The following is a 139,950-nucleotide window of genomic DNA, read 5'->3' as shown; positions in this document are numbered from 1 at the left end:
TGAAACTGGGAAGCTCTGATTCGGGAAATTAAGCTTTTATACTGGCAATATGGGTTGATACTTTTTACCAGCCCTCGATTTAATGAACAGACAACAGAAATATTAAGATTACATATAATCATTTGAGGTGTTAAGTAGTGTTAGTAGTTTTAACTCTGTAATTGAGTCATAGTCCCAGACTTGCTACAACTCACAAAAGTGCTGTATAACCTGTGTGTTATGCTATTTAATAGCAATTTCTTAATGTTATTTTTTACCTTACCTAGAAATATTTATGCATTTTATTCTTACTCTGTGTTTTATACCCAGTTCGCAGTCCTTAGTCCATAGTCACCCTCCTCCTCTTCTCTACCGCAAGACCGCACTGAAATCCCTTTGTGAATTCAAGAGAATTGTTATTCTGGAGTGAAAATTTTTATTTCATATTTAAGTAGTATTTCGCATTGAGTCGACTCTTCCTTTAGTGATTACAGTCAAACCTGTTAATGGCCCTGTGTATAGCAGTCACCCTGTATATTACACCGTAAAATTCCGAAAATAAGCCCCTCCATGTATAAGCCCCCCAAATATTAGCCCCCCAAAATCATAACGCAAAAAACGCTCCGTTAATACAAGACCCCCGCGGGGCTTGTACTTGGAATTTGCCCTCGAATACAAAGTAAAACAAAGCAAAAATGGTAAATTTGCTTCCCACTACAAGCTAGCCCAATCAATTTTCAAACGCAAATTTCCCTCCGTACATAAGCCCCTCCAAATGTAAGCCCCTCCAAAAATAAGCCCCTGGAAAATGGGCTTTGAAAAAATAATATAAGCCCTGTGGCTTATTTTCGGAATTTTACGAAATATTTTCTGCAAAGTTGACCTAATTATTATTGTTACCAGTATTATTTGTGTCATTTATAATCAACATGAAAAAATAGTAGTATTATAACAAAATTATTTGATGTATTTTCTCCCAGATATCTAACTGACTTTGAACATGAACTGTGTCTGGGTAAAGGTGGTTTTGGTTTAGTGTTCCAAGCAAAGAACAAGCTGGATGACTGTCAGTATGCCATCAAAAGGATTCATTTACCCAACTGGTAAGATTAAAAGTTGCTTAACTTGTCTCTGCATGCCACTTTTTAAAGAACGCATCTTTCTGTCCAAATGTGAGCCTCTGTATGGGTATTTTCATGATTGTCATTGATGAAGTGACAATCTTAGAGATTAAAGTGAAATTGCAAGGCTGTGCTCTAAGGAAAATTGAAGGGAGCCCAGTGCTCTGAAACTGTAAAATCAAGGGTGCCCAGCATATAATTTGTATGAAAAAAGTAAGATTTCCTAGTCGCCCAAGAGCAAAAGTTAGGCGCCAGGGGTCACCAGGCTCTGCTAGAGCACAGCCATTTCAATCAAGTTTGACAAGGTAAATAAAATATTAGTCTGTAATGACAGCAAAGAAAGTGATCAAAAAGTGAGCTGCACATTCAAAGTTTTTTTGTTTTGCCTATTTTCTTGTTTCTATCATCATTGTGGTTGCAAGGAACTCACAAGTAGCATTACCATGCAAAACAGTGCTTGGTATGTGACGATTTCTCCTGAAAACCCGACAATTTGATGGAAAATGTGCAATGAAATCAACATCTGCAGGTACTTGTGCCCATAAAGAGGCTTAAATGTTTGTGGTTGTCTAATTGATTTGTTTATTATTGTTACTTTTGTTTATAAAGTGATGAAGCATTAGAGAAAGTGAAACGGGAGGTGAAAGCTTTAGCCAAGCTGGAGCATCCTCATATTGTGCGATATTACAATTCATGGTTTGAGGCGCCCCCTATAGGCTGGCAGGAAGAACTTGATATGCAGATGCTTGAACAAGGGTATGTACAGTGTATGGTATATGAAACATTGTTGTTACTACAGTATTACAAATTTAAATTGTCACCTCAAGGAAAAAACTTATTATTAGAATGTTAAAATACAATTATTTCTTTAATAAAAAGTAAAAGTGGAAGCAATGATTCCTTTCATTCTTGCTTTCGGTCCTCCGGATACACTGAAGTTATTGCAGAAACTTGCAATACACAGACAGCTTAATTTAAACTTGAACCAAAATAGTGCCTACATCCCTCACTACGAAGATACTGGTATTAAAACCCATGAAATTACATGACTGTATCTCTGGAAAAAGAACAAATCCAGAGTATCCAAGTTATTTATTTGTTTACTTCTTTCCAAAAGGTCTTTCTGTGGATTACCTTCAGAAGTTCCATCATTTAATTCAGGAATTATAATGAAGGCACCACCTACAGAACAACTCATGGAACAAAATGGTAAGTCAAGCACTTACGACTGTGTGATAAAGTGTGCTTGTTACTCTTTGTTGATTTAAGTTTGCCACAGACAAAACTCTTGATTATGGTCATTACATAAATTCTACAGTCCAGTGCTTTGTGATGCTGTTAGTAGTTAATCGTTGTCTTAGTTTGCAAGTAGACCTGAGGTCAATTTAATAAAACTATTACAAGTGAAATTTACAGTTCACTGCAGTAGCTATTGTTTTTAGACACTAAATCAATTGGCCTTGTAAATCGCACTTTTAATATATTAACTCCTGTGTCTGATCCCCTTGTTCAAAGTTTCAACTTTCTCCTCTTAGGAACAATCTTACTTAGGGAAGCAGGAAATAGAATTGGCCAAAGATTATGACTTCATTATTGTTTTACAGGAAAGGCACATTTTCAGAAAATATAATTGAAAATGAGAAAGCATAACATTATAATATCCACCAATCCTTTTACAATGCAGGTGTACAGGAGGACAAATTTACTAGAAGAAGGAAGAAAACAAATTCTGGCTGCCGATCAAGACATTCTTCATGTAATTCAAATAAGGATGAAGAATACATTCATGACAGTCTAAATGGAGAGATTGCTATCCACCAGTTAGAGAACGAAGCATTCATAGAGGGACATGAAGTCAGTGATTCTTTTAGTATAGAATTTGAATCCTCAAGGAATAACAGACATTCAAATTTGCCTAAAACTGGAATCTGTACTAACTTTAAAGAGGACAGTGCATCTAGCAGCATCGTGTTCAGACGTTCAGATTCAAGCCAAATTCAGGTTGGTGCAGACATATTTAATTCATTATTAATTTTTTTTAGCGAATAGACGTTCACTTTTGCATGAGTTTGTGAATTTACCCAATGCTGTAAAATACTTGAACCTCCATTCCCTATGGAAACACTATATGTGGACAGTAGCCAGGGCTTGAAAAAAGTCCTGCTCAGTACAAAAAAGGTTTTCTTGCTTCCTTGCAAGAAACTTATAAAGCTCACTTGCATGATGGGCGAGGGTCAAGGTTAGCCATCAGCCAACTAAATCATTAACTAAAACAAGCAAGTGGTTGCCTAAATTATGGCCAAGTAAAACATGAGAGATGTTTGCCCAAAGGACGTGCTGGAATTCAAGTTTTTTTTTTTTGGGGGGGGGGGGGGGCAGGCTGAGAAGTGGCTTATGAAAAAGCTGGCAGTATCTTGTTGTTGTAGATCACATGAAGCAAAAGATTCACAGCAAAGTTAAATGATATGTGGGACATACATTTTGAAAATGCTGAGGTTTGACTTCTGGGGTATAGGAAGAGTAACATGGAATAACTAAGGGTCTTTTGCCACGAAAAAAGCCCCAAGTGATCATGACTTCTTATGTTTCTTTGTAAGGCAAAATAAGAATTAGTCCAGTTCTTTGTAACATAATAATGATGGGGGTGGGGGGGAGGTAGGGTTGGAAGTAAATAAGAATTGATAGTATGAATAAATGTCCTGCCAGTCTGGCAAGATTAATACAATAGGGAATGTCTGAAGTAGTTGATTTCTAAGCCAGAGATGCATTATGGAAGTTGTCATAAGAATTTATTGTTCTTTTTTTAGGATTGGAACAGTATTGGATCCTTGTCATTATCAAGCACTTCAGAAGACTCATGTTCCAGGGAAACTTGCTCATCAGAAGAAATGCATTTCACTTCCTCACATCGCTCTCTGCTTTCAAGTAATGTTTTGCTCTTTACAGAATTATTCATTGTTTATCTGACATTTTCATGCAATTTAACATATTTTTTCTTGGGTGCTTCGGATTTATTCTTTAAATCACACTCATGACATGCCGAATATCACATTTTTCTTATATTTTTAATTATTGTTCATGTGTTTCTCCTATGATCATTTCAGGGGATAAACACAAGTGTCAAAATGAAGACTGCAACGCTGATAGACGGTCAGCACCACTATATGTATTTATTCAGATGCAGTTGTGTCAGCGTGAGAGCCTAAAGGACTGGCTGAAAGCCAATCAAGAGCGCAACCATGTCTTCTGCCTTACAGTGTTTGAACAGGTTATTGAGAATTTGTGTTTACATGTAAACAGTAGATACATCACGTGCAGGCAGATTCAATCCATCCTAAAGTCTTTGTCTAGTTTAGCTTTCTTTATGTAAAAGTACACGATTTGAACTCCTTTTGAACTCACTTTTGTTTATTCATTCCTTGATAATGGCATCATGAGGTCCTCAAGACATCAGGACAAATTCATCACTAGTTTTAACTTCTTCATGTCTCTGAAAGTCATTAACTTTCCTTAACAAGGAGTACTATTTAATTATAGGGATCCATGTTCATTTTTTCTCACAGTTGTCAGCCGGGCAGGTATGCCTGGTGGCATACTTGTGCAGTTACAATTTTGGTTGCCCGGACAAAAGTGCAGAATTAATTATATAAAAGAATAGTGAAAAAATTGTGTGCAACTTGAACATTTCTGATTAGCATATTTTTTACTTCCATTATTGGTAGTAAGAAAGACGGTGTGCCTACGTTTTCCCCCGTATGAGGCAGTGGCTCCTGCATCACTTTTTTATTTCCGTCAAGGTAGTGAAACGTCTTCTAAAAGACGTCACATCTTGTTGCGTATAAGGCACCAGCTTCTGCTTCACCTTTTTTTTCTGCTGAAGGTGACAAAACACCTTCTAAAAAATGCCGCATCTTAATAAGTGCTGTCACGTTTTCTGCAAATGGCCTCTCAATGCAGCACTCCACAAAAAACTGAGCCTGCGATCGTTTTGTAGAAAAAACTGCACCGTCATCTCATCGTCGGTATGAGACTGTAGTCGTCTTGGACGACCGGATGACTGGGAGTATGGATCCCTGTAATTATGTGACTTCCTAGACTGAGTGATTATTTATATTTCATATTTGGTTTGTATCATTAACCTAAATTTGTGATGACTTTATGTCTAATACTACTGGCAACTACCACAGTGCTCCAGGGTTTTAGTTTTGTACCCAAGGAAAATAAAATATGGCTCCTAAAACTTCACTGGGCTTACTAAATAATTATTGGAATAAGAAAGGAAGAAAAATAAATTTATTTTGACTGATAATTTTTGTAAAAATGACTCCAGCCTGTATTAGTGCCATGCTAATATTACTTACTGAAGTGAGTCTTACTCATAGTGAACTCTTCAGTATTCATTTCATTAATCCCTGTGTACTTCATTACATTTAGTTTCAGTGTTTCGTATATATTAGCTTTAGCCGCTGGTTGTTAAAGGTTGTTTTGTACTGTCGTACAGATTCTGCATGCTGTTGAGTACTTTCATGGTAGAGGACTTATGCACAGAGATTTAAAGGTATTAAAGTCAATTAAAAATAGAAATTTTATTGTACCCCATGGGTACAAAGAAGTGAATAATTTATTCCATTGCTTTTGTGTTTCATCTTTTGTTTCTAAAAATATTTTAACTTTCAATTGTCACCTTTTTTGTATGGCAGCCATCTAATATCTTCTTTTCTATGGATGGGTCTGTGAAAGTCGGTGACTTTGGTCTGGTGACAGCTCACACATCAGAAAATAACATGGACACCCCTGTGAAAGGTACATCACTGTAACTAAATCATTGGTCTGTTTTTCATTTTCGTTTAGGTAAGAACTTGACCCCAAGAAAGACTTTCATCAAGGCTCCGTTTCACTTTTTTATCTCTTAAAGGCCACGCTAGTAAACTCTTAAACTATTGTGGATTGGCTTCATTGAAGATAGACTTCATTGTGTCAAAGCAACATTTTAATTTTGTTTCATTATCTTGAATTAACCAAAAAGGGAAGAAAGTGCAAACGAAAGAGGCGTGATGCCTTACAAATTCAAAGTTTCACCAGATGAGGGTGCTTTTGGTTTCTGGAACTCCTGTCAAAAACCAATTTTAATTGCTTTAATTTTTGTGATCTACTTCATTGTCCATTTGCTCTCTAGGCTTCGACTTCATACAGACTAGTGATCCTGATAAACTGTGTGTGTTGCGTTGGAGTACATGTAATATGTAGCATGGAAGTAATATAAGCATAGTATATGCCATCCAGACAACTTATCGGTAACAATATAACAACTCTAAATTAAAAATCAGCAAAAAACTCTGTTCAGTACACATGATATTTTTAGAGGGGCTACTTCTCAAGTGGTGAAAGCTCATTTTGTTACTTTCCCTCGAGTTGGTCACAATAACCTTTTTTTTGGCTTCCCAACAACTGCTTTTTATTAAGAGTTTTCATTTATGATGTTAATAGGAATTTCAAAAATGTGTTGTACGATACATCATTATTTTTTCTCCAGTTGTTTGCCTTTCTGCATGATGTATTGATTTTATATTCTTTATTGTTATCCTTCAAAGGATCTTTTATAGATGACATAAACCACACAAGTCAAGTGGGAACCCAACTTTACATGAGTCCTGAACAGGTAATGAATATTAACAAATGAAGTCTATCTTCCTCTATCTTCTACAGTACACATAAACAGTAGAATTATCATTTATTTACAGAACAACAAGACTGTGGGACCCAGTTGAAAGCGACAATACTACAAAATCTGAGACCTTAAGACCTTTTGAGACTATGATTTTATTTATTTTGCAAAGAACAACAGTTGTTTACTAGTAAATTTCCAGCCACCCCATATTCCTTAAAACATGTTAAATACAAGTTTTAAGGGGGATCTAAAACCCAAACATAAAGGAGATTCTGGTTGCAACCTTTCTGACGGTTTGGCATTAAACCATATTGCCTGGATATTTTTAGGAATGACACATTGACATTCTCTGGTTGTATCGGTTTTTATAGGTAGAAAAGCTGTGACAAAAACACTATGTAGATTGTGTTCATCAAACTGACTGAAACTAACATTCTATCTGTAAGGCATAATTCTAACTGATCAGATGCAATACTTTTAATTCTTCAAATCTCAGATGGAGGGAAAAGCATATTCACACAAAGTGGACATATTTTCACTGGGGCTTATCTTTTTTGAACTGTTTTGTCCATTTGGTACACAAATGGAGAGAATTAAGGTAAGAGTATGAATATATTAAGTAATCAAATTTGCTGAAAAATATTTAATATTTTTGTTGATTTGTTACTAATAATGTGGTGGATTGAATGGCAGCAAGCTTAAGAGAGCTATCAAAAACAGTGACAAACAAATAATTTAATGAGGTTTTTGTGATGCCTGAGATAATCAGGGTCTGCTACCCATGACAGCAAGATAGAGTAATCTTACCTTTGTAACCACTGTCTTACATGAAGCAGGCTGATCAAGGTTTTGTTTGTACTGTGTGTTGTCAAAAATATTTTTTTAAATAAGAATTGAAAAAGATGTTTGTCAGGTTCTTGTTGTCATGGTAGCACAATGTCAGGAACACTGTTAGTCTTGAAGACCGCAAACAATAAGAAAACCATTTTTTGTTGGAACGGGCCTGTTTGCTCCAAATTGTTGGATATACAGACTACATGTCTCACGGTACAAGACTCCTCCTTGGTGATTTCACCCTTTATTTTCATTAGTGCACTTGCTCTTTCTTTCTTGCTCCTTGATCCTCTATATTCTGTTACTTGGTAGGTGATGTGTGGTGTCAAACAAAGGAACCTTCCCACTGAATTTGAAGCAAAGATGCCTCTTCAGGTATGTTCTCTCCCACTCTTTGCTCTAGTATGGTTGAATTAGACCTTTTTTTCTGAAAAAAATGTGCAGTTTGGGGTGGAATGAACAGTACAGTTACGTTTTAAAAGTGAAAGTGGCTTAACAGAGATCCTTTCAAGGAATGAAAAAGGGCAACATATGGTCGCCTGGAATTTTCTTAGTACTGTGTTGTTATTGATTTAGTACAATTTGTATTTTCCTTTAGTCACAACTTGTTCAATGGCTTGTATCAGCTACTCCCAAGGCAAGACCAAATGCGACAGAAGTGAGAAATAGTGACATACTACAGCAAATCAGTCGAAGTGTTTCTTAAAATCATTCTGTCAGTAACCATCCTAGTAGTGCACTCCCAGAGTACAGAGAGAAGGTCATAATACACATGCTAAGTGTGTATGCATTTTAGGAGATGGAATAAGTAGTAGTCTTTTGGTAGGTCTCAATTTAGCATTTCATTGATCAATAGTTCAATGATGGACGGCAGCAAACAGTAGAAGGAATTGAAACAGGAAAATATACAAACTGTACTGGATGTACCATGTTGCTAGTTGTCACGCCAATTTTTGGAGTGTTATTTTGGTGTGGCAAAATAGTGAATTATTTACATTTAGTGTATTGTGTTTTGAGGAGCAAAATAGTTTTTGATAAAGGAAGAGATACCTGTCATTAGGCAGAATAGCTCTATTTTATAGAATTTTTTTAAAATGTATCAAACACTTTGCCATGTCTCTTCTGTCATGGTCCAGTCTAGTATTTTTTTAAACTGACATCGAAGTGTCTGGATAACAGGTAAAACACTGTTTGCAGTATATGACATAGTTGTTCAAATGAACTAATGCTTGAAGATGTTGAAAACGAAAGTTGGTAAATCGTTATCACAGTTATCGTCTTTCTAAATCTCCTTCACGTTATGGATACTCTTTGTTCTCTCTTTATGACTTGTAAATAAGTTTGATAAAGAAAAACTGCCGTTCATTCTTGGGACAAAGTTGAATAATTCTAGTAAGGTACCTTCTATTTTGTGGGAAGGTTGTTTTTCAAACTCGTGACATTTTTTTTTTCGAACTCTGCAAGAAGTATCCCATTCGCTTGTTAAGTTCGTTAGTCAGAAATTGATTTATCATGCACTTTTTGTATCATAAAAAAGAAATGTAGATAGGACTGTAATTAAATTTATGAAACTTGTATTATTTATTTTGACAATGGAATAAAAATGTACAAAATCTGGTCTTCTTATCTACTTCTACGTCATGCAAAATATATCAGTTTCCAACTGGTATAGTGGCGTAAAATCTGTTGAAAGCAACTTTCGTCTAAAGTATTATTGAGCCACAAGTAAACTTGCAACCTAATTCATTGTTGCATATTTAACTCTTAAACTGGTTGATTTGTAGTCATCGTACTTAGGCGATAGTAATTTTTTTGACCCATCGTTATGGTCAACTGTCATTTGGAGATAAAGACTCCATTCTCTTTATACAGTTTTCACACTGTTCAACAGTTTGGTTTAACATATCCATCATTTCTGGGTTAAACATGGTAACAACGTCAACGTTCAGCATATGACAGCGAACTGTTGAATAAAACAAAACAAAAACACATGAACGTGAGTACAATACTTACAACCTTAGTCGTTTCAAAGATAGTCCACCCCGATTTCTCTTCCTATACGCGCTAAACAAGGGAAAAGAAGTAACAGTTTGAATCGGCCTTCACAGCGGCTTGTTTGTGATGTTGCAATCAATGAAGCAGTAAGGAGGGGATTGCGGCAGATCGGTCAAGTCTGTAACGTATGTGAGACAGACCCAAGACAGGACATCTGCTATATTTTGTACCTGTGGGAATTCCCAGTTAGAAGTCAACTGCACTTCCTTTTCGATTACTGCTATTACGACAATGCGCGTAATCCTAAACATTTTAGGAGTGTCCCCTATGCTTCCCGTTGTTTCATGATTTGATTTGGGGGGAGAACATCTATGTGCAGGTCATGCTTCAAAGGGTTGGTTGCTGGTCGTGTTCTAAGTCTTTTATCATGGGATTTGCAGAAGAACGATCCATAGTTATTCTGTTGCCTATAGATCATGTGACCAGAGAACGTAGAGTCCCGATAAAGTACATACTCGTCATTTGGCCTTTTCACTAGACATTTGGGGCCTACATTAGTCTGCTACACAGCCGTTTTTAGTGTCGTCACGCAACGCTCCTCGGAGCGTTGCGTGACGACACTAAAAACGGCTGTGTAGCAGACTAGGGCCTACATATATTCGGAAATGAAACAACAGATCACGCAAGACGGGGAGGATTTGTTTTTAGTTTGAAGAGAGTTTTGGTTTTTAACCCTAAGGGTAGTAGTCTGCTCAAAGAACGGCTGTAAAGCAGACTTAAAGGGTCGTGACTTAAGAACATTGTTCCGAAGGTCAAATAACGTTGAACTCCCGTGCAACGAAGAGCCTAATCTCGTCCCCAGGGTCTTCTCGTTTGCCAATATGCCACTGTCACAGTGATATAGGCATCCCCTGTAACCCTAACCCCAACCCAAATCGCTAAGGCGATATGAGAAGGGGATGCCCATATCACCTGGGTTTTGAAAATGCGAGAAGATCCTGGGGACAGAGCCCGAGAGACAACAACAGGGTTCTTTTACAGCGTATATAGCAATTATATACAGCTGATTCAATAAAGGTTGCTTTGGGCATTGGAAATTACGCTCTGGAAAGCTATTTTTTTGGTGGTCAGTCAACAAAATTATTGCAACGTGTTCCGTATATTCAATGCACGATTGACCAATCCTGAAAATACCATAACATACCATAATGCTCTTTGTTTGTCACCCCAAAATTTTGCATAAGCATTGTTTCAGTTTCTCTTCGGACCATTTTAAAGAGAAACCGAAGTCAATGCTTTTGCAAAAGTTTGGGGTGACAAACAAAGAACATTATGGTATGTTTTGGTATTTTCCGGAGTGGTCAATTGCCCATTCCCAATGTCCAAAGCTGTACCGTTAAATTATGCCCTAAAACCGGTGCAGGTAATAGCCACAACCCACTAAGAGTTGGTGTTGAAGTATTAGTACTAACCACTTGCTTTTGTTGCAGTTTCCTTTATCGCTGCCAGGGTCTTCTCAATCTCTTCCATTCTTGTGATCATATTTTCGTAAGTATCAGGGCACCCTAAGAAAAACAAAGCAGAACTTTGGCTTTTTTTTTTCAGTCTTGCAAATGGAATATTGCTCATGTCACCTTCGGATATCGCAAAACGTCAGAGTAAAGAAATTCCAGTAAACTTATATTCCAAGTTGCTCTAAGACTCTCGTAGTCCTAGCCTTTAATGTCGACCTCAAGTAATATATAGGACCATAACCGAAATCCGTCTTAGAATGATGTCTGGCTAAATTTATTGCTCGTAGGAGAACTGTTTGCAGTGAAATATATTTCCTTTACCTTTGTCTTCTTTTAAAAAGGTTAAGACATTACTTACCTTGGCTCTGATCATCTTTTTGACGTCGTTCTCCATTGTTCAAAGAGACGTTCTTGGTTTGAAAAGAGAAAAAAAATATGATAAAAAAAATATGAAGCCCGGCCAGGAAAGTAATGTTTGGCAGGTAACAGTATCCTAGATAAAAGCTTCTATTAAAAAGATAGACCCATTTGTGACGGTACGCGTATAGCCGGTCAAGTCTTCGGAATTTTATTTAAGCTTAAAGACAGGTAAATTTTTTACAGTAGGCAAAGGCTATAGCTATAAGCGCATGGTGAAAATGAATATATCCTTATACTAGGAATTAGGAACAGAATATACGTACTTGCCACTGTGAGATAGTCATCGGCGATGCGCCCGTGTTGTTGAAGGCTTGATTTGCGGCACTGAGGAGCGAGACCATCAAATTAGTTATTTACAGATTAGACCACAAGAGAAGTTAAAGATAATTTTGTGGTATAGTCTTCCGATTTTTTCTCATATCTACTTAATTTTGACACTTTTCTTATCGCAACACGGCATTCAAACGAGTGGAAGATTGCCATAGTATTGTTAAATTTATTCTTTTGTAGATTTTCAAGAAGGAACTTGTAAAACGCTATTCAGTAACGCTTAGTTTGAAACACTGTAATGCGATATGGCTACGGACAAAACTCAATGAACTATTTTTCATCTTAATGATTATTTCAGCTTATCTTTTACACCGCGAGAACAGCTTTCAATGCTGTCTTTCAATAGTTGTAATTAAAGTTCACATGATTTACATAGCGAATTAAGACATTACCATGATCCACCCTCACGATTCATCTGATCGCGAACAAAATCTGTTTCTTTTCGAACTTCTTGACCAGAAAACTGCAAAAAAAAAAAAAAAGAAGAAGAAGAAAAAAAAAAGATTGCGAATTTCATACTGCTTATTGTATACAGTGAAAAGCAGCTGTTTACGAGAAAAAAAAAATAAAGCCTAACTTGAGCTCGTACGGTTTAAAATTATTCGAAAAACAACCTGCTATAGAATGTGAATATTTAATAACAATTCTGGCTAAAAACCTGATCGAGTTATCTCTTTACTTGTCAATTATTTGTGCGTTTTTCCAACGAAACTAAACATTCACTTGTACTCTGAAATTCCTGCGGCTTTTTTTGTAACAGTTTAGATGGGCTGTAATAAGAAAGGAAAAAAAGTTGTATACATGAAGATAAACATTTGTTTGAATGTGAAATAAGGTATTTGAGGCACACAAGGGAACATTTTGTTCAAAATTCGCATTTATACGTTTAGTTCGGCGAGGAGGGAGAGCATAAGTTGACCCTTAATACTTTGACAAGCATTTTCCCTTTTAAGATTTCAGGTAATAAACACCAGTAGATCTTGAAATGAAAAGCTGTGAATCGCTAGTTTAATCCGGCCATTAAATAAACACTATTCCCAAGGATCTGGATAGAAGAGCAACATAATATTGCTGTGCAAAAAAATAATACAAAAGTGCTTACTTGTACTTGTGAACAGACGCCGGTCTCAGGAGGCTGGTAGCTCTCCGTGTTGTCATTCGTATGCATATTTAGCATATATAAAATAAACTATCGCCCCAAAGACGAGTACTACCAAGACAATCGTTGAAGCCAACAACAGCTTTAGACGTGCTGAAATTGGACGAGGGAGCTGATGAACAATAATTTGTGTTTCTATTCTTTTTCTTGAGCACTCGCCTTCTCCTAAGAGCGTTTCGGCCATCGTCGCCAGCAGCTTGCCAGACGCGTTATAAGCGCGGGAAAAATACATGACAAATAAAAACAATCTCGTTCATTGGTCAATTTTTTAGCACTCATTTTGCATTCATGTTCATTCATTGCATTCAGCTAACATACTCTGCATAAGTTGCTTTTCTAAATTCCATTTCTTTTCAATCAATGACTTCATTAGGTACTTAGTTTAAGGTACACCACAATAAAAATTTTGAAAAGTAGAAGATTCCGCGAAAAGGACGGTTGCGCTGGTTGCGTCCGGTTGTGATAGCAACAGTGGAGCAACAGTGTACAGAGAGGAAGAGAGAACCCTGGGAACGAGCTGGTTGTTGAAACGAAGATATAAGGCGATCTCTCATTGGATAGGATCTTATCCAAGATTCTATTGGTTCAATTTATTCCGTGGTCAAGATGGCTTCCCATGGACGTGAACTGAGAAGATTTGTAGAATTTAGCCGAAAAATTATCGGCGTAGGGAAGAACTACAGGTTGGTGATGTATTAAACATATAAAACAAAGTAAGAATCACTATTCATTCTGTCAGGAGCCCATAACCGGAACCGGAGCGTTCAACTGCCATAAATTCGTGCAACGGCGTTTTTACAAGTGAGTTTATTTTTAGATAAGCTTTTCCCGCGAAAAATAACTGTTCCACGAGGTCAATTCCTGCATTTGATCGTCGTTTAGACTGTTAGTAGCTCGCTTGGACCTTTCCACAGTCGGCTATCTCGAAGATGATTTCGATTTAATTCCCTTTCCGTGAATTATGCGTTGTCGTCGATGAAGTAGACGTCCTGGCTAGGTTTTGCAAATCTTCTTCTGAACTGCTAGTTTCCGTGTAAATACTGAAATTGTCGTTTGAAGTACTGTCAAAAGACTCCTCTGAAGATTCCTCACGTGTGTCCGCTCTGTTTTTTTTTAATGTGAAGGAGTTGTCCTAGTTACGTATTAAAAGTTTATCATTGATGACGCAATTGCTAGTGATTGCCTTTTCGAAAGCAATTCGCGGGAAAAGCTTATCTAAAAATAAACCTACTTGTGAAAACGCCGTTGCATAGGCGCAGTATGGAAGTTAGACGCTCTGGGTTTTGGGCTCCTGTTCTGTAAGACTTCCTTTGTAAAATGTTCATGTAGGCCAAACGGATCACCACAGCAACCTCCTCCTGCTCAAGACCCCTTAATCTTTCTCAAACCGTCATCCACGTATCTGAGACCAGGAGGGAAAATCAAGGTAGGTTTTAAAATTTCCTTGGTTAAGGTTTCGTGCATCAACTTACCTAAAAATACTAAATTCCCAGGAAAAAATCCCATGTACCATATTCCTCGAATAAGCGCCTGAGCGATTACTCGAGGGGGGCCTCCCAGTATTAAGTTCTCCTGTTGTAATCAACCGTACCGTAGTCCTGTTATACAGTTTACACACAGATGGATCAGTATAAATGTTGAAGTTGAAGCTTATGCATCAGTCAATTCCAGCTGTGCCCAAGTCGATGAAGAGCTGCGAGCAAAAAGTCAGGAAAAAGGCTTAAAGGCGAGGAAAACGTTGGGAAAAAATCTTAAAGGCAAGGAAAAAGTTGAGAAAGGAAAAATTGAGCACAAAATTTGCATGGCACTTACTGGCCTCTGTAGAAACAGGTTATCTTTGTATCCCTACCATTTAAGAAAGTGATGGGGGAGGGGAAGCCAGGGGGTGCTTATAACAAGGTCTACATCAGTCTACATCTACAACTTTAATCTATAACGGTTTCCCATTACACAGATATGGTGAGTACCTGCTTGATATTTTTGCCTAGAGGGTGGTTGCTTATTCGGGGGAAGGAGTTTATTAGAGCATAGGCCCCTATTCAAGGAAATATGGTATCCAGTGTGACAAGCCATGTGACATTATCACCATTACATGTTAGAGAATCCTAGCCACCATCATTACACTTTTACTTTTCTTGCACTGCAGTGGATATCATCTGAGGTTTGTAAAGCAATATCCTTTGCTTCTTGTGTACAGTGAGGGGGGAATTGATATTCTGTATGTAGCTGGGGTGAGTAATATGACTCTCATTTTCGTAAAACTGGGGCTTAAAAAGGATAGGAGGATAAACTGAGGAACGAAAACATTTATTGGAATCACACTATCCTCATAAATTTCTTGGATTTCCAAATCTTACATTCCCAAATCCATTGTCCTATTGGTAGTTATATATGTGTTAATACCAAGTGCGAGGTCAAAGATGGCTGGATAATGGCCAAGTTAATTTGTTTGGGAGGGAGGTATTATGATGGACTGAGACAAATGCAAGGGCAACAAAATTGTAAAAAAAAAATATAAGGCTAATATCCAGTCATCTCAACCAAACAAGCTTGGTCAATAAAGGATTTATCATATGGCCAAGAGAACTTTTCCTTCAAAATCCTGAATTCCAGCTTTCAAATGAGGCAAATTTTCCCCTGAGAACAGTCTTATATCTACACTGTGCAAAATGTGGGTTGCCTTTTGACTCTTTGTAGATGTAAGCATGCCTCCGAATAGAGTGTGTCCCTAGATCTCCTTTGATCCTTCAGAACCTTAAAATACAAAGTCCATTTTCATGGTCTTTTTTTTTGGACTTTGTTTCATTTACATTTTCATTGCTTTGACAGATTCCTGTAGGCCGTGATCACATCCACCATGAAGTGGAACTTGGTGTTGTTATTGGTAAAACAGGATTGAACATTCCTCAGGCACAGGCTATGGACTATGTTGGGGGATATGCCCTGGCTTTAGACATGACTGATCTTGACTTAATTTTCAAAAGGGTAAGCTTTCTTATTACTTAAGGATGCTTGTAGCTGTGTGCATTTGTTTCTTTCAATGGTTTCTAAGTAAAGGGACAATCTGACAAGAGTATGTTCTTTTTGTATTTTTTGTTCTTCTGAAATTTAAAATTAGCCTATTTATTAGCCAATTATAGGTAGAATTTACACACCTTCATTGTTTGAACTTTGTTGTGCTCCCAAAGCTTGATTGCTTTATCATTATTCACATTTACAACTATTAAGTTATTGTAGGAATAAGTTGTCAGCCTTTATTGGAAATGTACTTGTGGACTTAGAATTTTGAAAAAAAAAAGAAGATTCAATTTTTGATCCTAATAAATCTATACAGCCCTTTTTAACGGTCTCGTTTGATCCTCCTGAGTTCATCCAGGCAATTTCCCAACATTTTCTTATTCCAAACATTTATCATTATTTTACTTATTTATCACCTTAGGAGGTACTGTCTTTTAAGGGCCGAGGCTACTTTTGCAAATCCTCATACACTGAAAATGTTAGTGAGAGTCCTGCTGGTTGTTAAGAAGATTATTTTCTCTAAATATTGATCTACAGGATGCCTCATCTCCTATCACTTATCCATGGGCTCTTGCAAAAGGTTTTGACACTGCGACACCTGTGGGTGACTTCATACCTAAAGATGATATTCCAAACCCTGATAATGTGCGACTATGGCTAAAGGTGGATGGTGAAATGAGACAAGATGGAAATACCCAGGATATGATTTATAAAATTCCTCATCTAATTAGTTTTGTTAGTCAATACATGACCCTAGAGGAAGGAGATTTTATTTTAACAGGGACTCCTGAGGGTGGTGCTGCTGTCCAAAGAGGCCAGGAGATAGTATGTGGTCTTGGGGATAAAACTGAGCTAAAATTTCCTATTTCTCAGTAGATGTGTTACTAAACTAAAATTGAAAGCACCAAGGCCTTCCTGTAGGGCTTGATGTGTACAGTATATTTTTAATCACAAATAACAACCATTCTTCAGGGGCGGATCTAGGGGGAAGGTGCTGGGGGCGCGCACCCCCCCCCCCCCCCCCCGAGATGACCTGCGGTTTTCTAATATAACTGGTATTCTGCAAAAAAAAACTATGTGGTTTATTGGTGTTGAAGTAGAGCAAGAGACGAATGCACCCCCTCCTAAAAAAAATCCTGGATCCCCCCCTGTTCTTAGTGTTTCTTAACCAATTTGCCAATGAATTTTTCACCAAAAGATGCCTTTTTAAGTAGTTAAATTAGTGGCCCACAAAAGGAGATACAAGAGAGAGGGATGCGAAATTTTCAGCCAACTGTATGAACATTGCAAGTTCCCCTTTGTTCAACTCTTTGCCGCTCCATTGTGAGTTCTCTCCAACTCACTTTGCTCACCACTCAAAATGGTGAGCTTGTTTGCAGGCTAGACAAAATAAATGAAAACTATTCAAATCACAAATCATCACTTTTCAAACCCCTTATTGTATGAGAGGTATGCCATTGTATTACCTTGGATTCACGTATGTGTGCCATGTTTTACTATCATCCATGTTACATGAATTTCTCTGGGTTAGGAAACTTTTAATGTATAAAATTATTATCATTTTTTTGCTAGGGGTGCAAAGACTGTTTTATTTAGGAACTAATTCTTGGTTAACAGGGGAAGCAGCTAATAAATAACACGCAAAGCTGGCAGTTTTGTTTGTTGAGTGTACAACTGAGTTGCAAAGCCACAAGGAGAATTATGGTGCACAGCTTTACTGCTCTTACACATGTTTTCACAGCTTTTTTCCGCCTCTTACCAAACAAACCACCAACTAAGCAGGCTACTCACTGATGTTCAGTCATCAAATCAGAATCAAAGCTGAAACTTAAGCTAAAACATACTTTTTATAGGAAATATCTGTTCAGAGTTATAGCATTTGTTTTACAACTTCTAAAATAACTCAATATACTCGAATTAAAACCATCGGTTTTCAAACTAATTTTGAGCCTTATTATTACTTTTTGTTGTTGTTGTTGTTGTTGTTGTTGTTTTGTAACAACCTCAGAGCATCCACATTTTAATTCATGGGGGTAGGCAAATCCGCCAATCCGTTATGATTTATTAACCAAATCCACCCTTCCATTTTCGCCCTGAATCCGAAATCCGGGCAAAAATATTTTAATTACACGCAAAGTCCAAAATCCGGGTCGAAAAAATAGATGAATCCGCAATCCGCTACAATTGCAGGATCCGGAAATCCGTTAAAATCTCGCAATTGAATGCGAAATCCGGGCAAAAATATATTTTTTAGAATTCACCGATCCGGCCGCCTATTCACCCGCTCCTTGGGCAAGATTTCCATGTATTTATATGAAGCCTCGACAGATTCATGTCATGTATGCATAATACAATGCATGGAACAGTGCGGAAATCTTACCCTCACTTGTGATGAGATCAAAAGTTTACATTTGAGCAGGTTTTTAAGGCGTTTTTATGTAAACTCCAGTGTTATTTTTCAGGTATAGACCTCAAGCCAAGAGAAACCTATGGACGTGAATCCTTGAATCAGTAACCGTCAGCTGAACTGTAGTAGCCCAAAGCATCATCTTTTCCCAATAAAACAGCGCAACCGGAATGCCCCCGTAAATACAAATTCCTGATTTTTACTTCAATGTATCGTCAAGTTTTAAACCCTGCCAACGCTATAAATTCGTTTGCGAAGTCCTTGTTTCCATTTTTTGATTTAGATTGTGCACAAAAACACAAGTCCCAATTGTTCTCGTAAAAGGCCTAAAAATTTGGTACTTAGAAGAAGGAAAGGTGTTACCTATAAAATTAGTTGACACGGCTATATTTTTTAACGTTAATTAACCCTTATTATTGCTAATATCCGCTTCGAAAAAAAAAACAATCAAACAAATTTATATGCGGTATTGACCAAGCTTGGTGGGTAGGGTATTGGCTAAGTTTTTTGCGTTTTTCTAAGGGAACGGAACGAAGTAAAGGTTCATCAAAACGCAAAAAATAACAGTGGTTTATTATACGGCCAAAATGAAATTTTCCTTGCAGGAACAAAACAGGAAATCCCAAGTGGGCAAGACAGGCCCATCTTCCCCGCTTGCAGAACACGACCAAGTGATTTAATTAACATTCTTATGGAAAAAAGATCACATTTTTCAACTGCGGTTAATTTGATTTTCAACATTGCTCACGGGAATTGAAGTTTTCTTTCAAATTGTTCACTTTTTCTTCATTGATATTTGCTGTAAATCACATTGTTCAAAATCGTTGCTCAGAAAGGCAAAATGTTTTTCTGTGTTGAGCAGGTTCGCCAAGAGTTCCAACCCATTACCCTTTTATATACCGTACCATTTTTTGGCTAAAAAGGTACTCCTTTCGTAAACCTTCTATTAAAAAATGGTACCGCTCTATCTTACTTGCTAACAATAAGTCTACTCAGTTTAAGGTGGGTATGTTCGAAATATTTTGATTAAAGGCCCTAGATGGCTGATTTTCCTTCCAGCTAACCCTTTCACGTACCTCAACTCGTTAAGGTATCACTTTGGGCGGAGCCACTCCATATACGCCGTCATGGGAAGTACCCTCCACCACAGGCATCCAAAACTCACTAAGCGAGCGCTTGTTAAAAATTAATAGTTCTGGCAATGCTGCTTAACCAAAGCGATTCATAGGGTTCATATGGGAACAGTGAAAATTCGAAAAAACTCGCCTTATCTTAGCTTTATTTCGTATCAGGAACGGGAAGTTTGGGAAGTGAGGTAGGAACGCGTGACGAGCCTCTACTAAGAACGTCTGCGTTGGACCAACAGGCTAATAGTTGCCAAGTACTGCCGGGACATTCGTTTTCCCGTCCACTTTTAATTTAGGCGGTCCCCTTTCACCGGCCACATAGACAAGGATAGTACTAATCTCGTACCCAGATCTCCCACGGCCAAGAGATTAGGATAGTACAAGACTTTCCATTGGGTAACGCTGTGTAAAATATAAGGCTCTTTTTGATTGGTCCACAATGTCCACCGAATCCAAAATGGCGGCCACACGCGATCTTCGAAGATTTACGGAGTTTGGGCGGAACATAATAGGAGTTGGTAGAAATTTCAGGTTTGGAAGTGAACTTTTGGACGTAGTATTCCAGTTAGTTTTAAGTTTAAACTGTTGTTATTCACGGCGTTCTTTCCAGGGAGCACGCAGCAGAGTTAGGAAACCCAGTACCAAAAACTCCCTTGATCTTTTTGAAACCACCATCGAGCTATCTGCAGCAAGGAGGCAAAATCAAGGTAAATCTTATTTCAACAATATCATTCATCGTAAAGATCAAGATGTGTGTCGTATAATTCTTAGCGTCACCTTCATACCCAGCAGCCGTGGCTCGACAGCCCCTTTCCGGAGCCGCGCGGGACCCAAACTTGTAGCGATACCCCACGAAATGTAAAAATACCCAAAAGTTTTAAAAGAACAAAAATAGTAAAGTAAAGAGCAGGTGTAGAAAGCGAAAGTATGTCTACTTAAACCTGCTATTTGAAATATAATCAAATCCCCATCTCAATCACCCCTTCCCCTAAGAAAAGGGGATGGTCGCAGTGGCGGATCCAGACCTACAGATAAGGGCGGGGGCCGGACATTTAGACCCTGAGATAAGGGGGAGTCCGGTCTAAAAATAGGGGGGCAGGCCCCTCCCCTGGACCTGACACTGGGTCGTTTATGGCTCAGTCAATTCTCAACATGCCCATCCCCCCAGGCATTTGACATTTTGTTCTGGAAAAGCTGCAAATGCCCCACGGTGGGGCTTAAAAGTAGGATGCAAATTCCACGCCCCGGGACAACACCAAAATTGAATTTTCCAGTAAATAAGCTGCAAATACCATATTTATGGGAAATTTCTAAAACTCTGATCAAAACGCATGAAGCGCCCTACGCAAGTTGCTCATAGCCACTGGATATATTTATTGCAAAAAAGATTACATCCATCTGATTAATATCAATAACAGAACTATAAACTAGAATTTTACATAATACCTTTCTTTTTTTCAAAGACGTTTAACAAAGTGAAGGATGAGCTTAACATGAGTATTTTCTCATCAAGATGGAACTGTTTCGTCAGTGTATTAATATTATTGTCGCATTGATCACTCAATACAGGAAATTTATATCTCGCAAAGCTTTTCTAGGCCTTTCTGCCTCAACCATAATTTTATGCACAAAAAAATGTCTTTTCCTTTAAACTCTTCAAACAATATATTGATCATTTTTCCTTCATGTGAAAACTGATCACGATGGCAGGAAGCAATTTCTTAGATAGATGCAAAAATATTGTTGGATAGGGAACTGATGGAGCGAAAACCATGCAGATCTCTTTAAAGCAAAACTATTAAAAAAATTCTTTATAGAAATATCTAAAGCTATCTAAATAGGCACATTTTTAAGTGAAATATCAAAGAAGGAATGAGGTTAACTCCTGGAAGAATTGACAAATGCCCCACCCTTGGGCAGAGGTTTTCTGACAAATTCCCCACTGCCAGGACTGGCAAGATGACAAATGTCCAACAAATGCCTAAGGGGGGGGGATGAGCATGCTTTGAATTGACTCAGCCATTATTACCTGTGAGGAGGGGAGGGGAGCTGCCATTTTGAGAAAGCTTAGGAGATTTTCAAACTGACCCCCTGACTTTTAAGAAATGATTCCCCGTGTATTTTAACTTATGAAGATGTATAAGTCCAGCGCTTATAAGCGTCAGCTTACACTACTTTATTTTCAGGTTCCTCCAGGGTGTAAGAAGCTACATCATGAAGTAGAACTTGGTGTTGTGATTGGTAAAACAGCCACATCTGTTTCTGAAACAAATGCAATGGATCATGTCGGCGGATATGCACTTGCTCTTGACATGACTGCCAGAGATATTCAAGATGCTGCCAAGAAACTTGGCTGGCCATGGACATTTGCTAAAGGATTTGATACTGCATTACCCATCAGTGATTTCATCCCAAAGGCAGAGATAGCGAACCCTGATAATGTTCACTTGTGGCTGAAAGTTGATGGTGAATTAAGACAGGATGGCAATACACAGGATTTCATCTTCAAGATCCCTCAGCTGATAAGTTACATCAGTCAGAGCATCACACTAGAAGAAGGAGACCTTATTTTGACGGGAACCCCAGAAGGTGTTTCACCAGTCGAGCCTGGTCAAACAATAGTGTGTGGTCTAGCTGATAAACTTGAAATGACATTTCCTGTGATATAATTTATTATTCATAATCATTTTATTATAATTATGAAGAAAATGACCAACTGCAGACTATGAGTTTGAGTGCATCAATCTTTATTACATTTTGGCTTCAAGTACAGTTGAACCCCACTTTATGGACACCCACTTAAAACTTAATTTAACAATATTATTAAGAAAAAATGGAATGCGGAAATATATGACTATATTTCTCTATAATCATCTTCAGATTGTAAGATATCATGCAGTGAATTCTTGATCTTTTTCAGAAAGCTAAAATGCCTGTGTGATTTTAAGAAGCAAAGAATTGAAATCTGAAATGAAACTGACTCTGTGAGTTCAGTATTTTTTCTGTGAGTCCTAGATAACTAATATTTTTAATAGGTTGATGTCTCTGCTCCTTTATGATGCATGTTAAACGCGGAGTAACTAAATTATAGTGCAAATAATGACAAGTTGGCGTTAATGGGGGAGCACTGCCTTGGGCTAGGTTGGCCTGTGTGACTTGCGGCGATGGCGTGACCAAAGAACCTCACTTATCTCCCCAGAACTACGAGCTGAACACAATACAGCATGTGCTGGAAAACGTGGCCAGCAAGCTTGGTGTAAGTCGCTGCAAAGACTTAACTGCACCACCAAGGAGTGTCCCTAGTTTATTTGATGGCATAGCAGAAAACAAAGCCCAAACCTTGACTCCAAAGGGAGGGAGGGAGGGAAAATTTTACAAGAATAATATACTGAGTGCTAACCTTGCAGGACAACAGAACCCAATCAAGTGAACTCTGAACAGTTGTTCTAGGCTAGACAAATGTCTACTGGCATGGCCAATAGAAAAGGCTGTACTACAAGACAGGTCAACATTGCACATGCAAACGTTTAGCCATGAATAGTGCTTTGAAAAATTTGGCCAGTGCTGTGGATAATTTGTACTAGCCTGCTGGAGACAACAAGGCCATAAATTTCTATGCTAGAGTACAATGTATCTTAGGGCTTGCTGACCTTGCAACTTGACTACACAATCACCTTATTGAAAAAGGAACTGCCTGCATGGAAGAGTTACTGATAACTACCATCACATTCATTATATTCATTGTTTGGGAAACTCCATACTAATACTATAGCATGCGAGCACAAATATCTCTCCTCTCCCCTTGCCACTGGACACCGTTTTGCGGGAGAGACATCATCAGCAATTTGGCCCAAACAATTCCATACTAATGAGGTGAGTCAATGCTTACATAATTAATCTGTTAGTCATAGGATTTTTGATGAAAATTTGTTCAAGTATATGTTCCTCCTGGTCAATATTATTGTAAAGTTTTGAGTTATTCTGTGAAAGCAGCCCAAAAGTCAAATGCTTCCTGTAAAGAAGACATCCCAGAAATAATGACTTATAGGAATATGGCATTTACATTTGATCATATTTGTGGCCTTTTGTGTTTTGTCTGTTATTCTTAAACAAAAGATAAAAGAATAAAATTACTACATCAACAGATCAGCACTGACATTAACGCCACAATCCGAACAAATCTACATCATCATTATGGAATTATTGGGGCTGAATTGCAAATGTCTCTCTTGTGAAGAGAGGAGAAAGAGACAGCTGTATTTAGACACAATTTAAAATTATGCTGATTTTTGGTACTGATTGCTTAATCTTTAGTGTAGTGGTTAGATAAAATATTAATGTAGTGAACCGGGTTCAAGGCTCCGTTGCTCTCTTTTTCTTTGGTGTTCCTTTTTTTTTCTTTTATTAACGACTTAAAAATGTAATTTAAAGTTCCCCAATGTGTAGGATTCATGACTTGTCCCACTCACAATGAATGCCTTTGATGTAGCTTCACCCCCGAAATGATCACCCAAGACAATTTCCAAAACTTTTAATCTTTGTTGTAGGTGAAGGAAAGTGTTTGTATGTTTGAGGTCACAAGGTTATATTAGAGGCTACTTTTCAGTTAAGTTGTAGTCAAATTAATAAAATACTAAGTATTAGCATAGGGAACTATTGTTACTATCACTCATTCAGTAAGTTTACTCAGCTTCTTCAGCTCTTTGATTCAGCTGTAGATGTTCATCACGAAGTATATGTACTAGCACATCTGCAATTTGATTTTCTTCTCCTGAAATTGGCACTAATTCATATTTCCCTCGACATTCTTCAGAACTATCCAAGATTTCTCTCAGTTTACGGATAAACAGAACCACCTATCAGCACAAAGCATTTGTTTAGAAATATGATAGAGTTTATAAGTAACACAATAATATTTGAAGCTGTATTAAAATTAATGCAGAACAAATGTTTTTCTCTTCTGCTTGATGGACCCTCCTCGCCCTTAATAGAGATAGTTATCAAAACTTATACAAGGCCAAGAAAGGCTGTTGTATATTCGGCCATAAAAATATTGTTGCTGCCATTGTACTTAAACCAGGTTCAGACACAGCATACTTCACGCAAGCCAAATCAAATTTGAATTTAGGTCAGTTGCATTGATTCAGATGCCATTATTTTTCCAGCTGAACTTAATTCAGAAGGGGAGGGAATACATTGTCATTTACAATTATAAATACTATAAAACTTTATGCATTTGGCTCGTCTCGTATGATGTTTGGCATCTGAATCAAAACTAGTCCATGGCCCTTTTTTCCGGGTGAGCCAATCCAAATTCAATTAGCCATTTGTACCTCTCTGTGAAAAAGGCAGGACATCTTTCACAGAAACTTTGTGGGTGGTGATAAAATAAAAAAAAACCTATTGGATGAGGTTTTTGTGATATCCAGAATAATCTAGGTCAAAGCTGATGGCAATAATATATTAATTATTAAAATTGAGGCCTTGATCTGATTCCAATTATAATTACAAAAACTGAATTTAATAATAAGCCATTAAATTTAATCTCAGTTCAAGAAACCGTCACTTTCAAAGTGAGGCGAAATGCAAAACCTTTGTTCTAAAATGAGTTTTATTTGCTTATAAAAATAAAAAAAATAATTTTCGTATCAATGGCTTTACGCTAAGCCTCACTTTGGAACATAGACTTGAAGCAACTCAGAAATGGCGTATTGTCATTGTCATACTTGTACCTTGTTTTCAAGAAAATAATGACAGATACACCATTGCATGCATCACAGCTTGACCCCTAAAATAAGCACGGCCGCACCAGCACCTTTATTTCCACATATCCTGAAAATTGCACGCATGGCTAGTATGCACTGACCTCACCAACACTTTGATCTCTTGGGCTTTTTAGCTAGCTCGCCCCAACAAAACATAAGTGGTAGAGTGATCAAACCAAAAATTTGTTGGCCCGGGCGTACAGTTCTATGGGCTGGCTATGCCCCTGAGTAGGCTCTTGGTTAGTGAAAAGACAGATAGTGGTACAATGTAGTATGTACTTGAGTCTCGATTGACAATTTTGTAGGAGATGTTTACCAAGCTAAAATCAATCTCCTTAAATTTGATAAAAATAGAGGACAAGTAAGGCCACTTTGAGGCCTTTCATCGCAGAGTTTAAAGGACTTCTGTCCAAATGACAGGACTTACCGTAAAATTCCAAAAATAAGCCCCGGGACTTATATTTTTCAAAGGCCCCTTTTGAGGGGCTTATTTTTGGAGGGGCTTATATTCGGAGGGGCGTATCTACGGAGGGAAACTTGCGTTTCAAAATTGATTGGGCTAGCCTTATAGTTGGAAGTAAATTTACTGTTTTTGCTTCGTTTTACTTTGCATTTGAGGGAAATTTTTCAAGTACAAGCCCCTGGGGAGCTTATATTTGGAGGGGCAATTTAACGGAGGGTCTTTTTGTGTTACCGGTTTGGGGGGCTTATTTTTGGAATTTTACGGTATTGCATAATTATACCCAAAGAATGAATGCTTTGCCCCGCAACATTTTTTTTAAATACAGCCAGGGAAAAGAGGCCTCATGCTAATAGGGGAATTTTTTTAACATGTTGACATTAGATTTAGAATTACCTGCTCATCTCGCTCTTGGCAACTCACTACACCCTCCCTTGGATCAGACATGGCATACAAGGACCTCAGGGGAACAGCATACTCTACAGCCACATGAGGCGGTTCCGGATTAATCGTTCCATCTGGGCGTAGTATCTCTATTCGGTGCACGCTGGTTTTGTACTTAAGTTTCGATACTCCACCTCGACTGCTCACAGTTAAGGTGAGATTATCAACAAATTTCATTCTATGGTCTGCCTTCTCAATGCTATCGTATATGTAGCATGTTTTGGGTATCAAAATAAACAGCTTGTGGATCGGAATCAGGTACTTGTAATCCGTCTGTCCGATCCTCTCAGCAAGAATTGGAAGAACCATCTTCAAGTAGCCAAAATAGTAGCCCCAAGCTAGACCATCAGCCACATTTTTGTTATTATTTTCGTTGATCTCTGATAATTCCACGCTAGAAATTTCTCGTAAGCCAATAAGAAACAATAAAAGTGGTGAAAGAAAGCAGTTGAGCGAGAAAAGGATCGCGTATTCTGAACGGCAACATGTGTTACAATGCTCGTACAAGAAATAAAACACAAAAAGAAGGGAAGCAATACAAACTACCAGAACAGTTCGGCCATGTCTGAAAGTGAAAGTGGAAGTAAAAACCTTTTTCCAACTTCCTTTATATCGAGTCTCCTTGTGGCGAATTTCTTCACTCACCAAACACAGTCTTCGCACAAGCTCGCCGAGGACGAAACTCAGAATGAGAAGGGCAAAACCAAAGAGCAGAAAATGGAATTCGACTCTGCCTTCTTTGTCTTCCGAAGAATAAGCGATTTTAAAGTAAACGCAGTGAACGGCACCAGACAAAACGATCAGAAATGACGCAGTTATGACGGAAGTCCTTCCGCGAAGCTTCGAAATTGGTCCAAATCCATTATTTTGCTGCTGGGGATCCATCCTGTAGGAAACTGAAAATTCGTTGTTTTTAACTTTGAAAATTGAGGTGCTGCTGAAATCGGGCTTGAAAATAAAGGGCATTCCCCATTTTCAGTTCATGACTTGTGATTGGCCGCGCGCAACACGATGGATTGGCAACAGTTACCGAATATGCTCGAATTTACAGCGCCTGGTGCCAAAATTTGAAAACCAGAAGAAGTCGATAAGAATAAAACTAATTATAATAACCAGGATAACAAACAAATCAAAGCAATAAGAAATACTAGAATGATTTGTCTGATTTTGTTTCCCATAATTACTCATTTTTTTCCTTCGTGGGTGGCTTAGACCACCAACGAAGACCCGTGAATTTCAAATAAAAAATATGGGGCTTTTGTTGTTGCTGTTTTGTTTTTTTTTTCTTCTCTTCGCCATAACGATTCCAAATTGCTTTTGTGCCTTCAACTTTGAACGCATGGGTGTAGCTACCTTTCACACCTTATACGCCTGAAAACACGTGCTGAAAAGATGTCAAAAATAGACAAGCGAAGCAAGGAAAAGAAGGTAAATAAGAGATAGAGAAGCTGAAAACCTGTGAAAACGCTGAAACATTTCTGCCAAAGATTAAGAGAGATAATTAGCTCAGCATCCTGACAGAAAACAAACCGAAACAAACAAAAAAGTGAAGTCTCCTGCCTGGAAACGATATCACTGGGAGATGGTGCCTGAGAGTTGGCTTGGAAAACTGTGCGGCCCTCTAGAGAAAAAGGGTGAATCCAGGTTTTTTTTCAGGGGAGAGAGGACCAACTTGGGCACTCGGTTGAAGTCAATAACTTGCATCCTTTCACGCCGTTACACTGGTTTCCTCTTTGTTAATGGTACGCGCAGTACACGTGGTAAAATAACTTTTCTCAGATCCTAAATCAAATCTTATACTTGACCTGTAACATGAAACGCAAGTTTTATTTTTAAGGTACAAGCTGAAAGCGACGCTTAAGAGGTTATTTCAATTTCCTGGTAGTTAGCTAAAAAACGTTAAGACTGAGATCTTTGGTTTTGAGGGTAAAATTAAATGTAGGGGCCTAGAACCGCAAAATATTTCGCCAATTGGTTGTCTTTACACTAGGCTGTTAAGTAAGACTTAAGAGCTGCTAAGTTTTACTTAACCAAAAATTCATGTGTGAAGGCCTAAGTAAAATCTCAAATAACTTTACTTTGCATCTCATTAAATTCGGAAAGTTGAAACGATTCAAGAAAGTTTCAAGCGACTTGAAAACCATCCTTAAAACTGACTTGGCTAGCTTGCGGTTTCTTGAGCTTTGAGAAAGGCCAAACATGTCAATCAATGTTAATCATGTTGCGTGAGAAACTAGCCTTAAATTAACCTAGAGTAAACAAGAATCGGTTGTGTGTGAAGCTTTATTTTACTTGAAGTAATTAAAATTGACTTGTCTTGAAATATTTCTTAGCTTGTTTAGGCTCTATTATCTTCAAATGTCCCTTTCTTCTTAAAAGTGAAATGCCTTCTCAAAGGTTACATAAAGTTACCATATGTTGACTGTATTGGCCCAAAGATTCTGAGGATTGATAGAACCTGTAAAAGTGTCGAAGCCAAGCACAACATGGCTTCTTACTTTATTATACTCCTTTATTTGTAAAACTGGGGACATAATTAACCTCCCTCCCCCTCCCACCCCACAAAAAAGGGACTCTTTAGGGGAATTCTAAGCCTGAAGCTACCTATCAGTAAACTGTTAACCAAACAAAATACTTTGCATTTGTACATTTCCATGCTTGCTATCTATAAACACAGCTGGAAAGGATCAAAATCCTTCTGGGACACTGTTCTTGTTACCACTCAGGAAGATTTCACTCAGCTTTCATCCCTGATCCACATCATGATTGAAGCATTGGTACCAACACATCTGCAATTTCATCCTCGACTTCCCCGGAGATGAGCACTAATTCATACCTCCCTTTACATTCCTTACAACCTTCTAAGATTTCCTTCAGTTTGCGATAAAACAGAACTACCTATTGAAACAAAAGGGTTAAAAGCATTTTGAAGGAAATTAATAATAATACTGTGGGGGTGCTAAACAGGAGTATTTGTCTGGTTTTTGGGGTAACCAAAATTTTAATTATTGAATTTTTTTTTAATTAATCAAAATTTTAATTATTAAAGTTTTGGTTTCCCCAAAAACCAGACAAATACTCCTGTTTAGCACTCTCACAGTACACCCCAATAATATTGCTCCCCCTCCAAACTTTGCGTAAGCATTGTTTAACATTTTTCTTAGGAGTTATCGTAAATCCTCTATAAGCCCTGGGAGGGGGGGGGGTTAATAGAAGCGGGGGGCTTATTTAATTTAGTACAGACGATGGTATCAGTTCTCCATAAAGAACTAGAATCCAAAGTGGAAAAGCTCGGTATCAGAAGTTAGAGGTCGTGCACCTGAGGATCAACAACAAATCTGAACTTCCAGTGGGTGAATACTTTTAGTAAACGATCTAGGATCAGTCCACATAAAGGTTTACAGTCATGATTGATTACTGATACAGCCTATCATTTATTAGTGAAGAATAATTAAAGGAGGGGAGGGGGGCTTATTAACGTTCTTCCCCTGAAAAGGGGAAATGGCCTTTAAGTCGTCGTTTAGTTTTTCCAATGTACTGTTTAAAGTAGTGGTTGCATATTATTGTACCATGTACTAAGTAAATGACGTTTTTACAGTTACAGTTGATGTGATATGGGCAATAAGTCTGGTTTCACTTGTAGATTGGAATGTGCATGAAGTTTGTCCGCCAGAAATGTATTTGACTCGTATTTGTAATACTGAGAAAGTATGTGAAAAGCTAGAGAAGCATACCTCATTGAGAGAGGCAAAACTCTTAATTGAACCCTTAGGTATTTTAATACCTACATTTCATCTTTCGTTGTAATACATTCCTTATTTCTTCCATTTGTATTTATTTATACTATTTTTACATTTCAAATTTCTTTCATATCACAACTTCAACAGTTTTTGTTTCCATATACTTTCAAAGTTCACTTTCTCCTTATTTAAAATTTTTATGTGTTATTACAGTATCATATGTAAAATCAGTTTTGCTTCTTTCCATTTATATCCATTCCTTCTTATAGAAGATCATGTTTTCAGAAGGAATAACCTAGAGATTTTTGGAGGGAGTCAATACAAGGAGAGAGGTTTTTCTGAAGGTGATTATTATCCAAAATGTTACTTTCTGAAGGGGGTTACCCAAGGAAAAATTTTGTGAAGGGGTCTGGCCAAAAACACCTCATCAATGGGAGCAGGGGTTTGATATTAAATGGAATGGCCCATTGGGGGCAGTGGAGAGTGCTACATTTTGCTACAAAAGGAAAGGCTATACGAAATAATATTTGATTAACTTAAAATGTTTGTATGTTTTGGATTAATTAAGTTACCTGTTCATCTCGCTCTTGGCGACTCAGTCCACACTCTGGGTGCTTAGACATATCGTAGAGGGACATCAATGGGGTGGCATACTCCAGAACCAAGTAATGGGGATCTTCACCAAGGCGTGGCATCTCTATCTGGTGCACGGTGTGCTGGTAGCGTCGCCTTGATATCCCACCTCGGTGTCTCTCATACGGCTCGAGATTTCCATCACTCTTAATTCTTTTGTCTGCGTTATTAATTTCATTGCAGGTGAAGCAGTTTTTTGGAATCAATATGAAAAGCTTTTTCTTTGTAATCTTGTACATGTAAGCTGTTGATCTTCCGATCTGCTTTTCAAGATGCGGTAGCACCAGCTTCAAATAGCCAAAATAGTAGCTCCAAGCAAGACCATCGGCCACATTTTTGTTTTCTCTCTCGTTGATCTGCGATACTTCCACGCTAGAAGGCTCTCGCAACCCGACAAGAAACAAAAGTTGAGGGGCCAAGAAGCAGTTCAACGAGAAAAGTACCCAGTGTTCTGATCGACAGAAGGTCTTGCAATCTTCGTACAAGGCGTAGTACAAGACAAAAGATGACACCGTCAGAAACGACACAACACCAACGACCAAAATAGAATGGCCGTATCGAAAAGTGAAAGTAGAATTGAGAAGTTTCTTCCAACTTCCTTGGTATCGAGTGTGCCTGTGTCGTCTTTCTTCGTTAACCAGACACACTCTTCGTACTAACTCGCTAAGGACTAAACTTAGGGTTAGAAGAGCGGCTCCAAAGAACATAAAAAGGATTACATCTTTGCTTTCCTTGGTTGAAGAAAAGGCGATTGTGTTCCCGATGTGGACAGCACCACTGACAGCGACCACAAGCAAAGCAGCGAAAACGGCACCGCTTCCACGAGGTTTCGAAAGTCGTCCAAATCCATTATTTGGCTGTTGGGGATCCATTCTGTGGGAAAACTGAAAATACTTGATTGAAAACCTGAATTTTGACGAGTTGTCGAATGGTACTTGCGCGATCACTTGCGCGGTCTATGACTGAGGGGAATCCCCTTTGTCTTGTGATTGGTTTAACCATCGGCGTAAAACGGGTGGGGAGGATGGATGCCACCCCCTCCCCCCAATAAGGTTTTTCTGACGTTTTTCCTTAAGAATAAAACATCAGTACGTGACGATTTCAGCAGCTGTTCATTCATCCCTCGAGGACATTTTGAGACAAGTTTAGTGATGGTCAGTTGCTATGGTTGCGAGCTATGACGTCATAAGTAGCAGGTGGTGGTGAAAATGCATGAATTTTCAACTTCTTTCAACAATAAAAGGAAATCTTGGGGCTAAAATCATGCAAAGTGCCTATCTATGTGTTATTTTTCATGTAAAGCACAAAAAATTACCATTTCTCGTGGTTTTAACCTGATTTCTAATTCTTGGTAAAATCCAAGATGGCCACACCATTAATTGGTGACGTCACAGACCTCCAACAGGGCCACTATCCCTACCGGTGTCACAGTGATATGTGTATCCCCGTGATATGTGTATCCCCATACACTTATCCCTAGTGATATGTGTATCCCGGGTGGAGATACAATAAACACTGATGCTCATCCACGACACAATAAGGAAATATCTTCTCTTGCTAAAGGAAATGTCGTCGATATCATCTAACATAACTAGTAACACAACTAAGGTTAAGACAAGAATCAAACAACATGCAAAGGTGGAATATTGTAGCGCTCGCAGAAGGGATACACATATCACTGACCCGGCGCAGAGATATGTGTATCCCCTGTTTTTTCTTCTCTCGCTAAAGAAAGTATCGTCCATATAATCTATCAGAACAACTGGTAATACCTGTAATACAACTAGGTTTACGGGAATCAAACAACTTAAAAGATGGATTATTATGGTGCTTGAACGGGGGGATACAAATATCACTAGACCAGCGCAGAGATTTGTGTATCCCCTCTCTATTTTTTGACTTTTCGAGTTATCCCTTGCTGAATGAAATTTTGACAGTCATACTTATTTAACGCGACTAGTGACATATGAATTATAATCACATTGGATAAGGAGAGGAGCGAGAACGAATGTTTACATCAACATTGCGACCCACGAAGAAGTAAACTCGCCAGAGAAAGCTTTGCGATTATTTTGTCTCGAATCGTTTCTCTTTTGTCGATTGTGTTGCTCCTAATCTTGAATCATTTGTAGTCCCTTTGATGATGATTCGCAAAATTCACAAAAACAACAGAAGTAAACCCGACACTTGTTTGGAGGGGTGGGGGGGTAGGGGATACACATTTCACTGGCAGCCATATTGGAGGGATACACATATCACTAGGGATATGTGTACGGGGATACACATATCACGGGGATACACATATCACTGTGACACCGGTATCATTAATATTGATCCAGGGGCGGCGCCGGTTTTTTTTCCTTGTTGGGGCATAACTGGGAATATGTGTAATATCCGTGATTTGATAAATGCAAATTTTGCATTTAAGTATCTTTACAGACACAAACAAAAATTCGCAAATAAACGACTCTGTATATATACAGAGTGGAAATTCGCAGTTAATTAATTGCGAGTTTTTTACTCACTCATATATACGAAGCAAAATTTTGCAATTAGTTAATCGCGAGGTTTTACTATAAATACATATTAATTACACTGATACAAATCTCGCACTTAACTATTAACTGCGAAATTTCTGTCTGTTCATAGTAAAAGACTCAAATCTCGCACTTAACTATTTTTCCTTGACTGCGAAATTTCTGGCTGTTTATAGTAAAAGAATAAAATCTCGCAGTTAACCATTTTTCCTAAACTGCGAAATTTCTCTGTTAATATTAACATGAAAGAACACAAATCTCGCACTAAACAATTTTTCCTTAACTGCGAAATTTTTGTCTGTTTATAGTAAAAGACTCAAATCTCGTAGACTGCAAAACAGTCCGTATTTTTGCGTATTCAAGTACGCGCGAGCAGTCAAACAGAAGGTCTGGAATGAGGCTGAAAACATGGTTACCTGTGAGATTTCTGTTCCTTCATATAAACAGAGAGGTATCCGGTCATTTCGTTCCATGGTCAGATCGTTCCAAGTCAGATCGTTCCAATCAATAGTCAAATCGTTCCACAAAATGGTCAGTTCGTTCCACAAAAAAGTCAGTTCGTTCCACATATGTTATATCTATTTTCTAAATGCGTAAATGTTATCAGAGTACAGACTAGCGATAGGAACATGGATGAAAGTATTTTCAGAACTATTTACATAATGTTGCGAGCGCCGTATGTTAATTTCACTATGCATTGCGGAACGATGTGACAACTATTCACACAATGGCGAGAGCTTATGTTTGTCGGATTAATCTGTTTGTCGATTTTTGACCACAAAACAGAAAATAAAATAAAGTACTACGATGTAAAGTGGTTTTAGATTAAACAGCGAGAGAAACCTGTCACGGTTTACGCCGGTTTCCGGCGCTTACTTGCCGAGTTCGAATATTACGGTTTGACATTCGAGTTCGCAAACGTGCCGAATTCGCTGGGTATGTTAGTGAACATTTTTATAGAGTTCGATTGTATCCAGAAACCACGAGCAATATCTGTAATTTATACTCCTTAATCCTGTTGCCGTAAAAAGATGTGAAGCTTTTGATACGGCAATCACGGTGCGGCTTTAATTATAAGATTTCGTTTCCCGACTTGTCACGCGAACTTTAACATGGTTCGAGTTATCGAGGGTAAAATTGTATACGGCGGTTTAAATGTTAAAGCCCGTGGCTGGTTGAAATCGTTTCTTGTTTGTTTTCAAAAACGACTTGGGATGGATCGAATCGACTTTGGATGGATTATTACTTTATCACCTTGTGGTATGAACGAAACGTTTTTCTTCTCCATAAAGTTCACTCAACAAATTTCGGAAAATTTACTTGACTTTTCATATGTGGAACGAACTGACTTTTTTGTGGAACGAACTGACCATTTTGTGGAACGATCTGACTATTGATTGGAACGATCTGACTTGGAACGATCTGACTATGGAACGAAATGACCGAAATGACCAACAGAGACATTTCGCAGTTAATGAAAAATGGTTAACTACGAGATTTGCGTTTCTTCACATAAACAGAGAGACATTTCGCAGTTAACAAAAATGGCTACCTGTGAGATTTCTGTTCCTTCATATAAACAGAGACATTTCGCAGTTAATGAAAAATGGTTAACTACGAGATTTGTGTTTCTTCACGTAAACAGAGAGATTATTGGCGCGACAGCGCCATTAGGCACGAGAAAATAGGGGGGTCCGGGGGCATGCTCCCCCTGGCAAATTTTGAAAATTTAAGTTGTCTAGGAGGCAAACACCAGGATTTCATCGTGGTCAACATAGTAAGAAAAACTTGATGACCTTTTCTATCTTAGCAAAAAACTAATCAAACTTGAATACGTTCGTAGAAAATCATAAATTGTCAGTTTGTTTTAGCTACCGTTCAATACATGGTTTGAGAAAGTTTAAATTTACATCGAATTTTCCAAAGCGATTTTTCCTGTCATTTGATGTTGAAACAACTCTGATTTTAGGAGTGTAGCGTGACCATGTTGACACGTACGCACACGAGTCCATATGGTTTTATAAAAACTTAAACAAAAAAACGTTTTTGCTTTACAGCCTTGTTTTACAATAGAACGTGATATCAAAAAAGGCTTTTACATGTAAACGTTCTTCTCTGAGCTGGTACTGGAATGTTTACCAGCACAAGGCGAGGCATCTTTTTGTTCAGAAATTTGGAGTTTAAAATCATCGGTTGCAAGAATTACGAATTGTGCATGTGCATGTTAGTGTAAGTTTTCCACACGCTTGGTCCACGCTTACTAGTAGTCTTTTGCTGACTTTTGAGTTTTTGCCTTATTTGAATCATGAGCACGGGAAAGGAACAAACAATCATGCAGTGATTCAATCTTTTTTTGCGGCAAAGCATTCGTGGCAGGTACAACAAGAAGTATTTAACTTCACAAGGTTAAAAACTTCTGAGAAATAATCAACAGCCACACTGGGGAGGTTTCTCAGATTGGCCACTACATCGTTCAATCCAAGGTCTGTTTCAGTACCAAGCTGCGCTCTGAGAGATTGCTGCTTTGGCAGCAGCGAATTGCGCGCCAAGTCGTCTCCAATTCCAATACATTAAATCGCCTAATACTGGTCTCAGGATCTTAGCTTGCCACACTAAAGTGATCTCAGCCTGCGCAATTTTGAGTTTTCCCAAAATTGAAAGTTGGTGGGGCAAATGCCCCACCTACCCCACCTGTAGCGCCGCCCTTGTGATCTTCTCTCCTCAAAAAGGGAAACAAAATTCCTGATCACAGGTTAGGGACCGATTGTTTATTATGTCCCAGGGGGGGAGAGGGGTTCAGAAAAGTGTGGTGTGAAAATTGTACCCCCCCCTCCCTTGACAATAACAATTTTTCTCTCGGTATAGCTCTGGCCCTGAGGAAGGCTAATTTTGTTAGGCGAAATATTGGCCTATAATAAATCAGCCCTTTGTCGTAGTGCCAGCCCTGCATTCAGTTTTGTTTTATTTTTAACTTTTAAGTGATGTCTGGCTAGAGCATCTCTTTAATTAGAGATCCAGCAACAGGAACCAGTCAGTTATATTTACGTGTTGTGTGGACCTCTGCATTCAAACAGTTTTTCCAAATTTTAAAGTAACCTCCCCCCCCCGCCCGCCTCAAACCTCTTCTAGACCAAGTCACTTTTTCCATCTTTGGGCATCGATTTCATAAGCCAGATACCGGTAGTCAGCAGCATAGCGTGAGATTTTGAAGGTGCACGCAGTGGAAAAGTTAGCGCCCCATACCAGGGGGAGTCCGGGGGCATATGCTCCCTGAGAACATTTCTAAATTTAGGGTCTTGGAAATGCCATCTCCTGCATTTTCTGCAGGACATTAATTTTTCAGTAGATAAAGACGAAGGAAAATGCAGTAATTAGTTTTTTATTTTACCCATCTCTAGTGTTTTGCCACAAGTCTTTAGGACTTGTTTAAGTCACTGGGTTCTGGTTATTAAAAGACAGTCACTTTATAATTAGCCACTGTTCAACAAAACTGTGACGTAAGTCACACTGAAATTGGCTAATTCTCACATGCATCTAAACAAAATTTATTATTTGTTATGAGCAGTACAGAATCAACAAGGCAAATAACAAGACTAGAAAACCACTTACCTATCCTAAAAAATAACACTTATAAACAGATTTGGACATTTACTGATTGTTTTAAGCCACGATCTGAGTTGCACTTTGGTTATAAAATAATCGGGAGCTGTCTGTCTCAGTAACTCTCAGATTTAACCATTTTGCCAACACTATGACTACTTGTAAAATTTTTCTTAACCAACCTTAAAGGCTTTATTCAAAAAGCATGATCATATCATTCCTTGCAAATAAATTGAGATAACATAATATTACAGTCATTAAAATTAAAGAATCATTATCTAAATAGCAGTGTTATTTTAACATATGCTTATATCCATATGCCACCCACAGAAGGGACTGGAAATTCAAAGGGAGGTGGGTGTGTTCTCAAACACTCGAAAATTTAAAGTGTTTGAAGCTAAAATTAAATGGATATTTTCTGGAACTACACAAAATTATTCTATTTTATAAAATTCTCTTTACTGTTTCAATTAAGGAGGGTACACAAAACAGTGTTACCAGGGCTGTGATTAATTTTTAGAGTGGCCATAGCAAAAAGAAATTCACCTGTAACATCTCCCCAAATCTTTTAAGTGTCACCTTTAGCTTTCCACTTTGATCACCTGTAAAATCAAGTGCACTCAGCTGTAACAGGTGTTATGGGTTATGGCCCATACCTTAATGTAGCCCATATGTTAGAGTACCCTTCCCCCCTCCCCCCCCCACCAGGGGCATCAAGAGTACTGTGTTTGTCATCACCTATATATCCATTCAAATATTTGGGTGGCATCTTCTTCATGACTCAGGATTAGCATCTCAATCTTCCAACTGCACAGATGCATCTTGGTGTATCCGTACCAACACATCTGCAATCCTATTTTGAACTCTCTCATCTCCTTTATCTCCTGGAGCTCCTTCCGCTGAGATTGGCACTAACTCATACTTCCCTTTACAGTCAACACACTTGTCTAAGATTTCTCTTAATTTGCGGATAAACAGCACCACCTACAACAACAACAATGATAACAACTATTACAAATTATTACTGTAAACTGTAAGATTAAGGCATATCAGGTAATATACTGACCACATGATAAAATTATTGAGGGTGCATGGTTGCTTTTAAGACAATTGGCAAAATGCTTACCTGTTAATACCAAAAAATTTAGCTGAAGTAATATTAAATGTTTTTTCTTTTCGTTTTTATCACATCCAAAGTTAATGATTAATCTTTAATGCTTGTACTGTAAAATTGCGAAAATAAGCCCCTCCAAATATAAGCCCCCCAAACTCGTAACGCAAAAACCCCTCCATTAAATCGCCCCTCCAAATATGAACCCCCTCCAGGGAATTATACTTGGAAATTGCCCTCAAATACAAAGTAAAACAAAGCAAAAATGGTAAATTTCCTTACAACTATAAGGCTAGTCCAATATTCTATTTTGAAATGCAAGTTTCCCTCTGTAGATAAGCCCCTCCAAAAATAAGCCCCTCGAAAAGGGCATTTGATAAATACAAGCCACGGGGATTATTTTCAGAATTTTACTGTATGTTGTGTGTAATTGTTTTAGATTTGATCAAGAAGTTAATACATTTATTCAAGTTAATGAGTATGGTCACTTTGTAGAACTTAACAACAGTAAAAAAGGCAAGCTGGTGATTATAAACAAAAGTAGTTCCAGTCGCTTACAGTACCAGTTGCTTATAAGAGCTTTTCATCACAAAGCTTAAGTCACAGAAGCCTGAATTGCATACATATCTTTGAGTCGCATACTTATGTGACTTGAAGATGTCTGAAATTCAGGCTAAAAAGTCCTAGTCCAATTGTGCAGTACAGTTAAAATCCTCCAAGACGGTAAACCTGTTACCATGCAGTAATTGCACTGGCAAAAACACCGTCGACCAGTGCAGCAAAACCACTCTCATCCCGTGTAGATCTCTTTGCCTGTTCAATGGAACAATGCTGGTTGTAACTTAGAGCTGGAGAGTGGTCATAAAAATTATTAAGGAGAGCTTTGACTGTATATGAGAGTATTTCAAACAGCATGCACCTTCCATACTCAAGAGGGTTGTTGGTGATAAAAACCATGGAGTAGGACATTGCGCTGTTCCATTTTATATCCACACACCCCTATAGGCAGGGATTATTACTATGAAAAGAATAGCCTTCCATGCAGACGTTTTTAGGGGAGCTTGTATTTCATCCCTCCCCACAAATGCCTGCTCAACCGAGAACAACATTCCTTTCCCATTGTTTTATTCGCGTGGTAAGTGACAATCAGTGGTTTTGAAATAAAGTGTTAACAGGCTAAACACGACTCATAAGCTTGTTGTAGTGTAAGAACGTGACTCTAGAGTTACCTTTTTCCTTCTTTTCTGTCCTTCGCTAAGGTTAAGCAGTGCTTGAAGTATTCTAGAATCTGACTAAATCTTACTTTTGCTGCTCTATGTCTAACATTTATTAGAGGTCATAAAGCTTTCCCAGTGTTTCATGCAGATCGAGTAATTGTTTATATTCTTAGGAATAACTTAATTAGACCCAGGCCCTCGCGGCTCGTCAGCTGTTTTCTTCACGGCGCTAGTTGTCATTTTATATCCTTGTCAGTTCGCTCGTTCGCTGTAACATCAATTTCAGCACCCTCCCTCCCTCCCTGGGGTCTCCTCTCGAGGCCTCGGGTCCTCTCGCTCGTTCAATAAAGATGCCCAAACGGATTCACTGGTGGTTGATGTCTCCGGGTGAGTGGGAGGGAGACCAGGGGATAATTATCGGGTTACCCTGTGGTCAAGGTCAACCTTCCAAAATTTGGAAGGTACAATGTGATTGGCTAAGCTTGGGAAAGGAATGTTGTTCTCGGTTGAGCAGGTATTTGTGGGGAGGGAAGAAATAGGAGCTCCCCTAAAATCACCTGTGTGGGATGCTATGAAAGGAAAGGCTGTACAAGATAATATCTGGTTAAAATGTTTGTATGTTCAGATCAAGTTACCTGTTCATCTCGCTCTTGGCGACTCAATCCACCCTCTTTATGTTGAGACATATCGTACAGGGACATCAGGGGTGTGGCATACTCCAGAACCACGTGATATTCATCGACCTCTCCATCTGGGCATGGCATCTCTATTCGGTGTACAGTGTGTTTATAGGATCGCCTTAATATCCCACCTCTGTTTATTTCATACGAGTCGAGATTTCCCGCAACTGTTATTCTTGGGTCTGCGTCCACAATTTTATCGTACGTGTAACAGTTTTTGGGAAGCAATATGAAAAGCTTTTTCTCTTTAATCTTGTACTTGTAAACTGATTTTCCGATCTGTCCCTCAAGATGTGGTAACACCAGCTTCAAGTAACCAAAATAGTAGCTCCAGGCTAGACCATCGGCCACATTTTTGTTTTCTCTCTCGTTGATCTCTGATACTTCCACGCTAGAAAGCTCTCGCAAACCAACAAGAAACAACAGCTGAGGGACCAAGAAGCAGTTCAACGAGAAAAAAATCGCATATTCTGCACGACAGAAAGTGTTACAATCTCGGTACAAGGCAAAAGACACTATGAGAAAGGACACAACCCCCACGACCAGAATAGTGCGACCGTACTTAAAAGCGAAAGTGGAATTGAAAACCTTCATCCAACTTCCTTCATATCGAGTTTGCTTGTGTCGAACCTCTTCAATCCCCAGACAGACTCTACGCACCACCTCGCTAAAGGCTAAACTCAGGGTTAAAAGAGCGCTGATAAAGAGCAGAAAGACGAATTCGTCTCTGCCCTGTTGGTTTCCGGTAGAATGGGCGATCTTCAAATGGACAACTCCAGAAAAGACAACCACCAACAACGCAGCGAGAAGAGAGGCATTTCCACGAGGCTTTGAAAGTGGACCGAACCCATTATTTTCCTGCTGACGATCCATTTTTTTAGGTAACCTGAAAATTTTAAGTTGGTTTACTGCCACTGGGACAAGATGTCTGCTTCTCTGTTTGTCTTCATAAACTGATGAAAAATAGGTGCACTCTTGCAGCTTTTGCAGGTCACTTTTCTGAGAATTCGGGGAATCCCCAGGTTTCTGATCAGTGATTGGACGCAGTCTACGTCATCATCCATGATCTTGAAAATAAAAAAGTGCTTGAATAAGCAGCTTTCACTTTTGAGTTACCGGTATAATTCCCCATCCATTCGAAAAGAATATTTTGGCAGACAAGCGAGTTAATAATTTAATAAGCGATACGCCGTAACTGATACATTAAGCTGGAACATTCAGGAGCATTATTGCATCGGACTCATATCAGATAACAGCTTCACGCTCCTAAAGAAATTTAGCGCCTCACAAATATTTGGCGCCAAACCGGTGTTCGTGTGCATGTGTGCGCCATGTTTGAAAATGACAACGAAAGGTAAAGCTGTCAAGCCAGCTATCTATATTTCAAACAGCGATGAAGATGAGGAAGACACGCCGCCATCAAAAGCCAGACTGCCATACAAAGTCAGGTAAGAAAATTTAAGCAACGGGATCGTTAAAAAAACGGAGACTGTTATCTTAAGCTCTGACAACGAGCTTGAGAAGACGCCTTAGAAGATATCGCGTCCATCTGTTGTCAAAGAAGAGCCAGATTTGCAAGTGTCTACCTCGAAGGCTCAAAACGAAACCAGTCCTTGAAAAAGTTTGAAGTTCAACCAAAATAATATCAAGATACTTCCAGCGAAGGTGAGGTTACAGAAGTTGAATTTTGGAAATTTATCGAACGCAAACATCGATAAAACTGAAAATCGTGAATGTCATGCCTGTGCCAACGGCATCTTGTTCAAAGTCTCAGGTAAGCAGCTCTAAATTAAGGACAATCCTCTTAGTATTACCTGAAGGCAAAAGGAACAGCTATACCTATTCAAAGATCAAGCGATTTCTAGAGGGTTTTAAATTTAAATTTATTCACCAGGGATAGGAGGGGCGGGACGGGCCTGTCATGCAGTCAAAGCTCCAAACAGTCTTTGGATTGTAATTTTAAAGTAAATGTACTGGATTTACCGTTTGCGTCATCTAACTTCTTATGTAGCGGTATATCATTAAATATGTGCATGGATCAATGCTAAATAAACGTTGTGTTGCCTTACTTACAAATGTCGTCCTGGTATTTTCAGCCATTTACTGTTCCTCTTAATAGCAGGACAAGGGTGGAATCAATTTTTTGAACGGCTTCAGCGCTGGAGCAATTTTCTCTTTCAAAACTCACAGCAGAAAGGCTGAAAGATTCACACTTCTTGTACCATCCGATCGAAAATCCATCCAAAAGGCCTGGAACTAGCCGTGGAGGAAAATTAAAATCTCACAGTTTTTGAATGGTCAAAATGCCTATCATGATTCACACATGCTTGCCAGAAAACCGTCCTGCTGATTGCTTCTTTTTGATTGGATATCGTTAACTAAATGGTTCAGCAACAACTGGTGTTAAGCAGACTTGGTAAGCGATGATTGTTTACCGGCATCCAATCAAAAAGAGATGATCAGTAGGATGGTTTCTGGCTGGCACATGTAAATTTGACCGTTCAAAAACTGTGAGATTTTAATTTCCCTAAGCCTTTTGAATGGATTTTTGATCAGAAGGTACCAGAAGAAGCATGAATCTTTCAGCCTTTCTGCTGCAAGTTTTGAAAGCGAAGCAATGCAATTTTCTGGGGAAAAATCACTCCGGCGCTGGAGCCAATCAAAAAATATATTCCACCCATGTCCTGCTGTTAAGAGGAACAGTAAACAACAAACTCAAAATCTTTCAAAATGGCTCAAAATGCCACTTGTGCAGCAAAAGGACAACAAGTTACCATAAGTAAGGCAGCACAACGTTTATTTAGCATTTATCCATACACATATTTAACGATATGCCTCTACAGATGCAGCAACCAGTAAATCCAGTACATTTCCTACAAAATTACAATACAATCAGTTACACAAACAGACTGTGTGGACCCCCTGAGGTGACACCACGGGAAGTCATAAAAATAAAAAGTGTCTACTTGATCTGGTCGTTTACAAGAATGGGCTCTTGAATCCAAAGTTCAAACAAGATTCCTTGATGCTTGTCATAATGTAAGTATCATTGTTTAGACAGAGAGTAGGGGTACAGGCATAGGTGTGGCATTTGAACACTTCTTTGTCCCCTCTCTGAGGATTTTGACTACGTCCATTTGAATTTAACCCTGCAGAGATCTGGGTCCTAAACTGGTGTTCTTGGAAAAGTCGAAGTGATTACTTTTTGAGCTATTTTGAAAAAATAGCTCATATGTCAGTGGTGTGAGCGTATGTATCTTTGTGGCTTTGTATCTTTGTAACTTTGTATCTTTGTATGGTCGGATGTTTGTTGCAAGAGCCAATAAGGTTGAAGCTACTATGAGTTGATGCTTAGGAACCAATGAGATCTTGGCATCTACTTTAAAAACATGACATTGCTAAAGGTCGAACAAGGGCACTTTGAGACCGCCATCTTGATTCTTGACAATTTTTTCGTCTTTTATTATGGCTACAGGTGTTTGGAAACATTATATTAAATATCTTCATGATTCAAACGCTGTGTACAGTGATGTAGCTGTTTAAGGGTTCATAATTGTGTGGATGCTGTTTTAAGACATTTCTGACCGGATTCGGCTATCGTGAACGGTACTGACGCACGTATTTATGAGTAGTGTTTCACCTGCTTCAAGGTAGAGTATAAAAGATCATATATTTTCAAAGCTCTTCCAGTGAAGCAATAATTGATATTTAGATATGGACTTTAATTTGAAAGTATGCGGCCTATAAAATGTGGTTTTACAAGTTTGAAAGGCAGCTTATTTTTTTTAAAGCTGTACCGAGTATTGTTAATCCTGTAAACAAGCTTTAAAAATACTATTCTCTCGCTTACAAAGTTCAACAGACCTTTTTCGTTCCGGCAAAACAAAAAAAATAATAAGTGAACAATATGATACATCCTTCCTGTATACTAAGCATTGTAGTTATTGAAAAGTATTTTATTTAGTAAAGATGAGTAACTTAAGTAAAAACAGTAGCGTTAGGGAATAAAATTGGAAGAAGCTAGCTAATTAGATACTGTTTTATTGAGTGGAGTAACATGATATGAGCAGAAATATATTTCGGCACTTTGATAATTTTCTTGGAAGTTAATAAATGTTAGGCTATCAACCTTGACGTTGCATGAAACATAATTTAATTGCAGATGTTGTAATGAATCCGAGGTGATTTCTTAAAATCGTTGAGAAAATTTTGTAGTAAACAATTTGCATTTTTTACGTACGAATTGTAAAAGGGCCAAAGGCCAACAAATTCCCCCTACCCGGGCCAAAATGCCGTTCAAATGCCCCACACAAGGGTCCATTCAGGTGATCAAATGCCCCTACCCCGGGGACATTTCACAGGCACATAAGGACGGCAGAAACGCCTTCAGTTGTCGAACAAAATCTTTATAAATACAGCAAATAATTCGCATTCAATATAACACAAACTGAGAAACACTGTTGAGCGTATTTACTACAAACAAACTTCTCGTGCAAAGCGGCGGAAATCGCTGCTACAAGGTCATTGAATGCTCAGCTTTTCTTTGTGTGTCATGCAACATAGAAAACGTTTTATGAAAAAAAATCCCACCTACTACATCATGACCATTTCACTTAAATGAATCATCGCTCACCTTATACATGCGGCAGGTCAAAGTAATATTGACCTCTGTTGAGCTTTTTATTGTTGCATTGAATCGCTGGTAACAGGTCATTGTAAACACAATTTTTATACATTCATATATTCAAAACCAAGCTTGTTTAAGCCCTTTCCTCGTAACCAATTGGCCACAAAGGCACAATCTTTTCCACGAAAATCCTCCAACACCGTGTCCCCCATGATAGCTCGCCACGCCAGAGATTTGACATGAAATCGTGGGTGCAGTTCAAATTCCCCACCCCTAACGCACGGAGATCAATTCCCCACCCCCTGGAAGACTCTGATAATCAAATTCCCTCCTCCCCGGGACGGCAAAGGTGTCAAATGCCCGGGGTTTGCCCGGGGGGGTATGTTGAAGCTTCGATTTGACCGATACATTACCGTGTGATAACTCGAATTCCCTCTCGTACGAACCACGAAAGGGGGCAAAGTGCACAATTGTGTGACTGTACATCTCATGCAGAGTGGCTTTTCACAATAATAATTCTCGGTTTTCACTCACACGAGAAAGCAGAAATAAAAATGGGAACCTTTTAATACAGAAAGTTTAGAATGTGGGAGATGAAAGAAGATAAATATACAAAAAGCCTTGCCAAGAATCAGGTCTATGCAATGGTTCATATGCGAGATATTCGGAACAACGTTTTACCCAAATTTACAAAGCTTTGTATGGAGACGCCATGTTTGTGTCCCTTTCAGGGGCACAAATATGGCCGCCGGAAACCAACAGAAACATCTGTTTTTGAGTTTTCCCACTTATGTGTGAATTCTTCGCTTGAGGAACTCATAAAGACTGAAGCAATATTTATTCTAAGACAAGGAATGTTTAGATAGCAAAACCTCCAAAAATCCGTAATGTTTTTAACCCACTTAAGAGCTTTCCCGGCCGCCAACCAAATGTCGCGTCACGCGAAAGCCTGGAAATTCAAGCGTCCTGTATCGGAAAACAAAGAACCCTTTTGACCCGAAAATTTGTTTGTATTAAGGTTTTAAGGTGCTCTAATATCACATGAAAGTAGAAACTCAGAAGAAGCGATAATTTCTTAGTTCGAATTTTGGTGACGTCATGTGAAAACCAAGAATATCGTTTTGTAACCAATGCCTGAAAAAAGGCTCTTGTCTTTTAAGAAGCAATAGCTTTTAAAACATGAAGAAACAAGTTGTCGGAGTTAAGGACTGTTTCACCGAGTAGAATCGCACGTGAAAACCTCGTGAATTGTGATGATGCAACCATCTACCACAATGATAAGAATCTTGGTATTTCTTAACCACTCGAATTCGATGAGTCACGTTTTGGCTTAAGGTGACTCGACCCAGTTTTTTTGGGGGGGTACCATCCTATTTTGAAGCTCTCTATGTGTCTATTGTTTTTAGTCTGTCATGATACAGCATTCTTGTTCAGCACGCGTGCAATGACGGCGCTTGGCTGACTTCCGAATGTTCACCGAGATATAATAATTTTGGTACAGTGAGACAGGCGATTGGGTGATACATAGAGGTTTAACTAACAATTTTTAATCAATTCTCGTGCTTCTTGGGTCTTTGCAAAAAAATCAAGAAATGCTACACACTAAAGCTACTTACTATTAAAAAAATATCATTTTTCATAGGTTTAATGCAAGCCAATGGAGAGATTAAGATTCACGTTTACGCCAAACGGCAAACGTGAATTTGTACCACGTGACCAAGTTTTTCCCTTGTTTTTCGTTTACTGTTTATTGCTTCTACACAAAAATAAGTAGTTTTATGACAGTTTTGTCCACAAGAATCGTTCTGGACTGTTTTTATCTGCTTATTTTCTATTCTGAGAAATTTTCAACTGACGTTTGCCGTTTGCCGTATGCCGTAAACGTGAATCTTAATCTCTGTAATAATTAAACCAACTCGTGACGGGAATATCTCGGTGAGCATTCGGAAGTCCGCCAAGCGTGGTCATTGCACGCGTGCTGAACAAGAATGCTGTATGATGACAGACTAGAAACAATAGACAACTCCCAAAGCACAAACTCAGCTAAAACGCTAAAAATCTTCAATGTTTACTCAAGTTTGGGCTTATAGAAGATAATGTCACAGTTTTTCAATGACCATGAAATTCAGAGTCCGGGTAGTTAGTTAATCAATTGTGGCCCTGAAAACATTTGAAGGAAAAAAAACTACGAATTTTTAAGAAAATGCTTTTTTCGTGAGAAGGACTCTTAAACGCTGACAAACGTCAACAAATAGCGAAAACTATAATTTCTACATGTTTACTTTGCTCGAAATCGCGCGCATTTACAAGGCCCTAAAGCGTTTTGCTGACTTGCAAGGACCCATCTGTTATAACGATGCCCAAAATAAAGGGATGAATCTCTTGGTTTATTAGATAATATATAGATTTAGCCAGGGCTAAAAGCGAAGCTCTGGTTAATAATACGTGTAAACTAAAAAAAAATTAAATCTTGTTATGCTAAACGGGGGACGACAATGAAAATGGCTTCAAGACTAATAGATCTAATTAGCGAAAAAACAAATTGCACGTGCAGCATACTTTTTCTTCTAATTAGCAAAAAACAAATTTGCACGTGCAGCACGCTTTTTTGTCTTTCCCTTGCCGTTGTTTTGCACGACTACAACACTGTTTTGTACGACTAAAACGTCAAACTTCCTAGTTACACACTATTTTTATGGAGAAATTGTCGTATGTGCTTACCCAATATTTTGTTTCCAGTGTTCATGTTCGCTTTTATTTTTCACTGCCGCTCATTTTCACCTTGCTGGCCGCTAGCATTTCTCATTTTCTCACCGCCGCTTTGAATTTCCATGTTTTTCTTCCTACGAATTTTCAATAACTCGCTCTAGCTCTCTCTCTGTTATCCACGTTAGTGTACACATAAAAAATAACGCCGAAAAAGACACGACTTTTTTCTTTCTAAAAGTCCGGGCGGCCATGTGATTTCCTTCCAAATAAATCCTTGAGTTGCATTTGGCTTCCCATACCTGTTGATTGAGTTATTTTACATTGGTATGCCTGTGGTGCGGACGGACGGTCGCTCGCTCGCTCCGTGTACGGTCACGTGATTACCAAATTTTCTGGGATGGGTAGATTACCACATTTTCTTAGCTATGGGGCTCCACCCACGGGCGCGCCTCGCGCACGGGTGGAGCTCCGCTATAATCCGTGTAAAGTTTGCTTATCATTTTCGCATAAATTATGACCTAAATTTGGAAACCGCTGAATTTCTCGAACTGGGTCTTTGCGATTTTTATGAAACTCTGTTCAGCACAAGGTACTAATGCGCACTATGTGTAGCCGAGAGATTTTCACGAAAAAATGCCGGCAACAGCAGATTTTCGACTCAGACCTTAAAGAGGCATGGCATTATAACCACGTGACATTTACTCCGATCGCCAAAAAGTTTATGTTATATTGTAGGTTCATCTATATGTTATCCATTCTATGTGTTAGACTTACGATAAAAGTAAAGGTGGGGATACCAGAGAGCTTCAAAGTAGGATGGTACCCCTCCAAAAAAACAGGGTCGAGTCACCTTAAGAAACAAGAAACTCCGAGGAAACCTTAGAGTTTTCCTTCTAATCAACGTTTGGTGAGTAGATATTTATTTTACTTTAATAATTTGTTTAACTTGCACCAAATGTAACAGGGAAAGACAGAGGAAAGGGAATATATAGCATGAGGATCGACGCAGCTGAGCATTTCGCTTTTTCATTTATGTACGGCAAAAACCCAGTCTACATTTAGGACGAAAAAGGTAGATTCATCACTCTTGGTAAGGTTACACTGAAGCATTAAAGTTACACTGAAGCATTCAAAATAGCTCATGCACGTTTAACGTGCCTATGTTTTCTTTAATGCAATACTGCTACAGCTTTCCACCTGGTATTGAGTTTATTAATAAGGTTGTTCGAAGAATATTGCAATTCAATTTTGCTGTAACCAGGGCTGGATTTTCAGCCTTTTTGAATCACTGAAGTGAATGATTAAAGAAGCAGTTTCACTGTTTCATTAAACGTTTACATTGATGACCCAAACACAGTTTATTCACAAGGAGTAAGCAAATTATAAATTGACTAGGTTTCCAATGGCCAGATGGATTCAATTTTGAAATATTTTCACATGTAATTGGGTGAACGTCATACTTCTTCAATCTACTGTACCTTTGCTAATGTACAGTAGTTGGAAATGTACATTTCAAATTGCTCCTGTTTACTTTTAATACATGTCATTACACAGTTTTGTTATCCCCAGGTAGGGATATTCTATCAAATTTGAACTATTTTCCAGCCCCAAGGGTTGCGTGTTTGACCAAAAAAAAAAAATTCAAATGCCACACCTATACCCGTATCCCTTCATCTCCTTCCAAACATTGATACCTGCATAACTAGAACTGGTCTCTTGCAAAAGTGGTTGCAAGGAGAGTTTCCACGGCATATTTTTGACCAAATATATGGCACTTATTTATGTGTCTCAAGGCTGATTTCACTAGTGAAAGAGTTGGAGTCGTAAATAATCAGAGTTGTCAAACAAGAATCAGAGGTATAAGCTTGATAGATTTGGAATTGCTTCCATTTTCTTCTGAGTCTGCTTATGACTCTTCAGGTTACCCATAATCTAGTGAATATTATACAATAGAGGTGAATATTACACACATTGTGATTGGTCATTGCCTATGATTTATTATGGACAAACACATGGATGACATCATGGGAACCCTGTTTCTTTGTTTTATTGAACATGGCGCATCGTTTTCAAAATGTTTGTGAGATTATTTCAGATTAAGTGTAGGCATTGAAATAGCCTGTAGCCCCGTAGGAAGGCCTGATACTCAGGCTAGCCTTGAAAAACATTTAGCAATAGCTAATGTATTTACATAGAAGGGAAATGAAGAAACGGAGACAAAAAGGGTTGTTGATGTCTTGAAAATTCCTAAACTGGAAGTTGCCATTGTATGACATCGTTTCAAGAGACTCGCACTTTTGAAAAAATGTTCGCAATTATTCTGCTTTAAACGCGTGAACGGTGTATGACATTTCCAGACTGCAGACTGCATGAGGTAGCAAGACTGTAAATTGAATAAAACCAAAAGTATCGTAATAAAGGTGGCATCATCATTAACATTACCTTGTTCCGAGAAGTACATGTAAGGCCTAGAAGTGAAGTTTATATTTTTCACGCAAATTACACCGACCTGATTCCTGAAGGAGTTCTTGGCTGTTCTTCTCGTATTGAATTAGAGCATAATGATGTCTGCCGATGTCACAAACTCGCTCATGAATCCATAGCAACAGGCTAGCAATTTAGCCTGCACCACAGACGAAACTAAACTCTGGTTATATTAGCCTCCCCGCAGACGTCCTTTGGGGTTCGTTTGTCACGCATTCATTTCTCCCCCATTTCTCCGTGGGGGAGAAATGAATGCGTGACAAACGAACCCCAAAGGACGTCTGCGGGGAGGCTATGGTTATATTAGCCTGTCTGTGAAACAGCGCCGAAATTCTTTTCTACCGGGGCCCCACCTATGTACTAGGATTTGAGTATGAGCAATGATTGGCCTGTTAAAAAAGCCATTGTCGATTTGCCTATTTAGAAATTCAATGCACTTCCGGTAATTCGTCGAGTCCAGGTACGATTTGTTTGGTTTATATTATTTGGCATACCCTTAAATACTGCTAAGGCCCAGTTCAGACGTCGTGCTTCTGCCGTGCCGAACTTAATTGTAATTTGGTTCGACTGTAGCACGGCAGGAAAACAACTTTGATTCAGACGTCGTGCCAGAGTCGAACCAAATTGAGGATTTACTGATGCCTCGTAACAATTCTTCTCCCAGCTCCCCGTGGGAACGCAATCTCGCCAAAATACATTAATATGATTTATGAATTTTGTTTAGCGCGGCAGAAGCACGACGTTTGAATCGCTGCCGTGCTAAAGCCATGTAGCATGGCAGCGCTTGTCGAACTTAATTGCTTGCCGAACTTAATTCAAAAGTTTGATTCAGACGCCATGCTTCTGCCGTGCTTTTGTCGAACTTAATTCCTTAATTTAGTTCGGCACGGCAGAAGCATAACGTCTGAACTGGGCCTAAGATGAAATACGTCATTTAAAAGTAAATGTCCGTGATCTATCCTAGTTGTTTTTGTCGACGTAACTGTAGTGAGCATGAAGTACTTGCAATCTAAACACTTTCTTTTACAGAAGACTACTATTTAGACAGGCATTAGTGGGCATTGCTACTTGTCGTTATCAATTCACAAAAATCAAAGAAGAATAAAGAATCAACGCAATTAGTGATATGCCGGGTGAGTCAATAAAGAGTCGCGTCGGTGAAGAATAGCCAACAGCATCTTGGAAATGAGGCCAATGTATCTTTGCGCAAAAACATCAACGTTGTTCCCAGGCTACTTTCTCACTTTCACACGATGTTATTATTTTTGATGGTGTCGCCTTTATTAGGAAGATTTTTTGTGTGTTTAATTTACAATCTGAATTCTGCAGTCTGCAGTCTGGAAATGTCATACACCGTTGAGCGAAGGCATTAAAAAAAATTTTGGATAAACTGGATACAAGTAAGACAAAGAAGAAGCAGAGACAAAAAATAGTGTTTGTGACTTAAAAAACGTCTAAACTGACACAAACCCTGAAATAGCAAAGCAGTACAATTTATGTTAGGCAAGCTGTCGTTTTTTCTTCTCTCTTTATAATATTTGTATAAAATGAATAGATTCCATTTTGCCGTGGGTTTGTTCAGCAAAGGATTACAGAAGACATCAAAATGTCGTAAAAACACCCCTGACACACTCACCTTTGGCTCATGTGTCACTTCTTTGTTTTTACCACGATGTGATGTCATCTGTGATCTATTACTGAGCAGACGTATGGCAATGTGCTATCTATTTTTTAACCAGATTGTCAGAGTTGATCTCATGAGTGGACAGGTCTGCATGGTGGTTATATCACTATTGTGTGGACAGGCATATTAACATGCACAAGATTACATGCATTTTGATGAGAATCCTTGGGTGTTTTCTTAATTTCGTTTGGTCACTTGGATTCAATAGGATAAGAAATAAAATAAATAATACAGGAAACTAGGGACTTAGCACCGTTTTTGGTGAACGTAGATGTTCATATTTTATTATATATTACTCATTTATGCACCATTTAAAAAAGTATGGGATTTAGTTCCTGGTACTAATATTTCTATTACTAAATGAGAACTGTAATTCATAAATAGGGTGAGATGACAAAAGATGAGAGTGAAGTGAGCTGCAGGCAAGTTCCAGGAATGGGAATCTTTGAGTCAATAGAGAGTAGATTTCCTTCAACAAAGCTTAAAAGATCAAAAAGCCCTTCACCTTCTCTTAAACAAACTGTGATTACTCAAGAAAGTTTTTCACCTCCAAAAAAGCCTTCTCTGTACAGATGTATGAGGCAAGAGCAACCTTTACACTATTCCACGCCTCTTTGGTGTTCAGTTCATATGCAAGGACCACAGATGGACAGTTCCAAAGATTTTACTGAAAACCAAATGAATTCTCTACAAGCTCTGAAAGAAGAAAACTTTCATAAAACTTACTTGCACACAGTCACAAATTTTATGAGCCAGTCCCGAAAGCCACCTGTAGGAGTTTTGTTTCACATTTTACATAACATCCTGCTTTCAAAGCAAAATAACTGTGGTAATGAATGCTTTAGAATTCTCCGGCAAATCCAGGTCTTACACCCTGTAATGGCTATGAGCATGGTTAATTTGAAAATCTCTTGGGAACACATTTCCATGATGGTGGAACTCTCTAGATGCACTGATGACATGTCACAAGAAAGTAGTCAGGCACTAAGTGCATCTATGGCCTTGTCTTTTGTTGTTAACGTTATGGAAGAGGAGGTTAATGTCAAGAGATTTAGCCTTGTGAAGACCTCAGGTTATAGACTCCTATCAGTCAAGCATTTCAGCACTCGTATTTTTGACTTGGTTCAGTGGATTGGAGATGCCACAAAACATCCACATAAAACCAAGAATTTGTTTTTGCTGCAGAGAATGCCCGCATTGTCGTTACCAGTGAATAAGCGACCAGAGGACTTTGCAGGTAGGATCGCCGATGAGTTGTTTCTTGTTTAGAACTGGCATCTTCAGTCAACTAAAGAGAAAAGTCTTCTTCTCCAGTCAACTCAATCACATTTGCTGAGGATGAAGTTGATTGAAGTTATTCTGAGTAACTGTTTTCCTCCTCAAGAGGAACAGGATATCAGGGAAGTTCCCAGAATGGGACTTGCACATATTTTTGTTGACTTTCAGCGCAGTCCAGATGCAAATAACTCTGATCACGTTGACTTGATTGATCACTGTATTTTCCAGAGTAAGAGGGACGTTAACATTCACTTTCTTTTGCCTTGGATGAAAAATCATAAAATTTGTTTTAGTCAAATTTAGAGATAACTTATTCACTTAAAGCCAAACAAATTATTTTTGCAAGTTCATTGTTAACAATAGAAAGGAGGTGGTTGGCATCTTTATGGGAACAAAAGATACTTGTGTCATCAGCAAACAGTAAGGATTGAGTGAGACTAGAGACATTAGGAAGATCATTAATGTAAATAATGAACAAAAGAGGTCCAAGAATTGAGCCCTGCGGGACGCCACATAAAATTCTCCGCGGATAAGATCGATGGGATCCAAACTGGACAAATTGAGTCCGATCATCAAGATAGCTTTTGATCCACGCCAAAGCAGTATCCCGAATACCATAGTGTTGCAGTTTTTGACATAATATTTCATGATTAATAGTATCAAACGCCTTAGAAAGATCTAAGAAGATGCCTAAAGTTGTTTCATTTCCATTGACAAGTGGTACCCCTTTCACACACCTTGTTTAGAACTTTGCATTCCTTTTAACTGCTGTAAATGCACTGTTGTTTAAATAGGAATCAATCACCAAATCACAAGAAAAGAACGTCTTCTCGACTTTAAAAAGCCATAACATTCATCAAGAGAGATGCATTCATCTGTTAGCCCTTTTGGATACTTTTACAGACCCAAACGACAGATTTCCCTACCCTTTTATATACTTCAACTACTGAAATGCCTACCCTTTCATATACCTGAGGACTGAAAAAGGAACCCTTTCGGGCAGAGCCTCCCCGTACAGGCCAACAAAGGGAGTACTTCCTCCCCCCCGGGTAGACGTGCCTCTCAATTGATGGTCGACTGTATATTTAACAAATAGATTCCATGTTGCCCTGCGTCTGTTCAGTAATAGATCACGGATGACGTCAAAATGTCGTAAAAACAAAGAAGTGGCACACGAGCCGCAGGCGAGTGTGTCACTGTTGTTTTTACCACATTTTGACATCCTCAGTGATCTACTACTGAACAGACCCACGGCAACATGGAATCTATTTGTTTTATACAATGATCAGAAAAGAAAAAGACCGATACACATATCTGCCTCGAACCGCTTGACCTTTTGAGGATTTGTGCTAGTTTAGACATTTTTTAAGTCCCAAACCCAACTTTTCATCTTAGCTTCTCCTTTATCTTACTTGTGTACAGTTTCTTCGAAAAGTTTTTCACTGTCTTTTCTTGTTCAAAGAAGAATAATAGCGAAAACATTTTGCAAAACAGCGAGTCTCTCGTAGTGAAGACACACGATGGCAACTGTTGTCAAGATTTCTTGTAGTTTAGGCATTGTCAAGTAGTCAATAGCTTTTTTGGTCTCCGTTTCTCCATTTTTCTTCTTTGTAAATAGCTCCTGCTAAACTTTTTCCGAAGCTTTCACTTGCCTCAATCCAAAATAATCTCACAAACATTTTCAAAACCGCGTTCCATGTTGAACAAAACAAAGAAAACAAGTTTCCCGTGACGTCATCCATGTATCTGTACTCTAATAGATCATGGGCAACGACCAATCACAGCGCGCGTAGCATTCACATCATTGTATAATCCGCTATATTTGAACTCTCTTGATATTTTCGTCCAAAGCATATTAGTTTTGTTGCATGGTGTTGAGCTTGTTACAGTTATGAGAATAAACACCTCTCTCTTGCCCCCCCGCCCCCCGCCCCTGGACCCATAAGATTTAATAGACACCTTGGGCGTTTATTCAGGGTACGGTATAGCCTGGGTGGGCGAAACCTTGTTCGTGTTCGTAATATTGTTGCAGTTAACATCTTTGATTTTATGACAGTGGAAGATTGGGGAGAGTAGAAAAATAGTAACCCTTAAGTACGGTACCCATCTCCTCCTCTCTTGGGGAAGTTTCAACATGGCGCTTTAGCCCGCAAATTGCGCGCTCAAAGAAAACTAGGTAGGCAGGCTAGGTACGGTATAGGTTTGAAGCCCTGACCCTGTTAGGACAACACCCTCAATTCTTTTAACCCTGTTTAAGACAAAGGAGAAAATGCACGCCGTCTTGTTTTAACGCAATTTATTGACAATTGCAATGGAGCAAACTAACGTATTGTAGAGGTCCGCAAAAGATTTTTTGGTATTGACTGTAACCCTCACAAGAGTTCAGCATTTTTTTCATCTTTGATAGTGCACGTTAATCGGCAACTTTAGAAGCTAGGGGTAGTTCAGCTCCGCAAATATTCTCCAAATCAGCGGATCTCGCCCTTCGAGTTGTCTTCTTGTTGTTCTTGCTCCCGGGGAGGGGGGTGCACTTGGGTATTTTTTGGGTGGGTATGTGCCGCCCGGGACTCCAAATTTGCACCCCGTTGGAAAAAAAAATTCCCCTAAAATTGATACCCTGTTCTTGAAATGGGCCAATTTTTTATACCCTGTTCTAGAATTCACCCTAAAACTGATACCCCGTTCTAGAAATGGGCCAATTTTTTATACTCCACTCTAGAGAGTCTGTAAATTGAAATAGCCCTATTTTTTTAAAAAGATATTTCTTTATTTGTTCGACTTATACATCAAATAAATGCTTCTTCATAAACAGCAACAATTTTAAGCAGAAGATAAAGCCTTGATCCAGGAATTTTTATACCCCGTTCTAGAAAACGTCTCTGAAATGGATACCCCGTTCTAAATCAGGAGCTTCAAAATCACGACCCCGTTGGGCGGCACATACCTGTATAGGTAATGTATGGGAGTACCCCCCCCCCCCCCCCCGGATTAAGGTACGAGATAAAAGCGTAAAAGACAACCCGACTCAGGTCGGGTGTATTGTAAATGGCTTGAATTAAGAACAAAAAAAGGATTTAATCTTTGCTTTCCTTCATTGAAGAAAAGGCGATTGCATTTACCATGATTTACGATACAGCTTCTGGCCGAGAACTATCATTGACTGGAATAGCCTGCCATCTGATTATTTAACAATGGATTCAACTGCAAAATTTAAAACCACCATCTCTGACTACATTTTTTCTGTGTGATGTTTACCCCTTTCGATTTATTGTATTTGTATTTTTATGTTTCCTAGTAGTAGTGCTTTAGTTTTTAGTTAGGAGCTTGCGAATATGTCTGTTATAGATATTGCAAGATGATATATGCGCTGTATATGTAAATGTAAATGTAAACGATGTGGACAGCACCACTGACAGCGACCACAAGAAAACAGTGAAAACGGCAGCGCTTCCACGAGTTTTCGAAAGAGGTCCAGATCCATTATTTGGCTGTTGGGGATCCATTCTGTGGGAAAACTGAAAATACTTGATTGGAAATCTGAATTTTGAAGAGTTTGTGTGGTCTATGAATGAGGGGAATCACCCTTGTTGTGTGATTCATGGCTTAATACTACGTCATCTGCTTGAAAAAGCAAGGAAAAGCGCGGGGCTGCGGGTAATTCATTGGTAACAAAAGAAACTTTTCGAATCATTGATAGAAATCTTTTTTTTCTTTATAAAAACAGACTGCATTGCATTTTTTTAGCCACTATTGCCAGTATGTAAATTCCACAATCTTCAAGCCTGCGATCTTCCCTCTCCTTGGGAAGCCATTTACAATACACCCGACCTGAGTCGGGTTGTCTTTTACGCTTTTATCTCGTACCTTAATCCGGGGGGGGGGGGGGGGTACTCCCATACATTACCTATACGGGTATGTGCCGCCCGACGGGGTCGTGATTCTGAAGCTCCTGATTTAGAACGGGGTATCCATTTCAGAGGCGTTTTCTAGAACGGGTTATAATATTTTGAATGCACGAAAGCTCCAGTTTTGTAAGTAGCCATTTGAAATTATTCAAGGACAGATTGCTTTTAAAAATACGATTCAATGCCTTAACAAGCAAACTGTTGTACTCTTTGCAACCTAGAATGAAGTATAAAAAATTGGCCCATTTCTAGAACGGGGTATCAGTTTTAGGGCGAATTCTAGAACGGGGTATCAATTTAAGGGGAAATTTTTTTAGAACGGGGTGCCAATTTGAAGTCCCGGGCGGCACATACCCACCCAAAAATACTCAAGTGCCCCCCCGGTCCCTCTCCTTGAAAAAGGAAAGAAAATTTTTGATCGCAGGTCACACAACCTTGCAAAAGATGTTTACAAAAAAATAATTCTGTCTTCTATCTGGTAGAACTGATATTTCGTTAGGCAAACTAACACTGCATGAATAACCAACAATCAGTAATTTGATTGGTCTGTTGTGCTAGCTGAAGGGGGAGGGGGGGGGGGGGGGCTACATGGTCTAAGATTGGCAGGTTTTTTTGGCTTTTGATCAAATTCTACGGGTAAAGGGCACGTCACAATGCTGCATTCACAAGTCCAAAAACTGCCTTAGCCATGATCATTATAAGTGTCAAACCCTGAAACGTTTGATGGAAAACATTGAAGGAAAAGGGAAAAATGGGTATACAGTAGTTTTAAAACATGAGTTTGCAAACATTAAGTGACATTTTGAAGAGCAGGGTCATGGCGAATCACACATACCATACCTAGAAAATTGTGGATCTTGGAAAATTTTGATCTGATCTTAAAATCTTGTGAGCTGCATTTGTGATAAATATTATGACCTTGAAGCCTCATTCTTGCCTGTTTTTTTTTCTCTCTTTAGTTAACAGACAGTTGAACTTTTTACTGCAAGTCTGGGTTGGTTATTAAAAGATAGTCCGAATAAGCCAGTGTTCAACAAAACTGTGATGTAGGTCACACTGAAATTGGCTAATCCATATATGTCTAAACAAAATTTATTCTTCGTTATGAGCAGCACAGTATTAAGGAGGCAAATGACCACTTACCTATCCTAACGCATAACACTTATAAATAAACAAATTTGGAGGTTTACTGATTGTCTTAAGCCATGATCTGAATTGCACTTTGTTTATAAAATAACCAGCAGCTCTGTCGTAGAAACTCTCAGATTTAACCATTTTGCCAACACTATGACTACAGGTAAATTTTTTTAACCAAGCTAAAGGCCTTATTCAAAAAGCATGGTGATATCATTCCTTGCAAATAAATTGAGATAGCATTATAGTCGTTAAAATTTAAGAATTACTATCTAAATAGCAATGTCATTAATGTGCATTCATATGCCATATGCCACAGAGGAGAAATTCCAAGCAAGGTGGGTGTATTCTCTACAACTCACAAATTTAATAAGTATCTATGAAGCTAAAATAATGGATATTTTCTGGAACTACACAAAATTATTTTATTTTATGAAATTCTCTTTATTGTCTCAAGTTAAGAGGGTACACAAAACAGTGTTAACAGGGCTGTCACTAATTTTTAGAGCAGCTGTAGCAAATAAAGATTCACCTGTGACATCTCCCCAAAACTTAGTGTCACCTTTGGCTTCCCATTTTGATCATCCGTAAAATCAAGTGAGCTCAGCTGTAATGGGTGTTACAGGTTACGGCCCTTAATGACAGCTCTGGTTACATCCATCAAGACCCAGGGAGGGGCGGGTTCTTTCATAAATTTTGGATAGGTGTGTGCCACCCTGACCCTATTGAAGGGTCAGACAACACCAAGGGAAAAATAAAGAATAAGAATTAAAATGACAAGACACAAACCTTCATCAAATCACAAAAGAGCAAAAATGATATCCTTTTTCAGGATCAAGATCTTCATAAACCATGTGCTTTCAGTTGGCACATACCTTAATCTAGCTCATATATTACAGTACCCTCCCCCCCCCCCCCCACCTGGGGTATCAAGAAATTATACTGTGTTTGTCGTCAGCTATATATCCATTCAAATATTCGGGTGGCATCTTCTTCATGAGTCAGGGTTAGCATCTTAATCTTCCAACTGCAGGTTTGGATCCAGGTGTATTCGTACCAACACATCTGCAATCCTATTTTGATTTCTCCCATCTCTTTCATCCCTTGGAGCTCTTTCTCCTGAGATTGGCACTAATTCATACTTCCCTTCACATTCTTTACAACTCTTTAAGATTTCTCTTAATTTGCGGATAAACAGCACCACCTACAACAATAACAACAATAGCAACTATTACAAAATAATATTATTATGGTAAACTATGAAAGCATATCAGGTGAGATGCTGACCACACGATAAAAATAATTGAGGGTGTATGGTTGCTTATAAGACATTTAGCACTTAATAATACCAAAACATTTAGATGAAGTAATATTAAAGGTTTTTTCTTTTTCATTTTTTATCACATCTGACGTTAACCTTAACGCTTATATCGTTTTGTATAAATATCCTAGATTGGATCAGGAGGCTAATGCGTTTATTCCAGTTAATGAATGTAGACACCTTGTAGAACTTAACAACGGTGAAAAACAAGCTAGTGATTGAAACAAAAGTGGTTGCAGTCACTTACAGTCGGCAAGTTGCTTACAAGAGCTTTTCATCACGAAGTTTAAGTAACAGTAGCCAGCATTTCAGACATATTTTAAAGTCACATACTCTGAAATATTATTATTTCAGGCTAAAAGTCAGTCAGTCCAAATGGCACATTTATTGCTGGTTGTAACTTAGAGCTGGAAAGTGGTCATGATAAGGAGAGCTTTGACTGTATATAGGAGCATTTCAGACAGCACCTTCCATACTCAAGAGGGTTGTTGGTGATAAAAACCATGGAGTAAGACATTGCGCCATTCCATTTTATATCCACACACCGCTGGAGGAGGGGGTTATTGCTATAAAAGGAAAGGCTGTACTTAACAATTATCATTCCTCAAGCCCGAATGAGTTCTGAGTCAATAGCCCATGAGGCCGAAGGCTAAGTGGGCTATTGACAGCTCAGAGGCCATGAGAGCGAGAGGAATAATTGTTTTAGTAAAATCCAACTAATCATTTTTTGCCCGCCAAATTGCTGGTGCTTTTCACTACTAGTGGGCTAAAACATATAGCCTAGTAGTGGCTCAACCAATCAGAATGCAGCATTGATGATAGACCACTAGTTGGATTTTACTATGTGGTTGAAATCAGTTTGTATGTTCGGATCAAGTTACCTGTTCATCTCGCCCTGCGCGACTCAATCCACACTCTGCATGCTCAGACATATCGTACAGGGACATCAGCGGTGTGGCATACTCCAGAACCACGTGATATTCATCAACCTCTCCATCTGGGCGTGGCATCTCTATTCGATGTACGGTGTGCTTGTAGGATCGCTTCGATATCCCACCTCTGTTAATATCATATGAATCAAGATTTCCCGCAACTGTTATTCTTGAGTCTGCGTCCACAATTTTATCGTACGTGTAGCAGTTTTTGGGAAGCAATATGAAGAGCTTTTTCTTTGTAATCTTGTACCTGTAGGGCTCCGATCTTGCGATCTGTCTCTCAAGTTCTGGTAACACCAGTTTCAAGTACCCAAAATAGTAGCTCCAGGCTAGACCATCGGCCACATTTTTGTTTTCTCTCTCGTTGATCTCTGATACTTCCACGCTAGAAAGCTCTCGCAAACCAACAAGAAACAACAGCTGAGGGGCCAGGAAACAGTTCAACGAGAAAAAAATCGCATATTCCGCACGACAGAAAGTGTTACAATCTCGGTACAAGGCAAAAGACACTATGAGAAAGGATACAACCCCCACGATCAGAATAGCGCGACCATACTTAAAAGCGAAAGTGGTATTGAAAACCTTCGTCCAACTTCCTTCATATCGAGTTTGCTTGTGTTGAATCTCTTCAATCCCCAGACAGGCTCTACGTACCACCTCGCCAACGGCTAAACTCAGAATAAAAAGAGCACTGATAAAGAGTAGAAAGACGAATTCGTCTCTACCCTGTTGGTTTACGGTAGAATGGGCGATCTTCAAATGGACAACTACACAAAAAGTAACCACGAACAAAGCAGCGAGAAGAGAGGCATTTCCACGACGCTTTGAAAGTGGACCGAACCCATTATTTTCCTGCTGACGATCCATTTGTTTTAGGTAAACTGAAAACTTTAAGTTGGTTTACTGTGAGTGGGACAAGATGTCTGCTTCTCTGTTTGTCTTCTTAAAAATTGATGAAAAATAGGTTTTTTACAGGTCACTTTTCTGAGAATTCGGGGAATCCCCAGGTTTCTGACCAGTGATTGGACGCAAGCTACGTCATCATCCATGATCTTGAAAATAAAAAGTGCTTGAATAAGCAGCTTTCACTTTTGAGTTACCGGTATAATTCCCCGTCCATTCGATAAGAATATTTTGGCAGAGAAACTGATACATCAAGCTGGAACATTCAGGAGCATTATTGCATCGGACTCATATCAGATAACAGCTTCACGCTCCTAAAGAAATTTAGCGCCCCAAAATATTTGGCGCCAAACCGGTGTTCGTGTGCATGTGTGCGCCATGTTTGAAAATGACAACGAAAGGTAAAGCTGTCAAGCCAGTTATTTACATTTCAAGCAGCGATGAAGATGAGGAAGACACACCGCCATCAAAAGCCAGACTGCCATACAAAGTCAAGAAAGAAAATGTAAGCAACGGGATCGTTCAAAAAACGGAGACTGTTATTTTGAGCTCTGACGACGAGCTCGAGAAGACGCCTCAGAAGATATCGCGTCCATCTTTTGTCAAAGAAGAGCCAGATTTCCAAGTGTCTACCTCGAAGGCTCAAAATGAAACCAGTCCTTGGAAAAGTTTGAAGTTCAACCAAAATAATATCAAGATACTTCAAGCGAACGTGAGGTTACAAAAGTTGAATTTTGGAAATTTATCGAACGCAAGCATCGATAAAACTGAAAACCACGATGTCATGCCTGTGCCCACCGCATCTTGTTCAAAGTCTCAGGTAAGCAGCTCTAAATTAAGGACAATCCTCTTAGTATTACCTGAGGGCAAAAGAAACGGCTATACCTATTCAAAGATCAAGCGATTTCTAGAGGGTTTTAAATTTAAGTTTATTCACCAGGGACAGGAGGGACGGGCCGGGCCCGTCATGCAGTCAAAGTGCATGGTAATTTTAAAGTAAATGTACTGGATTTACCGTTTGCGTCATTTGACTTCATATGTAGCGGTATATCATTAAATATGTGCATGGATCAGTGCTAAATAAACGTTGTGTTGCCTTACTTACAAATGTCGTCCTGGTATTTTCAGCCATTTACTGTTCCTCTTAATAGCAGGACAAGGGTGGAATCAATTTTTTGAACGGCTTCAGTGCTGGAGCAATTTTCTCTTTCAAAACTCACAGCAGAAAGGCTGAAAGATTCACACTTCTTGTACCATCCGATCGAAAATCCATCCAAAAGGCCTAGGACTAGCACGGGAGGAAATTTCTCACAGTTTTTGAATGGTCAAAATGCAAGATTTACATATGCCAGCCAGAAAACTGTCCTGCTGATTTCTTCTGTTTGATTGGATATCGTTAACCAAATGGTTCAACAATAACTGGTTTTAAGCAGACTTGGTAAGTGATCATTGTTTAACGGCATCCAATCAAAAAGAGACGATTAGCAGAATGGTTTCTGGCTGGCACATGTAAATCTTGCGACGCATTTTGACCGTTAAAAAACTGTGAGATTTTAATTTCCCTAGGCCTTTTGAATGGATTTTTGATCAAAAGGTACCAGAAAGAAGTGTGAATCTTTCAGCCTTTCTGCAGCAAGTTTTGAAAGTGGAGCAATGCAATTTTCTGGGGTAAATTCACTCTGGCGCTGGAGCCAATTAAAAAATTTTTTCCACCCATGTCCTTCTGTTAAGAGGAACAGTAAACAGCAAACTCAAAATCTTTCAAAATGGCTCAAAATGCGATTTCTGAGGCAAAGGGACAACAAGTTACCATAAGTAAGGCAGCACAATGTTTATTTAGCATTGATCCATACACATATTTAACGATATGCCCCTACAGATGCATCAAACGGTATATCTAGTACATTTACTACAAAATTACAATACAATCAGTTACACAAACAGACTGTGTGGGTCCCTGTGGTGACACCACGGGAAGTCATAAAAATAAAAAGTCTCTACTTGATCTAGTCGTGTACAAGAATGGGCTCTTGAAGCCAAAGTTCAAACAAGATTCCTTGATGCTGGTCATAATGCAGGTATCAATGTTTAGACAGAGAGTAGGGGTATGGGCATAGGTGTGACATTTGAACACTTCTTTGTCCCCTCTCTGAGGATTTAACCCTGCAGAGATCTGGGTCCTAAACTCGTGTTCTAGGAAAAGTCAAAGTGATTACTCTTTTCTATAATGCAATACTGCTAAAGCTTTCCAACTGGTATTGAGTATATTAATATGGTTGTTCGAAGAATATTGCAATTCAATTTTGCTGAAACCAGGGCTGGATTTTCAGCATTTTTAAATCATTGAAGTGAATGATTAAAGAAGCAGTTTCACTGTTTCATTAAACGTTTACATTGATGACCTAAACACAGTTTATTCACAAGGAGTAAGCAAATGATAAATTGTCTAGGTTTCCAATGGCCAGATGGATTCAATTTTGAAATATTTTGACATGTAATTGGGTGAACTTCATACTTCTTCAATCTACTGTACCTTTTATAATGTACAGTAGTTGGAAATGTACATTTCAAATTGCTCCATGTTTACTTTTAATACATGTCATTACACAGTTTTGTTATTCCCAGGTAGGGATATTCTATCAAATTTGAACTATTTACCAGCCCCAAGGGTTGCGTGTTTGACCAAAAAATAAAAACAATTCAAATGCCACACCTATACCTGTATCCCTTCATCTCCTTCTAAACATTGATACCTGCATAACTAGAACTGGTTTCTTTCAAAAGTGGTTGCAAGGAGAGTTTCCGCTGCATATTTTTGACCAAATATATGGCACTTATTTATGTGTCTCAAGGCTGATTTCACTAGTGAAAGAGTTGGAGTTGTAAATAATCAGAGTTGTCTAAGAGTTCTTTATGATCTAGTGAAAAACAAGAATCAGAGTCATAAGCTTGGTAGATTTGGAATTGCTTCCATTTTCTTCTGAGGCTGCTTATGACTCTTCAGATTGCCCATAATCTAGTGAAGATTACACAATAGAGGTGAATATTACACACGCTGTGACTGGTCATTGCCTATGACTTATTATAGGACAAACACATGGATGACATCATGGGAACCTTGTTTCTTTGTTTTATTGAACATGGCGCATGGTTTTAAAAATGTTTGTGAGATTATTTCAGATTAAGTGTAGGCCTTGAAAAACATCCAGCAATAGCTAATGTATTTACATAGAAGGGAAATGAAGTTAGAAGGGAAAGTTGTTGATGTCTTGAAAATTCCTAAACTGGAAGTTGCCATTGTATGTCATCATTTCAAGAGACTCGCACTTTTGAAAAAATGTTTGTAATTATTCTGCTTTAAGAAAGTGAAGGCATTAAAAAACTTTTTGGATAAACTGGATACAAGTAAGACAGAAGAAGCAGAAACGAAAAATAGTGTTTGTGACTTAAAAAACGTCTAAACTGACACAAACCCTGAAATTGTAAAGCAGTATAATGCATGTCAGGCAAGCTGTCGTTTTTTCTTTTCTGTTTATAACATTATTCTGTGTAAAACTAATAGATTCCATTTTGCCGTGGGTTTGTTCAGCAAAGGATTACAGACGACATCAAAATGTGGTAAAAACATCCCTGACACACTCACCTTTGGCTCATGTGTCACTTCTTTGTTTTTACCACAATGTGATGTCATCTGTGATCTATTACTGAGCAGAGCTTGTGAGCTTGTCAGAGTTGATCTCATGAGTGGACAGGTCTGCATGGGTGGTCATATCACTATTGTGTGGACAGGCATATTAACATGGACAAGATTGCATGCATTTTGATTAGAATCCTTGGGTGTTTTCTTAAGTTTGTTTGGTCACTTGGATTCAAAAGGATGAGAAATAAAATAAATAATACTTGAAACTAGGGACTTAGCACCATTTTTGGTGAACCTAAAGGCATGTTCTAATATGTTCACATTTTATTATATATTATTTATTTATGCACCATTTAAAAAAGTATGGGATGTGGTTCCAGGTACTAATATTACTTTTACTAAATGATAACTCTAATTCATAAATAGGGTGAGATGGCGAAAGATGAGTCAAGTGAAGTGAGCTGCAGGCAAGTTCCAGGAATGGGAATCTTTGAGTCAATAGAGAGTAGATTTCCTTCAACAAAGCTTAAAAGATCAAAAAGCCCTTCTTCACCTTCGCTTAAACAAACGTTGATTACTCAAGAAAGTTTTTCACCTCCAAAAAAGCCTTCTCTGTACAGATGTATGAGGCAAGAGCAACCTTTACACTATTCCACGCCTCTTTGGTGTTCAGTTCAGATGCAAGGACCACAGATGGACAGTTCCAAAGATTTTACTGAAAACCAAATGAATTCCCTACAAGCTCTGAAGGAAGAAAACTTTCATAAAACTTACTTGCACACAGTCACAAATTTTATGAGCCAGTCCCGAAAGCCACCTGTAGGAGTTCTGTTTCACATTTTACATAACATCCTGCTTTCAAAGCAAAATAACTGTGGTAATGAATGCTTTAGAATTCTCCGGCAAATCCAGGTATTACACCCTGTAATGGCTATGAGGATGGTTAATTTGAAAATCTCTTGGGAACACATTTCCATGATGGTGGAACTCTCTAGATGCACTGGTGACATGTCACAAGAAAGTAGTCAGGCACTTAGTGCATCTATGGCCTTGTCTTTTGTTGTAAACGTTATGGAAGAGGAGGTTAATGTCAAGAGATTTAGCCTTGTGAAGACCTCAGGTTATAGACTCCTATCAGTCAAGCATTTCAGCACTCATATTTTTGAATTGGTTCAGTGGATTGGAGATGCCACAAAACATCCACATAAAACCAAGAATTTGTTTTTGCTGCAGAGAATGCTAACATTGTCGTTGTCAGTGAATGAGCGACCAGAGGACTTTGCAGGTAGGATTGCCGATGAGTTGTTTCTTGTCTATAACTGGCATCTTCAGTCAACTAAAGAGAAAAGTCTTCTTCTCCAGTCAACTCAATCACATTTGCTGAGGATGAAGTTGATTGAAGTTATTCTGAGTAACTGTTTTCCTCCTCAAGAGGAACAGGATATCAGGGAAGTTCCCAGAATGGGACTTGCACATATTATTTTTGTTGACTTTCAGCGCAGTCCAGATGCAAATAACTCTGATCACGTTGACTTGATTGATCACTGTGAAGTGTTCATCATGCTTCTGGCATATCTTCTTCAAAGCTTTCTTTTTTGTCGCAAAAGATCTCTTCAGAAAAACTCTTCTGATTCACTGCGAATCATGTCAATGGATGACACAGATTCTTTACTTGAAATTGATTCTGAAGTTACAAGACTGAGGGAACGTCTAGAAAACATCTGCAGTCCATCACAGTTGTCCTCAAGGAGCTACCAGTTATTGGATTTAATGTCATCACTCAGAAGTTTTGCACAGAAGCTTCCATAGTTGCTGAAGTAAATATGACTTGGCCAAGGTTCCTTAAAGGATGGTTAACCCAAACCAGACCTTAGATTAAGTGAAATTTTAAAACAAATTTTCTTGTCGAGTAATATGTAAATTGAGCATTTCTAAACCTTAAAATTTACTCAGACACTCAGTGGTATGGTTAACTTACAATGATAGTCCTTGGCATTAATTAATGGGTTAAAATTTTATCACTCACTGGATTTGGGCTAATCAGTCTTCAAGGAACAGGGTCCTGAATTTTCTTGTAAGTCAGTCTTGATTGATCCTAATTTTTTAGTTATTATTTTGTTGCTGATGTGATCCTTGGTGGTGCAAAAACAATATTGTTGAAATATGGTTTGTTTGCTGTTTGCATTTGTTGATCAAAACTTCTGCAACCCAGTTAATTAGCAGGATTGATGCTTTTTGTTCAAAGAATAAAGTGCAGAGGTTTTGACTAGAAAAAGTATGCAATACTTCGAACCATATTGTATGCTGCCTACAGTTCTCATGCTTTATTATCTGGTATTTGCGATAATTATTGGAGATGTCTCTACAAGTATGCTTACGAAACTTAATCCATACATTTGTATAGCAAAGAATGTATTCCCCCATGGATTGAATTAACAAACTTGACTGCAGTTGCTTGTACTCCTCTGGAAGCTCTTGTCAGCTGTTTGCACATGTTACAGCTAACATTTGTCTTTTCAGGGTCTAACAAGACTTAGTAGATAAATTGAATGAAAGTTCGCAACACATGAAATCATCAATTAAGTCCATTTCATTGTAACCTTGGATAGTTGTGTTAAAAAAGCATTTATTTTTCAAGCTCATCTCAAAATAGAGCATGAATTTTTCTGTGCAGAGGTAGTACATGGATTTCCATGGGCAATAAAAATATTGGAGAGCTTATTCATGAATACAAATAGAGAGGAGAAGTCATTACATTACGTTGCCATTGTAGCAGAATTTCTGGATAACAACAAACTGAAAAATTAATGTCTCTTAAAAAGTGAATTTGCACTATTTCAAACTTCATCAATCCTATTCAGTTCCATTTAATTTGTCAAGTGTTGGCAAAATTTTCTGGAGTTGAATCCGAAAGGTCCATATCAAAGTTTAGAAAAAGAAAAAGAAAATTTTTGTGTCTTGTGTACCTACTCCGTAAAGCGGGCGTGTGAAATTAGGAAGTGTCATGGCTAAGAAATGTACAAAAAAGCGTGATGCACATGCCAATTTTTTTGTTTTGCTAAGAGGAAACCGATTCTTTTCTGCAGTTTTCGTTGCCCTCACCGTCGTCATTGCTAAAGCTCCCTATTGTTGTGATTCAGAAATTTTGCTACCATGGTGACATGATGTCACACTTCTCCTCTCTATGCTTAAGGTTGGACTGTACTACTACAAAACTGAGATATGTGTCATGCCACAAAATAGCTAGGCAGGACAATCTACCCTTATCAGAGACCTTTAAAGTCGAGGACAAGATTTGTCTTAAACATGGTTCATACAATCTTGAAAAGGTCTCGAATTTGGTTTAGGTCCTTGAAAACTACTTGATTTCTTTGTTAGGTCTCGAAACATTCTTGAAATTCATAACCTTGTCTACGCCAGACATCTTTTTCTGTAAAATTGGATTATTTTGCCGAGAAATTTGGCTCATCTTCAGTTTAAGAACCTGTAAAACTCACGGGTAACGTAAAAACATGTTTGTGCATGAACAATATTTTATTTCCGTTTCTTTATTTCAAATGCTTTTTTTGTACCTCAGATGCAATGCAGTGGAAAGTAGTATAAAATAATGTAATCAACAATAGCCGAAGAACTAAAAACCGTAAATGACTCCATGACGAGTTTAAGCCAATAGGGTGATCAACGGGTGTTAAAGAATGCCGATTTATTAAATAAATCTTAGTCCTTGAAAACTGTAATTTGTCGTTGAAAATCCTTGAAAAGTCCTTGAAATGGTTTGTCTGAAGTTGTACGAACCATGTTAAAGTTTTTTCACATATACTGGCAAAATAGACACCCTGGAAATCTTTATTGTACTTTTTTTCACCAGAAAAGTTGGCACTGCTGTTTTTATTGAAGGAGGTTAAGCCGTCTCCCGATTGGTAAATGACAAAACTTCCAACATTAAATTTGGATAACTTGCTTCCGCCACAAACTTGAAGTAGAATGATGATGTCTACCACATTTTCCTGCCCAAATGATCCTGGTTCACACGCGCAAAGTATGTTAAGAAAATCTCACTCTCCAGTCTTCCTTGTCTTCGAATCTAATGGTCTCTATTACAAAAGAACATAAGACAATATGACAGGTTTAATTCACAAATACAAAACAAAAACACCATTACTGCAAAAAAATTTTTCAAACTGTAACATTTAGCATCAATGTATTTGGCTTTAGGGTACTGATTATAGTAATATAGAATTGGCTATATGAGATTTATTTATTAAGAGATTTGCACATAAATGTATTTATTATCTGATGACCAAACTGTAGATAATATAGTTATGTTAGTTCATAATCCAAGAGACTTAGTTATGTTATGGTTATCTAATTGTCATTGAATGAATGGTTAAATTTAGGTAGAATGCAAGAGACAGAATTTTTGCAAATTGTTTTGTTACTGAACTGTGGAGTACAAACAATGCTCCCTTTCATATTAAACAATGTTTCTTTTCAAATTTAGTGAAAGTCTTGATTTATCCTTTTTTATGTAGAAAGCAAAGGGTTCCTTCTCAGTTGACTCACAGTCCGCCATTAGATCAGCTTTAAAATTGCTAAGACACTTCACTGGAATAAAGCTTGCTCTTTTTTTTTGGAAGTACACGGTGTCAGAAAAAAGGAAGAACACTATCAATGAGGATGACGTGTGTCAATGTTTTTGCCAACAGGCAGGTAGAGCCTGGGAGGTTGGGAAGGCTTTCCCCCTCCTTCTGCCACTTTTCCTGAACTGAAAAAAATACAGACTCACTAAGAAGAGAGTCTTCTCAGCCTCCCACTCTTACAATTCATCATACTTGACTATGTTCCACATTTCTGTTGACAAAAGCTCAGAGGTACATTGGCTGTGACCACCATCTTGAGAGCCATAGAAACTAAAGGAAGGAGGGGTGGGGAGAAAAAGAGAAAAACTGGCTGCATGCAAGCGTATTTTTTTCTCACCTCCTGCCTCCCCCTTCTATATTTAAACACAAGAACCTCTCTGCCTGAACTCTCTGTCATTTCCAACTTCCAAATTGGTGAGGGAACATTATAGTATCATTGTTCACACTGCACAATATGCCTGCTATGCAAGCTACATTTTGATGTACCGTTAAGGGTAATAAAGACAAACATTTTATTGTTACTTTTGTTTATTTAAATAAATCTTTGAGCTTTACAAATAAAACTTGATCTACAAATACTCTACGGTTTCCATTTAAACCCCTACTACAAAAGAACCCATTTTAGCCAAAACTTTGACAATAACAAAATTTAAAGGGTTTTTATTTACCTCTAGTAGAGCGGTTTTCACTTGACTGTCGTAAAACCAAAACCAAAGTAAATACACTAGCCAACCAAAGGGCGTAGTAAAACCAAAACCAAACCAATTCCTCAATTACTTTCGACAGTCAAGTGAAAACCGCTCTATATACAACACTCAGTGATCTTGGTGATTCAAGCAATCTGATTAGTTCATTTTCTCGGACTATGACATTATATTCACCGCCCTAGGTGGTGAATATGAAGCAAAACAAAATCGCTATCAAGAAGTGGGTGTTTTGCCAAGTTTCAGAGTAAGAACTTTTATAAAATACAAGAATATCCCAGAGTTGATGATTGTGAAGGTAAGAAAAGACTTCATAGTGTTTAAATGGCGTGATTTTATTGTGAAGTGATCTACTGTAGTTGACTTTCATACGCTCAAAGCAATGTTTTTATTGACCACTACAGAGGAAATGGACGACACTTCGTCACTGTTTTGTGAATTCGGGATTTCCTTGCAAGACCAATTTTGCCTGGAAATATAAGTTAATTTATGGAGGAAAAAAGGAAAGCAAATATGTTCGAAAACTGTACATGCGAGCAAGTTAACATGGCAAGGAACACTGCACTGCAGATAAAGAATGCTCACCTCGATCGTAGCCGCTGTTGACAGCATTTGCAAGAAGCGACAAAAAAACTGTCTCATTCACAGTGAGTTGGCAGAAGCAAATAAAGGTCTGTGTTTCTTCTCAGAAACTTTCAACATTTTCTTTTCAATCATTGATGCTAAAGCTTACAAAAAAATTAAAACTAGGATTTGCCACGTTTGAAAATACTGTAAAGATCCAACTGTTGTGCTTGTGCTGTTTACGGCTACAAGTTCATGCATGAATTCACCCATGAATCAAACAAATCGTTTTTTTCATGGTTTCCTTTCTGATTCTGTTGAGATCACTTCGTGTGTATATACTAAAACAATAAAATTTTATATTATTTATTCACCTCAGGCTCAGTTAATATTGTTGAATAATTCCCTCGACATTATTCAACAATATTACTGTGAAACTCAAAAAAACGTGAACACCAGAAATATTTATGCGAGGAAATAGCCAATAAGGCATGAGAAACCTAAACCACAAACAGCAACGGTAATTAGTTTGTGCTTTTGAGGTTTCCTTTCATGTCCTGAACATTATTGTGATTGGTCACCACACAATCAGCATTCCTGAAATTTTTCATGTGTTCACGGTTTTCTAAATTTCACAGTAACTTCGCCTTCGAAGAATAATTGTTAAATATTTTGAGTCTGCATATAAAATGTGTGTGTCAGAGCCAGAGAAACTACTTTTTCTTGCTTAAATAGGAATCAACAGCTTTCCATAAAGCAGTTATGTTGCCAGCTCCAAACCCAGTAGCACCGCATCGCTGTATAACCTCCAGAAAGAAGGTGTCCTTATTAAACAATGGTCGTGTAAACACTTGCATCAGATACCTGCAGGAAATTGTAGAAAGTAATTATTTACTCATGTCATGAAAGATATCAATCATCATGGATAATGTGTACAAAGGGTTTAGTTTATTGTTTGTCTCACAATTGTCACTGACATTGATCGTGATGTTTTGACTAATCACTGCAGGTCTTCATCAGGCGATAGTGTTGATTGACTGAGTCCGACTACTTGTACCACCGTGGTTGTTAGTGATTGGTGTATCAGGTACCTCGCTCAAGTCCAATACAACACTAAGATCACACTTAGTATAACCTAAGGATCCTGTTGATTCACAAAAACAAGATGGAGTAGAGTGTAAGATTCCTTGTGCATTTGGCAAAGTATACATTGGTGAAACTGGAAGGTGCATGCATGAAGGGATTAAGAAGCATGATAGGGATACACAGCTTTCACAAACTCAAACTTCAGCCATTTCTGAACACGCTAATAAGACCGGGCATTATCCCCTCTGGGACGAAGTTAAGTTGACCGAGACTGTCACCGGTTCTTCTTGAAGAGTTAAAGAGGCTATCCACATAAGACTTCATCCTAACACCGTCAACAGGGGCAGTGGAATTGAGATTCCTGAAGTGTGGATACCAACAATCACACAACATAACAGCCGATCACTGTCACAGCGGACCTCTGAGGAATCAGTTTCTTCCTCTGACAATACCAACAATGCTTAGGATCGAAAACCCACCAACAATGAGCGAGGAATGTGATACACCAATCACTAACAACCACAGTGGTACAAATAGTCTGACTCAGTAAATCAACACTATCGCCTGATGAAGACCTGCAGTGTGCAGTTGAAACGTCCCGATCAATATCAAAGTGACAATTGTGAGACAAATGATAAACTAAACCCTTTATATACATTTGTAATTTACTCATTTTATAGAAAAACTTTCATGAAATATAGGTCATAAAACATGGTTGCTGCAAGTCCTCAGTTTTCAAAATTCTCTAATCTTCCCTGATAAAAATACAATTTGCCCAACCAAAGAATATAACATTTTACCTAACTTGACAGTGACATTTTGCTTTCTCCATTACTGAAAGATGTCCTTAATAACTTTATTTATATAGCGCTCATATCCTGAGCTTATGGCACTTGAGACCACAGGACCTGAAAAGCCTGAAAAGCTTCTTCCAGCCTCTTCAAAATTTCAATTTTTCCTGGCTCATAATAAAATTCTTTGACTTAAAGAAGTAAATTTTTCTCTGGCCATTTCCTGACCTGGAAATGACCTTTTTTCCCCAAAGCTTCTTCCAGATGGACCAAACCAATCCACTCTGTTCTGGACCAAAATTTCCCAAGGTCTTTAGCCACATGGATCATGCCTGTAACAGAACGAGCGTGCTAAATTAACCCAAATCACTCACTTTGTGTCCTGAGCAGCAGAAGACTCTGTATTTTCTTTTACGATGAAGCTCTCAGCATCTAACAAGACACCATGATTTTGAAGAGACTCCACACACTCACCCACATATTTTATCTCCTGTAATTTGCCTTCCTACAAAACAGGTTTATTTTTAATTAATTTTTCATAGAAACATGATGTTTTTTGAGAATCTTGTTCATGTAAATAAAAATGTCATTACTAACAATGACCATGACAAGTCATTTTGATGCATGTAACATTTTGCTGTTTAGGTCTTTGTGTCTATGAATGTAATCTCAAGGTGACAATACAATACTTTTGCCAACAATAATATTCTTGCCAACTTAGTGTTCTACTTTGTAAACAACAGTTTGGCTAGATTTGGTTCTTTCTCACCCAGATGGTGATTAGCCTCAAACATTGTTTTTGGCAAAATTTTGAGTTGTGAATGGGGCAAGTTTGACAATAAAATTAATAAGCATGTCACCACTACATTTCTGCCACAAACCTCAGAGTAATAAGCAGCAGGAGGATCAATAAATGCAACTCCATTATCCTTTAATGCTGCTACTGCTTCAGTGATATCTGGAGTATGAAGACCTATGTGCTGTATACCTGGTCCTCCATGTTCAGTCAAAAATGTCTGCACTTGGTTTGGACCTAAAACCAAAAATTGATTTTGCACTGATAAAACAGTAAGTAGGTGTGACATCAGCGTGCAAAGAAAGTTGTGTCCAATAGCCTGGGGCCAGTGGATTTTGCTGTTGGGCTAGTGATTTTTGTTCTTAACTTGCATGACGGGCAGGTGCTGTTTTGGGGGGAAATTCAAATACAGAAGGATTGTAATCAATCTTGCTAATCAAAAAGAGTTTGGGGGCTAGTTGAAATGACTTGTGGGCTAGTACATGCTAGCTACAGCTTGCCCGAATGGCAGGCTGTAAAACTGACTTTCTTTGCACCCTGGACATGTAGCTGTTTGGAAAGGTGGATACAGCTTCACACAGGCTAACTGTCTATCCGGTGGATGATGTAATAGTATCAACTATTTGTGAGCTCCCAGGCATCCAACTTTCAAACAAGTGGGGCTATGGCAGGTCTTTGATACCTGCCCTTTCTAAGAAAATGCATGTCAAGGAAGAGAATAATTCCACAACAATTGTTATTCGTCACTACACAATCAATGTTCTCAAAATTTTTCAGCTTTACATAGTTTTTTGAGTTTGACGGTGAAAGATCACAGTCTCTATATCTATAGCATTGATTATGTTATGGGTCAAAATTAAATTCAGGTTAAATCTTTTTATCCCCAGGTTGCTTCTCAATATTCTTTGTCTCCTCCCTAATTCAACTTAGGTTAAAAATTTTAACCTTAATTTAATTTTAAGGTAATAAGACACTTACACCAACAATGCAGCCATAAGCGTAAGTAACCCATACACAGACACAGTATGCTAATCATGAGCACCTATTTTCTTCAAAATTATAGCTCTCTAAAGAGAGCGAGAACATATGTTTACAGTTTTTGTTACGTCTGTCGGGACATGCGATTTTATCAGCTTGCTATGTCATATAAGCATGAAACGTAACCTGTTTTGTTGAAGAAAATAAAGTGTGATTTCTTGCATGGAAGAAAAAAATTTCCAAAGCATAAGAACACACTAATTTATCTGATGCATTAAGTTACGCTTCACCATCATGTCATACAGCATGCCGATGACTAGCATTGAAGAGAAAATAAAGTGTGACTTCTTAAATTGAGGAAACATTTTTTTTTTGAGCAACAGGTCTCGCTTATTTTTCTGACACAACAACTCACACTTCACTTGCATATTATGCAGCACATCGATGACCACTGTTATCCTTCTTTTGCAAAATGTCTTTTGACTAGAAAAAAATAATTGCTAAAAGGAACAAGCAACAACTAGAACTAACAGACTCTACTTGTTTCCGAACTGAATCAAACAGTATTTTGTATCTGGCCTTCAGAATTATCGCTTTTCTTATGAACATTATGGTCATTCAACATGACTGCATAGTGTTACAGTTTCTATGGAAACTGTAAACACAAAAACTCAAGACCTGTCCCCCCTGGTCCATATCCACGCCCTCCCACCTAATGTACCACTAACCTTGCCCAGGGAGTGGTTCTGCGAAAACAAATTTTACGCCTCCTCCTGGCTCGTCAGTGTCTATTCTAAGCTCTGACTCTGAACAAAACCAGTATTGCATCGCAGTTAACTTCATTCCAATGCTTGCACCTTGTATTGCACTCTGCACCACGAACCCATCTTGGGTTTCATCAGAGTTAATACTGAACCTGGTGAATCCAAAACATTTTTCATACCACTTCATAACCGTCTGAGAAGTCCCAAGAGGACACGCAAAAGTTATGTGATCAAAATGCGTTAAAATGCGATCCTTTATAATTGTTCGGGAATTTGACGAGTCTGTTGCATAACAAAGCGTTTTCGGTAACGCCATCTTGTTGTCGAAAACATCGAACCCCGGCAAAAATACTCCATTATAACCAGACGCATTTAACAATGTATGGACAACATTGCCGACGGGAGTTTGTACTACAGCGGACTCCACTTTTCCATTTCTATCGGAGAGAATTTCTGGTTCTCTGATTACTTTACCATCGTTTCTTTTTACAACATCTACCACTTGTTTTACATCTTTGACTTCAAGGGCAACGTTGAACACTGTGTCTCTTTCCCGCGCCCCTTCACTCAGTACGAAATTTATTGCATCGCGGTTTAACGTAAATCGATTAGGGGAAGATGAACGAGCTAGCACATTAAATCCAAATTTCTCACAGAATTGTTTCAGGCTTTGCTCTAAATTCTGACAAAGCACTTCAACATGATGTAACCGAACCACCATCTTTTTCGCTACACATGGCCGACGACTAGATTCCAGGGTCTGCTCGGATAACTTCACGAACTTTGGCCTTCATTCCTGTCCTTCTACCCTTGAAAGAATAAAGTCACAATCAACTCTCGATCAGAACCAGCACTTACACTTCTATTCACAAATAACTTCACTGAATAACTTCACCAAATAACAAACTAGCTAGTCGAGGCGTGCAAAAAATACATTCACTGCATGGGGGCCTTCATTCTTCACTTTCACCCTACCCTGGGTGCCAGAGACTTTTCTAGCGCAGTTTCCGGTTTCTGTCAAGTTTTTAAAGTGACCTGCGCGAAAAGCCCGCGAAAAAAAGTTTTTCTCGCGGCTTCGCCGCTCGTTGCTTCGGCCTACGGTCGACACCGAAAATTTCCACCGCACGCGAGAAAAACCTCTGGTACCCAGGGTACTTTCACCCTGTTTGTCCCCCTAAATTATGCGTAAACATTGTTTTCAGTTCCTTCTTTACTTTTCTTCGCGCCTTTTTTTCCCGCCCGTTTACTCTTTCCCTTGCCCCCACTATCTGCCCCTGGGTCTCCGAGGATGAGTTCCCCTGAGACGATTATCAGGGGCACCCAGAGAAAATATCTGTTCGGAAGACGATTTGAGTCAGAACATTTGTTGTAAAATTTCTTGCTTGCCTCTAAAAAATGGTGTAATTGTCCATTTTTAACGGATTTTTACCCTAAAAAGGTCACCTAGAATTTTCGGGAGCCTTTTACCTAGCTGAAATTTTCGAAAAGTTAAGTTTTGATCCCTATATATTTTCAGATCACTTGACTTTCAGATAGGATTTCCGAAGAGATGAAAAATTTTTAGGGGATAAAAATATGCCTATATCTACCGTTTAAATACTAAAATACGTTCAACAATGCTATGTTTATGGTTTTGAACCATTTCGCGTTCCCAGTGTCGTAGACGCGTGGCGTTAGGCACTGGAGTAAGCCAGGTCAACCACAGTGAAGCACTAGGCGGTCAGCAAGATTCAATACCGTTTATTAAAATCAGGCTAGTCCGACTATTTACAGCACTTGTGGTGAAAACTATAAAGAAACGTGCGATTTTTACGTCAGAAGAAACGAAAACTACGATAATGCTTCGTGCACGAAAAAAGAAGGAAAAACAAACTACTAGATTTACAAGCGTGACTTTCGTCTGATCTTGACTCCGGGGGTTAAAAAGAACTCCAAATCTCCTACAGTTGTAATAACTCCGAAAGTTCACCAAAAGCTCCTTACACTGTGATGGACTTCTTACAACTGAATAAACGTGCTTAGGAAAATGATAATCTAATGCATGCCTTCTGGCGTAAAGGAAATAAAACTGAATATCACGCATCATATGGCCGGTAACTGGTCAAAGTTTCAAAACACTACATGACCGGCAGTCCTATATTCTCAGTAAATTTCACAAAATCAAAAAATCCCAGCTAATTAAAATTATCATATGTTGATTAAGAAAAGTCAAACGATCCTGAAATACTTTGTAGATCTCAAGTTTAGCGTTTGGTTTACGCTGGGCTCCGAAAACGAAACCAATTTGTTTTGTGACACTTAAAAATTTTTTCAGCTCGACTGCCGGTCAAGGTGTTGAAAACACTAAATGACCGGCAGTCCTATATTCACAGTACATTTCGCTTGACTTTTCTTCATCGACATATGATAGTTTGGTTTAGCTGGGTTATTTCGAGCTGTAAAATTCACGGGGAATATAGGACTGCAGTCCTATATCCTTCCTGAATTACATGGTCGTTCCATGTTAGATCGTTCGCTATTCTAAGGCCTAGTAGCTTTGTACTAGTGACCCACTCTACCTCCTTTCCTCCTATGATGATGGGATCAAAGACTCTTTGCTCTTTAACAAAGGAGATCCTGAGTTCTTTACACTTATTGGCATTTAGTTGGACCCTGTTCTCGCGAGACCACTCAATTACTCTGTTAGCTATTGCTTGCACGTGACTTTCTCCGCCCTTTACTAGTACCTCAGGCACCGTGGTGTCGTCCACATATTTCCATTGCTGTGCGTTCGTTTAGTTTAGATTAGCTGGATTTTTTCGATTTGTGAAATTGACGGAGAATATAGGAATGCCGGTCATTCAGTGTTTTGAAAACCTTGACCAGCAGTCGAGCTGAAAAAAGTTCCAAGCCCTCAAAACGTGGTTTCGTCTTTTAAGCCCAGCGTAAACCAAACGCTAAACTTGAGATCTATAAAGTATTTCAGGATCGCTTGAGTTTTCTTAATCGACTTATGATAATTTAGATTAGCTGGGATTTTTCGATTTTGTGAAATTTACTGAGAATATAGGACTGCCGGTCATTTAGTGCTTTGAAAACTTTGACCTAGCCTGCGTGGCAGGCGTTTGAAAGGGAAGGGAAAGGGAGTTTTCGCGTTTCCCTCGCGCCCAAAACCCCCTTTCCCTTCCCTTTCAAACGCCTGCCACGCAGGCTAACTTTGACCGGTTACCGGCCATACAGCCACAGCGTTGAAACTTTATAACGGAAGGACATCTGTGAGCAGGGAATATTAAAGTCAACACAGACTTTGATTGTCGGCGAATTTCTGTAATCGTCCATCGTTCTGCTAGTGATAAGCTAGCCGTTGTTTACTCGTCTTGCTCGTTTGGGGCTGAGTCTTAATCCGGTCAAAGAGAGAGAAAGAGTGTCTGGCAAGGTTTCCAATATAAATCAAAGATTTGTGAATCGTCATCATTACCTACCCTGTTCAAGCAAATCGAGATTTTTTCTATATTGACTGTATGACTGTATCAACTGTAAGTACTTTCCTTAATATGCGCGCGAGTTACTAGAGTGCCTCCTCAGGATTTCGCCCACCTGCGGGGGCAAATATAAAAAATATAAAAAAAATAAAACAGGGACGCTACGAGTGTTAAAATCTATTTTAAAATTTACAATCATTTTGAAAACAGGGAAGGTTCATAATAAAAAATCTAAAGACAAGCTTTTCTACCCCCACCGGGCCCTCCTCCGCCCTCTCGCACACCTCCGCACAAAAGTGCTAATGCATGATGGGACATTAACCCAAACGACTTGTTGTGAAACTTAGTGAAACCAGGTGCGGAGAAAGTACACGTGTAACATCTCTCTAAGGTAAGAATATTAAACACCGATTTAATCATATCTTTTCTATCTGGCTTATTTATATTTCCCATCTAATTTTTATCACGCAATCATGGCGGGAGTTGTTTGTACACCTTACAAACTAACAGTCCTATAAAAATGGCGCGTTTCATCTTTACGATTTTATCGATCCAGCTTTATCACCATTCGATTTTAGCCCCGCGGGATTTTAGCATGCAACATCAGCTTTGGGAAGTTTCCTTTAATTTGCTTGACTTACAGAAGTTTTTGCTTACTTTGAGGGATCATGTTAAGAAGTGCTTTCAGTAGAAAGAAATCGTTGTCATAAAACTTGTATGGTCCTATTGAAAACAAATGCGGTACCCGTTCGTTGAAATTCCATCACTTCAGAAACGCAATAATTTGTCCACCCATTTGCAATTGCAAGATTGCAGTAAACTTTTCTGTCTTGTTGGTACAATACGTATATCTTTACACTGTTTTAATGCTTTTTGTTGTAGAATTATATTAGTTCCAATTTTAGGAAGCAATAATAGTATTATCACTGTGGTCTATTGACCAGGTATTTTTTTCTCAGAGGGACAAAAAGTTAATGTTTGAATTCACAATATATTTAGACAAGTTATAAAAACATGAATGCTTTATTTGCCATCCTATAGAAAGATGGAATCTCCGAGACTAATAGATGGAAGAATTAATTTGGATGCTCCACGTTATGACCAGTCAACATTTCTGGGACGTGCCAAGCACTTTTTTACTATAACAGACCCAAGAAACATTCTGCGCACAGCCAAGGAACTTGATGAAGCAAAAGATATTCTTATCAAATACAGGTATAATGAAAAACAGACAGGTATAAGAACTAAACTGCAATATTGTTAATGTGACTTTTATGTAGGATTTCATTTTGGTCCATATTTAATAAAAATATATGCAGAGTCAATATTTATACACAGTCAAGATGAGTGTAATACAGCTCTCACTTTTTCAGCTTGAACAAAATCCCTTTTTTTAACATGTGGTTGTAAGAGAAAGCCCCGCAGCTCTTCTTTCACACGATGCTATTGTTTAGAAACATATTTTCAATTTGATTTGGAACACTATGGAAATGTCAGTGGTATTTAAGTATAACAAAAGGTTTCTGCACTTCATAGGGTTTGTTGACTGATGTATCGGCCCATATCTTGGTCAACTGTTGGTCCACATGTCAGTTGCCATATCGACTGAGTGTTGGTTTCTTGTTGATCTAGGGTCAGGCAAGTCTTGACTGATATATGGCCAGTAGTATGCCACTATAGTTTATCGGTGGTTACTTCACTGATGGAACACCGACAGATCACCAACATATGACCAATATGTGGTCAATGTAATAGGTGATACCTTGGTTGACATATTGGCGGATATACCGGTCAAGTATCAGTTGAGTGTAGACGGATATCTGGCCATTAGTCGAGTATCAACCAATGTGTCAACCTCATAGCGACCAGCGTTTTGACCAAGCATTGACTGCTACCATCAATCGAGGCTGCCTGTAACACATATAATATTAAGCACATTCTCTCTAAGATTAAAATAGGCCGTGAGTTGTGTAACTATTAATACTGTCCACCTCATATCACTTGACAAGTACCTTGTAACCTTGTAAGGGAAAAGCCTTGGAGATGAGGTTGGTAAAAAAGTTATACAGGTGATGCTGATTGTTGACTGATATACCACTGACACACTCGCAACACACTACTGATGCTATCACGACTGACTGTTGGTCTATCTATCGAGTGATACTTGACCGATACTTGACCGATGGTAAAATACTACTCGGCCAATGATATATTGACCAGCTCTCAACCAACACCTGACTGAATCTAGTGACTGATATGTTGACCAAGAGCTGACTGAGATATTGATACATCAGTCGACACCCCCTATAAGATGCATGATCAAGGGACAGAGTGTTTCTCAAAAGTCCCTGTGACTTTTTGGCTGTTACGGCAAGTTTGAAAATCAAAACTAGTTATCTAGTAGCATGGTTCCTAGCTCACAAACCAGTCAATTTTGTTTCTTTTGCTTATAGTTTCATTTGATCATTTTCAAATCTATTAAAACCCTTTAAGTCCCAATAGTGACCAACATCAATTCTCTCCTAACAATATCCATGCAATGTCAAGAGATTAGGTTATGAGAATTAATAAAATGATTGCCTAAGAGAAGAGGCTTTGATCTTTTACCAAATTCTCTCAACTCATTCTTTAAGGAAATGTATGGAGATCAGTTTGGAGAATTGGTACATGTATATTGGGGCTTAAAGGGTTAAAATGTTTATCTTGGATGTAAAACGTGGAAAACATAAAACAGCTTTCCAGGCCCAAAAAGGTACCTGGACTTTTAAGAAAGAGACCGTCAGGTAGAAGCAGAGAGGTGTGGGTTTGAGGACTGCTGTTGTGTTTAGAAAAAGTATATTGGACTGTTGCTGTAGGGCATCTGGTAAAGCCGGAAACCGGAATCTGGAATAGCAACGGGAATGGGAACAGGAAGCGGAACCGGAACCGGAAACGGCAACGGAACAGGGACAGTAATGTGAAGGGGAACCAATACAAGAACAGGGACATCATTTACCTTATATTATTTTAATTCTGATTCAATTGATAAAAAGAAAAAGAAAACTAGTCTGGTATCATGCTCCCCCCTGACTCTCTTTATATTACGGCAACAAGAAGGTAAAAAAAGCAGCAAGTAAAATAAGTAAAGCAACAGCTTTGCGAGTGCATCGTGCTATCTTTCAATTTCTTCACCATTGATGCACAACAACGACGTAAATGATCAAATCTTAAGTTTTCTTGAGAACGTGAACGGTAGGCGATAAATTTTATTGTGTCTTTCTGAGCTCGGACGCGGTCTCCAGCTTCATTTCCCAACCTTTAAAAGACTGGACAATTTGGATTTAATGAGAAATAGTTTGAATTAAGACCCGAATTCAATTTCTCAGTGGTGGAAGTAGATGTTTTCTATCTTTCGGAGCTCTGACTCAACAAATTCGCATAGTGGAAGGTAAGAGGAAGAATTCAGACAGAAGCGTTCCATCAAGTGAAACATTAAACTTGCGGTTGCTATTCATGAAGCCCGCGACGGTCAGCGTTCTCGTTCTTTAAGTTCGCTATTATGTTTGACATGAAAACACAATTTGTAACTGGCTGAAGATAAAGAAAGGTTAATTAGATTAACATTTCAAGGGTGTTTTCTTGTTTCTTTTATAATTTTTCTGGCTTTTTACTTAAATCACGATTATACCTTTTTCTTTTCATATTTCAATACACTGTTTATATTCCCCTTCCTATTCCGGTTCCTATTATATTTTTCCCTTATTTTTCGTATGTAATCTAAATAGGAATTAAATGAAGATTAACTTAAATTAAGGTAAATGCTGTCCCTGTTTTTATAAAGGTTTCTGTTCCCATTCCGGTTCCTGTTCCGGTTCCGCTTCCTGTCCCTGTTCTTATTCCCGTTCCTATTCCGGATTCCGGTTTCCGGCTTTTCCAGACGCCCGTTGCTGTATGGTTGTTGTTGTTTTTTTTCACCAACAGACATAGAAATGAACCAGTAGGAACAACAGATGAACAAGTGTGGAGAGCTAAAAAGATGTATGAATCAGCATTCCATCCTGACACAGGAGAAAAAATGTTCATTATTGGCCGCATGTCAGCTCAAGTACCGATGAACATGTCAATATGTGGCTGTATGATGACATTTTACAAGTAAGTATTCTTTCATCCTTATTAGGGAATACAGGGTTTCCGTTGACGCACATGTGTGCGTATTTTACACACAGTAATCAAAAAGGACATACACTTCTTTTAAGTCCAGTTTAATGTCATTGAATGCATATCTAAAGAGGTTTAGATCTGTGAAACATTCAAACCGTGCGATGTTGAGGAACAGCTGGAACATTTCAATGGCATTATTCCCAGTCTTGCAAGTATTGTAACAAAATAACATGGCTTCTGCTGTGGAAAATACCTTTTGAAAACCCCTGGAACTGCCATTTCCGAGACTCTTAATTTCAAAATGTCCCTAGATGCCTCGGCCCTCAAGAACTTGTGCCTTTGGTGTTTTTCCAAAGCCGCCTACTATTCATCATCAGCCTGCTACTTAAAAACATTTTGACAGCCCTGAATCTATTGCTTTTTTGTGTGATTTTATCACCTTGTATCTAAAAAGAAACGTTATCTTACAATAATTCTCAAGCCTTGTTTGTTTTTTGTTGTGATTTTCCAGGAGTACATCAGCTGTGCTGTTTTGGCAGTGGATTAATCAGTCATTTAATGCCATTGTGAATTACACAAACAGGAGTGGTGACTCCCTTATTACGAATAAGTACGTTTATTATTTTTGTTTTGAAAAAGTAGGCAATATCAACTGTAAGTTGGGAACAGAAATTAATGTTTGATCAACACATATTGTGTAATTAAAGGTTAATAAATATAAGGATTTCTTTCACTACAGGCAATTGTTGACTGGCTATGGATTTGCAACAACAGGAGCAATAGCAGTAGCTTTGGGACTAAACCATTTGGCAAAGGTATGAAAGGACTTTTTTGTAATGTGTGGCACTCCAAGTTTCAACTGTTTTGGCTGCCATGGCAAGGGAAAAAAATGGAGAATAAAATTGCAGCAGAAGTCTTCAAATATTTGAGGACCTGTGTTTGACAGTTGGGTTTATAATAAAGTTGTTATTATCACAAAATATTTTTATAAGATTTAGAGTAAAAGTAGCTATTATAAATCAGCTGTTTTATGCAGATGTTTTGTCTCAAATGGCATAAAGTTAATTCTCTCTTCTCCTCACATAAATTTTAGCTATTGATGGTAAAGTTTGCAGTTTAATTAAAATGCAAACATCTGTTGTTCTGCAGTCAGCACCACCTTTGATTGGAAGATATGTACCTTTTGCTGCTGTTGCCGCTGCAAACTGTGTGAACATCCCTTGCATGAGACAGACGTATGTTAAAACACTCTTAGTGTTTTTTAACAGTATTACTGTACTATTAAAGTTACTGATTTGTAGAGATTGTACCATGGCCTAATGGCTGTAACTGGACCACCTGTGGATCCTGGCCTGGCTTTGCCATTAGCACTGTTTTGTTCCCTTAGAAGGAAAGATCATAATTCTCTTCAGTCAGGTCTGTGAGGTAATCCTGGGTTGCAAAGAGCTGTGCTGCCCTGTACCAGGAAGTCTTGGCTCATTCGCGCCTTTAACCCTTTAGGTCTTAAGAGTGCCCAACATCAATTTTCTCCTAACTACATCAGCAAAGGTTATGAGAATTACTAAATTGATTACCAAAGGAAGAATGCGTTGATCTTAAATCAAATTCTCTCAACTATTCTTAAAAGAAATGTATGGAGATCAGTCTGGAGAATTTGTATGTGGATCTTGGGATTAAAGGGTTTAACCCAAGGTGCTGATTTACAGACAATTTTATTCATCCATTTTTGTTTTAATTAATTTTGGTCTCACTGAATAACTGTAGCTACGCGAAGATCATTAAATTTTTTTCTCATCCCTTAGGAATTTATTAGAATTACATGTACAAAGCTGAATTGCAGTCCTGCACCTCAGAATAAGCAGTGCCTAGAGTACATGAATTAATAAAAATAAGTAGAAAGTAGGTTGAGTTTGATGGTATGGGTGAATGTAGTCCTGAGTAGGACTGTTGTTGTTGACAGTGACTGACGTTTCGACAACCTGTCCGGTAGTCATCTTCAGAGTCAAAGGGAGTTGTATCACGTCAGTTGATGGTATTATACTTTGGTTATTGATCTGATATATTCAGGACTACATTCACCCAGACGATCAAACTCAACCTACTTTTGAAATGACTCCTGGGTTTAAACCTTTCACAAAAATAAGTAGAGTTAATTATTTCACTGGGAAGAATAATGTTTTGTTTCATGATTTTGCTCATAGAGAACTGGTAAGAGGAATACCAGTCACTGATGAAGAAGGCAACAGGATTGGAGATTCAAAGGTTGTTTAATTTTTCATCTACTGTCAGTAGGAATAAAGTTCAAAAGCTTCAATTTACTACATTGGTGTCGGAGAAACTCAGTGACTGTGTGTGGCATTTAAGACACATATGATTTTGCCTTTCCAAGATTATCAAGTATCGCAGTGATGCTGTTATTGTAAAATGATCTGAAACCTTAGCAACACCCAAAACCATTAATTTTTTAAAGCTCCCTTTTAAGCTTTCACAGTACATATATTCACAAGAGACTATTCACTTAAGACTAGAATATCATTTCGGGGTGTAACTGTTATTTTTTAAATGACATTTTTCTTGTAGCGTCCATATAAATTTCCATTATTAATATTCAATCTTTATACTTTCCGAGGTAAAATATTTTCATGGTGATGAGTGTAACAATAAAAATGTGGCAATAATAAAAGAAGACTGCCAATGGTTTCCGATCTTAACTTAGCCTTCGGAGAATAATTGGATAATCAAACATCTGTACAGTATATATTAAAAAGCACTAAGGCATTCATGCATAAACATGTCACACTCATATAATGATAATTTGTTAGACTGTATTATTGGCTCGATATGATTGTGTTTGATTTATTTCACCTGCTTTGTGTGGGTTTGTTTCAGGCTGCTGCAAGAAAAGCCATAGCGAGTGTTGTATTTTCAAGAATTGTAATGGCATCTCCGGGAATGTGTAAGTAATGTAGTTGAATGTATAATGACGATAATATATCTTATCCAAGAGCCAGTAACTTGCAAGTGACAAGTGACGCGAATGTCTTCGTAAACGCTAAAAGCCATGCAAGAGAGAAACCTCTGCATGTAGGGTAGTCTCCCTCGCAGCCGTTTTTTGGATGTCATGCAACCCAAATTGCGTGACATCCAAAAAACGGCTGCAAGGGAGACTACACGTAGGGTAGCACTTTTGGTTTGAACCCCAGTGAGTTGTGTCACAAGTCAGCATTGAGAATGATTGTGTGGATGAGTGTGTAGTCCTGAATGGGACTGTTAGTTAACATACTGCAACAGATATTTCATTTCTATCAGCAGTCATGAATTACAGTGTATGTCAATAGTAATGTTAACTCTAACATTCAAATTCACTGAATGTTTTGTTGCTCATCTGTCATTCAAGCTGACTGTTCTTAGATGTTAATAATATAAATCTGAGATTGCATTTTCATCTGTCTTTGTTTTCACTTTTCAGCTATTCCACCAATTATAATGAACTACTTGGATTCAAAGGCATTTATGAAGGTAATCTTGCATTTAGTTCCATAGGATGTGTTAATCATACATGCAAACTGGGAAAAGTAATTTGTATATTCTCTTGACAACGCCTTTATTTTCTATTCATTTATTATTTATTAAATCATAAATTTTCAGTTTTCTAACAGGCAAGTGAAGTCTTATCCTCTTTTTCACAAAGTAGTCTTTAATACATATACTTACATGTAGGTTGTCATTTTTGTTGTTGTTATAGCGGTGGCCAATTTTAGCTTCTCCTATCCAAACGTGTCTGGTTGGACTGTGGTGAGTTTTGCTAATTTCATGTAATTTAATTGCTAATTTAATTACAGACCAATGTAAATGTTTTAAGCAGATACATTGTAGGCTGAGGTGAGAGTTATTGTTCCATGTTAGTGGAAGGGCTACTGTCAGTACTTTCTAGCTGAACATACACTAGAACCTTAGTACAGTACATGCCTAGGGTTATATCTTTTGCCTTGTTCTTTCCCTGCTAGAAAAGAACAACATTCAAGAAAATTAATTTTCTGTTTTGTCATTGTACAATATTTCTTTTAAGAGTCATCCAATCAACACTTATTCAGTCACAATTTTAGTATTTTAACTTTGGCTTCTTCTTATTTTTCATCATCCTCACAGCTTGGTGTTTGCTACTCCTTTATGTTGTGCAATCTTCCCACAAAGAAGGTTAGTTGATTTTGTTTTGAACACATAAAAATTACTTTAATGCCTGTATGACCAAGCTAATCATCCCTGTGACAAGTTTATTTCCCAATGACGAGTGTTGTTTCTGTGACGTCTGTTGTCCTTGTGATTTTTTTATCAGGGTTACGTCCTTGTAATGAGTGTCAGAACTCTGGCTTGACTCTAGCGTTTAAAAGCGCACCTCAGACACTACTGTGTCAAACCATGTCCCTTGAATGATATAATCAGATTTGATGTTCATCCTTAACTTTTGTAGGGGGGGAAGCATCCTTCCAAACCATATACCCATACAAGCTTGATTCAGCCGGGCAGGCTAGGGAAAATGCAAAAAGTTATTTACCACTAACTTGGACTAGAGAATTTGAGTAATAATGAACTTTTCCCATGGTGCGCTTGTATTTACGTGTTCTTGAAAATTATTTCAAAATCCTTGTCTGGCTTTTTTGCAGAAACATTTCTTATTACAAAAATAATGTATATTGTGAATGGTGAAAAAAAAGGGAGAAAAAGAAGGAAGAGAGGTCAAAAGGGGAAATTAAGTAAAAGGGGAGGTAGCAAAGGTGTAAGTCTTGGGGCCAGCATCGCTTTTTGCTTTCTGTAAATGTGTGTCCAAACCTTAGAATTTCATTTGGCATTAGAGACATAAGCTAATATGAATGCCTGACTTGCAAACAACATTTTGGGTGGTTATGAGATGCATGTAAGCAGAAAATGGTTTGACTAGCTGGAAATAGGATTTTTCACCAAAATCCCCAGTGGAGAATGGGTTTACACTGTAAGTTGAAAACAAACAATGTATCTCATTGTGGAACTAATTTTTTGGTGGTTTCGGAACGTTGTTCATAAATTTGCGAGCTTATGGCAAGTAAATACCCCCAGTAGCTTAGACAAGTTTCAAAATTGCTGTACAGGCATGTATTTGATAAGATTTCTACCGAATTTCGCGGTATTTTGCGTGTTTTTGTGAATTTCGCAGGATTTCACAGATTTACCTGAATTTCGCGGCTCCACGACCGCGCGAAACATCAGAAGCCCTGTCTATATAGCCTTCCTTGCCTTTACCACATTTGATCTTGTAAATAATTTGGTTGGAATATTGTATATTATCTTTCATGTATCTCTGTATACTGTTGTTGTATTTCTTGTTAAAGGCAAAATAAAATGAATGAATGAATGAATGAATGAAAAAACCACAGGAATAAGAAACCACATGGGTGAAAGTGTAAGGGAGGCAAATTGGCTCTGCAATTTAAAGATTTTGTAGACTTATTTTGATTCCTTTTGTTGCAGTTCTATAGCAGTCTCAAAGCTTGAACCAGAACTCCAAGAAAAGATAAAGAAGAGGGGAGGACCTCCAATGGAATATGTCTACTTCAACAAAGGGCTTTGAAGAAACTTCAATATTAATATTATTTATTGAAAATTAATCAAAATTTTTTATTAGCCCTTTTGGAATTTTGAAATGGTACTATTAGTTTAGGGGATTGTTAGGATTCATAGACTCAGAAAAACAAATATTAACTCAATTTGGTATTTACAAATTGCTGTCCTTAAGACTGTAGGACTGCTAATGAAATCTGTTTGCTATAATTAAAAAAAAGTGTCATAATTGCAATAATATTGTGAATTGTTAAAGACAGCTAGGATTGTTTGATGGAATTTGAGGCCCTGGTTGAGTAAAATTCAGACAAGGGACATAGTCTGGAAACGGCAATACTTGACTAGATGAGAGGGCAACAAAAACATGCAGATGACTTAAAGTTTGACAGGGACATAACTTACTCCTCAAAATGTGAAAAGAGCATATTTGAAATTCACACTAGGGACATAAATATCCCCCTCCCCCCCCCTAAGAGGGCCTCAATTGCCAGAGGGACATTTTGGTCGTTACAATAATCCAAAACAAACTGATAGGTTTAAAATAATAATCTAAAAATGGCCATAGGGGCTTTCATTGCAATAAATATTATTATAATCATCTTTGGTAACCGAACCAAATTGTTGGGTTATAATAATCCTGATATTGACATAGCTATTGTGCTGATAGTGATAATTCTTAAGGGGTATAATACATGACACTGTGTGCTTGTTAGTGACTTGTGGATCTCTATTTCACCGTTAACTCAAGGAAAAATATTATTATTTCAATATATGGCTTTTCTCATATTTCACTCGCCCAATGTACGTGTAATAGTATTTGAATTATCTGGAACGAAATTTTACGGTGTTTAAAGTCGTATTGGAGACCAAATAGTCATTCACTGGTAGAATTACATATTACTTGACATAATATACTGTTTTCTTAATCATAGTAGTGTGATAATGGTGATCAATCTCACTGCTGACATAATAGTTCCCTATAGATACTGGTATATTAAGTTATTAATTCTGGTGTGTTTTAAATTAAAAGTTTTTTTATTTTTTTAAACAGGTTTTGTCTAGTGGTGTAATTTTCATGTGTTGGAAAATCGTAGGTGATTAGGGATTCCACCCTGATTTAACCTAAGATTTTAGTAAAAAATAACGAAAAATTCCAACCCTCCAAGTTAAAGTTTTTGCTTGGTTGCCATTTGGCAACCAATTCTTTTGGTTGAGGGAAACGTTTTTACAAATCAAGTCACCAGCTTCAAAATTTAGTCACCATAGCGATTAAAATAGTCGCAACTTGGAGGGTTGAATTCCAGAGTCTGTGCCGAATGTTTTTTTGTTTTGTTTTTTTTTTTCATCATAAGGGGAAAGACTGCAGCTACATTGTGGAAGGATTGGGACCAAGCAAGAGTGATCACCCATTAATCCCTTTATCATCCCCAACAGTACATATTGCCACTGAGCCATTACAGAAATCTGGGATGTGTCAGGACTGAACAGGAATGTTCCATATAAGTCTCCCAACTTATGTTGCAGTCCCTGATGACTGTGATGTCTATGATTTCCAGTTGTGGAGAGCAAATATAATAGAGAATAATGTTCAAATAAACTTTAATAGAAGCACATGCTTCTAACTTAAAATATACAAGAATTATGGGGTTGATGTTGCCATGCATGCAGTATTACCCCCATGTGCAGAAGGAGCAGATTTCGATGGAAAAAGATTTGATGACCATTGGTGGGCTAGCCTGAGTAAACAGCTGACATTTTGCATTCTCAAGCTAGTATTGGGCTGTAATTAAAGCACAAAAGGATAAAAAGGATCTTTTTCCTTTATGACCCATATTGATCCTTAAAAAAAGTATTTATGGGTATCACAAAATGATGCCCAAATTTACAAACTTTAGTGTATTATGATCATTATTATTGGTTTTTTTTTACTGTTTTTTTTTTCATTAGTTGATAGAAATGAACGTTTTAACTAGTTGCCGTCCAGCAAAGACATCCACAGCTCACATCTTGATATCTTTAATTTTGTAACTAACCACGGGGTCTAGTTTCCTCCTGACAGCCATTCTTTGTTCTTGTCACACAACACTCCATGGGGAGGGGGTTGTGTGAGACAAAGAATGGCTGTATAGAAGACTACTAAGGATCCTATCCTGCCTTTATGACAAACTACATTTCCTTATCATTATTTGTCATCATCATCATCATCATCTCTGTCATCGTCCATATCTCTATCAACATCCTCCTCCTCCACATCATTGTTAACAGAAGTCAAAACCCTAGCATACAAACGATGTATTTTTTCAGTGAAGAAAAGATTTTAAAAGGTGCCCTTGAGAAAATTATAAAATGTTTGGTGATTTGGAACAATTTATTTTTGCATAATTTAGCATAGATTGACACGTCATACACCATATATGGTTAGTATCGTGTTGATTTAACAGCGCCCGCCTCCAACTTCTCCCTTTTTCTTGAACGAACTGGTCGCTGATGGCTGAAGTAGATGTGACGAGCGTAATGACTTCCAAATTGAGTTAAAATTGGAAAGATAGATATATTTAATTGCCTTTTAGTTTTGTTCGTTATATTCTTTCGCTTCTGACAATGCTTCGTTCCTGTGCTCGAAACCTGTTTCGCCTAGCAGCGAGACAGTATTCCGCTCCAGCCGCTGCGACCACAAGTAAACTGTCCCCAGAAGAAATTTTCAAGCGCGAAGACACGTACGGCGCTCATAACTACCATCCCTTGCCAGCAGCCTTGTCAAAGGGAGAGGGCGTATTCGTTTGGGATGTCACTGGCAAAAGATATTTCGATTTTCTCGCCGCTTACTCGGCCGTAAATCAAGGTCATTGCCATCCTAGAATAGTGAAGACACTGCAAGAACAAGCTGAAGTTCTAACGCTTACATCCAGAGCATTTTACAACAACGTTCTGGGCGAATTTGAAGAGTTTGCGACTAAGCTTTTTGGCTACGACAAGCTCTTGCCGATGAACACTGGTGTTGAAGGTGGCGAAAGCGCGTGTAAACTTGCAAGGAAATGGGGGTATCAAGTCAAGGGAATACCAAAGAACGAAGCAAAGATTGTTTTTGTTGAAGAGAACTTCTGGGGGCGGACTCTTGCCGCAGTATCGTCATCTTCTGATCCTGACTGCTATGGAGAATATGGCCCATTTATGCCTGGTTTTGAACTTATTCCTTACAACGACCTTGCTGCTTTGGAGGTAAGCTATTTTAGACGTAGCTGCTTCGTTGGACGCAGACAATCGTGTAAATTGATGCCACGTGCAACAACCACACCGTGAATCACCACACCGTACGTAATGATCTGAGATTCTTATACAATGTGCTCTCTTGTGGGAGACCGATGTTTGGTTGTTGCGGGTAACTGATAATTCGACGAACAAATTTCATTTTACATTTCGAACAACTCATCAGTTTCTATATTATTAGCCTTGAAAGCACAAAACGTGATTCTTCATTGGTAAACAGTATGTAAAATATGGAAGGGTAAGATTTCCTTTTCATGAGCTTGCATTTATTAGGCATGGAGCAATATCATACCATTTCTCACAAATATATAGTTAATATAAATAGCGTAATAAATGTGTGGGGTTGTGTAGAAATCTTACCCTTTAACAATTAGTTGATGCGTCAGCGTGCGTATGTCGAGATATTGAGCACGCGGTAAGTTTGGAGAGCACGAAAAAGGCCTAAGAGTTGTGCCTCGTGCAATTCTAGCCTCTTGAGTGCTCTCCAAACTTCCCAAATGCTCAATATCTCGACATACGAACAGCTGCAGCATGAAGTAATTATTTTATAACATTATCAAAGTGATCAATGCATCAGTTAACTTAAAATTTTATTATTGTAGGGCGCGCTCAAAGCTGTACGCGTCAATGTTTATGAGAGTAGATTTTTTTTCCTCACAGTTAAGCTTATGTTTTTATCCTGAAACTGAGAGAAAGTGTACTCTAAAATGATTGTAAAATCCATATTTAGGTGCCGGAAAACTATTAATTCACCGAAAAATTGTTATTGAGAGAAAACAATTTTGCAAAGAATGATCTCACGCCATTATAACCCGCACAGCTCGCGGAGATGACAACAACAACAACACTCACCTCTTTTCCTTACTATCGGTTAACAAATTCAAACGTTTCCTCTTAAATTTCCTTATAAAACACATGGTAAACATGCTACCGTGTACTGCCGAGTTTTGGATGCACTCAGGAGACTCAGGATTGCTAAGCTCACAACAACTCGAGGAATTATGAATATCAGTGTGCTCAATAGGAATATGAAGCATGCTCGCGCTATTGGATTTGATGAGGGGAATTTTCTAGCTATGTTATAAAATGATTTGCCATATAGACCTTGTCACGGTTTTTGACGCCATCTTGATGAGCAGGCAAACGCATGAGAAATTACTTTACAACATAACAAAAGTAAATCGCGCGCTCTGATTGGTCAGTTAGCGACTACCATTTGCCCGTGGGTGCACGCCTAGAAACTGAGCTAGCGCAGTAAAATTTAGGTAAATTCATCAAATCTCCTCTCCTGACAGTAAAATACATCAATGAAATGCACAGATGAAAAGTGGAAGTTGAAGAAAGTACTAAGCTGTCGTTTTGAAAGAAAAAAGACAAAAGATCAAGTGACAGATTTGCCCTGGATGTATTAATCACTGTTTTCCTCGCAGCTAGAATCGGCTGAAGTAAAATTGAGCGAGCGAAGATTCATGGTACATTTTATGTGTTTTTTTATAGAAGAGAAAGTCTGTTTGAAATGTACATTTATCAATTAGCATTGTGTTATTGACTTTTTGGTCAAGCTGATGCTAAATTCAAGCAAATATTTTAGGAAACACGCTCAAATTCGAGACAGCTTTGTTGTGAAGTTTTCATCGCATCGATTAAAAGTTTTAGTTGAGTTTAGACGGGCACATTACACTGGAATAAGCGAATTTCATTTGAGTACAGAAATATTTGGGTTTTCAAATAAATTTTTCAAAAAATAACTTCTGTGTGTATTATTTTGTTCCTCAGTGTTCATTCATAACAGTCATTCAGAGAACGGTAAAAAACAACAGCTTCAGCGCCGGCTGTGTGTCAGCGAATTTTGGTTATAACTTTGACTTTCATAGCTGGATTTCCTCAGACAGATTTCGATACAAAGCTAGTTACCGGTAATTTCTTTTTAAAATTAGTGTTAATAAAGGAATCACAGTCAAAGTTTCTCATTTCTACTTTACGTTTATTTCAAAAATTGTCACATAAATAAGCTTGATAATTATTTCATTTATTTGGTTTTAGCTTATTTTTTAGAGTCTTTTTAGTTGGTGTTTATAGTTGCAGCTATAGTTTTCCCTCAAAGTTTTTACCCTAATATTAAGAGCAAGTAGACAGATGCCATTCAGAATAACAACGAAAAACGTTTTGCAATTTACCTGAAGAGCTGAAGACGCACAACGGTTGATTCGGCGAAAGAAAAACTCAAAGGGGCGGGTAGATGGCAGCATACATGAACTCGGACCGATGACTCAACCGAAGGCAAATGGAAAATAATGTTTTTCTGTTTGATTATGTTATAAAAGAAATGGTAAACGTTGCAGCTGTGCAACCATGGAGTTATGGATGTTCTTGGAAAGTTTGCTAAGCACTCAAGAAGCTAGAGTCGCACTCGGTGACTCTTACGCTTCTTTTGTGCTTAGCAACCTCCCGCGTGCATCCACAACTCCATGGTTGCATGCTGCACGTTTACCATTTCTCAAGTGTTTGTATGAGAATCTAATGTCCGTAGAACGGCATTTCTGAAAAAAATATGAACGGTAAACTAAAGCTTCACTCCTAAGGATTCTACTGAAAAAAATTTAGGGCATTTCATGGGCTAGAAGACCTACAGACACGTTTTTAAATTTTCTATACATTTGTCTGTAAGAAAGTCGCGGGAAAAAGTACAGACAAATATATGGAAGATCTAAGGCAAGCTTCTGGAGAAATTTAAGCACAGATACGCCCCCAAAATTTTTTAGTAATTCATTTGCTTTGTAGCTTTAGTTTACAATTTATATTTTTTTCAGACAAGCCGTTTTGCGGAAATTATTCAACATTAGATGCTCCTGCAAACACTGTAATTTCTCACGGGTTTGCCTACTCGTCAAGATGGCTTTGAAAACCATGACAAGGTCTATTCAACGGTGTTTTTTTTTTTTTGTTTTTTTTGTTTTTGTTTGTTTTTTTTTCAACGGTTAACATTTGGGTTGGATTGGGATTTAACAGTAAAGAAGGGCGGGATGGGAGATTAGCAGGAAAAAAAATACTATAGAAACACCTTTGATGCAATGCATGACTATTGAGCCTATCACAGTCTTGTATGCCCCAGTTGTTCAGAAAGTGGATAGTGCTATCCGCTAGATATCTTTTTCCAGTGAGTAACAAATTTAGTTTCCCAAATACTTATCCACTGGATAGTAATTTATCCAGTGGATAGTGCTATCTAGGTTTTTAACAACCACAACATGGTTAGATTAAAGGGCTATCCAGACAAATGTGAAAATTACAAAGGGAAAAAGGGAAACATGGAAACTATTTACAGCAACTGGGATGGTGGTAGAAAACATAGCATTAAACACTCAATTTTTGAAGGATGCTTGTGTGGTTCCATCTTAGCTGTGTTTTCTCCTTTTATATCCTCCTGAATAGCATTCAAACAAATGCATTCTCCTGATTGTATAGCAGTCAACATAATTTGTTTGTATCCTTCTTACAGAAAGCTATCAGTGACCCAAACACTTGTGCTTTTATGGTGGAGCCAATCCAAGGTGAAGCTGGTGTTAAGATTCCTGATGATGGATATTTGAGAGGTGTCAGGGAGCTTTGTTCGAAGTATAATGTAAGTGTTTATTATATCAGGGTGCCATGCTAACATTATCCTCTGTTGAACAAACCATTGTTTTTTTACTTGGTCAGGGATGTACACACTGTAGCTAAGGAAAAGCTGGGAATGCTTTTTTGTTAGTCAACCGGCTTTTTTACTCAACTGTATCTTCAAATTTATTTTTTTTGAGCTGTTGGTAAGCTCTTTTTCAGCCAGTGAAATTAGCCAGCAGCGGGCTCTTAACAACCTCCCTGCTTGTTAAACTTGAACCAAGCATCCAAATGTACCCTTGGAAATAATGGGCCAGACATCTCCTACGGAGAACGTCTAAAGTTCCTTAAATGGCCAACACTTCAACGAAGAAGATTATTTTCATTGCTTATCGAGTGTGATAAAACAATAAACAGACTTAATGGGTTACATCCCTGAGCATTTTTTACATTTGCAAATGATTTTCGGCCCTTAAGAGCTAATCACCGTTTCAAACTTAAGCTTGCATCCGCGACTTTAAATAGTTTTGAACATTCTCTTTTTTTTTTCACATAATCAATAAGTGGAATAATTTGCCAAAGGAAATTGCTGAGGCGGAAAATTTGAACAATTTTAAGAACAGACTGAGATGTCATCTTGCAAATTTTTCTAGTGAACACTAAGTTCTTCAAACTTGTGATATTTTATACTTAGTATTTTAAACAGTTGTAAATAATAAATGTTTTAATTTATTTTATTATAAGGAGATAAACTAGAAAAGGATAACCTCCTTTATCTTCTTTTCTCTTTCCTATGAAGTTGTGAATAAACAGTTATTATTATTATGATTATTATTATTGCTATAACCCTTTCACTGCCAAATGTGGCCAAAGGGAAAATTCAACCAAAAATCCCACATTTCATTTTGTAAAATTTTGAAAAACAAGTGGCAAAATGTGAAAGTACAGGTAGAGAGATTTCATTTGAATGGTCACCCCATTGGGTTTCATCAACAGACTCAAAAGTTAGAGCTTCCTTACAAAACACCATTATTCACTCTGGCAGTGAAAGGGATAAAGAAAGATCTTGTGTAGTAAGGGATAGCTGAAGCCACAAGTTGCTGTCAGCCTTAGATACCATAAAACTCCGAAACTAAGCCCCCCAAACTCGTAACGCAAAAAACCCTCTGGTAAATTTCCTTCCAACTACCAACTACAAGGCTAACCCAATCGATTTTGAAATGCAAATTTCCCTCCGTAGATAAGCCCCTCCAAAAATAGGCCCCTCAAAAAGGGCCTTTGAAAAATATAAGCCCGGGGCTTATTTTCGCAATCTTACGGTATAACACTAAATGTACCATTTTCTTTGCTTCTCAGGTTCTTTTCATAGCTGATGAAGTGCAAACTGGGCTCGGTAGGACTGGAAAGTATGTTCTGACAATATGTTTTGAAACCCTTATTCCCATGAAGTACTCAAGGGCAAAGTTTCAAGTTGGGAAAACAATTTTTGTTAACTGGTTGACATATTTTTTGTAGATTTTTTGTATTATCTCATTGGTATTTCATTTTTTCTAGCCGTATATTGAGTTAATGTTTAACTGTCATAATGATGTTAAAGAAAAGTGTTAATAATTGTTGGTGGGTGTTTTAACTTTGAAGGCGCTTGGCTGTGGACCATGAAAATGTCAGACCAGACCTTGTTATTCTTGGAAAGGCTCTCTCTGGTGGTGTTTATCCTGTAAGTTACAACCCATTGTTAATTTTTACTTTTCTTTTGATTGAAGCGTTACTATCCCAAAGCTGTACTCTGCAAGTGTTTTGAACCTTGGATTCTAGGATGCCAACATTAACTTTTGTTTCTCAAGAAAAGAGTGACTGACATCAATCTTATCTTAACATTATCAATATTTATTGTATAAACACCAATGAAATACCAAGTGAGCTTTCATGCGAAAACTTGATATCTTCACATGTGAAAATAACATGTTATCTTCACATGTGAAAATATCACCATTGCAATGGCTTCACAATAAACCGCACCTTTCAGACCAAAAAACTATTTAAGTAAAATGGTTTGGTATTTCATTGGTGTTTAAGAAATAGAACATTACATGGCCACTTGGAGGTACAAAATTTCTCTTCTCGTGTTGAAAAACTATTTCAACACTTGAAGAGAAATTTCACATCTCCACGCGACCATGTGATATCCTCTATAGCATTAAGATAAAAGTTGTGAGAATTGTTTAATGTTCAACAATGGCTTAATGTATTGATTAATTAAAGAAATGTATAGAAATTAGTTTAGAGAATTTGTATGTGGATATTGGGGCTTAGAATAATTCACTTTACAGTTTTGTTACTCAATAGCAAAGCTAAGTTGCCAACAGCTGGCAGTGATTGCACAACCTTGCTAACCTGAAAAGGTTGGAATTGAGTTTGTCTGATTGAAAGGAAGTGATTAAATTACAGAAAATCTCTGATGTGGGACTTGTTAAATTTTGAAATTAAAGGGATGAGTAATGAACAGATTATTTGATGTGATATAAAAATAATTTTATGAGTCTGATGTGAGGTAATTTTTTTGAAATTGTATGTAGGTTTCTGCTGTTCTTTGTGATGATGAAGTCATGCTTACTATAAAACCTGGACAGGTAATGTGTTATTTTACATGGCTTCTTACTGTCAAACTCAGAAAACCGTAAACACCAAAATTTTTAGGAATGTTGATTGTGTTTCCATCAATTACAATAAAGTTCAGGACACGCAAGCAAACCTCAAAGCCACAAACTGATTACCGTTTCTGTTTGCGGTGTAGTTTTCACGTGCCTTATTGGCTTTTTCCTTGCAACACAGTAACATTCCATAAATATTTTTGTATTCACTGTTTTGAGAGTTTCGTAGTAACAGATTTTCATGTTTTCTTAGAAAGAATATACACTGATAGACATCATTATTGGTTTCTTGTAGCATGGTTCAACCTATGGTGGAAACCCACTTGGATGTAAAGTTGCCATCACTGCATTGAAAGTAAGCTTTTGAACTTTTTTATTGACTGTTACCAAGTCTTTACCATTAACTTTTTTTATTAGCGTATCATAATTTACTGTTCCGTTGCCCTTTTCTCGAGAGGCCTGGCAACTTTTAAGGGCCAAAAACAAATATTCAAATCCAAATCTAAAGAATGAAAACAGGCATCCCAGCCAACAAACCAGTCCATTTTGTTTTGTTAACTAATAGTTTTATTATGTTATGTAGAAAATGTTTGAAACCTCCATCTTAAATGCAATAACAGCAGCTTTCCCAACCCAGTAATTATTGGGACTTTGAGAAACAGGGCCCTGGTGATAACACCTTTGGTCTCTCAATTGTAACTAATGCTAACAAAAGCAAAAATATCCTTTATGCAAAACTTAATTTTTACTTAGCTGCATTTGCCTTCATCCCTGTTTAACTAATGGCTATATCAAAAGTAGGTTGAGTTTGATTGTCCGGGTGAATGTAGTCCTGAATAGGACTGTTGTTGTTGGCAGTGACTGACGTTTCGACAACCTGTGCGGTAGTCATCTTCAGAGTCAACTTTTGAAATGACTCCTGGGTTCAAACCTTTCACAGTTTTAATGGCTATATGTTTGACACTGCTGTGTTCTTGTAGGTTTTAGAGGAGGAGAAGCTAGCTGAACATTCTGCTAGGTTGGGAGAAATCATGATACCTGAACTGCAGAAGCTGAACCCAGCTGTTGTCAAGTCTGCACGTGGCAAAGGGCTCATGAATGCAATTGAGATCCATGCTACTGATGGTGAGTTTCTAGAAGCATTAATCTCTGTTGTTAGGTTTTTTATTATGCTATTGTTTTTAAAGTGTACCTTTTGCCATGTCTTGCCTGGGTAACTGTTTAACAGGAAAGTCTATCTGAAGGATTGTAAAGTTTCCAAATTTACTGTGTGGATGATAATAAAAGATCCCTTTAAGTCCCTTCATATTCCCTACCCAGCTGTTAACCTTTTCCTACCCTCATGTAGAAAATGTAACTTTTTATGGAAACTTCTATCAGACTGTTTTTTTATATTTATATATTAATTTTAAGCTTAAACCTGCGCAGAACTTGGTTAGTTCTCAAGTTGGTGGACCTTCTTGTACCAATGAAACAGGCTTGAAATTCACATATTATCATTTTTTTCCAGAATTTGATGCATGGAAGGTTTGTTTGAAACTAAGAGACAATGGACTGTTGGCCAAGCCCACTCACGATCACATCATCCGGTTCACACCACCTCTTGTCATCACAGAAGAGCAACTCCATGAATCACTTGGAATAATCAGAGATACTGTTGAGTCATTTGCTTAAGTAAAATAACTTTTTCGTACAAACAAAATATATCAGGTTGCTTTGCATGCTCTAGCCCTTTTCCTTCTATTAGCTTTCTATTTTGCTATGGGTGTGTTTCTTTATTTACAAAGTAGCAAATTAAAAACAACAGCTTAGAAATAAACTAGCAATAGTTTTAAACTAGGTGTAAAATAATTCATTGGGTAATATTCAGTTAGGTGAAATTATTTTACTCAACTGAAAGCTAATGCAGTTTATTCTTGACTGAAGGAAGAAAAGGGCTAGTTTTATTTATAACTCACATCAGCAACAAGTTCTCCTTACATACCCAATATCGGGCAGTGCTGGGCAATATTAGTTGTTGAGCTGGTAACAATTCACCAATAATAATATTGTTAGAATTTTTTTCTTTTTTTTGCTAGATCTGAGGAGTGGGAAAAACATAAGCAGTGAAATTGAGCTTCTGGGATAAAATGATCATATTCAATTTTTTTTTTATTCACCCAACCCTCAATGCTAGGTGACCTTGATTATGAAATTGGTCCATTACTGTGGCTTGGGCAAGTTGGTACAGAGATTAAAACAAAATTCTCCCACTTAGTATCTTAACAAAATATGTTTGATGTAAGGGAACTTGCTGCAGTTTCTGTTGCCTCAGTGGCTTCTTTGTTTCCCAGTGTTGGTCAAATGCTCTTCATAGTTGACAGTTTACAAGCAGAAATTAAGGGGTTAATGATTAACTTGTCTTAGAGGTCACTTTTTGTTAAAGGGATGTTTCACTTGTACCATTCTCTGCAGATTATGTATGTTGAACATTATTTTGGTGACAGTTTTACTATTAGTTGACAAGACATGAAGTTTTCTTCGGCCATTTTTCTTTCTGTTTTTTTATTGGTTGTATTACACGAATGATGCTAAATTTATTGTACTCTTAACTGTAATATTAATCTGATTGTTATTATTAAGAGAAGACAAGAGTCCATTTTCAAGTTGCAAAAGTTCTAGCTTTCAAAATGTGGCCAACTACAAATTTTCTGAGTGAATAGGTTGTAAATAAAAGACAGTGACTTGAAACTTTGTGGTCTTTTGGAAAAAGAGGCTTGCAGCAACTTGGAAATGGCCTCTTACACATCACAAACTCTTCACTGCTGGTGAACTCTCAGCCTCTGCATGCTGATGGAAGACGTCCCTCAGTGAAATGAGTTGCCTGCTAAGCAGGCTGAAGAGGAGGAAGAAAGAAGAAGAAGCCAAAGCTTATTGCAGTTGATAATCTACTGCTGGTTGTCCTCAATAGGCTATTTTATTATTTTGTTTTATATTATTTTTACTTGCATCAGTCAACAGAACATTAACTGTACACAAATGCCAACCAAATTCGACGAAACGACACAAAAGGGGCTTACTTTTGAGTACACAAACATTACGTTAAAACAGTAATTAAACTTACTACAAGTAGTGACTGGACGGTTATAAACAATATTATTTTTAAATCTACATTTTTTCATTTTATTATTATATACTTTTTTAGTCATTTTTAGAGGTTGAGGGGAAGAAATAACTTAGTAATATCGTAGAGTGATTTACGAAACCCGTGAAACAGGTACTAACAACTAGTGCAAAATAGTTTCAAGAAAACTAAAGAATTAGGGAATACAATAATGGGAAGTAGTCCAGTACCTATTTCGTGGGTCAAGTAAAATCACTCTAACACAATGAAAGATAACTTACCACTAATAATATTAATACTGCCTTAACCAAAGTAGGAGTTAATAAATTAATGTCATTAGAAACTTATCTCTGCTGGTGACCTGTCGGCCAGTGCTGATGGAAGATGTCCTGGAACTAGATGGAGATGAGGAAGAAGAAAAGAAAGAAGAAAACACACTGGATTCCTTGCTGGTTGAAAACCTATGACTGGTTTCCCCAAGGGCTATGTGATTATCATTATTTACAGTTTTTCATTTTTACATCAACATTAGACATACTCGGCACAGAAGTAGAACAACATGCTGACCAGTTAAAAGCTGATAGAGCCAGTAGCCTGTTGAAGCGTCTTACACAAGCCTCATTCACTTGTGCACTTGTCATGTAGAATTGTACTTTTTTAAGTGTTGCAACTAGTTTAGCAGTTCAGTTTTTTTAAGAAAACTATCAGCAATTGTTGACAGACAGGTAATTGACAGTGAACAATATTCAATTTTAGTCAGGAACTGACAGTGAGCTTATTTATAATGGAAGTGAAATATGTTCAGTTATCAGTAATAATAATGATAATAATAATAATAAGGTCAAGACAGATAGTGACCTCTTGGTTTGTGCCAATTGCAGCTGTCCTTCTGTTGAGACTGGGGATCAAAGAGGAACCAAGAAGCAACTAAAACATTTTTTGTGGTCGATACACCCGTATGCGGGTCATCCCCCAAAAGGTTTTTTGTATTTGTGTCTATTTTTGTTTCTATTTTTGTTGCTGTATTCATTATTTGTTGCAACGATACACAGAATGGCTATTACAACATACAGTGCACACAAGACAACATGACTGGACAACAAATAAATAGCTGATAGGTGTTATTTAGTTAATCTCATAATTAAGTAAGTTAATATATATACCCAAGTGTGATAATGTTTTTGTGGTCTATTAATGGTCAACTTATAGACAACATAGTAGAACTTATAACCAACAAAAACCAGCAGAAGTCTGTTGGGGCTGAAGAAATATAGCTTGTGAGATTTAATGTTCATTTTATTATTTAGTATTATGTGTGAAATGGTGTGATAGCTCTCAGCTGCTGCTTGAGTGAGCTCCATCTTTTGAAATGGGCAAAAGAAAATTTGAAGAGACAGAAGTTTCTTTTGGTCGATTGGGAAAAAATCCTAATAGAAACTTTGTTTAAGTTAAATTTTTTTTTTGGTTATTGATTTTCTTTAAAGACTTTTTGTAGACACCGGTTACAGGAGTTGAAATCTAAGACTGACAACTGTTTGCTGTCTTTACTTTGATCACCTCTGCATCTAATGCGTTTGTGTAAAGACAAGTAGGATGACTAATTGCTTACTGACTAACCAAACATAGAGTTAACAATGAACATTAATACTGTAGCTTAACATCGCTGGTACCAGTTCAACTTAACTGTACTAAGCTGTTTGTTGGCGCAGACCACAAGAGGTTCAAGACGCCACCAGCTAAATGAAGATGATGATGATGATGATGAAGATGATGATGAAAGAAGAAGTTTCCCGCTGGTCGATAACTGGTTATCCCACGTGTGGGCTTCAAATTTCTTGTTCCAATGTGTGCCAACTGGCTGTACACATTTCGGGATTCAAGAATCTTTAACGACAAGACAGGACAAGAAAGTATACAGACTAGACAGCCTGTATGGATCCATTTGTGTGTATGTTTGTGTACTGTGTTTTTGAGTTTAATGTACTTTTTTGTGTTACTTTGTTACATGGCAAATTTCCAGAAATTTACCAAATTAAAATGAACTGTGAATATATTGATGATAAAATAAAGTTTGTACAATACAGTTTAGGGCCCACGGGGCAGTTTATGACACAATGAAAAGTTTTTAAACCTGATTTAACTTTTCCTAAAATGTGAGTGGTCAATTTCCGTTTTCATTTAATCTTTATTCCAGCAAAATTACTGCCTCTTAGATAAGTAGATTGCAAGGCTGATGTAACTCTTAGATGTGTAGAAATTACATGACTGACATGCAAACAACAGAATTTTGTCAAGACAGTTTTCGACAGAACGTTTAAAGTCAGCTCCTACCAGTCTGAGGGTAGTGCAGCTGACGAGCTCCGAGAAGGCGAAAGAAACCCTTTTGATTTCACTGGTAAACAAAGATGGACTTCCAAAGTTCGTCCCAGTGAAGTTTGTTTTCTGTATGTGGTATCGTAGTAGATTGAATTGTTTTTTGAAAAAGTATTGTGAGAAATACTGCCTTGTTTTTAGCTGTTTTATGTTAGAATTTGTTGTGATTGTGTGATAACCTGTTTTCTGTCTTTGTGGATCCTGGTGCTACCAGAACGTCGGTAGTACATTGACTGAAAAAAAAAACGAACTCAACATTGTGACTGAAAGACAGCATTTAGGGAGGCTTCCTTTGTGAAGAAGATAGAAGAGTGAGGGAAATTGCGGTTTGTGGCTGTACACTATATCCCAAGGAACACTTTAAACAAGAGTACCTGTGTGAGAAACGCGAAAACGACATTTTGGAAAGTTCTTTTATACGATGTAGTCTTGTGGGTTACTTAGATCTTGTTGGATTGAGAACATGTACAGTAGACATATGCTAGCCTTAATAGTATAGTACATCACCTTGGCTAATCAAGGGACAAAAACCAGGTCAGCAATCAAAGTTTAATGACGTTACCAGGGAGATCCAGAAATGCAAGACTGCGTGCGTCGATTCTACGAAGGAGTTGAGCCGATAGCTCCTTTTTATTTGTGTTCTTGGACTGCGACGAACATTTTGACACATCATAGTTCAATAAAAACTGTTAGCAAAGTAGTATGCCTCGATACAGAAGGACAGCAACTCAACGGACCATGATAATAGAATAAAGACTCAAGAAGTCAAAAGGGACAATCAACTGAGGACATGAACTAGCAAAACGTGACCTATTAAAAAGGGACAGGGGGGAGGGGAGAGGCAAAAAGACGTCAGCTGTTAGAAGTGACAGCGGGATCAAGAGCGGCAACATGCAGCAACAGCAGCAGCAAAGCAACAACAACAGATGTGAAGTTGGAGGCCATTGGTTAAAGGGCTTCCTTCCCATCTTTATCAACACAGACTGTTAACTTACGACACACGGGGATAAGTGTCAGGAGATGGCTTCTGTGGAAGGAATGGAGGCTTTGGAACTAAAGCAGCACAATGGAAAAACAGACTGGACAGTGGACAGTTGACAACATAACAATAACCAGTTAACATTCTAACAACCCAAGGAGCGTCGTGCTAAGAAGCATGGCCATTGAATACCAAAAGAGTAACAAACATTGTAACAACATACGTAGAGTAATCAGTTGTGTGAAGTGTTCATTGAAAGGCAGCAAACACAACAATGACGAACTTGACAACCGTTACGACATACAGAAGAGCTAATGACCTAAAGCACAAGTGAAAGGGGTAAACCATCAAATCAATGAATCTAAAATTAACTTAATTGTAAGAACCTATCGGTTACTCTATCACTGCAACTGGCAAATCAAACTGGTAAAATCAGCTTACTTGTAGTTGTGAAACATCCCTGAAACTCAGTGACTATCCAGTTCTATTATAATATCGTTACGTGATTTTACCATTGCAAACTCAACGCTTTCCCGTCTCTTTGCTGGAAAGCAAACACGCCACTGATATGTGCGGAAAATATACATTTTTTTATTTACTTCACTGTATGTTTGCCTGTATCAAAGAAGTGAGGAGTTGAGATTCGTACAACGTGATAGTAGTGAAAGTCGTAATTGATTTCTCGTACTTTTTACTTCCTCCTTGCGTTTTGATCATGCAGACATACAAAAACAGTTCCAAGATTCTGTTCTTTGAAATAAAGCTAGACCTTTCCCGTATTCCGCTTCAGTGAGCAAAGTCTTTGGTGGATAATTCCATACAAATGATTGTATTTTGTCCACTCAAACCTCGAATTGGCGCCTTTGTTTACAGGAATGCAGGAAAGGTCCATACCATTCTACGTATAGTTTAATTAGGACAAAACAGATCTTTGATAATAACTGGAAAGATAAAGTTGCGTCGCTTACCACCTTTAAAACAATATTGGATTCAGCTTGAAGATGTCTGTGGAAAAGTACAGTTTTTTAATTATTGTTTTCAGTTTCAATGTTAAGTTTTCTGTTTAAAAAACAGCGTGTTAAAAAGATGTTATTAAAAGGCTTGTCTAAAGTGAATTAGATTTGAGTTTGTATTTTGATACCCTGAAAGTAGTATAGTAGGGACCGAATTAACCTTTTATTGTGACGGAAGACGTTAACGCCGATGATATTATTGTTAATGTATTCCTCCGCAAGTTAATGAGGTTCCTCCGCAAACAGGTTCATTCGGTCCCCACTTTACTACTACTACTGTACTACATATCTAGGCAAGATTTATCTAGGCGAGATTTATCGTGCGCGACTACAACATTCCATGGTTGCTTTGCTTGACCGCGCGCTACGCGCGGCGGTTAAAAACTCACTCCCGCCATATGCACAGGCTACTGCATTGGCGACTTGTATAAGCGCTTGGAGACGTCTGATGGGGTGCATTGGATTGACTTTATTTTACTGAGGATAACTGGGTTAACTCCAGCAAACAATGTTATAGGGACTACTAATGTATCATCTACGGGCATGGATAGCTTTGATGTGATATGATAAAGATCTAGACATTGAACAGCGTGGCTTCCAAATCTTGATAGAAGCGATTCTTTCGATCCGCGCTCTTCTTGTGGCTTTGAACATCCATTCAGAAGGAACTCCACTTTAAGGGCAGGTTAAAGTGGCTCGGCCTGGTTTTCAGTGACAACATCTCATTTTGAACGCGAAAAGCAAAGATGCCTTAAACAAAGCCGGAAATCGAATACTTATTTGTATCGGCGTATCCATGGCAACATGGTGACGTTTTTATCTTTGTACTTTTCCTCAAAAGCTCGGGGTTGGCCCCGAGGTTGACAATGCCCGGCCCTCGGGCAGCGCAAAATTTGCAAATGCCCCACCCCCGGGACTCGCAAGGTGGGCAAATGTCCCGCAGTAGTCCGGGGTGCGAGGGGCTGGGCGCAGCTGGAATTGACTGATGCATTACAAAGTAAATCTTGTTTAACCTCGTTCCCAGGTCCTCTCTCCTATACGGTAAACAACTAACAGGGTGTCGGTAAAACGGGGGGGTCGCCGCGATCCGGGGTCTATCTTTTTTGTTTTGTTTTAAAAAAGAATGGTGTTTAAGGAACCCTAACCCCAACCCTAGACCCAAAACAGCATTCTTGACAAACAAGATAGACCCCGACGCAGACTCCGACCCGACGTTTTACTGATACCCCAACTATTAAACTCTTATTAATCAACCACATTTTTGTGTTTTGACTCTCTCATACACGTAGCACCACAATTCTTTAGAAACTAATCACTTCATTCTTTTGGTTGTCAGCTTGTTCAAAACACTGTTTTGACTAAGATTCTCAAGAGTCGAATATAGTCGCCTTGGCCCGGTTGCATAAGACCTACACTTAAGTGCCCACTTAAGTAGGTCAGGGTTAGGGTTGACACTAACACTTACGAATCCGTTATGAGTACACTTACGGGTGTTGCATGGAACGCACTTAGCACTCTCGTAAGTTTCTGTTTTACGTGGTAACTTGCGGGCTCACGTAACCTAGCCTGTTCCAAGCGTTCAGATAGTGGGGAGCGGTGCGAACTAAAAAGGAGCGCGAAAAAATTCTCCCCAGTCCCCCTCTACTTTTTATCGCTTTCTTTACTTCGCACGGCTCTCCACTATCTGAACGCTTGGAACAGGCTACACGCAACCTTGATATGGTACTTTATTAATAATTCACTCTTTTTTTAAGCTAACCATCGGTGAGTGTAAAGAAAGTTAAAGTCGTTTCGAACACTTTTAAGCCTCTCGAAAAATGAAATTTGCATGCAAACGTTATTTTTCTTTAATATCTACTGAAAATGATAGTTCTTCTTTTTTCACAAAGTCGGCTTTTTATTGTACATCAGAGGTTAACAAAGCCCATTAGAACGAGTTACGTGAAGAAAAATGCTTTTTTTCACTTCTCAGTAAAAGATCTCGTTAACTTTAGTAAAAGAAGTAACGATACGGGACCTACATGGGTCCCGTAGATTTACGTGCTATTTTTCCCGTAAAAAACGTTTTATGCAACACCCGCAATTTCGGTTGCATAAACGACACTTAAGTGAACACTTATGAAAATCGTAAGTGCAACCAGTTAAGTGATTTAATGCAACTCACTTAAGTTACGAGTGCACATACGTATACCTGTAGTTGTTACGGGCGTTTTATGCAACCTGGGACCCGTTTCTCGAAAGTCCCGGTAACTTTTCGGGCCCGAAATCAAATTTTCAAATCGAAATATAAAGAATAAGAGCGCGGGTCCTGGCTAGCAGACTACTCCATTTTGTTTCATTAACTGGTAGTCTTATCATGTTGGATGCAAAACTATTGAAACCTCTATCTTGCATGTAGACCAAAACAGCTTTACGGGCCCGTTAATTATCGGCACCTTCGAGAAACGAGCCCTGAATTCCAGCCTGTGGCCCTGAGTCGCACTTCTCGAGAGATCAGAAGTCGTCTCTCGATCCCTGCTAGAAGCGTAAATGTCTCGAATTTAGCTCGAATTTACTGAGAAGCTTCTGCTTTGCCATGTAATATCCCAGTAGTCCGTAAAGCATGCAAAAAATAAGACCATCCTTCATCAAGGATTAAAGACGTCCACGAGTGACGCAGCATCTGTAACAATATATAATACAAGGGTGGCCCGTCTGATCTACTGCTGTCATGAATTGGAAAACGTGGCTCAGCTAATGTAAGACGCTTGCGAACTGTTTAGGAATATGAAATGACTGCAATAAACTTTCAGTGTTCAAGCAATTTATGCAAGTTCCTTTTGCCCCAGAAAAAAAACTCAAGCAGAAAGAGTGTCAACGAAAGTGTCGACTTGTTACATTTCAATCATCGTCTGAGTAGAATGAACACACACGTATAATTCCTTTTTCTTACTGATCTCCTTGAAACGGTGGTATTGGATTGCTCGTCATCTTCCCCAATGCATTCCCTTGCTTCGTAGATGGAGATTGAACCGGTTAACATGGACAATGATAGTGGATTCATTAGTAATAGAGACATTTTTGAATGCAAAGATGATCATCGCAGGTAATTAGGCAACTATGCAGTTGCCAATAGAAAGCCTAAAAAATATTCAGGCTTTTTATTTCTTCATTCCTCAGTTCCAAAATATGAAATTCATATATTCATCACTTCAGAGAAAGTCTTGTTCCAGGTTTTGTTCATACATTTCGATCATCTGGTTATTCAAAACTATCTTTCGCCACGTATGTCATTGACACCGATTTCTTCCGCAAAGTACCTACCGGTATCCTTCTTTGTTGAGATGCATGTTTCGTACTGTTACATGTTTCGTTTTTGTACTGTCTCAGCTGTGGAAAGCTTTGTCCGTTGTAATTCTACAGTCTCTCATTTCTTGCTCCTGCATAATAGCTTGAGCATCAGGCCTTCCTTAGGGATTAGTGAAGAGGAGTTTTTGTCTCTTTTCGCTACTGTCGTCTCCCTTTCCCCCCTGCAGAAACGCCTGATACTCAGGTTAGCACTTGGACGTGGGTTAGCTCTATTGGTGAGGGTAGGGGCATCGTCAGTAAGTCTGCCATCAGAACGCACTCTTAAATAGTGACATTTTCTACTTGTTGAGTAACAAAATGTTTGTCCTGCCTATTTTTACGATGTGTTGCTTTCATGTAACCGACAAAATCAAATTGAAGCTGCAGCGCCATTTAACAAATCGACAACAATTTTCTTATCGACCATAGGAATGACGTCAAAATGTTCAAAACTCAAGTCAGGGAACCAAGAGCTGTAATGTTTTGAGAGGATTGACGGTTTTGACATTCACGAAAAATCGCGCCTTCAAGAAATTTCAAGAAATAGGAAAACATATTGCACCATCGGCACGTCATTCTATGGTCTGATCTCTTATCGACCATAGCTCTCTACCAATCAACACGCCAGGAATCGCTCAGTTATTGTAAAAATCCCTATTGGTTCTGCTTTCGACTCTGACAATCTAGTTTCACTAGATTATAAGCGGCGGAGTCATAGGCAGCATCGAAAGAAAATGTAATTGTTCTGATTTCTCTGGTCGCGCTTATTTTTTCACTTGATCAATTAAAGCGCTCTTACAAACTCAGATTACGAATCCGAATCTGACTCCTTGGCAAGTGAAAACCAGCTTTTAACGACATGAAGACAGAGTCAAATATCGCACTGCAGTTACCTTTTAGATCTTAATCCGCAAAACTGCTTTATGTTCCCCTGTTCCTAAAGGTTTTTTTTGTTGTTGCTCCCCTGTTTAAATTCCCCAGGTTAAATTCGCTATCTTCCCTAAAACCCCTGGGAAACCCTCCTTAATGTCCTCAATGTGATCTCCCGGCCTGCTCCTGGCCTTCATTTTGTGTGGCCGTGATAGCTACAAGCTCTCTTGGCGTGGCGTGGCGTGCCACACTACTTGACTGTTGTTATTAGCGTCTCTCTTGTAATATTGGAATTGGTGTCCGGCTCAAATTGAAAGGAGACCAAGAAGAGAAGGAGAATGAGGAAAAACACGCGCTTTTCGTTCTCTGCATCTTCAGCATGCATGTTTCTCAGCGTGATAATTAATGTTCCCACGGTTCAAATTCTCATCTTTTTGAGAGTTACAGAAACTTTAATTTTTCCTATGCAAGTTTCCAAAAGTCACCTGCAATGGAGACGTGAATGAGATGGCCTTCAATCCCCGCCACTTGCAGCCCATTGGCCCCTGACCTGGTTCCGGCCGAGGGATCGGAGCCGTTACTCCCTCGTGAGTAGGACCAAAGGGTATTGTTTTTAACCCCGTTTGTCTCAAATTGGGTTTAGATTTTGGCCTTTTGAAACTTAAATAGAATAAGGTTCTGCTGTCTCTGGAATCATAATCTAGAAAAAGGTACGGTTTTTGTTGTTGTCGTTGTTTGTTTGTTTTGTTTTGTTCTTTAATTTTGGAATAGGTTTGAAACAGGGAAGGGAAAATCACACACCCTTTGGCCTGAAATTGGGTACGGCTTTAGGATGCTTGCCGTACACGCCCCCAAATTTTCCAGGAATATTCTCGCCGACCCTGGTTTAAAGAAGATCACTCTTTCAGAGTTAGGGGAAGCGGACCTCATAGACAACGAAGTGATAATCGAGAAACTAGAAGCAACAAGAGACAAGAACTACTGTAGGTGCCTGACCCGATGGCTGGATAAATAAAGGGCTTTCATAAGGTAAGTATGACTGTAAAAACCATTGGGTTTAGTGGATCCCCTCCTCCAGAATACCGTCTTAGTTATCGTTTAAAGTAGCCTTTAACAGCTGAAGAGAACATCCTACTGTACAATTACACACTACCTTAGCCACCCCACCCTGGGAAAATTTATGATTATGGACAAGATTAAGGAATACCTATCACAAAATGTGACGGACCTTTGAGAGAATCGCAATAACTGTCAGCTCTTACATTTTCTGATAGAGAAGACCACTTTGTATTATCTGATTCAACGGAAAAATTCTAAAACGGTCGTTGCCATCCGAGTTGAGCAAAAAGGATTTTGTTCTTTACAGACCCTTTACAGACCCTTTACAATGCCGCTTGTTTATTCTAACAACAGAGGTGTGCAAATTATGCAGTTATGCATAAATTATAGCTTTCATTAAAACGGCAGAAAGAAGCGCGTCTGTCACACGAAGGGTAGTCATGTCCGTCTTTTGTTGTGGAAGTTCTTTAGATCTTTGCCGATTACCAGACATACGATGACCAAATAAACTTGGTGAAGTACTAAAGGTTAAAAGCACTCAAAATGACGCAGACTGGGGATCCACAGCGCAAAGAACAACTGAAGGAATTCCAACGAAATGCACATCGTTTACTATCAGAAGATGACCGTAATTATTTACATTATACGCTCAAAGAATACCAGACTTATAAATCAGTAGAGAAACTGGTGGCTGGGTTGAAATCGTGCCTGGATAACCCAAGAAAACTGGATCTTCTCGCTGATATTCGAAACCTTATTCCTTCGGCGCATCTGAGCAAGTTTGATAGTTTAGCTCCGTACAGCGAAATGGCTCATCCTTTCAAACCACCAAACCAAGTAGCTGCGAACCGCAAGACTCAAAGTTTGCCTCACAGTTACAAGAACAGCGAGCTCAGAGCACTTGCTCGGGGCTCTTCACCGACTAACGCTGGTTCTTTTAAAGTTATAACGTTAGCAAGAACTTCGCTAGACGAGTCTCTTGGGTTTAAAATCAAAGGCGGTCGCGAAAACGATAGGGCAATTTTTATTTCCGAAGTGGATGAGAGCTCCTCTGCGGCTAAACAAGGACTCAAAGAGGGCGATCGAGTAATTGAGGTTAATGGAATCGATTTTGAGAAAATTACTAAAAGTTCAGCGGAAAACTTGTTGGGATCCATGAATAAACTCAAAGTGGTTGCTAAGTCGTCAACCTCCTTGCCCGAAATGGATGTGTCTAACTCTTGGTAAGTTATGACTGTCATGATAGGAAATCAAAACTGCTGATTATTTGTCACACCATTCGCTTTGCCAAAGCTACTTCTGGCCTTAGTTATTAATGCCCAGCATTTTTATTAAACAATCACTTTGGTTCGGTTTGTTAAAAAACAATCGCAAAAGGACTTTAGGAAGCGTGTTAGTGTTAAGTAATTTAAGGGCTCGTGACTCCCGTTCCGTGACTTCGACTTCTTCTTTCTTAGATAACACTAGCTTACATCTGCATCTCTGACTTTCAGATGTCAGAAGTTGGTTGGACATTTTGTTATCCAAACAACATACAAGATGGTAGTTATATTGTAGGGCCAACATTGTTACCTTTATCATTTTCACATTGTGTTTACGCGCACTTGTGGTACTTCGTAAGTTGGAGATTGTTTCTTTGAAACTATTCACTTGAAACTTGTACTTTGTTCATATAAATTTAACCATCTATCGACCACCTCTTATAAGCTTTAAATTGGAGATGGAGTTGAGAATAATTAGCCAATTTACGTTCTGTGGTATTGGTTTTTGTAACATTTTGAAACTAATTTATGGTTTGTTTGTAAGTGGTTACCGTGTATGTATTTCAAGTAACCTGCTGACCTCGGAATATTTCTCATCCACGAAAAATTTTTATGTGCTTCTAATGGCATCACATTGGGATCCTACCGTTTATATTTAATAAATATTATTTTTCGCAGGAAGGAAACGGCCTCAGTTAGAAATATCGGTTTGATTTGTTACGGAACAGCGGGTTTTAAACCGAGTATTTTTGGGGGATTAATATTGCGTGCATTGTTTCACCTGGTTGAACCTGTAAATTCACGCAGGGAAATGTAGATGTCAGTGGTTACAAAATAAAATTTTGAGGGAAAGTCCATACAATAAAAAAGTTCATTTTGCTTAAACTTAGTAGCTTCCTGCAGCAGGAAGAAAGGAACGTACACTACATTTCATAAGGTGAATAAAAATGTTACTGCCACTGTATGCATGGCTGGGAAATATGCATCTCTGCAGGTGTAATTAAGCCAAAATTACAAAACAAAGTCTGTTATGATGATAAAACATCAACAAAAACAGCAAAAACTTTATAAGCAGTCTGACTGTCTTCAGAGTCCTCAATAATTATTGTTCCCCGTTGGAGCAGATTTTTATCAGTTTGAAATAGTTTTGATGCCACCTGCTACAGGTATTAAATGTCTTAACATATACATCCTAATAACACAAAACCTCCCCCTTTTAATAACATGTAGACTACAATAATATTGTACAGAAAGATTGGGTACGTTTTTCTGAAGGACACTTTTGATAATTGATAATCAAGAGAAGGCCAAATACACAGGTGGCTTCCCAACAATTAAGATTGAAAGTTGTTTTTAATAATTATTGGCTTGACTTTCCATATGACCCATTTTATCATCAGATGCCTGAGGAAATAGGTAGAAATGGTGGTATTATAATTGAAATTGCTTTTTTTAAAAAATGTTTTTTTAACACTAATTCTAAAAAGTAGTTTTTGCATGTGAAGATTATTATTAACAATGCCATTTTCATTCGAGATTCACCCAAAAAGGACTTTGATAATAAATATTGATACATGGCTGCTTGGAAAGTGGATAAATGTTTATTTCTATTTGTTAGTTTTTTCTTTGCAATTGTTCCCTCACACTTCACAGTAGGAATATGATTCTATAAGTTTCCAGTGGTTAATTCAGCTCATGATCCTTTGGGTCTTATATATACAGGGGCACCCAACGATAATTTTTGGAAAAATATCTGTTTGGAAGACGATTTGAGATCTAGAATTTTCGGAACATTTGTTGTGAAATTACTTGCTTGCCTGCCTCTCCTAGGATTTTCGAACATGTAAAAAATCGTAAAATTGCCCATTTTCAACGGATTTTTACCCTTAAAAGGTCACCTAGAATTTTCGGGAGCCTTTTTTCTGGCTGAAATTTTCGAACAGGTAAGTTTTGATCCCTATAATTTTCGGATCACCAGACTTTCAGCTGGGAAATCCAAACAGATCAAAAATTTATAGGGGATTAAAATATGCCCACATTCACTGTTGAAATACTAAAACACGTTTAACAATGCTATGTTTAAGTGGTTTTAAACTATATTCTCGTTGGGTGCCCCTGTATATATATATTTTTGCTATAGCCAACATTCCTGTTCAAACTGGGTATCTCACCAAGGTCCTCCACACTTCATCTTAGTGCAGCAATGCTTTGTCTTTTGTCTATTCTATTCCTGACATACCATACAGTGTAATTTTGTTCTGCATTGGGAGATCCTTCTTCAGTCTGTTATACTTTGGTAAAAAATTGACCTTTGTTTTGCAGGGGTCAAAGGAATGGAAGAGTTGTCCAAAATGGAATGTCTGAAAATGACAGTCTTCAGGTACATTGTAGATATTCTTTCAGAGCCATTAAGTTGGTACGAGATAAGACAAGGATAGGGTTTAACCCATGATATAAAAGTAAAAAGGGTTTACATGGGAAAACAATCCTGAGTTGGACGAGATCAATTTTTCTGAGGAAATAACTGTTAACTTGTGAAAAAGCTGAAGTTTCAGAGCGAGACATTTTCCCCATTTGGTTATCCCAGATCTTGCGTCTGTCATGCACAAATTCTGGCTAGCACCCTGTATATTAGATACACGGCTAGCTTTAAACATTCAGAGGGTTGTCAGTAATTTATAGTACCTTTTGGAAAGTTGGAAGACACTGAAGATTTTCCTGACATTTTTGGTCTACAGGCAAGCAGTGGTAGTGGGGGAAGTCTTACTCTTCAGCATAATTCTCATCTGCTGAACAGCTCTGATCAGAGGAAAGTCAACCTTCAAGTACAGTCAACAGCAAATGGCTTCATTGGGTTTAACCTTCGAGGTGGAAGTGAATATGGTTTGGGTTTATACGTCTCTGGGTATGTACCTCTACAACAATTACCTCTGACAAACTGAATCTTATAGGACCAACTAAATAGCTGACTTTCTGCTTCATTACAGAAAATTTTACATGTACATTGTTGCACTGAATTTATCACCAAATTAACACTTTCGCTCCTCTGTCAAGTCATTGTTAGATGATTTATGACTTTAACCTTTTAATCTGTGGACAGAATCCTATGGTTTCACCATTCAATGGCTAGCTATTGGACAGAACTTTTGCAGGGTACTATGGTGGAACCTCTATTCAGGGGACAATCTTGGGAACAAGCCAAAAATGTCCCCTGAATATATAGGTTGGGTTGAGGTTTGTTAATTATTAACCAACAAATAAAATATATTTTTTTATTCTGCCTCGGAATCTGCTGCAGTACTCCGATTTAAGTGAGATATAGTTATTGTTGTGACTGTGCACACTTAAACTTTATCTACCCTCTTTTTTGGTCAGTCACATTTTGAGTGCCAAGGTGTCCCTTGAATGGAAGTTAAACCTGGGTTTCAGGACCCAGAAATAGTTTCCCTTTCCCATGAATAGAGGTGTCCCTTATGAGACCAAGTTTTGTATCCCCTGATTGGATCTGTCCCTTGAATAGAGGTGTTCCAAAGGAGGGGTTCCTGATGGGTCTAAAGTAGGTCACGTTCCACAGGTCAAGAGTTCAGGTCACTGCTCCATTGGTAAATCACCAAACCACACAGATTCCCCTCAATCTAATAGAGTTTGGTTAAGAGATTAGGGCCAGGAGATGCTATTCATTTATCTGTATCATGGTGACCTGTACTCTGACCTGTGGAAAAGTGATATGTATTTTAGACCTGCTGCCTTTGCTTTCCTTGGCCTTTTGACTCTGTTACAGTCACCTAGTAGGTTATTACAAGAATATGCTACCTCTTACTAGTGTTGTGGTCTTTACACAGTGTGGATCCTGGTTCACTAGCAGAAGAAGCAGGCTTTAAAGTTGGTGACCAAATTATGGAGGTCAATGGGAAAAGCTTTGAAAACCTTAAGCACAATGAGGCTGTTGAATTTATCAAGTCACAAAAGCACATCATGGTCACACTTAAGGTAAAGTTGCCATTCTTGATATTGTAGATTGTACGCTGTCTACTAGGTGTTGTTTCAAGTCATGGCCATGTGCCCATTGCATTGTTTCTTTAGACAAAGGGATCACTCAGTCTCCTTACCTTGTTTTCTTTCCACCCAATTGGATACATTATGTTAGGTAGAACCTGCTGGGTCTAAAGTACAGATCACACTCCACAGGTCAAGAATACAGGTCACCTCTCCATCGATAAATTACCAGACCACACAAGTTCCTCTCGATCTAAGAGAGCATTTTGTTAAGAAATTAGGGCTAGGAGACACTTTTAATTCTTTTTGTCTATCTGTATCATGGTGACCTGTACTCTAACCTGTGAAAAAGTAACCTGTGTTTTAGACTCACCGAAGTTCTGTCAATGAACGTACCAGTGCTCGACTTTCAGAAAAAAATTTTGGGGCCAGCTGGCCCCCAAGTTTTCATTTTTGGTCGCCAGAACAAGTCTTCTAGTCGCCAAATATTATATTTAAGAACTAATGGAATACAATAAACTTAACATCTTTTACTTAGCCTTAACAGAAAAAGAATGCTTTAGACTTCCTGTGAACTTTCTTTCGAACGGTTTTCGCTCGAGGCTCGATTACCAGCCGTTGAACCCGTACTCAGGCGTAAATCTCCTCAAACAGGTATTAAAGCAATGGAATACACATTTAGATAAACAAACTATAGGAATAAACAAAAACTTATTTGAGTTATTCAAGAACAAAATCTGCAAAATTTGTTTTGCGTCCCATGTATTTGCACGTTCAGAAATGAACATCGGTGAAACTTGATCTATTTCGCGGTTGTGTAGCACGTGATCGAAAGTCTCTTGAAAGAGGAAACGCCGCTAATGTTTTCGGGCAAAAAAGTTGATTTCGCGAGAAGTCTGTTAGACATTCAGCATGAATTCAACGGTACTTCATTAGAAGTCAGTAAAATACGGCAGAGCTTTTATTTGGGTCGTCACGCTCAACAGAAAGTTGTTTACAAGAAGCTCGAGAAATAACTGAGCGCCGTTGGCTCTTGATTAGCTTAAGCTTTATCAGACATGTTCGACATATTAAGAAACTGTTTTAAATCGATGCGCTGAAAGTCATTCCCGGAGAAACACGGGACGACCTGTTGAGAATTGCGATCGATTTGCCCGAAAGTCGATAAGACCTCCGTCGAATTCAGCACTTGGGATTTTCACAATCCTCTTTCAAGTAAAAGTCAAGTGTTAGACGGACCATCTGTTAGATCATAAGAACAATCCTTTAGAGTGTTGGAAAAAATCGTTAAAGCGTCTAAACAAATCGTTAAAACGCCTTTTAAACGAACCGTTAAAGCGTTTGGGCAAAAGGTTAGAGCGTTAGAAAAACCGTTAACTATCCGTTAGTTTTGTAAAGGATAACAAATTATCATTAGTGTACGTTTTCCCAAAGAAGAAAGTCACCTATCTCGGAGGCCAGGTTGGCGACCAGGCGTGAAAATTTAGTCGCCACTGCGTAAAAGCTGGTCGCATTGGCGACCCCACAGGTCGCAACGTCGAGCCCTGCATACCAGTAATTTTGGACCATCAGGATTCAATTATATAGATATGCCAGAAGAAGTAAAAGTTTGTAGAGTTTACAGTCAATGCATAAATAAGCACCACCATTGCATTTAGTGTTTTAAATATTATAATATATCACACATCTTTTTGTAGGCTGTGGGAAAGCTTCCGGAGGCAAAACATTATCAATCCCAAATCAGTTGGGTTTATCCTGATGGGACTGTTGTAATAGGTATGTCATGACACAATGAAGAATATTAAATAATTTAACCCTCAAGTTCTCTACAACAGCCATCTTTGGGACAGGTTGTAGTCATTATAGAGATTACCTTTAGTAGAGGTGCAAGTCTATATGCTGTTGTTGCCCTATATAATAATAAGCATATTGTTGCTGGACCATAAACAGACACTGTGCGCACATAGCTTACACACACAAATTTACTAGGACCCTCTAGTTTTTTGCTCAGTGCCCTTGCTGTTGAAAGACCTTGTTTTGTTATCAGTTGTGCTCTTTTTAACAAAAATGATTCTGATCACAAGTTTGCCATGCAGTATAAGAATAACACAATTTGCACATGAAAAGCAGGAAGGTTTGTAGCATAAGATTGTCATCGTCAGCCTGGGTACTATTCAACGGCACATAGGCACTGAGAACACAACCATAAAATGGGCTAATCGTAAAGAGTTCAAACCTAATGTTTGTACTATTTTATGGTAATAAACAGGTGGATAATTTGCAAGCCTCCCCCTTAGGGGTGTAATGATTCATATTCCTTACGGTTTGATTCGATTTCTATTATTGCCTTTCGATTTCGATTATTTTGACTCGATTATGTAAATGTTTCTTAATTCTTATAACATAACACGTAATGTAAACAACATGCAACCCTAAACCCTCAATTTGAGAATAGTAGCAGGGACAGGAGGATTCACAGTCGCTTGGTTCGTCGCCATGTTTGAGAACCTGACAAAGAGCGTGTCGCACATAGTTTACCTTATTTGGAAATTAAAGGGTGGTTGAAGGACAGCATTTTTACCAGGCAACACAAAATGACGCACGAAATGCTGTCGTCTTTACTCGTCAATCATAAACGCATAATTTAAAGCCTTCTGGATTTTGATTTTACAATATAATAACTCAATAAGGGCACCCTGGAAAAGGTGTGCAAAAATCGAACCAAAATTGAAACGTGGAAGCAAAGAATCGTGAATCAAACCAAATGGTCATAATCGCGATTAATCGAGAATTGGATTGGAATTTTAAGTTACTCTTGATTTTACTCATACATGTAAAGATTGTCAAAAGATCTGCTCTTGCATTTTGCAGAGGGTAAAGAGTCGTACACAAGATCAATTTCGGCACCAGTCTCCCCAGTACCATCTCTAGAGCTTAGTCACTCAAGTACCCAGTTCCCGATTTTAGAACAGGAAACCCCAACAAGAGACACACCAAGTCCAAGGCCAGTGTTACGAGAGACTGGGGTACAGACCCCTGAACCGTGTCCTGAACCTCTGGCAGAAGTCAGAGAAGATGTGGTAATTGTGAAAGTTGAGCAGAGTGAAAATGCAGAACTGGAAAGGACACAGAGCGCTAAGAGTCTGGCTACCTCCTCCACCAGTAGTGGAGGTGAATTTGAGAAGCAAAACTCAATTCGATCTGCCCATTCCTTTGAGAGTGTGAGCAGCAGCAGAGAAGAAATGTTCAAAAGAGCTTCAGTATCAAGCATGAGCAAGGAAGAGGCCATTTTAAGTGGTAGTGATGGAGAGCTTAATGATAAGAGGAAGGTCAAGAAGTCCAAATCTTTCTTGCAGAAGCATGGAGACAAAATTAAATCCAAGCTAAGCTTCAGGAAAAAGAGTAAACCAAAAGTGGAGGAAAGAAGTAAGTACAAGACAACAGTTGTCTGTTTGTGTGTGTTTTACTCATTTGACGGGGGAAAAGCCTGAGAAGTTTTGAATTCATGTTTCAAATTTAGTTTTGTTCAACAGAGTCATTACTCAATATGAATACTGATCTTTAGTAGTAGTTCTCAAACAGTCACACTAGAAGCCTTTAGAGCTTTCATGAATATATTCAGAAGACTGAAAAAAAGCAATTTTATTGGCAGCCATAAAAACCACAGAATATGCTTATGGTAGGCAGCCTTTGCAAGGTTCTTTAGGGTATTCCATTATGTATTGCTAATTAGTATTCTACAGCAACTTCTTACATTCTGATTGGCCGATAATACTAACTATTCATCAGTTCTTTGAAAGCAAATACAGAAAAGCCAAGTTGTCTGCCGGTAAAAAAAGACAATCAAGGCTGTGCTCTAGCAGAGCCTGGTGCCCCCTGGCACCTACACTTTTCTCCGAGGTGACTAGAAATTAAAGTTTTTTCATAAAAATCATATGCTGGTCACCCTGGATTTTACAGATTCAAAGCAATTGGTCCCTGTCAATTTTTCTTAGAGCACAAACTTGTATAGCCTCTGAACACAGACGTATTATTTGTGGTTGTCGCTTTGGGTGGAGAGAAGCAACGACCAGAAATATGTTTTTGTTCTCAGGCTAAGCCTTGTATTGTTTTATGAAACCAGTTCGTAAGGTTGTTTATAGGTTTGTTTGTATAGGTTGTTGCATGATCATTTGTCGTCTCTGAGCTTGTGCATCACTGATATTATTTTCATTTTTTTACATCTGATCCATCTTTTTTAAAATTCCTATTAAAATTGCCTTTATAAGGCTTTGTTGTTGTAAAATACAACTTCCATAACATGAATTGATCATGATATACATTTTAACGTCCTTCCCCATAAATTTATCAAGCTAATAATAAAGGTATAACATTAGAATAAGTACTTGATGTTAAATGAGAAATAAGTATAAGAAATAAGCTGTACCAAATGAAAAAAACATTAATTAATTAATTAAATATGTTAAATGTAGTTTTTAGCTTTTAAGCTTTGTCCTGAAATGCACTTTTTTTACCCTTTTAAAGATATAAGCTTAATTCTGACTTTTCTGGGGCCATTGCATGTTGTCCTATTAAAAATAAAAAGACTATTTTTAAAAATACGTAGTTATCTTGATTTTTCCTTGAACAAACAGCTATTAAATATACAAATAAAATTTATAAACCAGATTAAATTGATTTTCAGTTTACGACTTACTATAATGTAAAGACATAATGAGAGAATAACTGAAATGATTTTAACCGTGGTTACTTCTTTAAGGTCATTTAAAGATCTAAAGTATAAATGTAATTAATATAATTATAACCATAACACTATAATGTTAAATCCTGTTGTTGTGTTTGTTTGTTTGTCCGGTTGATGTCTGGTACTAGCATTTCGTGAGATGCAACTCCCTTTACATGCGAGCCCTATTTTTGAGAAGGGTTTTGGTACTCAATTAATGCTACTAGGTGGATCAACAAGACAGCAGATGTTACTTTACATTGAAGAAAAGGCAAAGAAGATTCTAGTGGTGGATGAATACAATGCTGTTATAAGACATATTAAGCAGGTAAAGAAAGAGTACATTTGTACAACACCGTAAACTGCTGCTTATAAGCATCCCCCCCCCCCGCTCTCTCCACTTATAAGCCCCTTCCCAGTTATAAGCCCTTCGAACTGTACACAAAAAATACATACGATTAGAAGCAACCCCCACCCCCCAGGTATAACCCCCCTCTAAATGTATTGAAATGAACTTGATTTATTATGACATTTTGAAGCTTTAAAAAACGCCAGTAAATGCAAATCGTATTTTGTTCAGCGCTGCTTTTATAGCTCTAGTCTGGTTAAAAGCTCCTCCGTTTCTAATCCCTCCTAAAACCCCTTACGAATTAATTTTTATGTATAAACCCAGGACTTACAAATCGGCAGTTTACGGTAGATCATAAGTTTAAGGTTAATCTAACCTTTGACTAGGCGACTGGTCTGTTTACCCTCTTTCAAGGAACATGGCCTCAATTAAATTCGTATATTTAAATTCTGCCAATTGGGACGTACTAATGACCTGGGGAAAATCGACAGAAATGAAGTTTTAAATCTTATGTTTAAGTTTCGTTGTGATACTTTTAAAAACTACATCCTGTTGTGCTTCAGCCTAAAACTCAGTTCCATGATCTTTTTATTTTAGTACCAAGAAGATTCGGATGTAGAGTCCCTTGTGAATAAACTGCTGGCAATACTGGACAGACCCGAGAAAGCTCTTTTGTTGAGAGATATAAGGTGAGAAAACATGACGAAAAACTGCTGCTGCTGCTACAGTTATTTTTCCACTCATAACACCTTTAATTTATGAGTTTACTTTCTATTTCATAGCTGTAACTAATTAAAAATTATACTTACATTACTGATTGAGTAGTTTTATCGACGCGTTGTTTTTGCTGCGTTCAAGGTGAATATTTTTGGGGCAAGAAAAATATGCTGTTCTCTGATTGGACGATAGGAACCCGTGGTTTGGCAGTTTGGCGCGTTTTTGAGCGGATTGTGTTTCGGTCATCTGCAGTCCCAATTTATATCTGCCACTGTTGTTAATATTCTTGATAATATTTCCTTCAAAGGACGTTAGTATTGCCATATGATCTCGGAAGATTTGATGCCATGGTTTCCGCTCATGAAAAGGAGGCACTTGAATACCTCAGCGGTTGTGTACCCGGTGAGTGGTCGTCTAAGCAATAGGATTTCCCGCATTCTCTCCTCTAGATTCATGTCGGAAATCCTCACAAGTAGGTCACTTTTCGAGACAACTTTGGAAATCGTCGAAATATTCTGCGAATACAGCTGTCTCGCGGCGAGGAGCGAGCAATGACGGCTGTATTCGCAGGCTGTCTTTAGGGTTCACTGGATGCTTTAGATCATCCTTAAATCTTTGGATGAATAAGTCATCCTGGAAAAAGAAAATTTCAATGTATCTTTGGTAGCAGGCACTCGTAAACGGAGAGGGGAGGGTTGGGGAGGGGAGAAACACTGCAGTATGTCTCTGTAGTGTAAGTGTTTTACCCTTTTTTGTCCGTTTAGTGATGTGGTGAAGGATTTTTAGCCGACAGCAAAAGGGGGACTTTCTAATAACAAGAGTCGCCCTTTAAATAGTGCATGCAGTAAAAGCTGGATGGAATTTGGACACCTTAAAAAGTCAACTAAATTATTTGCAAGCGCAAAATCTTCTCATCTGAACATATTCCATGCTGTAAAGGTTTGACGCGTGTAGCAATATGTCTATGATATTGATGTTTGCTTTTTTCTTAAGGTTCACCTACGATAATACCGACTGTGACGGAAAAACCCAAGCGGCAGCTTGTAGCCGCCATCCAAGGTACGATTGACAATGCTATCAGTACGTATAAGGAGCTGTGATAATTTATTAGGGGGGCGTTTTAAAGCGACGCACTTCAACCGAAAGTAAGGTCTTTTATCGTTTAATGTGCCTTGGCGATACCACATTTTTTCTTTTTGCTATGTTTCCTTACCCTTATACAGACAATTTGCCCGAAAATGTTGGTAAAAACGTGAAAAACGTTGCCGAAGAATGAAAAAAGGCCACTTCAGGTTAACGTACGTCGCTCAAAAACGCCGTTGCTTAAAGCTCCCTTATAGTGTACAAAACGAACACTTTATTCAAAACAACAAGGCTACTGATATATTCATACTTTATAATATTTGCCAAAACAATTTAATACCAGTGTTAAAATGTTTTGTTTACAAGTATTAATTATGAAGGTCTGTTAAGAGCTTTTTGTCACCTCTTGGAACTCCTTTTCTGTAGTAAAATATTTATACTAATTTGATTGTGCTAAGAAGGAATCTCTGGTTTGTACTCGATTCTTAGTTAATTGAAGGAGAGATGTTCGCTCTTAAGCAATCTAATACCTGAGCTAATTTGATCCTAAAATCGTTCATGAGAAGGCTTGATTGACGAGGAGAACGACGTTACCATGTACACTACATATTTGTGTCTATTTAATACTGTATGTTTAGCTATAAGGTCTTTGGTTCTGCTTTAAAAGCACCTGAAAAAAAATCAAGCTTTTTTGGGATGAATATCTTTTTAGAACAGTTAAACCTAAACTCGTCTTTATGTAACAACTCATATCTAGGCAAAAAGCTGGGCTGTTTGGATAATCCGCGACTTGTATAGATTATCCGAGATCGGCTTTACTCGGGTACAAAGCATAGAGTTCATGTAAACATCGGCCGCTAAATTTTCATTATGCGACTTTATAACCTGGACAATTTAGGCACAAAGCTTTCCAGGATGTCTTAGAATTGGAAACTTTGTGTAGTGAAATGATAGTACTGGTCGTTAAGGTACTGTAAAACGGACAACAAAAAACATGCAACTTGTCTTGCAACATCGCAGCACAGCGAGTTGGAAAGCGATGTTGCGGGTATTAACACCCACATAAAACCTGTTGTTCACAGTTTTGAATGAGGGTGGTAAAACGCGCAACATCGCTTTCCAACTCGTTTTGCCGCAATGTTGCGAAGCAAGTTGCACGTTTAGGGTTTATGTTGCATGTTTTACCGACAGAAACTTTTTAATATTGATGGATGTTTTTTACAGACAGTAGAGGAAGTTTCCAATTAAAAACCAAAGAAGAAGTGGAGAAAATAAGGCAAGAAAAACAAGAGATGGATAAGAGGCGAGCACAAACAGCTTGGCTCGGAGGCAGCATTCTTGATCGCAGCACAAGGAGTAACACAGCACACAATCCAAACGCTATCATTACATTACCACCGAACTACACAATGGACGCGATTCCAGTCAGAGATATGTCTTCAGCTTCGACAAATAACTCTCCCGCATCGTTTGATGTTCCTGTTATCCAGGTCAACAATGACAGCGTATCCAGGACTCCTAAACATGACGAAAATGATAACGAGAAACCTCGACCTTCAAACTCGCTGTTGGTACCTGATCGGGTATCAGTGGAGTATAGGGACGACGATAAAGAGGAAGGACTTAACACGCCTATGTCGCCAACTGCTGGTTTATCGATTCCTGTTCCATCGATCGCTGTTTCTAACCAGCAAGCTGGTATCACGATTCTTCTTTCGAAAAAAAGAACGAGTTTAGGTCAGTGATTCACCGTTTCCTAGTTTAATGATAAATATATAATCCGGAACAAGCCGCTCTTTTAGTTCCCTGTGTTCCAGAGGTTATTTTTTTCTTATCTAATTCGAGATAGTTCGCGGCGAAGCCGGGTCAACGAGAGAGAAAAAAATAACCTCATCTCGGGAGCTTTTTCAAACCGTGAGCACGGTTTAGTTCATCCTAGGTCTAAATCTAAATGGATAACCGTATCAATCTCCCATGCCGGATATATATGATACAGGAGAAGTAGAGATTTCAAGAACGGACCTCTGGAGCCAGGGTATTCTTTTAGAAGAATTTCAAAGTTTTTGAAATCCCTTTTCTCCGTTCCACGGCCCTAACCAAACAAAAATTCTCCCTGGAGCATGCAAAGTTATTGTTAACGGTGGTTCTTCGTAAGGCGCGGACACACGAAAGTTCTAATTTTTTCCGACGCGATGCAGCCGGACTTGTCACTCGAGACCTTGAACGATATAATATTCTATATAAGGGAATTAGGCCGTTTGCGACATAGGTTAAATTTACTTCGGTTGCTTTGTAATGGATATGGACAAAAAAGAAGAAAGATAATTTTGGGATCGCCGTCTTGACCTAACGTGTGGCAGCATGTGACTCGGTCTAATTGCCTTTGCATTAGCGGGGCTCTAAACTTATTCGATCCTTTCCATTTTTGTCGTAAGTTTTTGGCTTTGCATTTAATTTTGGTTCCCAATTTACACTCTTAATCTAGTGTGGTTCGAGTGACAGGTCCAGTTGACAAAAGGTTTATATAATTGGTCTCGTACTCACTAGCTGTACGTCTTGTTTATTCCACTGTAGGTATAAGTATTTCAGGCGGAAAAGGTTCGAAAACCCAACCCGAGGTTAGAGTTGAGAAAATATTCCCAGGTGGTGCTGCTGCTGATGACGGAAGACTCAAGGTAGATGATCCTTTTTAATAAGGTTTTGGTTTCATCAGCCAAAGGGAAAAGTAACGAAGTAATGTTAACATAGATATTGCCGGCGGACGACCAAAAGAGCCCCCAATCCTAATCTCCAGGGTTCCGGGTGTTGAAATGCTGGATAGCGGTATCCATCGGATAAATCACTATCCAGAGGATAAGTATTAGGGGAACCAATTGTAGTATGCACTGGATAGAGATTTATGCAGCGGAGAGCGTTATCCACTTTTTGAACAACTGGTGCCAGTTGCTATTTCGTATGTGCAGTACGGGCCAGCATAGGATTCCTTTAGACCTCCACTAAGAATGAATAGGATGCAATCTGATGACACGCGTTTGGACTTTTTATAATTCGTTGTCTTACCTTATCTATCCCGTGAAACGTTCGAAAAGTTCATTGCGGGAGCAGGAGTGTTTGACCGCCCATACTCCCTAACGATTAGTTATTACTAGTTGTGTGTCCACTTTTTCCTGTGGCTTGCAGTAACATCAGTCACCTTTGTGTTTAGTTTTTCCTGATACTGGCACAGGGTCCCCTCTTCCCGCACTTAGTTTTCCCAAACTCGTTCCCAGAGTCTCTAGGAAGGAAGACAAGTAACCTGGTAACATGGTTGATATCTTCCTGCACTTAGTATCCCTCCCGTGACCCTCTGAATCTTTCCCGCGCTTGAAAGATTTTCCACCGGTTTCCTTTTTTCCCGCGCTTTTTGTGTGAGCTTGTCAAGTGCATGTTTTTTCAGCTAATTCAGTACTTTCTTGTGCTTAATTACACCAATTAATTCCACGCTTCCTTGCCTCTTTAGTGATTTTTACTCGTTATTTTTGTTGTTCCCAGAATTTAACGTAAACGTCTTTCTCTATGAGCAAATTTCCGGCCAGTAAACCAGCGGGTACCTGAAGAAGTTTTTTTTCTCACTTTGAGTTTTCTTCAAATTGCTTGCTTTCAGAGTGGTGACGAGATTTTGTCTGTTGACGGTGAAAGTCTTCAAGATGTCACGCATGCAGAAGCAGTTGACATCATCAGGAGGTCTTACAACAACAAGTCCAAAGACGTCATGGAAATCGTAGTGATACCAAAGCAATAACAGGGTCTTATACAGTAATTATGCAATATTCTAAACCGATCTCAGACCAAACGCGTCTTGCTTTGTTTGTTAACAGAGCTTTGTCACGTTATTGTGAGGTATTAGTTTGCAAGGGACCAACCAACTTGAGATCGCAGGAAACCTCGAAATATTGGTTTGGAAAAATAGAAAAATCTTAGCGAGGTAATATTAATTTATCAATGATTAAGGATGGTTTAGGTTCATGGAGATAAATGTGGATCGAAAAAGACAAACTCTTAAAATTTAGACTATTTTTAACCGAAACGCCATTGTTATCCGTGTTGGCAATTACAAGTTCACAGAAATAATTTGCCATTACGGGGTTAAAAACTTGTCCTCCATGTTAAGTTGAGGCCCTATTTGTCGATCCAATATTCAGTTTATATCTGTAGTCTTTAAGATCGTATATCTCTGCGCAGGTCGCGTTTTAAGTAAAATAGCTAGGCATCCATGCTGCGTTTTTGTAAATTCCTTTTTCGTAGTAGACAGCTGTAGTTGTTCTCATATGTGTAGATAATTTCATGTCCACGTAAACGCACAACAATATATTAGACGTACCTTTGTTTTGAGACGGAGATATGGCGAAAATTTTCTCGATTTGACCTCTACTGATTTGTCTAGTTTGAGGTTCATTTTATTCGATTGGCTGCATTCGAGTTTTCATTTTCTCTTTTATGTTGATTTTTAACTACAAAAAAGTCATGTCACTGAACATCAATTTTTTTACAGGTTTGCAAACCTCAAGTTAAGTAACTACATATGATAACTATTGGTATCGACTTCGAGTTCAATTTGGAATTTATTTGCACGAGTGTGCTTTTCAAAAAGTATCGAAATTTGGGTAAATACAATTTGAGGTTTTTTAAAAACACACGAGTGCAAATAAATTCCGCATTGAACGAGAAAATTCGCTTATGATTACACTTTAATAATATATAAAAGTTTACTGGACCACAATTCGTCCCCAAAAACATTCCCAAGGTTCAATTCAACACAACCTACCCAGTGTCACCCGCGACCTCATAGTGGCCAACAAAGATTTCGGCACCTGATTGGTTCTTATGTATTTCAATTGTTAATTAGCCAATGATATTGCTCCATTACCTAGGAGATAGGCATTTTATTTCCTTGTTTTTGCACGGTTTACTAAAACTGCATTGCTCTCAGATTCAAGAAATTTTTCATGTTTATTATTAATTTTTATTATTAATTGGACGGAGGCTCTCTCCCTTTAATATGAAATAAGCATGAAGCAAAGATATCTTTCGATAGGCATTTATTGCGTTGTAATATTTGAAGATCGCCTCAGTCTTGCTACCCATACAATATTCAGATGTACGCGTGATTTCAGTGGCCTTCTAAACTGGACGGAAATAAAGAGGACAAAGTCACTTTCACTGAATTTATAAATATTAAATTGTAAAGAACAGATAGTTACCTATTTTAAACCGTGTGATATAGTATGGTGTATTTGATTTATTTAAATGGAAGCAGTTTTTGTATTCTTCTCCGCGCATCTTTACTTGGTGTTGCAAATGTTTTTATCATCAGATGGTTAAAAAGACTTTAAACAATACTCACTCTACTGACTCTAGGACACAAATGATACCAACACTAGTTTTCGCACCAACAAGACACACTTTAAGTACGCTGCACTAAACGGTGGTATCTATGGTACTGTGTTGGGCTTGGACATTTACGGAGAGTCTCACTGTAATGGGCATTTTACCTCTCGAAGAATGAACACAACCGGTTTATACCTCTAAAATGCGCGAGTCTCTTCTAGATCACACCTAGATTTAAAGCGTCCCTTGTTGCGCAGATAATCACAGTGTTTTTACATAGCCTGCTACTAAAATGGAAAGTTAGATTCATTGCTCCAAGTCTCGAATGAATAATTTCATAACGTTTACATAATAGGGGAAGTGACCCGCCAAAGGTGGTGGGGGGGGGGGGGGGGGTGCCCCGTCTGCCAGAATTGGTAATCCTCAGCCAGGGTCCAATTTTGCCATGTAAGAGAGGATTACCTCACCTACCTGGGGTCCACCACTTCATTGTAAACAGGCCCTGAGTACTAGGGCAGACTTGCAATTAATCTTAGACCATTGCAGATGTGTTAATAGCATTGTAATTACTTTGAGTCGCCTCTTTAGCATACACGAAGGGTCTTCCTCGTGTCTGTTACCCTGGCACAGTAATTTATCGTCTTGCACCTAAACACCAGCTAAATATCTAGGATCTCAGTAACACAATATTTTTATAAATTTAACTGTGGATGGGAATCTTCAACAACATGATGTACATTTTAAAAGCAATTTACAATAATTTGCAATAAATACCATATTTACTAACATAGGCACGTTAAACGTGCATGAGCTATTTTGAATGCTTCAGTGTAACTTTACTGCTTCAGTGTAACCTTACCAAGAGTGATGAATCTACCTTTTTCGTCCTAAATGTAGACTGGGTTTTTGTGCGAAATTGAGTATTGCCGTACATAAACGAAAACGCGAAACGCTCAGCTGCGTCGATCCTCATGCTATATATTCACTTTCCTCTGTCTTTCCCTGTTACATTTGGTGCAAGTTAAACAAATTGCTAAAGTAAAATATATGTCTACTCACCAAACGTTGATTGGAAGGACAACTCTAAGGTTTCCTCGGAGTTTCTTAAGCCAAAATGTGACTCATTGAATTCGAGTAGTTATGAAATACCAGGATTTTTATCATTGTGGTATATGGTTGCATCATCACAATTCACGAGGTTTTCACGTGCGATTCTACCCAGTGAAACAGTGTTTAACTCCGACAACTTATTTCTTCACGTTTTAAAAGCTATTGCTTCTTAAAAGACAAGAGCCTTTTTTAAGGCATTGGTTACAAAACGAAACAGGTCTTCATGCGTACGTTCAAGTTACTATTATTATTGTGAAAAGCCAATCTGCATGAGATGTACAGTCACACAACTGGCACGTGAAAGTGTTGGACTTTGCCCCTTTCGTGGTTCGTACGTGAGGGAATTCGAGTTATCACACAGTAATCGAGTAAACAGAATTAAAAAAATAACTCATGCACACAATTTGCATGTGAAGATGTTGGTCTTTGGCCCTTTCAAAATTCGTACGTAAAAAAACGCAAATTGTTTGCTACAAAATTTTCTTAAACGATTTTAAGAATCACTCGGCTTAACAACATCTGCAATTAAATTATGCCTCATGTGACGTCAAGATCGATAGCCTAACATTTATTAACTTCCAAGAAAATTATCAAACTGCCGAAATATATTTCTGCTCATATCATGTTACTCGACTCAATAAAGCAGTATCTAATTATTGTGTCTGCAACTAGCTTCTTCCAATTTTATTTACGCATTTTACTAAATAAAATAAGTTTCAATAACTATAATGCTTAGTATGCAGGAAGGATGTATCATGTTGTTCACTTATTATTCTTTTTTTGTTTTTTTGTTTTTGCCGGAACGAAAAAGGTCTGTTGAACTTTGTAAGCGAGAGAATAATATTTCTACAGCTTGATTACAGGATTAACAATACTCGGTACAGCTTTAAAAAAATAAGCTGCCTTTCAAACTTCTAAAACCACATTTTATAGGCCGCATACTTTCGAGTTAAAGTCCATATCTAAATATCAATTATTGCTTCACTGGAAGAGCTTTGAAAATATATGATCTTTTATACTCTACCTTCAAGCAGGTGAAACACAACTCATAAATACGTGCGTGGTACCGTTCGCGATAGCCGAATTCGGTCAGAAATGTCTTGAAGTAGCATCCACACTAAAATATGAACCCTTAAACAGCTGCACCACTGTACACAGCGTTTGAATCATGAAGATATTTAATATAATGTTTCCAAACACCTGTAGCCGTAATAAAAGACGAAAAAACTGTGAAGAATCAAGATGGCGGTCTTAAAGTGCCCTTGTTCGACCTTTGGCAATATCATTTTTAAGTAGATGCCAAGATCTCATTGGTTCCTAAGCATCAACTCATAGTACCTTCAACCTTATTGGCTCTTGCAACAAACATCCGAACATACAAAGTTACAAAGATACAAAGCCACAAAGATACATACGCTCACACCACTGACATATGAGCTATTTTTTCAAAATAGCTCAATAATGGAGATCTTCGTACTGAGTTTATGAAGTAAGTGAAGGCTTCTTGCGGTCTTTCGACAGGTGAAACAGTGTGTTGGTTAAGGGCAATTTTAGTCTGTTTAGTCCATTGGTACCCTAGTTCCAGAGGTCTTTTTGTTTTAAATTGTAGCTGCTTCGCAACAATTACCCTTGGACCAGGGAATTCCAAAGGGCACCTGTCCTCTCTTTACAAAAGGAAATGAAACTCCTGAAATCAGGTTATGAAAATCGGCAACCTTATCTGGTCGTTTACGTGTTTAGTGAACGTGTCCTGCTGTTGATACCTAGGCGTAGCTCAGTCACAGTCAATTCGAACTTCGACCCTCCATAATTCCATTGATCCTTTTCCTAGTCCTTTCTATCTTATAAAACCTCCTTTCTTCCCCATCTATGCAGGATGCTCGACCCCATTTAACCTGTCAATGTGCTTTAATAATTTTCGCTGAGTTAAAGGAGTTATAATGTGTCATAATGGCAGTCCTGTCCATTTTCTTTAGCATTGCTTCACTCACTTTCCTGCAAACCCACAGCTTCGTGATAAATAAATTTGTCTTCCAAGCATTATATTTGAAGTTACAAGAAAGAGAGATGAATTTGTAAAAAGTTTTCACTGAGGCTAACAACTTTTCAAAATTTGATTGATGATGATCAGTTGAAACCCTTTGATGTGGTTCAGAATGAGATCATGGACTCTCATAAGTTGGGTCGTCATTTTGGCAGAACTGTTACACACTTTTATTTGTTTTTCGGCATTTTATAAGAAAAAATATGAAATTTATTTCTGTGAAAATTATTTGACCTCGAATGACCTCGCACGCCTTGGCACGCCTCGGCTACGCCCATTATTACCGTGCAAGACTGGTACCAAGTAAGGCCAAGCAAAGCAAGATGGCGGAGAGTTCAGGTGATGAAGATTGTACTGAAACAGATTTTGTCTTTTATCGCGATCGAGAAGAATGGAAGGATGTCACTCCTGTTGAGCAAGATGATGGGCCTTATCCAGTAGTTAGAATTGCCTACTCTGAGAAATGTAAGTATCGGCAATTTTCACGTTGTTGTGCGTGGCTTCAGTCTATGCAACCCCAAATTAAACGACAGTTGTGTGTACCGGGGACAATTTAAAAACTTCTGATCAAAATCTTTTTCTCCCCACGGCACATACTGGAGGTTATAAAAGAAGCTTCGCTTTTAGAGGAGCTCTTTCATGTAGCGCCCTGAAACTAGAGCCGAAGCAAGAGAATTCTTAAGCTGCTTCTAAGTTTCACTCTGTGAAACAACCGCCCTTTCAGCTCATTACTTGACATCCGTCCGTTATTTAGTTTAGTCAGTAATAAAGCTACACCTAGTTGTTATTGATTTAGTCATTAGTCAGATTAGTCTTTTCATTTTTTGTTTGTATTTGTAGAATTAGTGAAGCGTGGCTCCTAGTGAGATTCAAAACACTTACAATATTTAAAAAATAAATTCTAGTCGCAAAGTCTCAGATTTTAGTCTAGTAGCCGAAAATCTAAGACTTTGAGACTAGAATGGGCATTTATGTAATTACTTAAAATATTATTTACATGAACCATCAGCAGGAAATTATTTAATAACTTCAGGCATGGGAAGTGGCAGGCAGGAAGTAAGGTAAGGGGGAGAAGAAAAACCCAAGTACTTCCTCATTTTACGTAACCATGATAATATTATGTTATTCGATATTTTCAGTTAAAGACGTATTTGACTACTTCAGGGCTGTTCTGCTAGAAGATGAAAGAAGTGATCGTGCTCTTGAACTGACTGAAGATGCTATAAGTCTTAATGCTGCCAATTATACTGTATGGTTAGTGCTTTTTAAAGTAGTTATTTTTGTTCTGGCATAATATCCTCTCAAGAATCAGCCGGCCTCTTCCCCTCCTTCTTCTAGTAGTAATCTGCAAGTGTTTGACAGAATGGTAGTTTGATATCCGTCAATTCCAAGACACTTCTTGTTAAGGTTTCACAGAGCATCAAATCATGGTTTGCACACACCTTGAAAGTCCATTTTGAATTTCAATGCTAACTTTATAGTTTAAGTAGAACTCCAAAGGAAAAGTCATTGGTGTGTTTCAATCCGTGTATTGTCAGAGTTAAACAGTTGTTTATTGTTAGTCAAATTGTTGGTTGTCCAGTCATTCATTTGATTACCGCACAGCTTGCTGAAATGTCAGTCACTGTCAACAACAGTCCTATTCAGGACTATGTTCTCCTGGACGATCATACTCAACTTACGTATGAAATGACTAATACACCTTGTCCTGGAAATTATTGTGTCAACTGTGACTACCTTATTTGAGATCAAAAGATGGAAAATAATGGCTCTGTTGGGCAGCACTAACCTGTATAGATATTTTAAACGGAGGGATGATGCCAAATGGAGAGATTTTTCAATTTTTTTTTTTTCACTTGTTGAAAGGCATTTTCGTCGTGTTTTGCTGAAGTCTTTGAATAAGGATTTAAACAGCGAGTTGGAATTTGTAGGACAAGTCATTAAAGAGCAACCAAAGAACTACCAAGTGTGGTGAGTTGTATTCTTAAGTTTCTAAAAGTGGAACTTACTACACCCCTTGGTTTCACTTACGTCAGCAAGGACCTGCAGATTTTAATTCCTTAACCCAGGGCTAGCTGTCACTAATGGCTGGCAGCTGGGGAAAATTCCTTCTTTTATAGGAAAAAAAAAGGAAAAAAGAACCAAAGAACTTCCTAGCCTTTCATTCCCCAACTACTAGATGTATATACGTACGTGGTACCTTGAAATTTTAGTGACAGCTCTACCCTAACCAGTTTAGGCCACCATTGGTTTAATTTTTATGTCTCAGTCTGTGATCATCAGAATTTTGCCATCCATCTCTTAACTAGTAACTAGACTTCTACTTGCGCTCATAATGACCATTAGCCAAGTGAACCAGGGCCACCCTTTTTTCTGTGAAAATTATTTCGTATAAATTTTAACGAGTTCTCAAATTTAAAAAAAAGGTATATATACAGCTGCCAAGAGTCCTACCCCCCTCCCTTTTCTGAACTTTCTGGATCTGCCCCTGTTGTTTGTAAATTAATAAACTGGAGTCCAGCTCTCCATTACATAGTGAGCATCTCTCAAAACAGCCTCTAAGTGCTGTCCTGACAGCCATTGTGTCAACAATCTTGGACAAAAATGTTAAGAAAAATGGACTTACTGCCATGTCTAGTTTCAAGATAAAGCTCTTAAAAGCACGAACAACTACAAGTTCTCCCACCTTCTCCACAAAAGGCAATCTTGAAGTCCCGCTGGATCATTTCTGTTCCCGACTTGACACAATTGAAAATTGGTTGGGCAAGGGGAGGGAAGGGGCCATGGTGCTATCAAATCTGTGGGATAGACATTTTGTGGTTAAGAAAGTGAAAAATTCTTAACACTTTTTGTCTTATTTTTATGATCAAAAGATCAGCCTTACAACTTCTTGTTTTTCTTTCACAGGTATCACAGAAAAGTCATAGTTGAATGGCTCAAGGACCCACGTGATGAGCTACAGTTCACAGAAGACATTCTACAACTGGATGGAAAGAACTATCATGCATGGCAACATCGACAGTGGGTCATCAAAGAGTTTGGTTTGTGGGAGAGAGAACTGGATTATGTAGATAAACTTTTGACAGAGGATCTAAGAAACAACTCAGCTTGGAATCAGAGATATTTTGTAATTAGTCAAACCACTGGTTTTACCGAAGACGTTGTGGATCGAGAAGTCAAGTAAGGAAGTAAATATTTTTCACACTGTGATTTACATGTAGTTGTTGAGGAATTTTTGGAGATTTTTCTAATTCAGCATAATCGCTGTTTTGTTTTCTTTTAGATTAACAATGGATCTAATAAAGAGAGTACCAAATAATGAAAGTGCCTGGAATTTCCTTAAAGGGTATTTTACATTCTACTTTTTCCATGTAAATTTATGGTATACTTTAAGAAAAACTGAAGCTTTCCTTGTTAATAGATGTGCTAACTCACAGCACTTGGAGCTTTTGCTCTTTCAAATTCGTGCAATTATTGATATGAACAGAATTGGAAGTTGAGAATTCAGAAATGTCAAATACTCTTGCCCAAAGCATGGGATAGACAAAAAGCTTGAGACCACTAGAGAATACCTGTCAGTAATAATTTTTAAAAACACAACAACACTTTTAAGTTTGTGGAACATGTTTCAATGTTCCGAACATCATCTTCAGCCATACAAGGTATAATACTAATAGTGTACAAGTAAATCAGTACATACAACTACCTTGTACCTTGTATGGCCGAAGATGATGTTTGAAACATCAAAACATGTTCCACGAACTTAAAGGTGTTGTTGTGTTTTTAAAAAATTATTGCTGCATTTGTGCTATCAATACCTGTCAGTGCTTTAGCTAGAACCTTTACTTGGTTCATGAAATATGCTACCTATGAGCACTACATTCTTCCAGGATTATAAAATTATGTCAAAGGGTCATATATGATAAGAAATGAAGCATGGTAACTTTGGAACTGTAGGTCTTTCTGGATAAATAATCTGGCCTTTCCTTCAAGGCCTTTCAGCTATTACTGTAGTTTTTAACCATAAATACCTGAGTGCATGGTTCATAGAGTATTTTGCTTTTGCAGTGTCCTCTCCAAGACTGGACTTAGTAAATATCCAGGCTTAAAAAGTACACTATTAGAAATGTTCAGTAGTGGAATTGATTCCCCGTACTTGATGTCAGCGCTAATCGACATCTATGAAGAGGAGCTTAAGAGTGGAGTTGCTGATTCAAATTGCTTGGATCAAGCTTTAGAGGTAGGCTGGTACTACTGTAGTATATCCACATTATCTTATCTTGAATGATAAAGACTGCATTAAAAAATGTGGACTCCCTTGGAGAGAGGGGTGCAGGGGTGGGGGAGTGGTAGAATATGGAGAAACCCTTGTAAGAAGGTCAGAGAACTATGTGCAGTGATTTTGTGACCCCTGTTCCTTTGATGCCCAAAGATAGAGATAAAAAGTAATTCACGTTTGGGAAAAAAGAAATAAGGAGTTTATGAGAATAAAAATCTGCAGTAAACTAAAACCTACCTCAAGTCAAGTGAGCAATATTTTCTGCCTATAGAACAGGTCCAGAATTTTTTTTTCTCGATGAAAAATATGAAATATGAAGTATTACAATGCAAATACTCCCATACTACGATGATTTTTTTCCTCGTCTTTTTCTTGATAATAGCCTGTAAAAACAGACATATATTATTTCTGGTCATCGCTTCTCTCTGTAGAGAAGTGACGACCAGAAATACATCTGTGTTTTCAGGCTAGATAACAATGAAAAAAGTAAAAAAATAGCACCCAAAAAATTTTGCAAGCTCTGTTGGGGTTATAGCAAAATACTGTGAAGTTTGGAATAGTGCTGAACGTTTACTGGCATGAAGAGAATAATGAGAAATAGACTGACACAATAATTGACTACAGTGCCTTGATTGAAAAATTATAGTGTCTTTTCCAGATGATTATTAAATTTGCTGCTGTTTATTTTTTGTTTCAGCTGTGTCACAAACTTGCCACAGATGTTGATTACATCAGAAGAGAGTACTGGAATTACATTTCTCGTACACTGAAGAGTAAATTTGGTCCCACTCAATAACATCAGCAATTATCAATATATTTTTTTCAATATAAGTTTTATTTCTAAAAAATAATATTAGGTTTTTCATTTCCTTTTTCACTCTATTATCTTGCATACAAACAATATAAATAATAATTCCCCCCTCTGTTTTGAATTAATTTTGTTATTTTTCTTGTGAGCTGGAAGATTCATTGCAACGTATAACAGCCACGTGTATAAAAAGTGTTCAAGTGCTAGAGACTGTTATGCTTAAGGTTGCATGCAAATGACTGTAATATTTGAACATAGCTGCACAAAGAGAGAGAGAGAGTGTGTGTGTGTACATGATGTTATCCATGTATAGGGAGTGTTTTGATGTCCAAACATCAAAACCAAGGGTAAATTCAAAATTATTTAATCTAGCCATCTACCCTGCTGATATCTGAAATGTGACTGACGCGTTGACTATCTTACAGCTGTGTGCATGTAGAATTTGCTTGTATCGACCCTTGTCAAATGTTAACTTGAACTGCCGACAGATTCTTTAGTTAGATCCACTTCATTTTTCCCTAGTTCAGTGTGCAAAGTGATAAATGTTGTCTGGAACTTTCAGGAGAAGAAAGAGTGTATTTGAACTGCCAACAACAGTCCATTTAACTTTGTAATGAAAGTGAGATAAATAAAGGAGCTTCTTGTCAGAAATTCACTGATTTGTACTTTAACCAATGGAAATGCTATGTGCACACAGCCTGCACAAGGTTAGTTATGCTTGAGGATAAGTTCTACTGCCTCTGCCAGATCATTCACATATCCATCTGGTGTTACAGTTGGGTGATGTTCATCTTGTGGCCTAAAGAGTAGAAGATCAGAAAAAATTATAGATATTGAACTCTAGTCTCAGACCCAGTTCATTACTCACTCATGTTCTACGGAGTTGAATTTAAAAGTCAAATTGTGTGTTTTTCAACTCATGTGAGAGGCACTAATGGTACTTTGGACAACCCTCACATTGTTTGAAAAAATTGTTTGATGTAAATTCTCATTGTTATTTAGGTTACCATAAATACAAATCTCAATATTTTGTTTAGCTTGAAACAACTTGCCTCACTAGTTTAGTCAGAGTTGGCAAAGTAAACTGCAGGAAGCAAAGGTGTGTGAGCTTCACTGGGAAACGCCACAAAAAAGGCTAGTATATCATGAAAGGACTATTGCAGGGAAATTGCTTTTCCTACAGTGTGTGTGTAACCAGGACTAAAGTGTGATCAATTCCAGTATTTTACTAAAGACCATATTCCTCATTTATTGAATGTGGGCTTAACTCCATTCAATAAATTAAATAAAAATTAAATAAATTAAATAAAAGCCTTCTGGAAATTGCTAGGTCTTTGGTTACTTCCCAATATTTTTATACACAGCAGCTGAGAATAAAAAACCATGATGGTACCTGAATTTTCCAGTCCTGACTTGAACTCCACGGATTCCACATGCCTGAGCCCCACCAACATCTGACACGATGTCGTCACCAATCATTACTGCCTAAGGGGAAAAACAAAAACAGGAAAATAGGAAGTTTAAATGTTTTGGATAAAAATAGACTGCAAAACATAGCCATAGCCAAGTATGTGTGAACAGTCAGACAAAAAATCACAAGTACGTGCACACTGTTGAACAAAAGGTCTGAAGCGAGTCTGAAAGAGGAAAGCAAGACTCTGACACTATGCTGGAGCTTCACACCTTGAAAAGTGATTTTGAGGAAAGTCTAGAATAAAAAAATCACAGAAAGTAATAGAGGTTTTCTAATAGACAGGGCGTCATGGATTAAACCATAGTTATAAAGTTGAATGGTTACTAAACCCATTAGACTCCTTTGTTAATTTGTTGTTAGCTTCTCTGGACCTGACCATGCACCAATAGAATTCCTATTTTCAACTTATTGACCAACAGAAACGTTGCATTAATTCATTCAGTCACAATTTGTAAACAAAAAAAAAGGATTGTGCACAGTCAGAGAGCTTCCAACATAAACTACAGGACCATTGTTTTCAACTTTGTCAGCTTTCATAACCCGTCTCCTCTACTACTATGATAAAACTGAGTAAAATGCTAAATCCAGCTAAATCATTTGAATATTAAAATGATACTCACATCTTCAGGAGAGATGTGCATGTCCTCTATTGCAGTAAGAAAAAATTTTGCTGATGGTTTGCCAACAATCTCAGCTTTCACATCAGAGGCAAACTATGGAGAAACAGAAAAGCTGTTAATTAAACAATAAAGTGATCAATTCCACAGGAATGATGAAATAAAACAGCAGTGATGATAAAGAAATGCTTACTTCTAAGGCTTTTGTGTAGGGACCCACATCCAGTATTAGATTAGAGCCTTTTTTGTAATAACGCCTAGAGAAGAAAGGAAAGGGTAACCATTCGTACGATTTGGTTGTCTTGACAAGGCATGTAAGTGATGCTTAGTCAGAAGGAGATGAGATTTAGAGATAAATTGTGGTTATTCATTGGGAAAGATACATTAATAAATAAAGAGTTATCATGTCTCACAGTTTGGTCAGTCTGTGAATATCCTGCAGGGTAACAGAATTAGGCTAGAGCTTAAGACTTCACCCTTGCTGCAAACATTAACAGGGATAGTGGAATTGGTATTCCTGATGCATGGATGCCCATGTCTACATGTGTTTTCCTTTATACATGTTGTGGTTAAATTTCATCCTTTGTTTAAATTTTTTCCTTTGTTTCAAAACAATTATCATTACCATATCCCAAAACAAAGAAATTTGTAAAAAATTAATAATATTTAAACCAAGGATAAAATTTAACAACAACATAAACACATTCAAGAACTTTTGAAAAAATTTAACAACTTCATGTTCTTTTACCCCCCATGCATTCATTTTCCACCCCTCCAAACCCCACATCAGGAGGATGGACGTCTTCTGGAATAAAGGAGTGAAAGTAGTGAATGTGAGCTTGTATAGTGTGTCCGTTACACCTGTGCTAGCCTGCAGTGAAGGCTTACTTTGGGGTTAGAGAGGGTCTGGTGTGTGCAGTTGCAATCTTTGAATTTGAAATTAGAGGGTGATTGTAGAGGGTAGAAATAGGATGGACCGTCTTGATCCCCTACTACACTTCCAGATCCACACTACACTGAAAAAGTATTTAGACAACCTTACCCATATCCTGTTGCCAAAAGGACAGGATTACTTGAATTCAAAAGCACTCTGAAGGCCTTATTCATATTATCATAAGTTAAAAGTTCCTCAGCTGCACCAATCACAACACAGTTAGGATCATGACAATCCAAACCTTCAAACTCTGGAATTCCACCAGGATGGATCAAAAGGAATGGGCGTAGATTGCGTTCTTCAAGTATCTTCCTTGCATTAGGAACTGGTGCAAAAACTTCAGATGAAGAAAGATTGAAGCCAAACCCGCTAAGTTTGTTGACAAGCTGTTCTCTTGAGCACTGATCCTCATTTGTGCAAAATCGTATCTTATATCCAGCTGCTTTAAGCCTGGTTGGAAAAAGCAATGATAAAAATAGTTTGCATAAGAAATTTCTTGGGAAGGAATAATACATGACAGGGAGTACTCCTATTAATAAGCCCGGAAGATTTCCATAAATGGGCAGGAGAGATTATTGTCTCATTTAGGGGTAGGAATTAGGAGATTCTGCTACACAGAAAAAAAAAAAAAACAGATTCCCCTTTTTGGATATTTTAGGGTATTTAGAGAATACCCATAAAAATCCCATATTTGGCAACGTGAGACAAGTCCCTACCAGGGAATTCCCAACCAAATTCCCTGATTGGGACTTGTCTCACTCTTCCAAATTTGGGATTTTTGTGGGTATTCTTTAAATACCTCAAAATATCCATAAATGGGAATCTGTTATTTTTTCCTGTGCTAGGGTGGGTGGAACAGATTAAGAGTACTTTTACCCAATGGGTATCATTTTTAGGGAGGAGTGTGAGGAGATGAGGAAGGAGAGGGCAAAATGAAGAAACAAAGAAAGCCCAGGGAGGGAAGAAGCATTCAGTCAAACATGATTTTTATCCCACATGAAAAAGGAAAAAAAAAACAGTACCTTATATTTGGCTGTCTCTTTTATAATA

The 139,950-nt window shown here is 38.2% G+C and overlaps 16 protein-coding genes across 18 annotated transcripts in view; 9 read left to right on the top strand and 7 right to left on the bottom strand.

Moving 5' to 3' along the window:
* The window catches only part of LOC140933891 (eukaryotic translation initiation factor 2-alpha kinase 3-like), a 16,418-nt gene extending 8,049 nt beyond the window's left edge, over positions 1–8,369 (top strand). For 2 of the 3 annotated variants that reach the window (XM_073383561.1, XM_073383559.1), the window contains 12 exons: positions 960–1,082; positions 1,710–1,856; positions 2,218–2,309; positions 2,785–3,101; positions 3,908–4,025; positions 4,205–4,368; positions 5,602–5,658; positions 5,801–5,903; positions 6,692–6,759; positions 7,265–7,366; positions 7,915–7,977; positions 8,201–8,369. In XM_073383561.1, the coding sequence (XP_073239662.1) occupies positions 960–1,082; positions 1,710–1,856; positions 2,218–2,309; positions 2,785–3,101; positions 3,908–4,025; positions 4,205–4,368; positions 5,602–5,658; positions 5,801–5,903; positions 6,692–6,759; positions 7,265–7,366; positions 7,915–7,977; positions 8,201–8,308 (1,462 nt within the window). In that variant the 3' untranslated portion in view covers positions 8,309–8,369. The remainder of the gene's footprint in view (positions 1–959; positions 1,083–1,709; positions 1,857–2,217; positions 2,310–2,784; positions 3,102–3,907; positions 4,026–4,204; positions 4,369–5,601; positions 5,659–5,800; positions 5,904–6,691; positions 6,760–7,264; positions 7,367–7,914; positions 7,978–8,200) is intronic. The other variant, XM_073383560.1, reaches the window with a different exon arrangement.
* A 921-nt stretch (positions 8,370–9,290) lies between these two features.
* LOC140933916 (uncharacterized) lies at positions 9,291–13,219 on the bottom strand. The gene is made up of 6 exons (XM_073383588.1): positions 12,964–13,219; positions 12,254–12,324; positions 11,795–11,855; positions 11,470–11,521; positions 11,070–11,162; positions 9,291–9,565 (listed from the first exon to the last, which is right to left on the bottom strand). The coding sequence occupies exons 1-6, from the start codon at positions 13,036–13,038 to the stop codon at positions 9,432–9,434; spliced, it is 486 nt and encodes a 161-aa protein (XP_073239689.1). The 5' UTR covers positions 13,039–13,219; the 3' UTR covers positions 9,291–9,431.
* A 357-nt stretch (positions 13,220–13,576) lies between these two features.
* Positions 13,577–17,980, top strand: LOC140933915 (uncharacterized). Its single transcript, XM_073383587.1, has 4 exons — positions 13,577–13,703; positions 14,350–14,446; positions 15,850–16,005; positions 16,576–17,980. The coding sequence occupies exons 1-4, from the start codon at positions 13,627–13,629 to the stop codon at positions 16,912–16,914; spliced, it is 669 nt and encodes a 222-aa protein (XP_073239688.1). The 5' UTR covers positions 13,577–13,626; the 3' UTR covers positions 16,915–17,980.
* Positions 17,981–19,951: 1,971 nt separating this feature from the next.
* On the top strand, positions 19,952–23,419 carry LOC140933914 (uncharacterized). Its single transcript, XM_073383586.1, has 3 exons — positions 19,952–20,103; positions 20,183–20,279; positions 21,759–23,419. Exons 1-3 carry the CDS (start codon positions 20,012–20,014, stop codon positions 22,239–22,241), a joined length of 672 nt encoding a protein of 223 aa, XP_073239687.1. The 5' UTR covers positions 19,952–20,011; the 3' UTR covers positions 22,242–23,419.
* A 265-nt stretch (positions 23,420–23,684) lies between these two features.
* LOC140933901 (stimulator of interferon genes protein 2-like) lies at positions 23,685–27,160 on the bottom strand. The gene is made up of 2 exons (XM_073383573.1): positions 26,194–27,160; positions 23,685–24,428 (listed from the first exon to the last, which is right to left on the bottom strand). The coding sequence occupies exons 1-2, from the start codon at positions 27,124–27,126 to the stop codon at positions 24,255–24,257; spliced, it is 1,107 nt and encodes a 368-aa protein (XP_073239674.1). The 5' UTR covers positions 27,127–27,160; the 3' UTR covers positions 23,685–24,254.
* Positions 27,161–28,822: 1,662 nt separating this feature from the next.
* Positions 28,823–31,514, bottom strand: LOC140933904 (stimulator of interferon genes protein 3-like). The gene is made up of 2 exons (XM_073383577.1): positions 30,554–31,514; positions 28,823–29,139 (listed from the first exon to the last, which is right to left on the bottom strand). The coding sequence occupies exons 1-2, from the start codon at positions 31,484–31,486 to the stop codon at positions 29,002–29,004; spliced, it is 1,071 nt and encodes a 356-aa protein (XP_073239678.1). The 5' UTR covers positions 31,487–31,514; the 3' UTR covers positions 28,823–29,001.
* A 5,030-nt stretch (positions 31,515–36,544) lies between these two features.
* Positions 36,545–40,780, bottom strand: LOC140933902 (stimulator of interferon genes protein 3-like). The gene is made up of 2 exons (XM_073383575.1): positions 39,715–40,780; positions 36,545–37,735 (listed from the first exon to the last, which is right to left on the bottom strand). Exons 1-2 carry the CDS (start codon positions 40,630–40,632, stop codon positions 37,547–37,549), a joined length of 1,107 nt encoding a protein of 368 aa, XP_073239676.1. The 5' UTR covers positions 40,633–40,780; the 3' UTR covers positions 36,545–37,546.
* A 98-nt stretch (positions 40,781–40,878) lies between these two features.
* On the top strand, positions 40,879–52,777 carry LOC140933910 (uncharacterized). Its single transcript, XM_073383582.1, has 2 exons — positions 40,879–41,533; positions 51,648–52,777. The coding sequence occupies exons 1-2, from the start codon at positions 41,498–41,500 to the stop codon at positions 52,530–52,532; spliced, it is 921 nt and encodes a 306-aa protein (XP_073239683.1). The 5' UTR covers positions 40,879–41,497; the 3' UTR covers positions 52,533–52,777.
* Positions 52,778–57,522: 4,745 nt separating this feature from the next.
* On the bottom strand, positions 57,523–60,793 carry LOC140933900 (stimulator of interferon genes protein 7-like). Its single transcript, XM_073383572.1, has 2 exons — positions 59,783–60,793; positions 57,523–58,784 (listed from the first exon to the last, which is right to left on the bottom strand). The coding sequence occupies exons 1-2, from the start codon at positions 60,701–60,703 to the stop codon at positions 58,596–58,598; spliced, it is 1,110 nt and encodes a 369-aa protein (XP_073239673.1). The 5' UTR covers positions 60,704–60,793; the 3' UTR covers positions 57,523–58,595.
* Positions 60,794–60,987: 194 nt separating this feature from the next.
* On the top strand, positions 60,988–66,267 carry LOC140933894 (uncharacterized). Its single transcript, XM_073383565.1, has 2 exons — positions 60,988–61,559; positions 64,806–66,267. Exons 1-2 carry the CDS (start codon positions 61,107–61,109, stop codon positions 66,186–66,188), a joined length of 1,836 nt encoding a protein of 611 aa, XP_073239666.1. The 5' UTR covers positions 60,988–61,106; the 3' UTR covers positions 66,189–66,267.
* A 2,788-nt stretch (positions 66,268–69,055) lies between these two features.
* On the bottom strand, positions 69,056–75,459 carry LOC140933899 (4-hydroxyphenylpyruvate dioxygenase-like protein). The gene is made up of 4 exons (XM_073383571.1): positions 74,667–75,459; positions 73,046–73,197; positions 72,539–72,669; positions 69,056–71,151 (listed from the first exon to the last, which is right to left on the bottom strand). The coding sequence occupies exons 1-4, from the start codon at positions 75,421–75,423 to the stop codon at positions 71,001–71,003; spliced, it is 1,191 nt and encodes a 396-aa protein (XP_073239672.1). The 5' UTR covers positions 75,424–75,459; the 3' UTR covers positions 69,056–71,000.
* A 3,717-nt stretch (positions 75,460–79,176) lies between these two features.
* On the top strand, positions 79,177–88,946 carry LOC140933906 (sideroflexin-1-like). Its single transcript, XM_073383579.1, has 11 exons — positions 79,177–79,378; positions 82,124–82,294; positions 82,815–82,913; positions 83,043–83,118; positions 83,453–83,538; positions 84,505–84,565; positions 85,193–85,259; positions 85,773–85,822; positions 86,049–86,098; positions 86,453–86,500; positions 87,809–88,946. The coding sequence occupies exons 1-11, from the start codon at positions 79,182–79,184 to the stop codon at positions 87,906–87,908; spliced, it is 1,005 nt and encodes a 334-aa protein (XP_073239680.1). The 5' UTR covers positions 79,177–79,181; the 3' UTR covers positions 87,909–88,946.
* A 1,403-nt stretch (positions 88,947–90,349) lies between these two features.
* Positions 90,350–104,983, top strand: LOC140933896 (ornithine aminotransferase, mitochondrial-like). The gene is made up of 8 exons (XM_073383568.1): positions 90,350–91,117; positions 94,665–94,787; positions 96,119–96,168; positions 96,401–96,479; positions 97,339–97,392; positions 97,709–97,768; positions 98,394–98,538; positions 98,924–104,983. The coding sequence occupies exons 1-8, from the start codon at positions 90,500–90,502 to the stop codon at positions 99,085–99,087; spliced, it is 1,293 nt and encodes a 430-aa protein (XP_073239669.1). The 5' UTR covers positions 90,350–90,499; the 3' UTR covers positions 99,088–104,983.
* Positions 104,984–110,520: 5,537 nt separating this feature from the next.
* Positions 110,521–127,574, top strand: LOC140933892 (PDZ domain-containing protein 7-like). Its single transcript, XM_073383563.1, has 13 exons — positions 110,521–111,360; positions 113,722–113,779; positions 114,138–114,304; positions 115,242–115,389; positions 117,093–117,171; positions 118,267–118,821; positions 120,346–120,446; positions 121,065–121,156; positions 121,492–121,586; positions 122,178–122,243; positions 123,492–124,004; positions 124,842–124,942; positions 125,911–127,574. Exons 1-13 carry the CDS (start codon positions 110,681–110,683, stop codon positions 126,046–126,048), a joined length of 2,793 nt encoding a protein of 930 aa, XP_073239664.1. The 5' UTR covers positions 110,521–110,680; the 3' UTR covers positions 126,049–127,574.
* A 3,530-nt stretch (positions 127,575–131,104) lies between these two features.
* On the top strand, positions 131,105–136,526 carry LOC140933908 (protein farnesyltransferase/geranylgeranyltransferase type-1 subunit alpha-like). Its single transcript, XM_073383581.1, has 7 exons — positions 131,105–131,253; positions 131,928–132,042; positions 132,655–132,759; positions 133,696–133,968; positions 134,072–134,134; positions 134,857–135,028; positions 135,765–136,526. Exons 1-7 carry the CDS (start codon positions 131,112–131,114, stop codon positions 135,861–135,863), a joined length of 969 nt encoding a protein of 322 aa, XP_073239682.1. The 5' UTR covers positions 131,105–131,111; the 3' UTR covers positions 135,864–136,526.
* The window catches only part of LOC140933913 (phospholysine phosphohistidine inorganic pyrophosphate phosphatase-like), a 4,345-nt gene continuing 912 nt past the window's right edge, over positions 136,518–139,950 (bottom strand). Inside the window, exons 2-6 of the mRNA XM_073383585.1 lie at positions 139,009–139,350; positions 138,160–138,223; positions 137,970–138,062; positions 137,269–137,360; positions 136,518–136,674 (exon numbers count right to left, since the gene is read on the bottom strand). Of these exons, the coding sequence (XP_073239686.1) occupies positions 136,584–136,674; positions 137,269–137,360; positions 137,970–138,062; positions 138,160–138,223; positions 139,009–139,350 (682 nt within the window). The 3' untranslated portion in view covers positions 136,518–136,583. The remainder of the gene's footprint in view (positions 136,675–137,268; positions 137,361–137,969; positions 138,063–138,159; positions 138,224–139,008; positions 139,351–139,950) is intronic.

Source organism: Porites lutea, chromosome 4, assembly GCF_958299795.1.
Source record: "Porites lutea chromosome 4, jaPorLute2.1, whole genome shotgun sequence".
In the NCBI taxonomy this organism is placed as follows: Eukaryota; Metazoa; Cnidaria; class Anthozoa; order Scleractinia; family Poritidae; genus Porites; species Porites lutea.
The sequence above is the reverse complement of the archived record's forward strand: the minus strand, read 5'-3'. Positions and strand labels throughout refer to the sequence as shown.

Excerpts from the sequence above, each read along its gene's own strand:
- LOC140933916 (XM_073383588.1), bottom strand. The coding sequence starts at position 13,038 with ATGCTAAATATGCATACGAATGACAACACGGAGAGCTACCAGCCTCCT. Across the intron at positions 11,856-12,253 it reads AATCGTGAGGGTGGATCATG|TGCCGCAAATCAAGCCTTCA; the intron begins GTAATGTCTTAA and ends CTCGCTCCTCAG. Across the intron at positions 9,566-11,069 it reads AACTGCAACAAAAGCAAGTG|TTCGCTGTCATATGCTGAAC; the intron begins GTTAGTACTAAT and ends TTTATTCAACAG.
- LOC140933915 (XM_073383587.1), top strand. The coding sequence starts at position 13,627 with ATGGCTTCCCATGGACGTGAACTGAGAAGATTTGTAGAATTTAGCCGA. Across the intron at positions 14,447-15,849 it reads GACCAGGAGGGAAAATCAAG|ATTCCTGTAGGCCGTGATCA; the intron begins GTAGGTTTTAAA and ends TTGCTTTGACAG. Across the intron at positions 16,006-16,575 it reads TTGACTTAATTTTCAAAAGG|GATGCCTCATCTCCTATCAC; the intron begins GTAAGCTTTCTT and ends ATTGATCTACAG.
- LOC140933914 (XM_073383586.1), top strand. The coding sequence starts at position 20,012 with ATGTCCACCGAATCCAAAATGGCGGCCACACGCGATCTTCGAAGATTT. Across the intron at positions 20,104-20,182 it reads GGAGTTGGTAGAAATTTCAG|GGAGCACGCAGCAGAGTTAG; the intron begins GTTTGGAAGTGA and ends CGTTCTTTCCAG. Across the intron at positions 20,280-21,758 it reads AGCAAGGAGGCAAAATCAAG|GTTCCTCCAGGGTGTAAGAA; the intron begins GTAAATCTTATT and ends CTTTATTTTCAG.
- LOC140933901 (XM_073383573.1), bottom strand. The coding sequence starts at position 27,126 with ATGGATCCCCAGCAGCAAAATAATGGATTTGGACCAATTTCGAAGCTT. Across the intron at positions 24,429-26,193 it reads GCCAAGAGCGAGATGAGCAG|GTGGTTCTGTTTATCCGTAA; the intron begins GTAATTCTAAAT and ends TTGTGCTGATAG.
- LOC140933904 (XM_073383577.1), bottom strand. The coding sequence starts at position 31,486 with ATGGATCCCCAACAGCCAAATAATGGATTTGGACGACTTTCGAAACCT. Across the intron at positions 29,140-30,553 it reads GCCAAGAGCGAGATGAACAG|GTAGTTCTGTTTTATCGCAA; the intron begins GTAACTTAATTA and ends TTGTTTCAATAG.
- LOC140933902 (XM_073383575.1), bottom strand. The coding sequence starts at position 40,632 with ATGGATCGTCAGCAGGAAAATAATGGGTTCGGTCCACTTTCAAAGCCT. Across the intron at positions 37,736-39,714 it reads GCCAAGAGCGAGATGAACAG|GTGGTGCTGTTTATCCGCAA; the intron begins GTAACTTGATCT and ends TTGTTGTTGTAG.
- LOC140933910 (XM_073383582.1), top strand. The coding sequence starts at position 41,498 with ATGCCTGTGCCAACGGCATCTTGTTCAAAGTCTCAG. Across the intron at positions 41,534-51,647 it reads CATCTTGTTCAAAGTCTCAG|GGTGAGATGACAAAAGATGA; the intron begins GTAAGCAGCTCT and ends ATTCATAAATAG.
- LOC140933900 (XM_073383572.1), bottom strand. The coding sequence starts at position 60,703 with ATGGATCGTCAGCAGGAAAATAATGGGTTCGGTCCACTTTCAAAGCGT. Across the intron at positions 58,785-59,782 it reads GCGCAGGGCGAGATGAACAG|GTGGTGCTGTTTATCCGCAA; the intron begins GTAACTTGATCC and ends TTATTGTTGTAG.
- LOC140933894 (XM_073383565.1), top strand. The coding sequence starts at position 61,107 with ATGTGTGCGCCATGTTTGAAAATGACAACGAAAGGTAAAGCTGTCAAG. Across the intron at positions 61,560-64,805 it reads CATCTTGTTCAAAGTCTCAG|GGTGAGATGGCGAAAGATGA; the intron begins GTAAGCAGCTCT and ends ATTCATAAATAG.
- LOC140933899 (XM_073383571.1), bottom strand. The coding sequence starts at position 75,423 with ATGGTGGTTCGGTTACATCATGTTGAAGTGCTTTGTCAGAATTTAGAG. Across the intron at positions 73,198-74,666 it reads AGAACCACTCCCTGGGCAAG|GTCCAAACCAAGTGCAGACA; the intron begins GTTAGTGGTACA and ends TTTTGGTTTTAG. Across the intron at positions 71,152-72,538 it reads TCTGCTGCTCAGGACACAAA|GTATCTGATGCAAGTGTTTA; the intron begins GTGAGTGATTTG and ends AATTTCCTGCAG.
- LOC140933906 (XM_073383579.1), top strand. The coding sequence starts at position 79,182 with ATGCTTTATTTGCCATCCTATAGAAAGATGGAATCTCCGAGACTAATA. Across the intron at positions 79,379-82,123 it reads GATATTCTTATCAAATACAG|ACATAGAAATGAACCAGTAG; the intron begins GTATAATGAAAA and ends TTTCACCAACAG. Across the intron at positions 84,566-85,192 it reads ACAGGATTGGAGATTCAAAG|GCTGCTGCAAGAAAAGCCAT; the intron begins GTTGTTTAATTT and ends GGTTTGTTTCAG.
- LOC140933896 (XM_073383568.1), top strand. The coding sequence starts at position 90,500 with ATGCTTCGTTCCTGTGCTCGAAACCTGTTTCGCCTAGCAGCGAGACAG. Across the intron at positions 96,480-97,338 it reads TCTCTGGTGGTGTTTATCCT|GTTTCTGCTGTTCTTTGTGA; the intron begins GTAAGTTACAAC and ends AATTGTATGTAG. Across the intron at positions 97,769-98,393 it reads TTGCCATCACTGCATTGAAA|GTTTTAGAGGAGGAGAAGCT; the intron begins GTAAGCTTTTGA and ends GTGTTCTTGTAG.
- LOC140933892 (XM_073383563.1), top strand. The coding sequence starts at position 110,681 with ATGACGCAGACTGGGGATCCACAGCGCAAAGAACAACTGAAGGAATTC. Across the intron at positions 120,447-121,064 it reads TTATAAGACATATTAAGCAG|TACCAAGAAGATTCGGATGT; the intron begins GTAAAGAAAGAG and ends TTTTTATTTTAG. Across the intron at positions 122,244-123,491 it reads GCTTGTAGCCGCCATCCAAG|ACAGTAGAGGAAGTTTCCAA; the intron begins GTACGATTGACA and ends TGTTTTTTACAG.
- LOC140933908 (XM_073383581.1), top strand. The coding sequence starts at position 131,112 with ATGGCGGAGAGTTCAGGTGATGAAGATTGTACTGAAACAGATTTTGTC. Across the intron at positions 132,760-133,695 it reads CCAAAGAACTACCAAGTGTG|GTATCACAGAAAAGTCATAG; the intron begins GTGAGTTGTATT and ends TTTCTTTCACAG. Across the intron at positions 133,969-134,071 it reads GTTGTGGATCGAGAAGTCAA|ATTAACAATGGATCTAATAA; the intron begins GTAAGGAAGTAA and ends GTTTTCTTTTAG.